At 40.5% G+C, this 114765-nt stretch overlaps 4 protein-coding genes across 4 annotated transcripts in view; 3 read left to right on the forward strand and 1 right to left on the reverse strand.

Annotated features, from left to right (window-relative positions):
• The window catches only part of lhx3 (LIM homeobox 3), an 8984-nt gene extending 6940 nt beyond the window's left edge, over positions 1-2044 (reverse strand). The window contains exon 1 of the mRNA XM_055231647.1: positions 1968-2044. Coding sequence (XP_055087622.1) covers positions 1968-2037 — 70 coding nt within the window. The 5' untranslated portion in view covers positions 2038-2044. The remainder of the gene's footprint in view (positions 1-1967) is intronic.
• Positions 2045-11346: 9302 nt separating this feature from the next.
• gpsm1b (G protein signaling modulator 1b) lies at positions 11347-25409 on the forward strand. Its single transcript, XM_033989210.2, has 14 exons — positions 11347-11657; positions 17337-17558; positions 18039-18174; positions 18243-18385; positions 18456-18579; positions 18918-19033; positions 19349-19504; positions 19582-19690; positions 20000-20114; positions 20673-20740; positions 20862-21032; positions 24670-24829; positions 24901-25106; positions 25182-25409. Exons 1-14 carry the CDS (start codon positions 11596-11598, stop codon positions 25380-25382), a joined length of 1989 nt encoding a protein of 662 aa, XP_033845101.1. The 5' UTR covers positions 11347-11595; the 3' UTR covers positions 25383-25409.
• A 1306-nt stretch (positions 25410-26715) lies between these two features.
• On the forward strand, positions 26716-31052 carry ak1 (adenylate kinase 1). The gene is made up of 7 exons (XM_033989225.2): positions 26716-26806; positions 28588-28617; positions 29425-29460; positions 29557-29720; positions 30037-30153; positions 30231-30422; positions 30964-31052. The coding sequence occupies exons 2-7, from the start codon at positions 28611-28613 to the stop codon at positions 31027-31029; spliced, it is 582 nt and encodes a 193-aa protein (XP_033845116.1). The 5' UTR covers positions 26716-26806; positions 28588-28610; the 3' UTR covers positions 31030-31052.
• A 5070-nt stretch (positions 31053-36122) lies between these two features.
• On the forward strand, positions 36123-63226 carry eng (endoglin). Its single transcript, XM_033989215.2, has 14 exons — positions 36123-36210; positions 36924-37074; positions 49872-50011; positions 52745-52852; positions 55494-55665; positions 55815-55986; positions 56059-56164; positions 56461-56656; positions 56745-56896; positions 57316-57546; positions 57623-57689; positions 59578-59688; positions 59761-59796; positions 59882-63226. The coding sequence occupies exons 2-14, from the start codon at positions 37017-37019 to the stop codon at positions 60001-60003; spliced, it is 1671 nt and encodes a 556-aa protein (XP_033845106.1). The 5' UTR covers positions 36123-36210; positions 36924-37016; the 3' UTR covers positions 60004-63226.
• The last annotated feature ends 51539 nt before the right edge of the window (positions 63227-114765 follow it).

Here is a 114765-nt window from a genome sequence, read left to right on the forward strand (position 1 = left end):
GCGCCAGCAGCGCCAGCAGCATGTCCGCGCGGGCCTGCGTGTCTGTGGGAGAGTCTTGAGGAGAGTCTGGAGGCGCGCGCTCTGCGGGTCCACTCATCTCTCATGTTTCACACATTTATGCACGAGGTTTGGTGTCTGTTTTTAAAATAATCGCGCACGTTTAAGGTGAAGACGCAGCGCGTGTCAGAGCAGAGTGGACTGTGCCACTTGACTGTGGACAGTCTGCGCTGCGTGGGATTACACCGCGCGGTTTCCTGGGCGACGGGCGGATAGATTAACATCACCCAGGCCGATACTTTACCCGGAAGAACAAGGAGAGGCTCAGAGGACAGGCCACAGAGAGGGTGGTGCACAGAGGATGGTGCACAGAGGGTGGTGCACAGAGGGTGGTGCACAGAGGGTGGTGCACAGAGGGTGGTGCACAGAGGATGGTGCACAGAGGGTGGTGCACAGAGTGTGTGTGGTGCCCTGTCTGAAGGTGCACTGCGCAAGAAAAAAAAAGTCTTTGATTTTACCAGCCCAGCACTTAATTTGTTAAATAAATATTAAATAAAGTGCGTAATTGTTTTGTGTGTTTCTCTGTGGTAACAGTTTAACTCAACGCTCCAAATAATCGCACAAATCTGCACAGATGAAGCGTTTTATTTGTCTAATATTATCATCTCATTTTACATCAAATACAGTTTTTGAAGATTCACTTTTTAAAAAACAAGGAAAAAAACACATTTAAATTAGGATTGAAGCTTTTGACCAAAATACTGAGAAAATAATAAAAACGTTTTGGTTTATTTATTTGTGACATTTTAGAATTTGAGCTCAAATACTTCAAAATGTGTGGCAGAATTTGTTGAAAATAAACACAGTGAATAATGTTTTACTTGGTCGTGTTTCCTCGGGTCAGACTCAGACTCAGGCCTGAGCCGCGCGCGTCTGTATCTTTGTATAAAACACACAGAGACACTCACTCCTCTCACTGTTTATTTAGGCAGATATTGGCTGTTCAATAACAAGCTGATCGGGCCAACACCCCAATGAATTCTCTTGACACAGATGTGTGGCACAAAAGAGCGTCTGGGGAAATCACGGATAGAGGCACGAGCGCACGGCGCGCGCTCCAGATGAATCTAAAATCAATGTGGAGCTGAGCAGTACATTACTATAAGAGACGTTTGGGGAAGCTGGGGTTCATGGGTTCCTCTTTATACTTTTCATCTCTATAATCATTTTTATGTTGAACATTGATCTTCACTTTAAAAAGAGACTTAAAGACACTAATGTTTCAACAACGACCGAACGGACACGTGGATCAGAGCACAGAGCTGAGATCTCCCTGCTCCAAAACACATTTTAAAACTATTATTTCATGAGTTGTTTTTTGTTTCGTTTGCCTAAATGTGATCCTGACATGTGACATGAGCTCAGCCCACGCTCCAGCGGCTCTGCAGGTGCTGCACCTGTCAGGACACGAAAGTGACACCTGTGGAGTCTCAGGCTCTAAGTGGAGGGCAGCTCTGGCTTCAGTCTGGTGTCCACAGTGCGCCCAGGCCCTGCTGTGTGTGCGTGCGGCCCTGAGCTCCCGTGACAACCACAAGCCCCGGTGTGAAATGACAGCACGCGGATAACATCTGCTGGTGTGATTCAGGCAACAATGAAAGCTCATTACACATTCATAACGTCTCCCGTGGACGCATCAACAAGCTACGCAAAAACTGTCGAGAGAAAACCTCATCCTAAAGAGCCAAAGAGCCAAAGAGCCAAAGAGCCACGGAAACTTCACTCCAGAAGCCCACGACATTTGAAAGTCACAAAAACATCACCATCTTCAGGGCTGACCCACTGGTCCTCCACACTGAGCACGATTTCACGCCTTATTCTGACTGAATAGGCCTCTGCCCCACAGGTTAAAGTGCAATTAGAAGCAAAAAAACAAAACAAAAAAGCTACAAAAACAGGCTGAAATGTCTTACCTTGTCCTGCAGAGTATCGGGAGAAATTGCCGTTGGTCTGACAACTTGACCCCGGATGTTCGAGCAGCATCTTTACTTTCAGAAGCAGCTGGTACAAGTAAAAAAAACAACAACAAAAACACTGAAGCTTCACCCCAAATGCAAAAAAATACAAAATACAAATGTGTCTTTCGTGGTTTTATCCTTTGAGCTGCTGTGCTGGGCTGTTAAACCGTCCCCGCCGCGCGCCTCTCAGCTCTTAGAATATTCATCAGGTTGATATTTGACTCCGCGCTGGACCCTGCAGGACGAAGCGGTGCAAACTGACCATTAGCCTCGTCAGCTGACTGTCCTCCTCCTCTCACCACTGACCGACTGACTGAGCTCCCATCCGCGGGACAGGTCTTTAGCGCGCGCGGTCCGGGCTGCCTCTGTCCAGGGTGCTGAAAGGGGAGTTTCTTTAAAAAGCTCGAAGGCGTGTGTTGCATCCAGACCCCCCTCTGCCTCCGTGCACATACAAACACCCCCCTCCCCTGCTCCATCCACGCTGCCTCTGTCCTGCACGTGTCTGTATCTTTCAAGGGCCTCAATGGGGGCAATTGTGCAGCACTTTGGGCATTGTTATTCCGCCTTTTTGTTTCTGCTTTAGCACAAGAGCTTCGCAGGAATGACACAAGTGGACACGACACAGAAATACAGTCTTAAACATTAATGCAATTTATTTTCTGTCATTATATTTGCACGTTCTGCTGTTTTCATGCAATGCCAAGTTAAAAATGAAGAGCACAATAATAAAAAAACAGGGTTAAATTGAGTATTAAGTGTTTAAAATCTATATATTTTTCTTATTCTCGTGCATAGTTAGAGGAATACTTTGGTGATAGTGTCCACTGTTGTCTGTCATGGTCTTGACCTTTCACCAATTATCACCACAAACCAACTCTGACGTAGAGCTACAGCTTTGATTCAATTTTACTCGCTCAGCACGCGAGCACGAGTGGTGTAAGCCAATTAGATCCATGCTCTTCATTAGTCGACTTGTGGGGCAATTGGCCATCGTCCAAACCTGCAATCATTTACACCATTGTACCACAAGTAGGGCCATAGTCTGGGGTTTAAACGGAACAACCAACAGAGCAGGGTGAACAACAGGGAAATAACTCCTCAAAGACAAATAACATGAAGAATATCACTGACAGTGGGTTTGGGAACAGGTTTAATTCTTTTAAAATCCATTCTGATCAAATAAAAAATATTCACAATCACATGGTCTAAAAATAAAAATATCTGTTGATCCTGTGCCTCTCTCGTCTTCTTCTTCTTCTTCTTCATGTTTTATCTTTTTCAGACCACCTGCTCCAGCCTGTGTGTTCTTTTGTAATGAGTGGATGCCTTAAGAAAGACGTTTTAGCTCTGCTTTGGTTCATGTCCTGAGGATCATCGTGGCAGATTGATAAAGCGTTAATCCACCTGGGGCCCACTTGAGGAAGTCTCTCATACGAGCTGTGAATGGCCCTCAGACATCTTTGCATATTTGTGCTTGGCTTGGATCTGATTTTTTGACATTGAATAAATGCATGTTTCATCAGCTTCACACAAGCTTCTTGAACTGAGGAAGCCTCCACTCACTGCTCATTCAAAACATCGTCCTGTGTGTGTTCACACACGTCCTGTGTGTGTTCACACACATCTTGTGTGTTTCCTTTTAAGTGAGAGCTGCTGGAGGCAAAGAGGGATTTTGAGCCTTAGAGGACACTCTATACTTGAGCCAAAATGTGCATTTATGAAACAAACAAACAAAATAAATTGGTCACCTGACTATATATATATATATATATATATACACACACACACACACACACACCCCACACACACACATACATATGTATATGTATATATATATATATATATATATATATATATATATATATATATATATATATATATATATATATATATATATATATATATATATATATATATATATATATATATATTGTGTCACGTGACTTGCATTATTCAAATATGTCCGTGCACACGAGTGTGTGATCATACATGTCGTACATATTGTGTGTATGTTGTACATATTGTGTGTATGTGTACATATTGTGTGTATATGTACATATTGTGTGTATGTGTACATATTGTGTGTGTGTTGTACATATTGTGTGTGTGTTGTACATATTGTGTGTATGTGTACATATTGTGTGTATGTGTACATATTGTGTGTATGTGGTACATATTGTGTGTATGTGTACATATTGTGTGTATGTGTACATATTGTGTGTATGTGTACATATTGTGTGTATGTGTACATATTGTGTGTGTTGTACATACTGTGTGTATGTGTACATATTGTGTGTATGTGTACATATTGTGTGTATGTGTACATATTGTGTGTATGTGTACATATTGTGTGTATGTGTACATATTGTGTGTGTTGTACATACTGTGTGTATGTGTACATATTGTGTGTACGTGTACATATTGTGTGTATGTGTACATATTGTGTGTGTGTGTTGTACATATTGTGTGTATGTGTACATATTGTGTGTATGTGTACATATTGTGTATGTGTACATATTGTGTGTGTGTTGTACATATTGTGTGTGTTGTACATATTGTGTGTATGTAACTGCCTCTCTCTGCACAGCTGAGTGCCAGAGCTCTGTGGGCTGCAGCGGGGGTCTGGGTGAACCCATCCCGCCCCTCGGACACTAGGGGGGTCATTGTACTGCTGTCATGATCAATCATGTCCTCTAAAGACGGGTTGTGTCCAGGAGGGAGGGGACCAATCACACGCCTCATCACCCAGGCTTGGTTAGTACTAAACGGGGAATCTACAGGAGACATCAGCCTGTTGCGTCTGGGTGGAAGTGATGATGTCAGTAAACAAATAAAAATAAAAATAATAATGTAAATATGTTTAAATTTATAATTATGAAACATTGCAAAGAAAAGTTTGGTAAAAATATCAAGTGAAAACACAGCATGAGTATGTAAACATATAAATACTGTGCCTGACCTGCCAAACCGAACACACTACAATAAGTCACACCAAATGTTGGTTTAATTGACATATTTCCATATTTTATCATTTTGTTCTATATAAAATATCATAAACAGTATCTAACTCGTATCAACTTGTTGTTTTGGTATTGACATTGTTTGGTAATAACTCCATCTGTCTAGATTTCACTGACCAGCCTGGCCGTGGCTTACTCCCCCCAGCAGCTGGTAAAACTGCCCAACTGCTTTTCCACATTGGTCTGGAGAGTAACCGACACTCCACTGCTGCCCCTTGTAACTCGCGCACACACAAAACACAAGGCTAACTGCCCCCCCCCCCCGAGTGGTCCGCCCGCACAGGGGTCAGCCGGCCTTAAGAACACGGGAGGGGGAGAGATGTATGACCATTTAGTCTGCTGTTATTCATCCACAAGTGCGAGGACTGAAGTGGGTCAAAAATAAACTTTAAGACACTTGAGAATCATTTGGACACATTACAGCACATTATCAGTTTCACTCTGAGTTAACCGTACTTTAACTGTACTTTAATCATACTTTAACTGTGAGTATTGTAGTTAGAGCTGATAAGTTCATGTAAATAAACGCAAATTAAACTTATCTTAGCGTTAACTAACTAGCTAACAGTTAACAAATCTGTAGCGTTTGTCTTTAACAAGTTTTTGATCAAGATGTAAAATAACCAAACTGTCAAAACACATAAAGTAAAAGTGCTTCTCCTTTTATTTCATTCAACATCTGTCCCTCTAAAGTCGAAGTCCTCTGTGCACGAGGGTGTACTCCAGGCTAAAAGGCAGTGGCCACCTTTGTCCAGCACCAGCTCCTTTTGAATATTGATATGCTAATTATGGACAACACACTGAACAAAGCCTCGTCTCCTCCGCAGTGAACTGGCACAATGGCCCTTCAGTCAGGTTGTGACACTTTTACCACCCAACATGTGTCCCCAGTTTCACGCTCGCACAATGAAGGCCAACAACTGCCCCGTGCGTTTACCCGGGGGTCGGTGTACTGTCTAATGTGTGGGCTTGTGATGGGGTGATATCATCTTTAGGAGCTTTTCAGCGCCAACCCCAAAAGAGTGTCCCAAAGAGTGTCCCAAAGAGTGTCCCAAAGAGTGTCCCAGAGGTCAGGATTCAAACACTGCAGCAGGAGTCACGTGGAGTTACAGATGTTTGCTCAGTGTGAGGTCTAAATGTGGGTTTTGACTCAAGGAACAGTCAAAGTACTTCGGTATAGTTCACTGTTTACACACACTGACGGTCTCTAAATGCTCGACCCCCTCCCCTCAAGGGTTAAACCACAGACTGTATACAGTTTATGGTTCATACGGCCCATTACCCGCTGACCTATTTGAGCCTGATGTTAGAGCTTACGATTCACAAGGTTACCCAGGTTACTTTATTTGTACCTGTGGTTTGATTTGTTTTGCAGTGAGATCAGACATGGCGTCACATATTTAATACTCACGGTTCAGTCCTCAGTTTAAGTTACACACGTTAGTTTGTTTAGCCTTTCGTCTTTCGTCATTCGTTTGTGTCTTTCTCACAGCTGAACGATGGGTCAAAGTCAGAGGACAGATTTACTGGTGTCAGATTTTACATACGTGTTAAAGGTTTGATATGATAAATGTGACTTATGAACATGTTTGTGATGCTGAAACCTGCAACTTTTAACAGCAACAGAGACATTCAGATGACAAAGGTTTTTGAAAGTTTAAGGGGAGACAATACTGGTCAAATTTAGGTTTTTTTGTTTTTTTTTTGGTCACTTTGCTCTCAGCATAAGGTTCACCTGGAAACATCAAACATGTTTTATTATTTCATCAACTTGCTTCCATAGATTTATATAGGACATTGTCACTTTCAACCACATGTGTCAAACTCAAGGCCCGTGGGCCAAATGTGGCCCTTTGCATGATTTTATGTGGCCCTTGAAAGGATAAGTTAAAAGGTATGATGATCTTAAAATGTCATTTTATCAGGAGATACACACTTACACAGCCATATTTTTACATTTAGGCAAATGCATATGCAGTATTTGTAACTTGAATAAGTAATAAATACAGAAACAGTCAATTAACAAGTTAAAATTAGTTAGATTTATTTTACATCTGGCCTTTTGAGGGCAGCCATTTTACTGATGTGGCCCTTGGTGAAAATGAGTTTGACACCTCTGCTTTCAAAGCTGTTTTCTAAAAATCCATTTTCCTCTGATGGGTCACAAAGATCAGGCCTTAAAGCAGCAGCTGTGAACCTTGAGTATTATGATGGAACTTACTGGAGAATTTGTTGATATCTTATTTTAATTAAAAACAGAGACGTGATTTTTTTAGGACAATTTCCTGTTTAGTCCATGTACTGAGACACCCACTGTCATTTCTGTTTGTATTTACTATATCAACAAAATGAAGCAACAAAAATAATCCTGTCTCTGTCCATTTTTTTTCATTTCTGTCTCAAATATGGTCAATTTTTACACATAACTTTTTTTTTTTAATTTTGAAACATTTCTGTGAGTAAACCACAGAAGTTTCAAATTGATATGTGGAGGTTTTTTTCCCTGTTCTCCTGCAGTGTTTCGCTTTAATGGACATGAACATTTATTATGTAAAAAAACTGAAATAATAATAATAATCTTGTAAACAAACACCACAGCCACCCAGCGGGACGCGTCACTCAGAGAAGCACAGTGTGACCTTGTAGCTGATTGTTCTTGTGTGTTATTATAAATTCAGGATTGGAGAAGATCAAGCGTGATGCGTGTGTGGCTTAGTTATGCACGTATGTTTCTTTTAATTTCTGGAGTGAAGGGAGAAGGCGGAGGACGGGTGGATGAGAAGCCTGGCACACGCCTGCCTGACGGTGGGTAATCCTCCGTCTCAGACTCGTGACCCACTTTCCTGGAGGAGCGTGACGGAGCAGTGAGTGGCCTCTCAGGACACAGCCCACCGGAGGTCTCCAGACACCCCAAGCCCCTCCACCCCACCCTCCACCCCGGACCCCCACCCTGGACCCCCGCCCCGGCTTCATCAAGACAAAAGAAAAGACAGACTCCTCCAAGATCCTAAAGCCAAATAAGAGGTTAAGACACACTAATACCTCGCCCTGATGTTCTTATCATTCACTGGCATAAATCACTGGCAGATGCTTTTCATACGCGGCAGAGGAACTGTTTAGGAAAAAGTCACTTTTCCAAAATTATTGTTAAATATTTCACAGTATTTGGACGTCCTCGCTCCACGGGCACCACAGAAATACTCAGATAAAACAAGAGAAAGCTGTGTTTGTCCCACAATGGAGGAATTACAGTGTTAGGAGGATAGAAGAATAAGAACATGCAACAAAATCAAAATAAATAACTATTAAAAGACTGAACAAGAGACGTAACAACACAACAGAGAGTCAAGAAATAAGAAATAAAACTACAGCTACAACACTTTTGTACAATAATGGGCTGGACTTTCTGTACAGAGCAACATATGGACCAGAATAAAACACAGCTCTGGATGAAAAACAGTGACACAAACATGGAAACATGAAGTTTAATACGATTATGTGCAAAATTGTTCCTTTTTAATAATTGAATTCACTGTATTTGTATATATGTGTTTATTGAACTTATGACTTATCTCATGATTTATGTATTTATTTATTTATTTTGCACTCAGAACATAAGATAACAATAAAAAGGACACAGTACATAAAGAGGAGACGCAGGAAGAGGCAAAAAAACAAAAAAAACAAAACACAAAACCAAAAGGGCTTATGTTAAATTAAAAAAATTGCATTTACACACCTTAAAAAAATAATAAATTAATAAAAAAATAAATAAACAAATAAAAAATGAATAAATATAAAAAAATAAAAAATGAAATAAAATAATAAAGAAAGAAATAAAGAAATAAAATACAAATACAAAAATAATAACAAATGTATAAAAATAATACAAATAAATAAATAAATAAATACAATTTAATGAAAAATCCAACAATTGAAAGCTTAACAAACATCACCATTAAACATCAAACACTTTCTCCACCTCTCCACTGTTCCACTATAATATGATACTCATCCATTTATCTGTTTTTGTCTCCTTGTATAATTTATAACAAAAGTCTTAACTGGACTCGCCTTTTCAGCGCCGGAACATTTAAACGCTGCTGCTTTTGTGCTTAATGTAGTGTGAAATGTTTAAATAAAAGCATCAAACTCTCTGGAGATCATCCTTTACACACGTTTATCTATTGTGCCTCATCCCTGGAAAACAGACTAATTATGTTTGGCACGCGCTGCTGGTAAATTTAGGTCAACAAATGCTGCATTGCTGTATTAGATCATATTACAGGCGTATATCTTTTATTTTATTAACCCCCCCTCCTCTTCTTCTTCACCAGAGTAACCCCCCTCCTCTCCCTCCTCTTCTTTACAAAGCACTCACCACAATACACACACTGCTCTTACTTCTGTCTTTATCTTAATCCCTGGCAGACTTTAAGTGTCTGGCATCAAGGCAAAATCCTAAACTGGAGAGAAACATGTTTGGAGACGTAATCCCCTTATACCCATAGACTCCGAGCTGCCCTCAATTCACCTACATCCCAACTAGGCCAAGAACGAGAAGCTACAACAGAGAAGTTTAGACAGACGGAGAGGGAGAGTGCACACACGGACAGTTTAGATCAAGATATGACGCTAAACAGGGTCATTTTACATGTTTTCGCACAAACAGAGGCTAAACCGGTTACGTAAGGCCTCGCTTTTTTGTTAGTATCACTAGTTCTCGTTAAAATATGAATAAAATAAAGCTAATAATGTGGTGTCAGTGGAAGAGTCTGACATTTTGGACAGCTTCTTAATGATCAGATGTCATTTTTTTAAGCAAACTGAGTCTTTTCCTGTCTAGTTTTGATGCTTTTTTACACTGATTAACAACGAATCAACATAAGAATGAGCACAAAAGCAGAGCAGGCAACACACGTGACGGCTTTGTGCAAAAAAAAAAAAACATCTGGCATCATCATAAGTTTTTATTTTTCTAGTCCAGAGGTGTCAAACACATTTTCACTTGCTAATTAACTGTTTCTGTATTTATTACTTGTTCAACTTACAAATACTACATATGTATTTGTCTAGATGTAAAAATATGGCTGTGTAACTGTGTATCTCCTGATAAAATGACATTTTAATACCATCATACGTGTTAATTTACTCTGTCGAGGGCCACATAAAATGATTTGGAGGGCCACATTTGGTCCACGGGCCTTGAGTATGACACATGTGATCTAGTCCAAGGTTTATTTAGATGAACTTCTTAAGAGTTTTGAGGTAAAACAGTGAAAAAAAGCACCTGGTATCCACATTTAACTTGAAATGATTTGTAAAAAGACCTTAAAGTGGAAGTGGAAGATGCTTTAAGGTCTTAATTGGTTCAAACAAGTGCGAAGAAACTGCAAAATGTTCTGGTTCAACTACAGGAGAAGGAAGTGACACAGCTGCTTTTACGGAGAAAAACATGATTCTTCAGACGTGTGGCGTGTTTTCCGTCAAACTTGAGTCATGTTCGCATTGTATTTATGGATCAGTTAGTCACATCTGCCATTATTTCAGTTTTTCTATTACTCAACCGAGCTTCAAATCCTGATGATGTAGAAATGATGTCAGGAAATAATCAGTTTACAGTAGAAAAAACACAAAAACTAAACAAAATCATTATAGTTTTTAAATGAATTAAGTCCATGGCATAATATAACACAATAATGATGCTGTAAATGGATTAAAAACAGCCTGAACATCATCACAGCTCAGGACAAATGCAGAGTCTGTGTGTTTCAGTCATGGCTCCTCCTCATTCAGTGTGTTTTGCTGCACTCGTGTGGTCAAAGTGTAGAACTGCACCTTATTAATCCTGCATGTTTTTGCTTTTATGTGACACAAACGCAGCCAAAACGCGCACAGACCGAGCTTTATCAGAGAAATTAAATGTGAAATTATGTTTATGCAGCTGAGGTCACAGATTTTGCACAGGATGAGGGACTTTGAGGCAGTAAAAGCAGCAGTGTGCACCAGTGTGTTCACTTAAGAGGGCGATAAACTGCATTATATTTACTCTTAGAAGCAAAAAAATGTGAAGTATGACTGTGTAAACCTGGAGGGACAGATGTGTAATCGTGTGTGTGGGGTTCATAGTGGCACAAAAAGGTTAAATAAGGCACACTTAGGTAAATATATGGGGCAAAGTTTGAGATTGAAACCGTGTAGTGTTTCCTCCAGCCTTGAAAAGCTCTGGACCGGCTCTGGTTGGACTCTGGACGGGCTCTGGACCGGCTGTGGTTGGACTCTGGTTGAAATCTGGGCAGACTCTTGCTCCCTCCAGACTCGAGGGCGGCGCTTGTGCATATGCTTCATTTGCACAACACCTCACTTCCTCGCCAGCTGCCATTGCTGTGGTGAAAGAGGCGAACGCACGAATGCGCAATGGAGAGAGGAAGGATGGGGGATTGTCAGTAGCCCCGAGACAACAGAAAAGGCTCTCTGCTTCATAAGGAAGTGGCCAAGAGGCGAGGAGGCCATCGGGAGCGCGCGGGGAGGCTGACAGCGGCGGCGGAGGCGGCGGCGCGTCCATGGCTCAGTCCGCGACTAACGGCGTGGATCAGGATGTGGTCAGCAAGAGGCTACACTCAAGGTACGGTCCAGGAGACATCCAGGGGCCGCGTGAGCTGGTGTTTGTCCTTGAATAGCTGCTGGATAGGGAGACTCAGGGCGCACACTGCTCTGAGGTGGAGCTCCGAGGCTTCAGCTCATCAGGGGCACAGCCTTCACTGATTTGCCACAGTGGCATTTTCACATTCTCACATTCTCACATTCTCACGCCCAGATCCAAGTCTTAAGATACAGGAGCCGTGTTTGAGGTTTACACTGATGTGAAGGGCACGTGTCCACCTCAGAGACACTGTCCTAAAGGTTTGTCTGGAGCCACAGGAGGAGCAGAGGTGATCCAGCTCCATCAGGGTTTTCTGCTTTAATTCTAGGCTCGTGTCATTCTTCTTAAACCATGTGTTTGTTTTCTGTGGGGCCTGCACTGTGGGAAAGACCTAACCTGTTTGCATGTGAAATAACTGCTTAACCAAACCGAAAACCACAATCAGATCTGTCCACTGAGCAAAACAATAGTTGTTCTGTGTCACCACCAGCATCACACGTTTTATTAAAAAGCTCTGAGCGAAATGAGCTGCATTGTCACAACCTGTTGCGTCTGTAGGATCATTTTAAACCTCCTGAAAATGAAATGATCTCAATGAGCCGCACACACCTGGGGCTTTGCTGTAGTGTGACTGTTTTTGTCTGATGTAACCGACCTTGAGGCTGATGTCTGATCCTGGACACACTTTTCATTCAGAGGTAAATTCATGGAGTGAGTCATGTCGGCGGAACAGTTTGAGCTTGTGCCGCAGAGGAAGGTTATGTTTCACAGACAAAGCAGACGGAGTACGGAGACTTCACGTGTCTTTATTCATATCAGTTTTATCTTAAATGAGTTAAGGCTCAAAGAAAGAGGCAGAGATCAGATGGAGCAAGTGTAAAATGTAAAGTGTTTGTTTCTAATGCAGTACACAGCTCATGATCACTGCTGAAGAAAAGCCTCGTCACACTGCATCGTTTTCTTATTATTCCTGTCAGTATAAATGTTTTGTGTAGAGACTTTAGACCTTCACTGGTTTATAACTGACAGAAGGTTCATTTTCCTCCACGTGTAGAATAATCCATGTGTGTAAATGACTCTTTAAGGTGAAGGATGGGGCTTTTTGAAAGATCCACAAACTGAATGTGGAAAAAATTCCTTGTTGGTTCTAGTTGTTTCCTTGACAACAGGCACTGGCCTCTGTACGTACCCACAGTACTTCTGTTCTGCACCGAATACTTCACACACATTTGGACTTGGATGTATGTGTATGTGTAGTATGTGTATGTAGTATGTAGTATGCTGTATGTGTATGTGTATGTGTATGTGTATGTGTATGTGTATGTGTATGTGTATGTGTATGTGTATGTGTATGTGTTGGAGGCTACAAAACAGATCAAACTTCACGACACAGTACTTTGAATATCAGTACTTCTTGTCACGGTGGTGTACTTCAGAGTTCCTGTACCTGTAGTAGTACTTCCTCACAGCGTGTATTTACATATATGAGGCTGAAAGTGAAGATACGTCGATGTAAAGGCCACAGTGAAGTACTCTGGAAATGTAAACAAAAGAAGTAAACCTTTGTGTTTGAAATATTCTCCAGGATAAATGAGGAATCAAGTACTACGACTTCATAACATGCACTGGAATCTGGTTTATAGTTATTGTAGTAGTGTGTAGTCATTTTTGTAGTAGCGTGTAGTTATTGTTGTAGTGTGTAGGTATTTTTGTAGTAGTGTATAAGTATTGTAGTAGTGTGTAGTTATTGTAGTAGTGTGTAGTTATTGTTGTAGTAGCGTGTAGCTATTTTTGCAGTAGTGTGTAGTTGTTGTAGTAGTGTGTAGCTATTGTTGTAGTAGTGTGTAGGTATTTTTGTAGTAGTGTGTAAGTATTGTAGTAGTGTGTAGTTGTTGTAGTAGTGTGTAATTATTTTTGTAGTTGTGTGTAGTTCTCGTAGTAGTGTGTAGCTATTGTAATGTGTAGGTATTGTAGTAGTGTGTAATTATTTTTGTAGTAGTGTGTAGCTCTTGTATTAGTATGTAGTTATTTTTGCAATGGTGTGTAAGTATTGTAGTAGTGTGTAATTATTTTTGTAGTTGTGTGTAGTTCTCGTAGTAGTGTGTAGCTATTGTAATGTGTAGGTATTGTAGTAGTGTGTAATTATTTTTGTAGTAGTGTGTAGCTCTTGTATTAGTATGTAGTTATTTTTGCAATGGTGTGTAAGTATTGTAGTAGTGTGTAATTATTTTTGTAGTAGTGTGTAGTTATTGTTGTAGTACTATGCAGTTCCTGTAGTAGTGTGTAGCTCTTGCAGTAGTGTGTAGCTCTTGCAGTAGTGTGTAGCCCTTGTGTGTAGTTCTTGAAGTACTATACATATTTAGTAGTTTACGCTACTTTGTTCCTCCGTGTGTCACCAAAACACAAACCACAGAAGACATATTTGCACCAACAACACGACGCGACGACAGGACAAGAGTCGACGCTCCACTTTGACACTGAACAGACGCACAAACGCACAAAACCTTATCTCCGTTTTACCTTTTTACCAAACGCACATCCACTCAAAACGACTCCGCACTTACATAATCACAGACTGTCCCTTAAAACGGCGGAGAAAAGTGTGTGTTGTGTCTTTTGTTTCACTAACCACAGCTATGACGAGATTGTGTGTTACTGACCAAACTCCCCACTGCTGGTATTTCTGCTGCATTCTTTTGATCGTATGTGGTAACGTGGCAAACTTTTACTTCAAAAACAAATAATCGATACGTATCTGTTGGTTCCCCGTGTCCTGCCATGTTTATCCACACAACCTACAACCTAAAAGTGCACGGCGGGCCCCTTATCTGCCTTATTGTAGTAACTGTGACGTGTGTGTAACATCTTATTCCCTTTGTATCTGCCTTTTCTGATAAATCGTTTTTGTTTTAAGTGAAGATACAGCTCTGTCCGACTCTGATCACATCATTTCTGAACCCGGGATTTACTCCATATTGAGATCGACTCGTCCTTAAATCATCTTTGACGCAAACTGAAGACTTTCTCGATGTTTGAAGTTAAACCGTTGCCTGTATTGACCCTGTGTTTTTACTTTAACGCACATCGGTTTACAGCCCAGAGGCGACGTTGACATTCTCCTTCAGATATGATTGGGCTGAAGTGTTTTTTTCCTCCATGACGTCGTTCGCTGGAGGAGTTTCCCGCTGCAGTGGGTGACGTCAAACATTTCCGAGGTGTTGTCCAAAGTCCGCTCACATTTGAGACCGTAATCGCTCATTTAATCACGCATTTTGCTTTTGTACATTCAAACCAAGGCATAAAACTCAGCAATTATGTTACCGGTGTTATTGTTCACGAAATATAACACTTTTTTATCCAATTATCCGATTTGAAAAGCGTAAAAAAACTCCTCCGCGGCGTTTATTTACTACAAACTGCACGAGAGCGTAATGCGTAATCATGTTTTCTGCACCGTCTTCTTCGTAGTAAAGCGTAAAGTAAATAGTAAATAAAGTGTTCAGCTGATTGACCCAAACAAAACATCGCCCTCTGCTGGAGATTTAACACCGTTACGCTAAAAAGTACAAATATCGGCCTGATTTATCAACGCCAACAGATATAAATCAGTCTAGTAACGCTGAAAAAACTGAATATTGTATTTTAAATCTTTATATTTTTATTTTGCCTTTGACAATAACCAGACAATGATCTAACAATCCACCAGAGCTGTGCTAAATGAGGCATGTCAGTGTCTTGGTTGAGTTCCCAGAGAAAGTGAATGGACCAAAACACTAACCAGAAACATATTATTTGGAGAAAAAAGAAACAAATCGAATGAAACGCTGTGAGATTTGCGTGTTCTTCAGGGATGTATGCAACAAAGACAATCCTGAAATAGGTTATTTACTCAACTTTTGATAAGAAATACATAATTAAAAGTAAATTTGATGCAGTTTTTTTGCGCATTTAGCCTGTCTGTTTAAACTTTTTACTCGTCTGGAAGCACAGCGTGAGAATAACTAACCTGTATTTGCGCTCTAAAAGCTCCCTCTGCTTCCCTCTCCTCGGTGTATGTCTTGGCCGGTGATCTAATGGGTTTGAGACGGCGTCAGCAGATCTGTGGATTTGTAAGGGCCACTCTCTATACTGCGGTTGGTGCAGAGGCCACACGGGTCACTGGATTATCCATTCTCTCCCTCTCATCTTCTCAGTCTGTCATTGTGGCTAAGGCTTAGAATGCATTTGCTTTGTCGTCACTGATTGTCTCCTGTACTCCCATACGGCCACCTTTTTTTGAAGTGTGCTCTATTATGTCCACGCTCACTAATGGACGTAACTCAAAAGGACCCAAATGGTGAAGAGCACTTTGTGGGGAAAAAAAACAACAAAAAAACATCACAAATATCCAACCAGAAGCTCATAATGAGACTTTTCATCTACGAGGATCTTTTGCGTTAAAGTGGATACCTTAAATTCTTCACGATTTCCCCTCTGGCCTTTTATGGGAATACTTTCAGGATTTTGATTTTGTTGAAGACTCAAAAGTGCAGATGTGGTTCTTGGATTTGCTTGACTGTGCTCTGAACTCTCCATTGGAAAATTTTGCCCCATATCATTATCGGCTATTATGGATCTAGCTAACTGCAGCTACACGTCGTCTGCTAACGTTATAACATCCAGTAAACACACGTATTTTTATTATTATTGCCTTTATGGAGTCAATATGCGAACATTTAAACCCGCTGATGGTGTAAACAGCTGTTATTGTTTGGTCCTTGTGGGTAGAACCGATGACCTCTGAGGCATGCCCTTTGTCCGGGGCAGAGAGAGCCGTGTGCAAACTGGTCCACCGTGGAGCCAGGCCCAGGGCTGTGCTAAAGCCTCTGCACGTAGAACTTCAGGGGTTTGTGGAGAAAGCACGTACCAGGCGAAAATACAGGTACAGGAAAGTAACGACCTGAGAGAAACAAACCCGACATAAGTCACTCCTAATCGTCTCATATCGTTTGGTTGGTAATAAATGTATCTAACTTTAAATATTGTGACTGATAATAATTAAACACGCCGAGGAAGTGTAAGAAAACCATCCTGAGCCAGTACTTTCAAAGTGGACAGCTTTGTTGTAGTATTGTAGTAGTCTACCTTATATTATCGTTCAACTGTTGCCATGACAACAGTGGCTCGATGCTGCTGATGGTTTTGCTTCTTGGTCCTAGTTATTTCTAGATTGGTTTAATGTTTGTTTTTTTTTTCAGCATCACCGGAGCATTTATTGTTCTGTGCTGAAGATCAATATCATTATGAATTATGTTTTTGTTGGAAATAAGAGAGAGCTTTGTTTGTTTTTTTGTTCCCAATATCTGCGTATTCTTTGATTAAAATATATGAGGAGCACTTTTACTTTACACAAACTAATTCAGGATTTGTGATAAGTCATTTATTCAACTCTATGTATTTTCATTATAACAGAGACTTCACAAGATGCAAAACCATTTCAAGGTGCACATCTCATTGATTTGGACAGTTGCTACAGCAACAGTCCACAGATATGGCTGCAGGGCTGGTTGTCATGGTGATACTGCAAATTTGTCTCAGATAGAGGATGTTGCTCTATTACTTCCATACATTCAGGCCTAAATGTACATTGTTTAATGCCTCGTTATTCTCTGTGCGTCTCAGGATGGAGGCGTCGTGTCTGGAGCTGGCCCTGGAGGGAGAGAGACTGTGTAAATCTGGAGACTTTAAAGGTGGGACAGCTTTTTTCGAAGCCGCTGTGCAGGTGGGGACAGAAGACCTGAAGACTCTAAGTGCCATTTACAGCCAACTGGGTAATGCCTACTTTTACCTTAAAGAGTATGGGAAAGCTCTGGAATACCACCGACATGACCTTACTTTAGCAAGGTAAGAATAAATCATGAAAACAGCCCCATTTTTCTACAGCTAAACTTCATTTTAAACTATTTTAATACATGGTAACTTGTATAGAGATTTCAATAGGAACAAAAAACATACAGACAATGTTCAGTTGATTTATTGAAGTTACCAGCAACGTCCAGAAAAAGTGTAGAGACGTGTAAATGATCAGAGCTGTGAGCCCAGCTGGATCTTGAGCTTGCATGAGTAATCCAGCCTCCTGTGGAGAATGCAGCTGGCATTTCAGCAGGGAAGTGATTAAAGACCTTTGGGATTTACCTTGTTACATTAGTCTCATCAGAACTTCTGGTCTCTCCTCTCAGGCTCTGACTAACCTGACCATTAAATACGACATTGATCTCCCAATTAGATGAGCCTCTTGAGTTTTAACCAGCCTAATAATAACGACATTAGAGGCTTGTTTCCATGTGCTGAATTATGACGTGCTTGTTTTTTTTACTCACGTAGGACAATAGGAGACAGAATCGGAGAAGCAAAAGCCAGTGGTAACCTTGGAAACACCTTAAAAGTATTAGGCCGCTTTGACGAGGCTGTGGTTTGTTGCCAGCGACATTTAGACATTTCTCAAGAGCAGAGTGACAAGGTGAGTGTCACGAACAGGTCAAATATTTCAATCGTACCTCCTAAATGTTCCACTGTTGCGTCCTGCAGGTGGGAGAGGCCCGAGCGCTGTATAACATAGGGAATGTTTTTCACGCCAAAGGGAAGCAGCAACTGTGGGGCTGCTCCCAGGAGCCAGGGGACCTACCTCCGGACGTCAGAGAGACGTTACAGAAAGCTACGGATTATTATGAGTATGTGCAGTTACTCACCTCAAACTCAACTACTTTTTACTCTAAAGTATCCAACTCTTTCTATGGGCAGGATGAATCTGTCTTTGGTTAAAGAACTGGGGGACAGAGCGGCGCAGGGGCGGGCCTACGGGAACCTCGGCAACACTCAATATCTGCTTGGAAACTTTGTGGAAGCGATAAAGTTCCATCGCCAGGTGAGGGCTTCAGTGTGCGGACAGTGATCTTGTATATGAGTAATAGTTCTAATGTTAGTGAATTTTTAATGTGCTCGTGTTTTTGCCCAATAAAATACACTGCCTGGCCAAAAAATAAGGTCACACACTCTTTAGCTTTGACTACGGCATGAAACTGCTGTGGCGTTGTTTCGATTTCACTTCTGCAATGTCACAAGATTTATTTCCATCCAGTGTTGCATTAATTTTTCACATCTTGCATTGATGATGGTCGAGTCTGACCGCTGCACAAAGCCTTAAATGTATAATATAATAATAATGATAATATAATTCATCAACGTCTTTAACTTTTTTTGCAGCGATTATCTATTGCCAAAGAATTCGGGGACAAAGCAGCAGAGCGACGGGCCTACAGTAATCTGGGAAACGCTTTGATATTCCTCGGACAGTTCAACTCTGCCACAGAATACTACAGGTGACAATAAGGAGCATGCTGACATCTAGTGGACAACACCGTTAAGTGCACGATAAGTCGAGTTTTCTGAGAGCAAAAGCAAAACTGAAGTTCAATTTGCTTAGACATGCTTCAGGGATCACATACAAATATGGTATAAGAAAATCTAATGTCTAAATAAAACAGTCTTTGCTGTATTACACTTTGCTCTTATCACATAATATTAAAGTTGTCACTAAATCTGAAATTCCCACAAGCTGTAACCGGATGTTTTAAATTTAAACTACCCACAGGTGTACAATGTGTATCTATAATTCTTTTTTGTATAAATTGTAGAAAAACTCTGCAGCTGTCCAGGCAGTTGAGGGACCAAGTGATGGAGGCTCAGGCGTGTTACAGTCTGGGGAATACTTATACTCTACTGCAGCAATACCAAAAGGCCATAGAGTATCATCTAAAACACCTGTACATCGCCCAAGAGCTCACAGACAGGTAAACAGTGATCCTTCTTCATTCAGAGTCGAGACACTGGGCGCTTGTCTTGACTGTGCTGGGTTCTGTGTTGACAGAGTTGGTGAAGGTCGAGCTTGTTGGAGTTTGGGAAATGCCTACGTGTCTTTGGGAAACCACAAACAAGCTCTGCACTTTGCCCGAAAGCACCTGGATATATCAAAAGAGGTGAGATGTTCAGCAAATTGAATTGATTTTATTTTTTTATTTTTTTTATTTGATTTGATTTTTGATTTGATTTGATTTTTTTATTTTTTATTTATTTTATTTTATTTTATTTATGTTATTTTTATTATTTTATTTTTTTTATATTATTTTTATTTTATGTTTATTTTATTTCTATTTTATTTTTGTTTTATGTTTATGTTATTTTTTATTTTATGTTTTTTTTATTTTAATTTTTTATTTTATTTTATTTATTTTTATTATTTTTTTTTTTTATTTATTCATTTTTTCTGAGTGTGTTTCCTGCCTCAGATTGGAGACAGAAATGGAGAACTGACAGCCAGAATGAACGTGGAGCAGCTGATGGAGGTGCTGGGCGTCAGCGAGAGTGACCTTTCACCTTCAAGTTCAGAGTTCGAGATGCAAGGTGAGAAGCGTTTTTATCCTGACAATACTCCACTTACTCTTGAACCTGTCCTAGAAAACTGACACAAACCAGGAGTAATGAGCCGCTTTAGCTCCCGTTACCATGTGACGACAGAAAAAAAACATATTAGTTTGACACAAGGTTATGGGAAGTTTCCAAACTAATCTCCTGCGTCGCTTGAGAAGACGTTAAAGGAGACAAGACTTACAGACCCCTTGACTCTGTGATATTAACAATTATTGCATAAGCATGTTTTCTGCTGTTTTATTAAAAAAATCTAATTCTGGGGAAGTCTCTGTGGCTGTTAATCTCCATATTAGGCGTCTGACTGTAAATAGTAAGTGCAGTAAACCAAGAATGACTTCAGCTGGTTGAGACACACACGTAACTCACATTTTTTTACACTGGCGCCTGCTGGCAAACACTGACATTACTCATACGTCTCTCAGCTTGACTAAACTTTTATCAGGTCTGTGCTAAACTGCCACAAATACGTTTTTACCTTTCCCTTTGCTTCTGAACTATTGATTATTCTTGTATTAAAATGTCTTTTCATAGGAGCGAGGCCCAAACTAAGCAAGAGAAACAGCATGGATAGTGTCGAACTGTGGAAATTATCAAATAAGGTAAGTTCAGGTCGTTTATTACGAGGTAGAGACATTCCAGCGTCTGAGACTGAATAGCTCCGCCACTGACTAAGCCCCGACCGCGTCTGAACAATACGATGTTTTTTTTCTTTTTCTGCAGGACGGAGAGAACCAGTACGTCGAGAGCATCCCGAGGAGATCCAAAAGTCAGCAGTCCCAGGCCAGTAAAAGGAAAGGCTACGCCGACAGTCAGTCCTCAGACGAACGACTGTGGCTCGACTCTCCGGTAGAGACGGATGACATCACTGTGCAAGTCCCGCCCCCACTGCCAGTAAGTAACACGACTCGGATTATTCTTTTACCAATAGAATTTCTTTATTTGTTTTGTTTATTGTCTTACTACTGCAGGAATAATTTAAGCTTGAATTATCCTCTCAAATCTCTTCTGCTATTTCACATTATATTGTTTTTGTTTGTACAGTTTTCATCTCTCTGAAAGCCGTGAATACACTGTTGCCATAGCAATTAACAATTCAAAATAAAGTATAATAATGTCTTTTGAATGGTCCTCAAAATGTCGCCTATGAACAGGAAACTTAAACCCATGAATATAGTAACACAGACTGAGACATTTCTTTTTCTTCTTTTTCTCCTTCTTTTTCTTCCTCTTCCTCTTTTTCTTTTTTCTTCTTTTTTCCTCTTCTTCTTTTCCTTCTTTTTCTTTTCCTTTTTCCTCTTTCTTTTTCATTTTCTTCTTTTTCTCTTTCTTCATTTTTTCTTCTTTTTCTTCCTCTTCATCTTTTTCTTCTTTTTTCCTCTTCTTTTTCTTTTTTCTTTTTCTTCTTTATTTCTTTTTCATTTTCTTCTTTTTCTCTTTCTTCATTTTTTCTTCTTTTTCTTCCTTTTCATCTTTTTCTTCTTTTTTCCTCTTTTTCTTTTCTTTTTTCTTTTTCTTCTTTATTTCTTTTTCATTTTCTTCTTTTTCGCTTTCTTCATTTTTTCTTCTTTTTCTTCCTCTTCATCTTTTTTTTCTTTTTTCCTCTTCTTTTCTTTTTTCTTCTTTTTCTTCTTTATTTCTTTTTCATTTTCTTCTTTTTCTTCATTTATTTCTTCTTTTTCCTCCTCTTCCTCTTCTTCCTCTTCTTTTCCTTCTTTTTCTTTGTTTTTTCCTTCTTTTTTCTTTTTTTTAATAAATGCATTAGTTGTTTTTTATTTTATTTCTTATATAACAGGAGTGAAGTCAGGTCCATTTAATTCTGTAAATGCCGCGTCACTGTGTTTGTTTTACACCTTTAAAATCTTTCCGTCTCTAACAGAAGAACAAACTGAACATGTTTTCAAAAACGCTGCTGTGGATTTTACCCAGAAACACTGAGTGAACAAAATCAATGAGCGTATTGATATTTCCAGATAAATAAATGGATTTCTTGTCACGTGCTCAGAGTCGGTGGTTCGGTGGTTCATTGTTTTTGTGTTTTCGTTTATTTAAAGTCATGAAAACGGACACGCTTGACTCTTCTTTACATTATCAACATGTAATATTCCTGGATAAACCAAATTAGCCTTGTATTAATTTAAAAAACGGCCTATTTCAGCAGATACATTATGTTTTTGTATTTACGCTGCATATGAAGTCTGCAAATCACATGAGGTTTAAATATAATAATAATAATAACATCACAGTCACATTCCCACAGCTCGGTGCTCTCTCGCTCTGTAGGTGAGTGTCGCCGAGAGGCCAAGGTCAAAGGGCACGACTACTGTAAGTCAAACGTGATATTTGTCAAAGCAGAACTGTTTTATAAAGAGTGTAACGAAGCGTCGCCATTTTAAACGACGAGTAACGGCCACGGTGTGCGATTCAGCTCGTTCAGATTATAAAACGTCACTTTATTTCTGTTAGTGTTAAGTTTCGCCGTCAAAAACGTCACTTTCCTTTGCTTGAACCTTGACCTTTCGCCCTCACGCCAAATAAATAACGACTAAAATAGACCGGTTTGTTGCTTAAGTCCATGTTTATGTTTTCAAACGCGAAAAAAACAGCACGATTTATTTATTTTTCCTACATCGCTCAGCTCTACCTGTCAGTTTTTTTTCACCAAACTTAAAATTAGTCCATAAATTAGTCTTTTATTTGAATTTTACGTATCGTCCAAACCGAATCGTGATATTTCTGAATTCACTCCTCTTTTTTTCCTACATTCAGTCGCGTAACTTATCTTTTTTTTTTTACTTTTTGCATTTGTTTTTTGTTAACCGTCCTCTACACTTGCAAACACAGCAGCGTTAAGGTTATATTTATATCCTTGCACATTTATAAATCTGTAACGTAATCTCAGAAGTCGCTTTGGAAGTGAAACAAGGTGAAAGCTAAAAAAACAAATCACCTGTCCTCGCGCTGCGCCCTACACGAGCTTCACTTTTCGCTCTTTCTCTTCTCCCGTGCTGCTAACGTGACCTTGATCCGAGCGCTCCCTCCGTCCGTCCTCCCCCCCTCCCCCACAGAGTCACCCCTCTGCCTCCTATAATGAGTTGTTTTCCCACAGTGGGTGAACGGGACAAAAATGGCTGGCTGGGGATCTGCAAACGAAGGGATGGGAAGAGAGTAGAGGAAGAGGAGGAGGAGGAGGAAGGGGAGGCAGCGCTGAACGATAGACATTAAAAGAAAAACAGGGACAGGAGAGAGGAGAGGATTGGACGGCGTGCTACAGGAGAACATGACATATAGTGTGGAGGAAAAGGTGATTTTTTTGAGTCATGCGTTTGCAGAAATGAGATAGTTCAGCCGGTAAGAATATATTTATTTTCACTTTGGAAACTGTAAAATGTTCTATTTTTATAAGGTGTTGTTTTCCAGCTTTACTAACTATGTGACGAATGTGTGACAAAAGCGTCGATGATGATCTTTTCGGCGTTAACGCGCTAAAACAAAGGCGTCATTGATTGTTTAGGTTATTGTTAAACGTCTGACTAAAATCAGGTGGTCACTGACACTGACCTACTTCACATACTGTTGTGAGGAACAGAGACACCTCTGTTCACCAGCGCGTGTTGAAAGTTGATGTCTCGATTTGAAATAACTTGTGGCTGAAAATGCGAGTCGTTTCAGGTCTTGGTTGGTGTTGGTTCTGTTTGCTGGAGAAACACAACATGAGTAAAAGTTTGTAATATAAGGACGAATGTTGACTGTTTAAAATGTTTAGTGTTTGTTTGACTTTAGTTTTTGTGTATTTGTGTCTGTGTGTGTATAAATGCTTGGAATTAGTTTTTGTTTTGTGTGTAAACGAGCGAATAACTGACATTTTCTCCAACGTATAAAAGTTCCATTTTAGATTTCGTTTTCACGTTTGTCTCTTGTATGTATTTATGTTTGTATTTATAACATTTATAGCATTTATAACAAAGATCTGGGGGTCGGGGGTTGATTTAATTGACATATTTGTGTTGTGCAGGTCAGCTGTAATAAATTCCACATGTGCATTGCAGCTTATGTGGTCATAAAGAATAATCATTTCTTCTTGGGAGTCTGGGTTAAGCAGAAAACAAAATAAGTTGTCTTAGTGTAATTGGAAAAAAAGTGTAATTATAAAGATTGTATTGTATTGTATTGCTGAGAAATTCAATGTGAACCAAAGAACATTGTGTTTATGTAATACTACACCTAATATATGAAATGCCCGCCGGTGCTTTTTCTTTTTCTTTCTTGTTACATCTGTTTTCCCTTGTGGGCCACTGCCCTCAGATGTTAATGGGCAGTTTATTTTTATACCACCTTTTATAATATCATTCCACCTTCTGTAACTAGGGCAATGTGGACTCATCATCATGTTCATCATGATTTAATCAGATTATGAATGTGCTCCTGTTAAGTCCACTCTAATGTATTCAGATGATAAAAGGGTTCACAGTTAAACACATGCCCGTCAAGTAAGTGCGATTTTTTTGTTTATATTTCCATTTTTCTGCAGAAACTGGGCCGCGACCCCTCTGATGAAGACTGCTTTTTTGACCTTCTCAGTAAGTTCCAGAGCAGTCGCATGGATGACCAGCGCTGCAATTTAGACAGTCCAGACAACGGAGACAACAGAGACAGTTCTGGTTCGATGCCTTCGCTCAGTGAGATGTTGGGTCAGTTTATATATTTCTACTCAACATTTTACATTTGACAACTTTCAAACTCATTTTGTTCTTTTTTCTAGATCCTTCAATTACCACATCGCCCCAGACGGAGGAGCTGTTTGATTTGATTGAAAGCTCCCAAAGTCGTCGTCTGGATGATCAGAGGGTTAATGTTGGGAATCTTCCAGGTTTGAGGATTACTCAGAACAATCTGGGTCACTTAGTGGGTGAGGGGGACCACCAAGAGCCCAGCGATGACTTTTTCAACATGCTTATTAAGTGCCAAGTAAGTTACAACGACGACACGGTGTTTCCCTGCCTTTGTCCGTTATTTTAACTTCATCCATCTGCCTAATCCCAGTCTTCAAGGATAGATGACCAGCGTTGTTCCCCACCAGAAGGGGGCCCCCACGCGCCCACAGTGCCTGATGAGGACTTCTTCAGTCTGATCCAGAGGGTGCAAGCCAAACGTATGGACGAGCAGCGAGTCCACCTGCCGTCAGAGGAGCAGGACGACTCGGACTCTGCAGAGCTCGAACCGCCAGGAGGTGTTTCCAGCTAAAACATGGTGCTGAATGTGGTACATAAACATTAAAAAAAACAAAAACAAAATAAAAAAAAGTCACAATCAAAGGGGCCAAGAGTTGATAGAAAAAAAAACAAATTTCATGTGTATTAAGTAACACTGTAAACGTTTCTATTTGTGATGAATTGATATAAAATGTGTAGAACAAAATGAAAAAGGCCCATTTGACCAAACCATTGAAGCTTGTGCGTCCCTTTTAAAAATAAATGTGAAGACTCTCAGGAGTTCTGATATTTATTTACTAATGTGCAGCACTAAAATGCGGTAGTGATAAAGATAAAAATGTTTAATTTGTTCTATTTTTGTGTTTTTTTTTAGGTACGTAGACACACTAACAGTATTACACATATTTGTTTAGCTTTGGCTTTCAGAAATACAGTGGCCATTATTTTAAAAATCCATTCCTTCATCTGGACTCGTCTGTTTCCCCTTAAGTGCAGTGGCCGATCATTCCACTTAAACTGACCAGCTCTTTTTCCTGTGCATCTTTTTATGGGATTGTTTTTCTGTGCACTGCTGCTGCCTCGTGTTAAAAAAAAAAAAAAAAATCTATTGCTTTACTGTCAATTTATTTTCATTTTTTTTTGCAATTTATAAACTAAATGAATTAAACATAGAATGAGTCCTGTTGAACATTGTATTTGACCCATAATTTAAGATCAGAACCATGACTTCCACATTTTCATTTCTATTTTTTAACATTCTCAGATGTCCAGACTTTCCACTGCCATAAATTGTACATATATGTAAATATTTTGTATTTATGTTTCAGTTTTGGACGCACATGTCCACTCATGCTTTTAATAAAATGTTTCTGATGGTTACCATTTTGCCTTTTATAAAAGCAGATCTTTCACTGAATATTTCTAATAATGTGAGAAAAGACTTTTCCTCACACACAGGAGCTCACAGGTTTGTGGTTTGGAGGCATCTAGTGGTGATTCTGGAGAACACTTCTACTTCTAAAGGCTTTGTTTGCTTCCTTCTTGTAAAAGCTCTTATATTTGGTTATATTTGTACTGCCAATAGTTTTTACATCATATGTTTTTCAGTTGGACCTTTTAGGAGGTAAAAGGTAAGACATTGTTAAATAAATATATTATTATTGTACAAATCCATGTATATTTTTGACAGTAATATTATTAATGCACAAACCAACACCCTGCATCTTGTTAGATCATTTACACTTCTCTTGTCTATCTTCAGCTCTCCTCAGCCCTCACCCTTCTCTGTTCTCTTTTTCCCAGCATGCATTGCTGTCTGAGCAGGCTCAGTGCAGCTATATAAAGGCTTACAAGGGGGAGGGAGGGCTGCCGTTCACCAGGAACTGTGCAGACACTCACGGGGAGTCAGGGACAGCAGCCCCTCGCACTGGGATCCAGAGCCACTGCAAAAGAGAGGTCAGTACAGAGGACAAAGGCTCCACAGAGTCTCCACAGCGCAGGCAGCAGAAGGTGGTGAGATGCTCGGGGGAAGAGCCGGATGAGAGAAGGGGGCAGGGCTAGATAATATGATGGATTCTGAGAATGACAATGTAATGATCCTGTCATGTGTACTCACTCAGTTGTAACTCTTGGCATTTGGGTTTTGTTAGGGCAGAGACTGTGCCTCACTCACCCTTGCATCACATTTAAACAGTCACTTGGTTAACATTTGTGACAACATGCTGTCAGAATAACAAGCACACATGATCCTTCTCCCATTTTAATCAAGGACCATTACTGTGCAGCCACAGAGCTGTTTTGTACTGTTGCTTTAGTGCAGGCAACACACATTTGCACAATATGCCAAAGATGGAGTAATGATGTACTTTGACAGTAGCTCAGCCTAGAAGTGACCACAGCAGCAAAGGCACTATCACTCACTGTCATACTCACTATCACACTCTCATACTCTCATACTCCATCCTTCCTCAACATGGAATATCTCCAGTGCACTGACGTCAAGGGGTTCCTTGTTCTCTCTTAAAGGGACAGGACACTGCATTACTGAACAACTAAAGGTATTCAACAGGATCATTTATTTTAGCTCTTTAAATCCACTGTATTTCTTTCTGAAGCAGAGCTGAGGTTTAGGCTCAAGTGCTCTTCAGAATGGCGGCTATGCTATCCCATAACAGCTGCAGAGTAATGGTGTCTTTTTTTAGCTCCCGACTTTTAAAAACTGAAACTAGACATGCGAGTGTGACATCTGACATTTACAGTTGAACGGGGATATGGATTTCAGTTCAAAAATACAAAATCACTTGACTATAATACATTGACATTTTCATTTAACATCTCAAAGAACAAGAAGAGGTTGTGAAAACATGAGCTTATTCATGCCTCTCCCCCTAAAAAAACTAACAAACACACACAAATATTATAAAAAAAGCACAGGTTTTTGACATCACCAGGTGTGCACATGTATCTGGTTGCATTCCACCTCTGCCAGACATACTGGTCGAGCACCATAGTAGGACTGGGCGTGATTCCTAAAGATCAGTGCTGACTCCAGTGACATCTACGACACAAAATAGCTGAACAGCACTACTTTTTGTTAACCCTATTCTGCAAGACTGAGTTGGAGAGCATCAGTCTTCCTGCAGTTTTATCATGTGCATACAGGAGCAGAATATTTCCATATCATATACACACAAGTGAGAGCACAATACCGTTATCACAAGGTCAGATTCAGGTCTTTGGCTCTTTAAAACACACTAATATGCACACTGTAACTCATCCATGCATTTGTTCTGGGCATACACATGTTTTTTATTGTCTGACAAATGTCAAATGATCCTTTTTCCCTTTTTAAGCAAAAATATTTTCAAGTTTATTTTCTTTCTTTGTGCCTAATCTGATTGTAACATGCTGACTCAACAGGTGAGGTTATTTAAAGTTGGTTCCCAAAGAGAACTTATGGTCTGAGTCACATGACCAAAGCACTCAGGTATCACTTTACTCATCATTCCCAGTGCTTTTTACCAGTCAGGGTTCAGGGGGACACACATTGGTATTTATTTTTGCTTCTTTCTTATAAAAATATCATTAAATTGACAATGCTTTAGCTCAAAGGTTTTTAAGATAAGTCACAAGTTCATTTTGTTCATAGTAAATACATCAATATACACATGTCACAGTATATGCAAGTTGACAAGCTAAACTGTTTTTTTTTATTTTTTTTTTATTTTGTGTTTTAGTGAAACTCTTCTAAACCAAGACAATGGCAGGTAATTGTTTTAATTTTCTATTTTATGTGTGAAATGTGAACATAAACTAGGCTGTGTATAGGATGCAGTTTATTGGTGTTTACTCCCCTCTGGTGGTGGGTTTTATATTACACCCGTTCATTGAAATGCATTGAATTGAACAAAATGAACCAGATGCATCTTCAGCCGCAGCGTTTCCAGGGAAACCAGGGGATTTTACTTCAACAAAACTCATATGAACTTAATAAATAAAACCTAAATCGTACCCGAATTACACTCTCATGAGGCTAATCTCAGCGAATCACAAAAAGACTGTTAGTATTTTAAGTTTGTGGCGCTGAGAGACGAGGCTAAAGCTAAAGCTAGCGCTAGCATAAACGTTGAACTAAACCCCGTTTACCGTCAGTTTAAAAACTTCACCTACATCACGGGCTCATATTTGACAGCTACACTTAATTTATATGACTCGCAGCTGGAAAATTAGTCTGCTATCTCTGCTGCTTTTCTATTTTCATCTTAGCACGTTTAAGTTTATTTTTGAGTATTAACCATAGCACAAATTATGACAACTGACATGTTTTTGTGTGACAACAGTTGCCATGACAACGCACATTCATTCAAAGCTAAACCTAAACATAACAGTCAGAGTAAAGTTGAGCCAGTGTCTATAACAAAGGGACATTTTCCTCTAACATGGGTAATAAATGTGTGAAGAAGACATCCGGAGAAGGTTTGACAGTTTTGTACAGTTTTATAATGTATAATTTGTTAGATTCTATTCAAAGTGTTAACCAACTGTTCACTAACCTAACTGTAATGTGTTTTTAGACAAAATTAAAGATGCTAAGATCATCTTTGTTGTGGGTGAGTACTTATTTATGAGTTTTTTGAGTGTATTTTTTTATTTCTCTGCTGTTACTTCTCATGTCACGTATCAAACACTGATTTGTTTGGTTGTAGGTGGCCCCGGCTCTGGAAAGGGCACCCAGTGTGAGAAGATGGTGGCAAAGTACGGCTACACCCACCTGTCGTCTGGAGACCTGCTCCGTGCAGAGGTGTCGTCTGGGTCTGAGAGGGGAAAGCAGCTCCAGGCCATCATGCAGAAGGGAGAGCTCGTGCCCCTGGTAAGAGATGAAGTCCTTTTCATTTTTTAGACTCACGACATTCATTTTTGGGGCAAGTATTTACCAAACTTGACTGCACACAGCAAATAAAACTGCTTTTTAAGAACACAAACTAAAATATTCTTATGTTTGTTGATGTAATTTAATGATAAACGCATGAACATGATGGTGTGTAGTGCTACAATCATCCTTTATTCACCCTCCGCAATCATAAGACAACCTTTAACCACCAACCTTACTGTTATATTAAAAAACAACAACACTCTAGCTAAGCCACAAACAATTAGTAAATCTAATCTGTTGTTTATTCTCCCAGGACACAGTCTTGGACATGATTAAAGACGCCATGATTGCTAAGGCTGATGTCTCTAAGGGCTTCCTTATTGATGGGTATCCCCGTGAGGTGAAACAGGGCGAGGAGTTTGAGAAGAAGGTATTAACCGACACATTGATCTGTTTGTAACTTACGTATAGAATCCATACAGTAACGTTACTATCGTTTGACCGCAGATCGGTAAACCCTGCCTGCTGCTGTATGTGGATGCTAAAGGTGAGACCATGGTCAAGAGGCTGTTGAAGCGCGGTGAGACCAGCGGCCGTTCTGATGACAACGAGGAGACCATCAAGAAGCGCCTGGACCTGTACTACAAAGCAACTGAGCCAGTTATTGCCTTCTATGAAAGCAGAGGCATTGTGAGGAAGGTACGTGAGGCTGCGGTTAAATACAGGGTTAAGATTCAGCTTTGTGCACGCCTCCCAACAGCTCTAAAAAAGATTAAAATGCAATTAAGTACTAGATTTTTCTTTAAAATGTACACTCAGTACTCAGTCTTGTACTATTTTCCCTTTTCATTACACCTACCATTTTAAAAATGTGTTTATCTTATATCGTTGATTTTCTTTACCCTTAAAATAGCCAATAACAATATGGCTTTGGTAGATGCTTTACCTACTCCATTCATCAATTCATTCATTAATTTACTCACTCACTATTTTATTTTATTTTATTTTATTTTATTTTATTTTATTTTATTTTATTTTATTTTATTTTATTTTATTTTATTTTATTTTATTTTATTTTATTTTATTTTATTTTATTTTATTTTATTTTATTTTATTTTATTTTATTTTATTTTATTCATTTACTTACTTATTTATTTATTCATTCAGTCATTTATTAATTCCTGTATATTTATTTCAAATACAAATTCCAATAGCAAATTTAATATTCCCTCTTTTCCAGGTTAACTCCGAGCTACCGGTCGATGAAGTCTTCGCTGAAGTCTCCAAGGCTATTGATGCACTGTAGTAAAACAACATAACTGGAGAAAACATGTCTGGTTATTGGTGTTTTTATACGGTTTCTTTAATATTATTATAATTTTGATGTAACATGCCTTAAAACTGCTCCATGGCAAATGTCACACAACAGACAACTTCAACAACAACGATCGATTTGCATCATTTTACAGACATCTTTGAATAGAACATATATCTACAGAATATTATATTTTTACTGCACAATTCTGAGCCTGAACACGTTAGTTCAAGTCAACCTTTAATGTTGTCTCTCCACAGCTAAAAATGTATTAAGCAAACGTCAGTAAATTAGAATGACTTTGTTTGTATTTTACATGTAAATATATGTTTAATTATAATATTATATAGTCTATTTATATTAGAATTACATAGTATGGTTCAGGAAATCATGATAATCTAATTTAATACTTGCACATTTAGTTATTTTGTATTTCTTGCACCAAGGCACAGATCATTTTTAATCAGGCATTATTTTTTCCTCAGTAATTGTGTATTGAGGCACGTGTAAAAGTCTGTATCCACATGTGCAAAGCATATAATAAAAACCAGGTTGTTGTTTTATATGCCAGAGATCATTCATGCACGCATACCTTCCAAACACATTCAAGGAAATAACTTGATTCAAGAAAAACAAGGCTGAAATGTTGTATCCAGTAGACACAACAGGATGCAGGACGTGCCGCCGTTCTACGCCTCGCTCCTGTTTTCATAACCTTTCTTTTGAATCAGAGATCACCAGCAGATCTTCCTTTGACACATGCACAGAGCAGCTGGCCAAGCAAACACGCCGCAGGTATCCGGACTATCCCCGGAGGAACGCGCGGATCCCGGCCGCGTGCTGTGGCCAGGAGGAAGAGGAAAGGGCTTCTGAAGAGACCCCGATTGTGCTCAGTGGAAAGTCAATCAAGTGGAGGCGTCTGCAGGCACGTCCAGAGTCGATGAGGATTCTACAACTGCAGCGAATGGGAGGAAGAAGAATGCAACTCCAATGTAAAGGTAGAAACACAAACAGAGCGTGCAGTGCAGATGCAGATGCAAGAGAATAACAGGAAAGTGCACAAAGATCTATAGACTTAAACATAATGAGCCATACAATAAACATGCTTTGGCCCACCTCATTCCAAACACAAGCCCTTATATAGGCCCTAGAGCCATGTCAGTGCACAGGAATCTGACAGTGTAACACACGCATAGGGCTAAAGATATTTCAAGCATTATGCAGCATTTAAACTACAACAAACTAATCTATAAACTGAAAACTTGAGTGAATTTTCAGTTTGAACCTTTTCACTAGTTGCGATTAGCTCCCTCTAGTGGACAAAGTGAAAACCACAACATAAACTTGCTTGTGCCACATTGTTGTCAGTGTTTGGCAGCCTAAATCATTAAATTAAATTATATTTTGAGGTGCTTATAGTAGAAATATTAAATACATTTGTTACTTTATAAAGCAGACTGACTTCTAGCATTGTTTATACTGCTACTACAAGCATTTAGTGTAGAGTAATCGCCTCAGACCAATTTTTCTTGGCCCACATTACCTTAAACAGTACGTTTTACTGTACATTTCTGAAAATCTACTTTAACAAGCCCATCTCAAATATTTAATGTGTCATACTGAGGACGTAAGCATGAATAAAGGTCTAGTGATTCAATCTAACTTGTAATAATAACACAGATTTGAAGTATTCTCTGTATTTGTGACTAGTCTATAGCCCTCAATCGACCCTCAGATTTGTCTGTGTTTTTATACGTGTCCCTTAATGAGAAAAGTTTGGACCCCCCTGACCTAATGCAATAAATAACACATAAATTCACTATGCTGCTAACAGTTATGCTATATAAACCTGACTAAAAAGCAGATGACAGTATTCATTGGCACAGCCCTCTCAGCTACTTGACCTCTGTTCACTTTGTATCAGTCCCAGATATTACAAGTTGTGGGGGAGTGCGTCAGATCCCCCCTCAGAGGACAATAAGGAAACTGGTCAGCTGGCACACGGATTTTTAGTGGCCCTCTCTCCTCTCTCCTCTCTTCTCGTGCAGACTGTGGCAGGCTGACCGGCTGGCACAGCAGAGACCGGGTGGCACCGCGCGGGAACCAACGTCAAGCGGCGATGACAGACGATGGCCGATTGTTTCCTGTTATTGAAGTACAGCTCAGGGGCGGAGGAGAGGCGGGGGAGAGACGGAGGAGGAGGGGGCCCTGTCTAATCCAGAGTAACGCTACTGTGTACAGTGTTGTGTCGCCCGCTTTATTTTAATGCCCAAGTTGAAAAGAACTGACGGACTTAAGCGTAATTGATGCCAAACGCTAATAACGGACGTAAACGGAATGCCCCTGCTTAGCATTGTAAAGAGGTGGAAGTAACATTATGTACTTTTCCACAAAGGCTATACTCAAACAATCCAACAGTGTCTGAATAATTTATTTTCACAAACAATAGAGGCTTTAAGCAGTGGCATGGGGGTACGTACCCACTGTAAAGGTAAAAGTAAGTTGTAAAAAACTGCAGTCCTGGTAATATTAACATTAATAGAGTGATAGATGGACAATAACTGATGATACAGCGGGAAAAACTGCAGTAGTAGTAGGAATAGTAGGAATATTTAGACTAGTATAAGTAGTAGACAGTCAAAGTAGGGCACCAGATTCGTTCTTTCTTTCTTTCTTTGTTCTTTATTTGTCAGGGACCGTGCACAAATTCATTAATCTTACAAAAGAAAAGATTATTTGTACCAGATTTAGCTACTGCTGCTTTCCCCGTGCAGGTGAACACGCATTAAAATACACTTTTCATTACAATTACATTATAAGACTAACAGTTTATCATTAACATTAGCAGGAAAATATGATAAAATGTTCCCATGGTCGATACGTGATGTTTTAAACAGTCCAAACTAATATAAAAAATCAATTATGTGCAGATAAAACAGAACAGAACAAATGAACCAGACTGATGCGGACACATTTGATTATCTAAAATGTATTTCTAGTAAAATTATTCCAATCTACAGACAGTTTCAGACTGACTGGAGCTGATTCCACTGTCTGATGGTTTGGAAAGAAAAGCAAGAGATGTACAAGAGATATTTCCGTTCGCAGTCATTTATCATCATCTGTCGTCACGTTTGGACTTTCACTCCAACACCAGTCGTTTGTAATCGCCTTGAATCGCACTGACGCTGTTAAAAAAGCAGAACACAATCGTGGTTTTAAGTAGATTTTATAGCCACTGTGCATTTCTTAGTATTGTTACAACACAATAGTTATACTCAAGTAGCAATTTTACTTTGTACCCGTCTTTTGTTTGTGCTGCACGGAGGTCAGGAGCAGGTTTCGCACTTAACATAACCAAATGTGACCTGAGTGTTGTTAAAGCATCATTGGTCTGAATTGGTCTGATTTAACAAGTAGCACAATTAGTCCCAAAACACTTGAGGGGCAATCATTCGTCTGCACGGCGCCGGTGGGATGTCCAAGTGTTTGATTGCGTGGAAAGTAAAAGTATGTGCCTTTCTGATTGGCTGGAGGTGATTTCTTGACGCTGGTAAAGTCCTCGCTGTCATATTAGCAAACAGTTTTTCTTTTGTCCTTTGCCTGCATGTGCTCGTGTTGTTATTGCGCGGACACGTTTGATTTGTCGCGGTGATGACTCCTCAAAGTCTGTTTAGCTCAGAAAGGATGTTGTGTCTAGTTACGTGCACCAGACGTTTTCCCCCTTTCACCGCGCAGCAAGTAAAAAAGTGAAGTTCCATGAATAGTGTCGTGCTGATGCTCCGGGGAATGTTTAATCAGACACCAGATTAATCCGATTCAGTGGGAAAAACATAACATGTGTTTTTTGTCTGTGCATTGTGACATTTCAATTGTAAGACACAGGTTTTCCCTATAATGATGCCTTAGACAAATCTTATTGACTTGTAGATTTGTTGGCTTATTTTTAAACGACAAAAGAAAAAAAAAAAGAAGTGGAATAATGCACAAATTTAATCATGTCTAAGTGCACACCAGAATACAGAAAGTTTATGGACCAGGGGTTGATTTTTGATTGAGAATAACACTTTTTTTTTTTTACGCAGATGACAGTTGAACAAAATAAACGATTAAAAATAAACTTGTAATATGATTATGATGACGCTAGCGATGGGACGATAAACAATAATGTCATTTTTCCTGGTAAAAAAAAGGACATTTTATATGAGTGTGATAATGTCTGTGTGATCCCTCAGTCGTCCAGGTCTGATTCGTGGTAAAAGACGAAGTTTAAATCTGTCAACTGGACAAATCGTTGTAGGTCAAGCGAGTAAGTGAAATATGAGAGTTTTAGCTTTTGTCAGATGAATCAAAAATGGTACAGGATCAGAAATATGACGGCTGGGCATGTTTAGAGGATTCCAGTTAAACAGTTTGCGTTTCAAAAATACATTGTGCTTTGATTTACCCGTCTTTGGAGATGAAGATTTCCTTTTCAAATGAACTAAAATCTACATAGCAAAAGCTCACCAAGTAAAACTAGCAGTGGTGATTCAGGACACAAACCAATGTCCATCCTCGTTCTTCTCTAAAAGCTCCACACATCAGGACAGATATCACCAGAATGTTCAGAAAAAAAGCCACTTAACCACAGGGGAAACCAAACCAAAGGCGTCTGTCTGTTGCCCTGGGAAACTGTTATACTTCTTGACCCGGGCCCCCAGATTTCTGTCAACGGCCCTGCGTGTCCGTAAAGTTCGCCTCTAGTTTGTATTTGTTTTCACTCATAACAAAGTACAATTACATAAAAAAAATATCCATATGTTTTTAAACTATCAGCATCTTTAATCATGTTATAATTCTTAATCGCAGTTATTTTTGCCACAGATTTTCCAGCAGTAAAAGTGTTAATCAGCATAAAGCAAAGTTCCATAAGCTGCACTGAACACATCTATAGAAACATTCCATCTAGAACACATCAACAAGTCAAGTACTTTAGGTTTGAGTGTTGGCTCCTGCACAGCTCAGGCTTCAGTGGAAACAGAAGTGGGCGGGACCTCCTCTGTTAAACGCCCAGTGAGCACAAAAAGTTTAGGAAAACTTCTGAAAGAGCTACAGCGTTGAAGCACCACATCCTGACTCTGGATTACAAGCCTCCCCTCGACTCAGCTCCACCACCTGATTCTACAAAAGGTGCGTTATGTTTTGCGTTTTTTATCTTTTCATTGATGATTTTGACAACACTTTCGATTTGTTTTTCTTTTCTTTCTCGACGGAAAATGATTCAAATGTACTTACACCTACGTTTATATCACATTTTAGACTCTGAATTATTGATATGTTTTGATATTACTTCATGAAAAAATGCTGTCTACCTTTAATGACCTACCCAAGCGCGCGTAAAAGTCCATTACGCACGAACTAACCGTTTTACGCACGACTGGGAAAAGTTAAACTCAAACTTCACCCGTGAACATTTGGCACGAGTTCTTACTTTGTCTTGTGTAAATCTCAAACATCGAGTCTACTTCCTTATCTGATGATTTTATTTAAAGAAATCCCTGGATGCAGTTCTGCTTCCTGGACAGTTGACCAGAAGCGTCCAGATAACCTCAGGGTTCAGATCTCTATTGTGCGCCCGGAAGACGCACAGCGGAGTCATGGCACGGCCCGTGTCATCCTCCTGCGGCCAAACTGGGAAACATACTGAGTTTAAATAAACCATCAGGGGCTTAAACACGAGGGGAGCTTCTGTTTTCTTCCGATAACCTGCTGTTTTTGATATTCTTGGACATGTATTTAATATTCAGGCGATACAAGTCACAAACATCTTTACATTTGGTTCATACCTTGTCCTTCTGTGACATTTTCAACCTCACCAAAAATATGCTCCATCTCCTCCACAGTTATTTCTGCTCGTTGTCTGACAAAGGACACTTCAATCACCCCCTGAGTATCTCACTCTCCTGCCTGAGCCTGACAGCTCTCTCTCTGCACAGATGGAGTCCCACGTAGCAGTGACGGTCCTGTTGTTATGCGTCATTGGAACCTCTACAGGTAAGAGTTTTGAAAGGAAAACAGCACTTTGGTCCATGCTCTGACTGTTAATAATTACTATATTATAATTAAAATGTAAACGTGAGGCTAGGAGCTGAATCGTGTTCATTAAACTGACTGATCATAATTTAATTTAGCCAAAATAAATACGATTATACGATTTAAGTTGCCCTCATCAGCAAAAAGGGTTGATGAAGAAGTCACGATAAAACAAGCAGTAAAAATATATGTTACAATCTCAAACTTTGGGTAAAATTTACTAAGAAGCGAAATGTTTTCCTGCACAAAACTACACCTTTCATATCAAACAGACCTATAGTAAAACTGCCTACAAGAGCTTTATTTGAAGAAAATCCGTCTCAACTTAATACAGACAAATACAAATCGCCCGTTTAGGGACTCGCACCTACAGCGTCGTCTCACTAAACCATGCACTGCTTCCTTTGTGTGGACTAGAAGCACAGAATTGGCGTGGCTCTTTAACACATCTCATCACACCACATCACACATCTCCTCTCTGTCAGAGCCCTCCACCCTGTTTCCACACCGCCCGTGGCTGTCCATATCAAATTCAGACTTGTAATCCCTACAAGGCAAAGGGGGAGTGGATTCCCTTCCCAGTGCCTCGCGGCCATAATCCAGCCGCACACTCTGACCGGCTCTCGGCTGCTTTGAGCTGCCAGGGCCTGACTTCCCTCCAGCCATGTGGCATTAGGGGTGGCCTGAACAACCACAGAGCTGTCAATTAGTAAAACAATCCTCCAGTATTTTCCTCAGTACAAGTCTCACACCGGGGCGAGCGATATTGACTAAATAAATTCCTCAATACTTTTTAATTTTTTGGTTATAACAATCAGACAGTGTTTTAGCAGCACCAAAATAAAATAAATATGGTTGGAAAAGTCGTGGGTGGAGTTCAAGTGGTGCATAAAAAAATGATGGAGCATAATATTTACCACAAAACTGCAAAAATATCACTGATGCACAGCAAGTTTGTAATTAACATCAGAACAAAAGTTTCACATAAATACAACAGTCGTCAATATCTCTGAAGACGTCAGTGTCACATGAAGATCAAATGTTTTCAGCAGAGAGATTTTCATCACGGTCTGGTCTGTGATGAAAACAACAATAACACAGTGTTGTGTCGTAGCAGAGATGCATTATTCATGGTTTCGGATTTCAAAGTGAAGAGAAATTGGGAATGTTCCTATAGCAATTAACAATTTGATCTTTTATCTTTATAAAGGCAACGGTCCAGAGTTCGGTCATTAAAATAAATGAATAATAAATGAAGCGTAAAGTTTGAGCTACAGATAAACAGTGATAAAGAGGCAAAGATACGAGGTGAGGTGACACAAATGGAACAGTGGAGGTGTTGCACATCAGATGGAGGTGTTGCACATCAGATGGAGGTGTTGCACATCAGACGGTGTTGCACATCAGATGGAGGTGTTGCACATTAGATGGAGGTGTTGCACATTAGATGGAGGTGTTGCACATCAGATGGAGGTGTTGCACATCAGATGGAGGTGTTGCACATCAGATGGAGGTGTTGCACATTAGACAGAGGTGTTGCACATTAGACGGAGGTGTTGCACATTAGACGGAGGTGTTGCACATTAGACGGAGGTGTTGCACATCAGACGGAGGTGTTGCACATTAGACGGGGGTGTTGCACATTAGACGGAGGTGTTGCACATTAGATGGAGGTGTTGCACATCAGATGGAGGTGTTGCACATTAGACGGAGGTGTTGCACGTTGGACGGAGGTGTTGCACATTAGATGGAGGTGTTGCACATTAGACGGAGGTGTTGCACGTTGGACGGAGGTGTTGCACATTAGATGGAGGTGTTGCACATCAGATGGAGGTGTTGCACATCAGATGGAGGTGTTGTACATTAGAAGGAGGTGTTGCACATCAGATGGAGGTGTTGCACATCAGATGGAGGTGTTGTACATTAGAAGGAGGTGTTGCACATCAGATGGAGGTGTTGCACATCAGATGGAGGTGTTGTACATTAGAAGGAGGTGTTGCACATCAGATGGAGGTGTTGCACATCAGATGGAGGTGTTGCACATTAGATGGAGGTGTTGCACATCAGATTCTAGAGCGTTTTACTTCTGTGGCCTCAGTGTTTTGCTGTATGAAAAATGACATTCTTGGCTCCATTTGTAAACGGGCTCTCTGCAGGGCGCTGGTGCAGATTCAGAGTAGTTTTTGGCCCAGTCCAGACCTACTGAAAGTTGACCTTGTGTAGCGGCTCCACAGGGGATCAGTCTCACTGTCTGCCTCAGTTTAAGGAGCTGTTTAGCTCAGTCTTAATTGCCTGTGTGACACACCGTCCCACATACACCATCATTTACTCCATAAAACAGCTCATTTTTCTGCAGTTTTCTAGCATTGCCCATTATTAGATTCTGTGCATATACTATAGTAAGATCTTATGTAAACACCATTGGAATGCTATTATGTTTTATGTTTTATGTTTTCTACTAAGCTCTTTGATTATCCTGCCCTTCATATTTGTTTGGAAGCTCCATTTGTATCTGTATGTGTGACTAGTGACTCCTTTACTCTTCTCTGGCACTTTGAATCACTTTGTGTACAAACTCTGCTCTACAAATAAACTTACTTTGCTTTGCCTAATACTTCTACAACTATTAAAGAGCTGGTCAATCAAAGTCATACCCTGCACAGTGTCATAATCAGGAATCACAAAGTACTTTTAAAAATCAGTCTGATTTTTGAGCAAAGAGACAAACGTGACTCTGTGATGCACACGTCACATTCACACATACACTTACATGCTTCAGAATATATCATGTTTGTGTCAGTGCCTTTTATTAACAGCTGTATTCAGTGTTGAGAATACTTCAAAATGTCTGTAGTTACAGCAGAGTACTGTTCTGATCCCACTTCACGCCCTTAACCCTTTACAGCCTGTCGTAGTTCTGCTGAAACTAGTTTTATCTGAACATTCTTTGTTTGCATTTATGAGGTCGGCGTCTGGACAAATGAGACAAAGCCGAGTACAACTATAGATATGACGACATAAAACATGATAGAGTTTTAACCGCTCGTCCCCACGTCTCACCCTGTTCTCATCAATATTCATTTAGTCCTTTTTATACTTACAGTTTATCTACTGATGTGCTCAGCTTTGCAGTGTGTTGTTTTTGTGCAGTTCCCTGGTTGCACTGGTTTGTGGAATCAGATCTAAAACATCTGTAATGTCTGTGCTGGAACAATCTTTACATTAATTCTGTCACAAGATTTAACACATTTTTGGAGCTTCAGTTCAGGTCAAGCAGCATAAATAAAATACTTTCTACTGTAAAATTTGATAAATATTTTGTTATATTGACTAGAATACCATGTTTTCCTTTAATAACAACACACTTTTTAAACTAAAAATTGTATATAGTTATCATGAAGTGAGGTTTTATAATAATATTTAATATTTAAATCCTGGACAAAGCCGTAGTCGTGGCACCCGTGTTGTGATGGTTAACATTCACTCCATGTCAGTGCTCACCAACGCTTGTCTTTTATTGTTTACCAGCTTGTAATCTCCAGACCCGAGAAAAGGATCAGAGCGGCCTTAGTTCCAGCACGCCGACTCCCCGTGAGGTTAATTGTGTTTAAAATGGTGGTGGTTGTTTCTGAGGCCCTACACGCTCCAGACTGTGGCTTTATCTCTGTCCTCCTGTGACTACACAACTCGTCTAAATCCCCTTTAGTTGTTTTACATGGAAATTGTTTGTGCCAACTTCAGTCACTTCATTAAAATGTTGAGTGTGGACCTCAGCTGCTTTAATCCTGCAGGTTCTTGAAATCCTGCTGTGTTGTTGTTCTATTTAAATTTCTATTGGATTCATTATGACGATGTATGGCTGTTTGAATCTTTAAACGTACGCCAGCTTACCTCAGTTTTTCCTGAGCTGAAGTAGATTATAAAAGGCGAGCGGTAATACCAGTATTTACTCATGATTTCCAGAGTTGATATCATTTTCGTGCTGCCCTTTTAAATCTCCGCAGTCACTTGGCGACACACACATTTTCTTAAACCTCTATGACTTCCATTAGGCAGATCTTTTATCAGATTCACTTCCTTGGTTGTGGCTCCAGTTTCTTAAACTATATGGGACATCTTATCTTAGTCGCCATTAGTCGTTTGGAGTCTTTCCTGATGTGAGTTTACCAGCTTATTTACAAAGTATATCTAGTCTAGACAAGTGGAAAAGTGACTAGAAAAACAATTAGATACAAAGTTTTGTTGTACTCTGAGATTTTTATCCAAATTCTGTCCAGTATTTCCTGGCAGTGGAGTCGTGTTGAATGTGCCCCCTGCCGCCACCAGAATCACAGTGGGAGCCAGAAATCCCCATGTACGACTGGTAGACCCCCCACAGCATTTGTGCCGACTCAAGAGCTCGCACGCTTTGCACGGGCCATAAGGAAAGTACAAAAGTGATTAGCGGGCGGCCCTGGGGGGAGAAGAGAGAGGGAAGGATGGTGGCGAGACAGACGGATGGAGAAACTGAGATAACAGAATTCATAAAGAGCGATTTATGGAGACAGTGGGGGAGAGGGGGGTCAAATTTATGTGACTGTCAAAAAGCAGATAAGTGCTTCAAAGCAAGATATGGGGAAAGCAAAGTAAATAGAGGATTTAAAAGACCAAATGATAAAGATAAAGGGAAATGCATAAAAATGTGTTGTAACACTTGGGGATTCACGCAGTTACATTCTGAACCCCAGCACAGGCAGAAGGACCAGAAAACCCTTATAGGAAAAGAGAGACTCATGTTAAAAGTGGCGTTGAAAGTCCAAACAGCCCACTTCCCCTGTTTTAGTGTAGTGAGCCGCTGCGGGCAGCAGGCAGACTGGGTGGCAGGGAGACGCCATTGCTTGTCGCTGCCTCAGACCGATTTTGATCTGCTCCAGTGTTATGCCCCTCCCAAATAACAATCCAGTTCAGACTGTTGGGCTTTTCCTCTGTTTGAATGTACTTGGAGTGTTAAGGAGCCTAATGGTACAGTCCCTGCTTCTGTTTGTCCAGGTCTATACAATTGAGATGACTTCACTTGGCAGCTCTGTAACTTTGGACGTTTCTACACTATGGCCTCTAATTGTCCATGTCCACTTTTTTAATCTGAGAGTTTCATGATGACTGGATGGCTCATTAGTCTTGTGTGAATACATGCTGTGTCAGCAGGGCCAGCCGTGGGCCAAGTTACTGCTGTCTGAGCAGATAAACTGTGTGCGTTTTGTCTCTTGGATAGTGAGTGCACAGACCCAAAAGAGCCACTTTTATAGAAACTATCAAGAACTCCTTTCTTTGTATTTCAAAAATTAATCTCAGCAAATAAATAACTGCATGCACTTGCTGTCTTTCTTTTCAGAGAGTCAGGCGGACTATGCAGATGAGGAACAAAATGTTCCCTCTTCTCTTCTGTCCATCCATACAGTTACACAACTATTCTCCAACTTACTTTGAAAAGTTTTTAGTTTAAATGATCTAGTCTGATGTAGAATTCTATGGTTTGATGTCACACTAATGCATCAATCACCACTTAATGCAAACTATAATAAAAGTTCAAATTCTGGACAAAATGTATGTTTGTTTGATCAGATATGGGCCAGTGCACATTAATCATGTGTTAGTCCAGAGTAAATGTGCCAGAGTTAGACATGCACGATCATTTTCACTCATAGTCCCATTGGCAGGTTAATGGAGATAAAGCAGGAGATAAAAAGCAGGACGTGTAACAGGCACAAACTCTCCATACACATGAAATAAAGACATTTAACATTTGTGAAATAAACAACACGCTTTGATAAAACTGTACAAAGATGTGAGGGTCTCCCTGTTTTCAGGTGTGATTGACAGACACATTAACCAGTCAGAGAGATGCACCATCTGTTCACGTCAGAACAAATGTGGTTTACACATAAAAAGTAGAGAAAATAACACAGAGGAATGAGAAAGAGAGAGATAAACTGTAATCTCAGGTAAAACAAATAGTATGTTTTGTTCATTGTCATTTTTTCATGAGTGATGCTGATACTGATGGTTTAGAATCCAGAGGAACCGATGGACAATGAGCTCTGCCGATATTTTGGGGTCGATATGTAGGACAGATTTAGATAATTTTCCCCAAATGATTGAATTAGAATTTAGTACAAACTCATCTTTAACCCTGTTTTACTACAGACTGTGTAGGGAGCAGTGTGGCCACATTTTTGCAGTGCCCTCTAAAATGTCCAGATAAAGCTTTTTTTATGCATATTTAGCTGGTTGGGCCAAACAAAATATCAGCCTCTGCTGCAGATTTAAGACTGATTTGCTAAAAGGTGCAAATATCGACCTGATAAATCAGCCAGCTAATATTGGTCTATCTCTAGTCTGAATGTGTGGATTTTTAAGAGAAAAATGTCTTCTGCAACTGAGAAACAGTATGATATCAGCTTTTAAACCCTTTTTGGGTGTAACACCTTTGAATCATGCCATTTTAAAGATTATTCTATAAATCCTTGTTCCAGTGCCATGTAAGGCTCATTAGTCCTTTGTCATTTCTTGCTGCAGTGGCTCTCATCAGTATCATGTCAGAGATTTACTGGGTGGACAGACTTTCTGTTGAAATAGGTGCCATGCTCTCTGGTCACGGTGTATTTAGAGAGCATGGATCCCTGTCTGTGGTGTAGGTGTAGCACTGTCTGTGTAAATGTTTGATATAAAACTCAATAGTAGAGCCCTCCCTGGGCTTGGACACAGGCTTTTCATTTTCTCCAGCTCCCCTTCCCCTAAGTAGACAATGACTCGAAGAAGAGGCTGCATACGCCTGACAGATCATTTGAACCTGTTCGTGCAGTTTTCACTGCATCCCAACATTTAATCACCTTTTTAGAGGCTTATGGAAACAGTTAAGTTCAAGAATTTGTCTTGGTCTTGATGCTTCCTGTATTTATTTGTTTTAAATTGTTGTTTTAAATTTGACTTGAGTATAGATGTTTGCAGACACAGACATATTCATGATGGGTGTGAGACGCTGCTCTAATGCTCGAACTTTACAATATTAGAGCTTCCCTGGGATCCATAATCACAAGTGTGAGAAATAAAATTAATATTCAACCCTTTATTATCAGGGTGCCCTCACAGGAAACCATCCATGTGTACTGGCAAAAAAGTTGTTAGGAAAAAATGGCTAATCTGTTGCCAAGCATACGCTGTGTAAAGCTACATCAATCTTAAATGATTGGGAGCAGTCACTGGGTAATGAATCTGCAGCACTTCTGTCTGCCTTAGTCACACGCACTTGGCATGAAGTTTAGCAAAAACAAGTCTGTCTTTCCCCCAATTAACACTTGAATGATTAATTATGTTTTCAGGCTCATCTTGTAGCTTTGCAGGGTCTTTGCTGCAGGGACTAATGATGTGAAGAAAAGGGCCAGGCTTTAGTGTGTCTGAAACAGTGACCATAATGTGACGTTACTCAACTGGCACAAAAAAGTTGGAATTGGTTGCACAATGACAAAGCTGTGAATAAGCATTTTTACTTGGCAGCTTTATGTTTCCAAGTGTGAACCCCGGGTTATAAAGCTCTTGTGTTTGCTTGTTTCTCCATCAAACCTAAAATATGCCGAATACATTGATTTCCCATTAGATTCTGGTTCAAATATATAGAGGACCAACTTTCTGGTGACAAAACCATATATTTAAAATCACCTGTCAAAAAGAAATGCCACATAACAGAGCAGGACAATGCATTAGTATTGTCAGCTCTTTCTAAACGCCTCTCTCTGAAGCTTGCCAAGTCTAAAATGCTGCAGAGCAAAGGGGAAGTGAACCACAGACCTTCCATGTGCCGCCGTTGTTCTGGCGGTCTTTGCCGACTTCCGACAAAGATGCGGCGACGGACGAATGGCTCCCTGAGGTGTAAACAGAACTCGTGTAAAGACAGCCTGTCTCCAGACGGCCTATCACAGCCTCTGTTCCTCTCACGGACCGCAGAGCCACATAGCCTGTTCCAAAGCCGCTGATAAGGTCAATCAGTATTCTCAGACATAAATTCAGGACTGTAGTTTGGGGAAGTTGTGATGGTCAAGCGTTTTTGTGTGTGTAATGTGTGGTATGGTCGTGGGGTGAGAGGCCAGGGGACAGTGCGGGCCCCTGCAGAGTACTGATAAGAGCTTGTTTACCTTCCTGTGGATGGTCAGGCCTCAATCTGCAGCTGCGGAAACGGCCGGACAATAGGTGTGTGTATAAATGTGTGTGTGTATGGAGAGTTTAGTGAGACTTGAGCTAGCCTTGAAGTTCTCCTTTCTCTCCCGTCGCACTCTCTCTCTCTCTCTGATAGGGCGGCTGACCCCTCCTCCCCATTGGCCGGCAAGACTCTGTAGTCCAGCTCTGAACACAAACTGTTTACCCCCAGACCTCAGGGAATAGAGCAGACAGTTGTTCTTGATGTGCTGTCAAGACTTTTCCTTTGTATTTTTACCGTTATGTGTTTGAAATGCAGTGTAACCCTCCAGACTGAAGTTGAACCAGTGCATTATGTTTTCAGGCCATCACGTCCATCGCTTCATACTTTTAAACTTGCCCTCAGAAGGTCACATGCTACAAATGCCTCCAGGAAGCTTTCTGAAAACAGAAAACCTGATGAATGAGTTTGGGTGTCTTTGGTCAAAGGTTGAGATGCTTGTGAACTGTTTGAAATTTGTTTAGTTTATCTTCACCGGAGCAGAAACATGGGTTACAGTTTGTGTGTGCTTGTTTTTAATGTAGGAGCTCATGGGTTTCATCTATAGGTTCGTGGACTGACACTCTGAGTGGATGTTTTCACCATGTACTCCAAAAGTACTTACTGGCCAAGGTCAAATTGAGTTTTGTTTAATAGTGAATACATGTGACAATACTCGAGGTGACTGAGGAACGACAGTAGAGTAATACACGTTTGGGAATCATGTTTGATATTAAATCTGGGTTTGATGTTCCACAGACATCGTGGCAAAAAGCAGAGCTGCTCAAACTCAAGTACTTTAATGTCAGTGTGAAGATCCTCAGAGTTTGCTACTGTTCCTATGTTGAGTGGCATTTTCTCATTATTTCCTGCTTTGGGGGTCTCTCTGTGAAGGAAAAGAACAGTTTAAATAGTATTTTTATAGTTCTCCCAAAACACTCTGGGAAAGTCTGATCACCAGAAAAATCAGTAAAGTCATTGACCTAAACACATTTAATGTCCAGGCTTTACCCTGATGCCTCAGGTTTGTGTTATCTGATGAGCTGCTATTCTAGTCTTTTATTCCTTCTGTGAATTGATAGATTCATTGCCTTTTCATTTTATTACATCTATATAAATGAAATGTGTGCACATTACATTTGAGATATTCACTGTAGATAATAGTATTTTGTAAATCATTTGTTCCAGTAGTATTATGTGTCACATTCTACACCTCTGTGAGTCTAAGTCCTACAAAACATGTTTAAAGTCAAGGCCAGAGGCTGAAAAGTACCTTGACATTTACATTGTGCTGTAGCCCACGAGCTTCACCATTGACCAGAACGATGCACAAGATCATTTTATGTTCTCAGTTATTTTGAAATTGCCTCTATGACACTCAGCTTTACCCTTTATTGTTAAATTTAAGCCAATACATTGAGTACATTTTTTCAGCTAAATGTTAAAGACATGCATTGAGTAAACTGAATTGGTTCTGTACTTTTTGTGACTGTTGGAATCTCCTTTGACAGAAAACCAGTTGTCCTCTAACAATATCTGGAGACACTGTCCTGCTATCAGACAGACAGAAACAACCAGCGAGCATAAACATGTCTTCTCATGGAATGGGAAATGGAGGCGACTGATATAAGTAGATAAAGAGGACAGGAATGGAATGATTCTTTTATACCTCATTTACTAGCAAACCGCTTAGTGAGGCTGCTGGCATTTCCGGGGTCAAGAGGCCAAAACGAATGCTCTTCTTACCCTATAGTGACTCATAAAAAGAGACTGGGAAGTCCCACACACAAGCACATAGCCCAGTGATTTATACCAGGACTTCTGAGGGGACAGTCAAGGGCCGTTGACTCTGTCACAGCCCAACACAAGCCAAATAACATAATGGATGTGGATGCTGAGCAACAGACATTAACTGAGGTCAGAATAACAGGAAACCAGCCTTGACCTGCAGGTTGAAGCAAAATAAGACAGATGGAAAACAAGCACAGATGACATTCCATCTTCATTTCCAACAAACTAACTCCCCGCAAATATATAAGTGTTTACATAAGTCTCCAAAGTGTGACCATATATAAGTGTTTATATAAGTCTCCAAAGTGTGATCATATATGAGTGTTTATATAAGTCTCCAAAGTGTGATCATATATGAGTGTTTATATAAGTCTCCAAAGTGTGACTATATACTGTATAAGCGTTTATACAAGTCTTCTTAACATAAATGTTGTAAGTACCGAGAGGTGGCAGCTAAACTCCACTGTCTATATCATTGGGCTGGTGTTTTAAAGGTTTTAAAATCATCCACCGCAGGCTTTTATGTAAGATTATAACTCATCCAAGCACCACTCTTTCTCTCATGATCTAGTCATGCCAAAAGTTTCATTTTACAAGAAATTTCCCAGTCAGTTCCTAAATCTTTAAAATCAACTGTATTTCTGCTCAAATTGTGCCTTTGGTTTGACTAAAACTATTCTCCTAATACAACAACTTCATTTTTTGTAAAATTGTGACTTTGTCTTATTCTCATAACATTATGAATTATATTTGATGCACAGTATTTCATTTTTTCATGTGAGCCTGTGACATAAAGTGTCCTCCATCTCTGGATATCAAAGCACATCAGGCACATGTTGGATCAGAACACTGTTGTATGTTACGATGTTGTAATCGTGGCTTATGTAACACGTCTTTGGGAAGGCTTTTTTCAGCTTTATCTCAGCTTCAGTCCACTCTCCTCCAGTAGTGATCACATCACTGTGGCCGGTGTCTTTGATTAGTGCTGATTCTAAATAAGGCACATCCTGTTGACCTTTCAAACATCTTGTTAACGGGTGGATTGGCTGGTGTCCTGGTGCAGTGGCAGCCGCCTGGAGCTCAGTGCTCACAGGGCAGTGGAGATGATGGAGGACTTGAGCAACGTCACGACCCCCCGACCCCCCTGGCCCTGACCTGACGCCCCCGTCACCACAGTGGACTCAGTGAAGGATGGACTTGTGGCAGCTGAGAAAAGCCAAGCTCAGATGATGTTGCAGTTCTATTCGTCCATCACTGGGTCCTTCCTCACCTCCTGCATCACCGTGTGGGACACAGACTGCAGCACATTGTGTTCTGCTCAGAAGGTGCTCGGCTGCAGCCTCTGATCTCTCCAGGACGTGTACGTCTCCAGGAGTGAGGGGCGAGCTGGCTGGATCTGAGGATTCTCACCCTGGATGTGGTGTTTGAGCCGCTCCCCTCGGGCTGAAGGCTACGGCCGATTCAGACCAGAACCTTTTGCCATAAAAACAGTTTCTTCTCTGCTGTTGAACTCACCTGTCACTTTAATTAACTCATGTCAACAATACTTCTGTTTGTACTAAAGTTCTGCTGTGTAGTTCTGTCCATGCTGTATATACTGTAAAAATCTATATTTATACAAACTTTATTTCATTTTTACAGCATTATTTTATGCACGGCTCATTTTATATTTGACATTTTTTACTGTTAGTACTTTTATGTTGCATATATCACTGAAGCTCTTTCCTAATTTATGAATTTTGTTCACCAGTGGCAATAAAGTCTTCTTTGATTATGTAACTATTTCTCTATACGTTTTACTTTTTATATCCTCGTCTTCTTCTTACAACTTGTACAGAATTGTAGTGTGATCCCATAAAGTTATTGTTAGTGCAGAAACTTGTTTTTAAAAATACGTTTTTGAGATGTGATCCCAGATCAGAGGATTCTTCTGTCACTCTTGGTGCTAACGACACAAAACTGCCCCAGGACTTGTGCTTGTAATCATGTGTCACAAGCACGAGCCCTGTGTCTGTAACACTTATTTCATTTCTACGCTGACACAAACTCTCAAATAAAACATCATTATGGTTGACTGAACAGTGTATTAAGGTCATGGTTGTGTGATTGTGCGATTGTGTCTTCTATCAGCCTAACACAAAATCAAACGTCAAAGACCAAACACAACAATCGGCGCAGACTTATTTCAAAAACACGTTTCATTTTGCAGTTTGCATTACATTTGCTTACATAATGTTGCACCATTATCCCTGAGCTATAAGATACATGCTGAGTGTAATATTCACGCTGCACAGTGAGTCACTCGTCTGACACTAGTCTCACACCACAGCACACAAAGGCAGGTAGCCCAGGTCAACCCCCCTCTGTTACCCCACACATGAGCTGCCCGGGCTTGATTAATTCAGTCCCGTGAGAAAGGCATCTCCAGGTTAAACAGCAGGCTCATACACAGAGCGCGCGAGTGATGGACGACTTCAGCCGCACGTTCTGACGCAGCTGATAAACGTGAACCGGCCGAACCTTTTTTAAACAATGTGCTTCTGCCCTCCCATCTAAGATCACCGCTCTGAGCCCCAACGAGAGCTTCTAAATGACTAATATCCAACATACACAGTGTCAGAGTCTGTAATGTAGAAGTCACATATCTAATGACTATTTAGCTCTGTGTTTGGAGAGTCCCGTCACACTCAGTTTGACAGAGTTGTAAACAGTGTGGTCACTTTTAAAGCGCTGACATAAACCATTTGTTTTGTCGCAGGCTCCGGTCAGACGTGTGTCCCGACGGAAAATGAGAATCCGTGGATCTTTGTGAAGGAGATGCAGACTGGATGCTGGACAAGCTTCATCGGCAAAGACAACAAAGAAGTTCATATTATCAACCTGATCTTCACTCCACAGGTAGGTTTGGATTAGTTCAAGTATTATTTAAGTATTTCATATGTTTATTTGAGGTGTGCTGTCATTATCGTATTGTGTGTATCACGTTGAATCAGGTTTGCTCATCTTATTAATCTGTGAGGGACACTGTGATTCTGTCTGAGTTCACTCTGAACTGGTGGAAACACACATTAGATCTGGAGATCAAACCTCATCGTGAACAGTGACAGAAGTCATCATTAAAATGTTGCGTCGTCAGCTCTGTCCATCTGTCAAACTGACACCAAACGCAGCGCCGTGTCAGGGATGTGCCGTCATCTGCTTATTAGTGATTCTTTCTATTGACCTTGTGGAAAATGCCAATCTCGTCTGGGATTTTGAACAGAAAGATTTCTCAACACAACTGGAAGTCCATGAACAGATACTTTTGTGAAGTTGCATGTTTTCTGTAATGATGCAGCAGGACGTAGATAAGTCAGAGAAATAGCAGATGTGCTGCATCTAATTTGTCAAAGATAAAGCTATGACATCAACACCAAACAACTGTTCATAAATGACTAGGAATGCACATTTAAACAACACAACATTATTCACCAGACTAACAGATGCTTCTAAAGGTCAAGGGTCAACTAATCAACTAAAAAACGGAGACATTCAGACAGATGACTTGTCAATTCTTATTTATCTCATTATAATAAAACTATGAAACAGGCGCAGGGGCTTTAGAGCCGTACACGTGACATTATTTTAGATGACTGATCGGGCAAACTGTACTCGCCATAAAACGACCGCATTTTTTTGTTGCTGCGTCATTAAACATTTTTCACCGTCAGTGTAGCTCTTACAGCAAACAGAGGTCATGTATTTTCCCTACATTAATTTAACCTCCGCTTTTCCTTTCTGCAGTCGTTCTTAAATTGTTTCGTTGAACATTTGTCCTCATTGTGGAACACTCCGCTGTCAGCACGTAACATCACACCGCGGTTAACGGCGTGTGGAAGCTTACATCACTAACGTCAACATCGCACGGGTACAGTATGTGCGAAGTGACGCTGAGGTGGGAGTAAAAATGTGCAAGACGTTTACATTAGAACGATGGAACGCTGTATCTGATGGTTTTAAATATATGGTAGTTTGTGTGTATCTACGGCCTGGACAATGTCAAGTGTTCGCTTATCCTCTTTATCACAATCGACTTCTCTTTATACACATTCCTTCTCCGCTCTTGACGGCCTCTTTAGGAACAGACTCTTCTCGTTAGCACAGAAGAGGAAGGGCCTCATCTTCATCCGCTGTCAAACTGTACGTCGTATCAAATCAGCGTGTCTCCTCTTCTCTCCTCCTTTTGTCTAGGTTTTTTTTTCTTATCACCTTCCTCCACATCCTTTTGTTTTTTTTAACGCTGATTTACGGTTTGCCCAGAACAGTTAAAAGTCCGTGCTCGGTCTCGATGGGACGGGCCAGAGAAATTCAAAGGGAGGGGCCGCTCGGTGCTCGGTGCAGGGTCCATTGATGTCACAAACTGGCTGGAATATTCAAGGTTTTGGCCTAGTGCCGAGACGGTACCAGCAGAGCCAATTCAAGCTAAGGGAGAGAAGCAGAAGAATAACTGGAAACTACACCAGCAAAGGCCCTTCAGAAATGCACTGGAGAAACGAGTTTGAGGAGGGGAACAATTGTATCTTGAAAGCGCAGGGACAAAAGTAGAAAAGGTGAGTGATCAGGGTCAATGGCGATCCAGGGTTAAACGGAGAGAATTGAAGGTACAAAGGGATGACGGGAGGAGCGCACGACACCGGGACAATAAGGCTCATTAGAAGCAGTTAAGGAAAACACGCTGGACCTAAAACAGGCACAATGAGCTCAAAGGGGAAATGCCATTCATTATTCAGGAGGACATTCCAGGTAGAGCTGAGCAGGACTTCTGGGAAGACGTAGTTGCAACGGCAGACTGCACTTCCTGCTTCAATAACAATTACGAGATAGATGTTATAATTGTGACGCATTTCTGATAGTAACGCAAACTCAATGTGCGGCGCTCATTTGTGAATAAAAGAAACAACAAATAATACACTTTCAGGAGCTATGATGACATTCCTTGGATCAGTAGGAAGTGATTTTGGAGGAATTGACTGAAGACAAACTGTGTGAGCTTTGGGAAATGATGCAGGTTTAGACAGAGATGATGCCGACTTCAGATGTTTTTACTTCCAAATTCCCCATTTCCCCGTAGGACTTAAGAGACCACACTTTGGGGCCACACTTTTTGGGAATATTTTGAGGTACTTTCCACTCAGACCAGATACATTTTGGTGATGCTAGCACACGTACAACACTGCTTTGTTGGGAAACATTTTGTATTTATTCTCACTTCGATAAACTGTATTGACCCACAAAAAGAAATGACGCTGTAGCTCCAAAGATAAAATTCTGAATTAGAAAGCAAATATAATTCTGTTGAGTTTTATACTATACTTCACAAACCTCCCACTCTGAATATTTAAATGTTCCAGCTCATTTTACAGCCACTTTCTGCCACTGTTTCTGTGTGAACACGAGCAGAAGGGACTGGGGGATTATGTGGACTTAATTCTTGCGACTCTTATATAGAAACATGCCTTTTGCTCTGCGTCACCATGGGAATTGAATGCATGTATATATATGTATTGTACATTACCACAACAAAGATCAACAGAAGCTCTATAGGTTCCCAGCTTGTATTGAATTGTAACAAGCCTCATTGTTCTTTTACAGGATGACAAGATGTTCTCTATAAATGTAACCAGACCTATGAATCTTATCCTGACATCAGCAGACACAACGTTTAGTGCATACTACCTCAACAAAGATGCCAGCATTTATGTAAGTACTGACTGAGTGTTTGCATCTTCACTTTAAATATAGGAAAAAACATCATCAGCATCCAAAGAAACACAGGATTTGTATAGGTTATTCCCAGAACTCCCTGTAACTAGAAGTGTGATTCTGTGATTGTATGTATGATTTCCAGTGTGGGCAGATGGGCCGTGCTCTCGTGCGGTGCCAGCTGTTTGACTACAGTCAGCCTGAGACAGATGTGGATCTGTCTGTGCTGCTCAAACAGACACTCTCCACACTGCTGTTCTTTACCTACTCGTCTGCACCGCTTTGTGATTCATGCAAACACAAACTCAAGTGGCCAGCAGCATGCAGGATCGAAGATATCTGAAATGAATTCCACATATAAAAGCAGATATGAAGGTTAAAGTGCAGTTTACTGTCCCCTTGTCCCCTCTGCATTTGACCCACTGGGTGCAAAGCCACTTGTCAGGACTAGAGGGCACCACAGATTTGGGCCCAGGGACCTTGGTCAGGACTATTTTTGTTGTGTATTTTGTGGTTAATGGGGGAGTGTCCAGAGGAAACATACTCAGACATGGAGAAGAACTTCCTGAAATATTCCTACTTAAAGGCGAGAGTGTTAACCACTCTGCCACTGTGCCACTGTTGTAATAGTTCAGATAAATCGTGCATAAAGTGCTTTTAACCATTTTCCAAATGTTTTCACACATACATTTTTCTTCTTATAAACTTTTAGTGTTTAAAATGGGCCTCTGTTGTACCACTCCCACAGACTTCACTGTCAGATAACGATGAAAAGCTTTGCTTTGAAAGAAACCATGTTCTTGAAATGTTGCCATAAGTTAACAAACTCTCCTCAATTCTTTGGACACATTGTGTCTGTTTTATTGCTTTTGGCTCTTTGTGTACTTGATGTCTGCAGATTTTAGTCACGCTGCAGTAATAATGCTGACGACAAGTGTCAGTGGTTAGTGGTCTGCTGACAGCTCACTGATGCTGTATCCTGTTCCTATGTGACTGGGGGGTCTGGCCGGCTCTGGCTGTAACTGCAGGATGTTTTTGTGGGATGAGCACCATCGCCGGGGGATAATAGTACTTTAGTGCAGATTGCACAGTAAGAGAAACAGCATCTGTTTTGTGTCGGAGAAAACACGTCAGTGGCCTGACAGCTTGGCTCAGTCACAATCCCAGTTTTTGTCAGGCTTCTCTGGCAACAACATCTTTTCTTTTTTCTTTATTTTTTTTCCTGTAAAAATAAGATGAAATTTTGTAGTTCACATTTATATTTGTTCACCTCAATGTTCCTGTGTTTGTGTCCATTGGTTAATGAGTGCATTACAAATCTAAAAATACAATCCTCCGACATCCATCAACTACAGAAAAAATGAAAAAGCCTGTGAACCTGTGGTGTCTTAAACCTGAACACAAAAGAGTGCTGCACATATTTGTGCTTTCTCTTTGCAATCCACCTTTTGTGGTCAAGTCTTATTTTTCCCAGTCTGTTCGACTTCTTACTTTGCTTTCCTGTTGTGAACATCTATTATAGATTCATGCAGAAACTTCTCAAACATCATCTGTATTTCACTCTTCCTCTGCCGCTCTGCGTGAAACAAAACTATTCATTCAAATGTGTGACAAGAATCTTTTTTATGTGAAATGTGGCTCTCACTTCACATTAATTCACAGGGTTAATTTAAGGTTGAGCTGCTCTTACGACATAAACATGGGAGCGTTCAGTCCAGACCCAAACATTCAGCTGCTGCAGTGTTTGGTGCTTTGCTTCTGAACAGGGAAGTCGTGACGTCAGCTTCCGTAAACTGGAGACTTTTTTAAAGATACAGTGGAGACTTGTAAACTATTGACCCGACAAGAGTCTGTAAATAAAGATGATCTAAATCCCCTCTTTCATTATCTACATCTTTTATTCTTGCTACAGTTTGCCTTTTACACTTAAGTCCTGTGTGAAATGTATGTTTGTTTGTTTCTTATTGCGTTGTATTGTTTTATTTATTTATTTTAACCCCTGGAGTTTTGTCTGGACACTGTTTTTTGCTGCTCAAACACATTACCCCTGGTGGAATTTTGATAATTGTTCATTATTTCTTGTACTTAATGCGTTCAAAGTTTCATAGTTTCACTTCTGCCTCAGTGTCGTAATATACACAGTTTCTACTTATCCATTTGAACTTCATCTTGACGTCTTAATAACCAGATATTGTGCTCTCTTGTCTTGGTATACTTCATGCAATGTAAACTCCATTATTTCTCAGTGGGCCAGACAAGGAAACAGCAGTGTCTAGTCGTTGCAGTGATGTATATATTTATACCTTGTATGGAGCCAGATTCCAGCCGATTGTGGTGACGCACAAAAGCTAAAAAAAGGGCCCATTTCCTGGCCCCACTCAGGAAGTAAAGGAAGGACCTTGGCTCCAACTGGCTTGTGCAACTGAGCTAGTGGACAGTTAACCATAATAAACATTTCTATTAAACAATGAAAAAGTCAGCGATGAGTAATTTTAAAGTAAAATTAAGTTGCCGCCTGCACATGCCCAAACGTTACTTTACTGACTCATAAAAAACAACCGCATTTCATTCCATTCAACATTTCAAACTGTGACTTCGGGCTTTTTTTAACAGTCTGTCTTTCCGTGTGTCTGTGTAGGTGAGCAAAAACTCATCGTTCAATTTTCACGGACAGCAAAGCCACAATATTCACAAGGAAGAAATGCCGTCTGATGATGAGGAGCTGGTCAAATGGGCCACGCAGAGATTTGGAGGAGTGACGTCTTTCACGACGATTCAAAACCTGAAACAACTTCACGTAACAGAAACGGGTGAGTGGAAGAGCATTTTGTTATTTTGATAGTCACCGTCAGTCCTGTGGGAGAATGTTTTTGACATTTTTGTTCCACCCGAGCAGCTCTGGGTGTTACGTCGTTGCCTGTAAATATAATATTGTTGATCTACAGCATATGATTTGTAGGAACCAAGGCCGGCTCTCATGAATGCGTCCTTGGAAATGAAGACACATCTGAGAAACGCTTTCTGACAGTTGAAACAGTTGCAAGTGTTCCATTTAAATCCTGCTTCCCAACGCTCCCGAACAGCAGCGAAGACCTACATGTCATAAATATCCCCGAAAGTTCCAATATTCGGTAAATAAACTGTACTGTACACCTTTATTTTTTTATTTAAACAATTAACTTTCTGGTTTTTCTTTGCGGTAGAAATGTGTCTCTTCACATGGAGGTTGTAGAGAAAACCAGTTTATTGTTGAGAGGTCCCCAGGGAACTCTTTGGACGATTATGAACCTGAAACACAGCAAACTATTTGTAAGTCAAACCAAAGTAGCATTTACACCACAGCACACACGACAACTGCATGAAAAACACAGGACTGAGAGCTTCAGGGGTTTTTTCTTAGTTAAAAGATCAGAACAGGTGCTCCTCAAGGACAAGGGTCAATGGTTAACAAACAGAGACCGTGCTTATGACAGTAGTAGTACTAGTAGTAGTAGTAGTAGTTTATTTTTATACTACAAGCACGGCCATCTTCACTATTTATGAACATGTACATCAGTTTATCTTTGATTATATTGCAAATGACATAAATTGTTCCTGTTTTACAGTCGAATAATGAGATTCTTCTCGATCACATGCGCCACCGAATCCCTCCGATGTTTTCTCTGAACAGTGACGTTGCAGAAATAGTTCAAAAAAAGGCTCTGGAGTATTTTAAAAGTGCAAGTTTGACCAGCTACACTGAAATCACAGCAGAGGGCTCCACGATTGCACTGACGTTACAAAAGAGAGCGATCAATACAGGTGCAAGATGATTTCATAATGTTAATATGTAATGTTACTCTGTGCATTTTTATATAAATAAATACTGTTTTCTATCGTTTGCTTCTAGTTTCAGACGCAGTGCTGAAAACATCTCCCACTGTTACGACAAACGGGCCTCATCTGATGCCTCTGAACATGCAGCTGTACAACTCTCCTGATTTCCGCTCTCCTCTGGATCCAAACGCCAAAGTGCAGAGCAACAGGAGAATCTACGCAGAGGTTTGTGATTAACGCAGCCGTAATGTTTCACAGACTTCAGTTTATTTATGACATCATGATCTGTCCAACATAAGAGTGCGTTTAAAACTTACACACACACATTTATTACCTGCGGCGCTAAAATCACATCTAAACCTCGTCTTGTGCCTCTGACAGAGTGTGGAGTGTGAGTTTTTTAATATCTACAAGAGAATAAGTCTAATGTTTTGATCGTTCCATCATAATTATGTAAATAGACCTTTGTTTCCACTTATGTATCTCATCTTATATATCTACTCACATATATTTATCAGACAGCGTTAATAATAACCTCATTTAACACAGTGAAGTTTCTTGAGTTAAATGTTATACCTCATATGTCTCCTGTCATGTCTCCTGCCGTAGATTTGACCCGTCCATCTTGTCTGTGTGTCTTGTAGATTACAGGACGCACCTTGGGGGACATTGTCCTAACCATAAAGGTGATGCAGTGCTTTCTGCGCTCCAAAGGCTCGTGTCCTGTTGTGAAGGAGCTGCCTTTCATGACTGAAACCTGCTCCAGTAGCTCTTGTGTGAACAGCACCAGGCTCAGCTTCTCTTTGGATCAGCTTCAAGAGCTCACATCGACCGCCTGGGACCTGGAGTGCTCTGTCAAAATTTGTTATAGCGAGGTAGACATACTTATTCATCTGAAATGGTGATTATAAAGAACTGGGACGACTCATTAAAACGTTCTGCTTTGTCTAGAAATGTGGCGATGGGGGGCGAGTAAAGCGTTACCTGGAGGTGACTCAGCCGTGTCTACAGCCGCCACGTGAGTTTAACCTGGGATTACATTTCTTCAAATGTACACGTCTATTTCATAAAAGATGGATATTTATTTCAATCAATCAAACTTTATTTCTTTCTTCCAACAACCAAAGCTGCCCAAAGTGCTGTACAACATTAAAAACATGATTAAAAACAATAAACATCATACAAATCAACAGAGAACGTTACACCATTAAAATAAAGAAAAGTGTCGTAGGGCCACTAAGTGTTAAAAGCCATTCTAAATAAATAAGTTTTATTTATATATATTTATATTTTTCCCTTTATTTTTGTCCATTGCAGCAGTTCAATTACTCTTATACATCGTTATTGCAGTTTATTACTTAAGGAAAAGCAAAAGAGTAACGATGCAGTTGAACTACTTAAAATTTTAAATAGAAAGTGTTTGGAGCATTCTAACTTGGTAGACAGCGAAGTGCATGCTTAATAAACTTGCTGAACTCACTGAAAAGTAAAACTTTCAAATTAGCCCTTTTGCCTTCAGGACCTAATTGTTAGTCTGCAGCTCGGTCAGTATATTGTTGCTATAATTCTTCTTGGTGTTGTTGCCTGCAGTGCTTGGTGGTTGTCATAGCAGTGCGTTCAGGATGTGCACCGGAGCTGGCGAGGGGTCTGAGCAGGGCCGTGTCCGTTAGGAAGGTCTGCAGCCTGACCTTGTGGCCACAATCAGACGTAATGGCTCTCAGGGGAGCAGAGCCAGCTCCTTTGTGTTTCTTAGAGCTTCTGACTGTGCTGCTGTCCAAATACAGGCATCAGGACTCACGCCATTGTCTAAGACTTCAGCACCGCCATCACAAATATTAAATACGTCTTGTTTTAAAGTGAAGCTCCTTAGATGTTGTCAGACTTCAAAGCTCTTTATACATTTTTTTTTATTTGTTGCTTAATATCTTTTGTTCGGGAGGAGATCCTTTAAAAGTTTAATCTATAAAAAGAAGTCATTCATTCTTAATTATTTTTATTCTGGGGGGAACTGAACAAACACCAGCAAAAGTATGAGCAAACAGCATTTAATATGGTTATACTTAAACTTAAAGGTTAGTATTGCAAATTTAAAGCCTATACATCCGTGTTAACTTAAAACACATTACATAATACAGTTAGTAACCACATTCAAGTGTCTTTACATGACTGAAACATAAATACTACTATATTTTTTATTTAAGACCTTCTGTCGTGTCCTTCCTCACCCTGCCCCATGTGCGTGTGCTCTCTGTGCTCGTCAGAACGGTTGATTTGAGCTTTGAAAAGTCTGTAAATGTCTGTCAGACTGAGGACCTTGGAGATGTATTTAGTTTTTCGTGGATAATGTGTTTGCTTATCGATCGTGCAGTATGTTGTTCAGCCCAACCTTATATCAGTGTCCAAATTGAATGCATAATTATACAGGAGAATTAATTGACTATCTAGTGAAATACCAGTTCCATCTTTCACACTTGACTGCACAGTTCTGAGTGGTGAATTCTCCACTTGTTTGGTTGTTTTTATCCACACCTGCTGAAGCGTCTCATCTCCTCATCCTGTTTATTCAAGTGTTCTGTCCCAGACCGTGTTAAAGTATCACGAGATGGCCTCTTCACTCTGTTATATTTCTGCCAAAAGGGCAGTGCTTTCTTCACTGATAGTATCACTTGTGTTTACAGCTCCCTCACCACTCAGTCACATGTAGTTTGGGCGACTGACCACTAGATGTCCCTGTTTCAGTGCTGTACCTGAGGCAGATTCTCATGTTTGTTTTAATGTTTTTTGTGTTTAATTTTAACTCTCATGATTGATCATTGATTTGTCTCTCAGTTTTGAACACAACAGTGCCCTGGAGCAGATTATAGATAATATACTGTATTTATAAATATCATTATGTTTTATTTCAGCCACTGAGTGCTTTGACTTTGGCCTACCCGGGGTTCTTGGCATTGCATTTGGAGGGTTTCTGATTGGAGTGCTACTTATTGGAGCCCTCTGGTTTATCAAAATCAAAACAGGTATATTCCCATCGTACATTTTGTTTAAATTGGGTTTTATTTACATTCACCAAAGAATGTGTTGGTTTTCAGGATACCCAACTGGACTAGACATGAGTTCAACAGTGGGTAAGGTTTAAGTGCAGCACATTTTTCATCTTCCCTTTGATGTTCAAAATACTTATCTCCATCACAATGTGTGTTTGTCTTCCAGGATGTCCTTGTTCCGGTACAAAACGACAACCTGTTTCCACTAACCCTTCCCCATCAGAGAACAGCAGTGCTAATGCGAGCATTGGAAGCACCCAGAGCACCCCCACCAGCAGCATGGCATGAGACAGCAGGGCCACAGCCGCTGGCGCATCTCTCTTTCAGCCAGCAACCCTGGGCTTTGGGTTGTCTACAATCAGGCTTTCAAAAGCTGTCTCCATTTGGCCCTCATTTAAATAGTAGACGGAAAGCGGGACCTGTGTCTTCGATACAAATACAAAGATTTGAAGTTTGTGGAGGTCGGGGGTCTGAGTGATGGATAACACGAGTCTAATCAATGGCTTCTGGCACTCACCTCCACAGGCCCTCTGTAAACCCGCCATCGAGGCAGGAAGTTAAAGAGGGCAAGAGAAAAAAAATAAATAAATTGGCTCCCAGCAACAGGAAAAACAAACCATATCCCCCAAGAGCTAACAGGAAATTCACCACATTCTTTCAATGAATTGTGCTTGTGCTTGTGTGATGGAAGCACAACGATTGTTAGATAGCAGACAAACCTGTCATGTGTGTTTCACATTCATACTACTCCAACATCAAGTGACCAAACAGCTTATTAGTTAGGACCTCAAAAGCACAGTATAATTACAGTTATTGTGAGTAATTTATAACTTGAGGTCACTGACGATCAGCTACCTCTTCAAATCTCCGTCTGGAGCTGAGGTTTCATTTACCCTCAGTGTTTGACTGGTGGACATCTTGTTTATTCTATTTCATTTCATCATTTGCAGTGTGAGTTTTGTAGAAAGAGTCACCGTCGTGTTACAGCTACATTGTCAATTGGGCCATGTCAAAACATTTATTTTTATTTTTTTAATATATATAATTTATTGTGACTCCTTAAAATGCGTGCAGAGATCACTCACACACCTCAGCTAAATCTCACATGAGGCGTGACCCCTTAGAGGCTGTTATTAGTCACAAAAAGACCCTTTATGTGGCACAGTTATATGGCCATATGGTGAGAGAGGAGTAATGTCCCTATAATGATCAGCAACTATCCAAACACTGAGCCGCAGCTGTTAGAGCCACGAGGAGAACTTTCCCCACAACAGTGTTTCTGGAAGAGGATTTTCTGTATCTTTTACTCAACATCAGTTACCACCTTTTCCTAATCTGTAGAACTTCTCTGCCGTTACAAATGCATCTGTCTTAGCACACATTCATTTTTTTATGTTAATTTGATCAGAATTAAACAGCCAGTTCAATAAATGAGCTCTGGACGTGATTTTTCAGTTTTATCACTTTAAATGAATTTATAAATAACATTTTTCTTTCTACAAAATTCAACTCAACAGCGCACAAATATGTTTTATATAAATGACATTTATGAAGTCGTGTTTATTTTTTTGGTATTTTAACAAAATGCTGTAAAATATCCTGCAGTGCGACCGTAACTTTTCTTTCAAAAATTCTATAAAGATACAGGAGCAGTTTAGGTGTGGAATGAAAAATCACACATTTAAAAAACAGAATGAGCTCGTCTGACATTTAACCACGAGGTTGAGCTCAGGGGTCGAAGGTTTAAGATAAGTCCAAATAAATAATGGTCATATTCTTATTTTTGTCAAATTAAACTTTTCTGAAAACATTGAACATGGGCCAGTTACATGTCCTGCAGCGGGACAGTTGTGTTTGTGATGAAAATACAGCTCAGTTGTTAAAATGATATTCTTTAAGATGAGACAGTTACATCATTATTCACCTGCACCACGGATAAAATGTAAAATGAAGTGAAAAGAGTTGCACTAAAGTGACAGTGTGCGCCACAGAGCAGCTGCAGGACGTGAATCAGCCCCTGAGAAAACACGTTTTTTAAGGCATCTGTAATAAATTAAATGCAAGACAGACAAGTTTAATGTCATACTGTGGAACATTCCAATAAATATTGAATAGGGCCGTATTAAATAATGGATTTGTTAAGATTAAGTCAACAGCAACACAAAAACCCCCACAAAATATCTATAATTTTACATTTCAAAATCATAAACACGGCCGTTTTGTCAGTTCTGTAACGACTTTTACCCAAACGTCTGTAGCTCTGAGTCCTGATTTTACCTTGTGTTTTGTGAGACAAAACACATTTCTACCTTGTACATGTGATCGGCTGCATCAGCCCATCAGACGGTTGATCCGTAACTCTCTGTTTGCATGTATAAAATGTAAATGTCTTAGAGGTGAATTATAATGTTAAAGTCTGTATTTAATCACACAGTGAACATTTGACAGGTCACTACTCTGTATCTACACTGAGTTTGTTGAAGGAGGTGTTTCTGTTTGTTCCGCTGCATTAGAGCTTTTTCTTTTTCTATATATAGCAATAAAACGAGAAATAACTGTTGCCCCATAATGAAATTAATTGGTCTAGAACTGTGTATTTCTATGGTCTGTGTCGAATGTCTTTGAGTAAATGTGCAATATGAGGTAAACCCTTTGTAGAATATTCTTATAATTGATAAACACGTGGGACAGTCTTTACTGGGACATTTATATAAGCCACACTTTGAGTCATTTCTGTGGTGATTAGATTTCCTTTGTTGGTTTTACCTCTGTCTGGCCTCACCTCTGACTCCCCTCGTGTCCCAGAGCAGACCTGTCCCAGAGCAGGGCCTGTCCTAGATCAGACCTGTCCCAGAGCCTGTCCCAGAGCCTGTCCATGCTCACATTGACATCCTGACATTGTACTGTGTTCATTGTCTTGTCTTTATGGGCGGGAGGCGCGTGGACATTCCAAAAGCTAAAACATTTAACAAAGGGAATCATCCCAGTTGGAAACACCCCCAGAATAACCTTGGTTTATTTGCGACTCTCAAACAGTGTGAGTGCAGTGTTGTCAATACAAGTGTCTCACACGCTGCAGCTCTGGTGACTGGAGCTGCTCCTGACAGAAGCATCACACAAACTGTCAGTTAATTCACTTGTTAACCCTGAGAATCTGTTCATTACCTCTGACATCCCCACTGTCTTAGTTAGCACTGTAGCTGCGTGTCATTCTCCACACAGCCTGTGTGTGTTCTGTGTGTGGTGTGTGTGTGTTGTGTGTGTGCACATGAGCATTTGGCTCATTTTGTCTCTTAACAATGTCCAAAAATGTGGAATCACGGAGGAGAACTTTGCCAAATGTGTACCTGCTTTGATTGCCTTGACAGTTTTATTTCTGCACTAACGTGGGCACAGTGCACAGTATTTAAAGATGATACTTTTATGAGAGTTTTCAAATGTTTTTCATGTACATAGTATTATTTTATATCTACCATTGATTCAAATTAATAAACCAAACTTGATTAACCTGAGTTTACTTCATTTTGTTCTACTAATTACAGAATATAATATATGACCTACTGACTATAGGCAGGACATCCTGTCAGTGTAGGTCGGGCGTAGGTCGGGTGTAGGTCGGGCGTAGGTCGGGTGTAGGTCGGGCGTAGGTGGGGTTTACTCACAGTCAGTGTTTGTGTTGTTCATAGCTAGTTTAAATATACTATACACTATTACATACTATCACAGAGCCCAGTCCCGTCACAGACTGTGAGGGGCGGGGCCACACAGACTGTGAGGGGGCGGGGCCACACAGACTGTGAGGGGGCGGGGCCACACAGACTGTGGGGGGCGGGGCCACACAGACTGTGAGGGGGCGGGGCCACACAGATGACATCACAGTGTAAAATTATAGAACCACTGAGCATCTGGTTTAATGTGGAAAACCTTGACAAAAAGAGGGAAAAATGAGGAGCCAAATGATGTGTCACAGAGACAGGCTGCACCACCACAGACTGGTTCATTATGAGTTATTTTTAAAGATGCACTATGTCACTTTTCTGGTGGAGATCCACCACCTGCTTTGTCTCAAATGAAATTTTATTTGTTTCTCTGGAATCCATCTGTTCTTCTATTTCCCTGGAGACGAGGAGGTGACTCTGAGGCCAAGTTCTTCAGAAGCAGCAGAGCAGATCACGTGTGTCACTTCAGTTTAAATATGTTTTTTCACCATCATGAGAGTCATTGAGCTGCATTAAACTGTGAGAGTCTAATGAAGCTTTCAGTGTGTTTCAGTGTCTTAAAGTGAAACTGTGTGAACTGAACCAAACTCTCAAAGCAACATCTGGAAAAACATCTATAATAATAATAATGTGATTTACAGCCACAGTCACAGTGTGGAGTAGATTTACTCTGTCAGTCTGGATGTACTTCATGTTCTGTTTCCTGTTTGGTTTGTTCTGGACATGGATCTGTTGGTTCTGGTCTGTGGAGACTGACCTCTGACCTCACACCAGAGCAGCAGCGACACATGGAGCAGGTGCATGATGGAGTCAGCTCATGAAGACGCTCGTGTTTTAAGGTGTTTTCTAAACACCTGTAACTGAATAAATGCAACAGAGACAAGTTTAGTGTCATACTGTGGAACATTTCACACAAAGTAATAAATATAAATGAAGACAAGCAGGTGATGGACCTTCAACAGTCCTCCACCAGAAACGTTAGTGCACCTTTAAGTCTGAGGTCAATAATATGATCAGTGATTGATCAGAACTGATCAGAACTGAACTCACGAGCTCCTCGTTCAGACACAAACTGTGCCACAGTCGCCTTCAGTCCTTTGAGTTTTGTTATAGTTACATTTAGTTATGTGTAATAGTCCATTATAAGACGGATAGATGCTTTAATCTTTAAGTTTATTTACCTGACTTCAGTGTTTCAGGACCTTTCTGTCTGGTTCTGTGTCTGTCAGAGTCAAACAGTAACGAGTTTATTCTGTGGTGATTATTGTTTTGGAAATGTAACTATACAGACAAGTGTTTTTCCATGTGACTTCCTCATCTTTACCTGATGATATTCAATCTCACTGTATAATTTCAGTTTGTAGTGTCTGGATCTACAAACATGACCTCTGACCTCACTTGAACAAAATAAATGTTTTCTTCTGAAACCTGCTCTGCTGCGGAGCGTCGGTGGACGGGTCACACTGCTGCGCCGCTCGTCCCGTGTCACATGTCGGTTTGGATGAAGGTGTGAGCTGCAGAAAGTGTCTTTTTGTTGGCCGTGTGTCGTGTAGTGCAGTGTTTATGTGTGAATAAAGAAAACAGCTGTCACCAGAGTCTCACTGTGAACACCGGCCACTGCTCCTGTCCTCGCTCTGTGACAAAAGCACAAAATGGAGAAACAAAACAGGTGCCACACAGATGTTTTTTATGCAGTGCTGCCAAAGCTCTAGTTTACACATAGTAGTTGGATTTCTGGACAGAGAACACGGAGGATCCATTCAAGCTTTATGTGCCGATGATGTGAGGGTCATTCAAATTATAAATGTCTCAGAAAAATGTCAAATGTCTCAGAAACTTAAACAAAATGTCTTAATTTAAAACTATTTCAAAAACTAATCTGTGTTTTTATCTCAGTGGAGAATATTAGAATCACAATTACTTATACAGATCTGCAGCCTACCAGGAAAAAAAAAATTAAAAAAAAAAAAAAAAGTCTGCGTTATCAAAAATGAGGTTAAGAAAACTCAAAGGTCTGACATTTTAGTAGAGTTTGTTCATTCCAGGGCTGAAATCAGCCAAATGAGTCTAGTGAAAGTTTATGGAGTTTAAAAACACAGTGTCATGGTCGTGTCGTGGTCGTGTTGTGATCGTTTCGTGGATGTGGTCATGTTGTGGTCGTGGTTGTGTCCTGGTCGTGCTCTTAAGTCGGCTGCTGCTCACTGTGGCTGTCATAGTCGTGTCGTGGTTGTGTTGTGATCGTGGTCGTGGTCGTGGTTGTGTCGTGGTCATGGTCGTATCGTGGTCATGGTCATATCGTGGTCGTATCGTGGTCATGGTCGTGTCGTGGTCGTATCGTGGTCGTATCGTGGTCATGGTCGTGTCGTGGTCGTGTCGTGGTCATGTCGTGGTCGTGTTGTGATCGTTTCGTGGTCATGCCGTGGTCGTGTCATGGTCGTGTCGTGGTCGTGTCGTGGTCGGGTCGTGTCGTGGTCGTGTCGTGGTCGTGTCGTGGTCGTGTCGTGGTCGTGTCGTGGTCGTGGTCATGTCATGGTCGTGTCGTGGTCGTGTCATGGTCATGTCGTGGTCGTGGTCATGTTGTGTTGTGATCGTTTCGTGGTCGTGTCATGGTCGTGGTCGTGTCGTGGTCGTGTCGTGGTCGTGCTCTGGAGTCAGCTGCTCATCGTTTATTCAGTAAATCTGCTGCTCTTCTGCTGTGATACAAAACTTCCAACCCTTAGTTTGACTTATTCTGTCGTTTTAAACCTCTGTTTTTTTAGTTTGAAGTGCTGCTCTGCTAAGCTGTTCTAATTCAGAGCTCCATAAAACTAATGGCCAACTCCGTGAATTTGACTTTTTTTTTTTTTTCCCCTCTTCCATTTTTTTGATGCCAACTTCAACAGTGAGTCTGTGATGGCGAGTTAAGAATACGCCCCCTTCTGGTACGAGATCAAACTCCTTCTGTCTCACTGAATTAAGTAACTTCACTACAAACTTTGAAACTCTATAACCAACGTTTATGTTGTGTCTGCCTTTCATTCACCTTACGGCTCCTTAACAAATCTATTTCTGATCTATTACTCACATTTTGCAATCAGTCTGTCTACAACACGTCACATATCACCACATGACATCACGAGGTGGAACAGAGTGTTAGAACTTAGCCTAAATATGCAGGATTTGTAAAAAAACAAAACAAAAAAACAAAAAAATGAGGAAACAACGTTATAGCAGATCAGAAAATAGCGTAAAATGGGCCTTTTTTCAGCAACTAAACCGGTGAAAATAAAATAAACTTCCATTATAACTTAAAGAAAAAGAGCATTAAACATGTGGATACAGAGAAACACTTTATTTCCTGATTTGGGCGTATAGGATGTGACCGTATGAGCTGAGGGCAGGTACACGACTGAGCTCAGAGCCGCCGCCGCAGCAGCTCGTCTCTGCCCGCAGTTGTTGACAGTCTGGAGACAGTGTACCTGAGCCTCTCTGAACTCCACATCGATCCTCCTTCTCTCCTTCTCCTTCTCTCAGCGCTACGTTCACACTAGTCCATACCTCACTGAGTCTCCACTGTACGGGCCCTGCTAATCCGCAAACTTATAGTCAGCAGTGTGCGCTCGCGGCAAATCCCTGCGGCTCCACACACCTCTGAACCTGACACGCAGCCTCGCACAGCTTACATGTACTCTCTTTGTTTGTTTCGTGCTACGTTCTTTAACACTTTTCATTGCTTTTACGCATAAAGGGGGATGAAAACCTGCCTCGTGTTGAATTGCGTCTCTGGGTTTTGTTTTGGACCAATGCGAGGCCGAGTTTTAGACTTGGGACATAATCAAAATGTTAGTATTTGTAAAAAAAAAAAGAACTGTCTGCATAACTTTAAGACAGTCATACATTAAAATTTACCTTGTTGCGGGCCACAAAAAATGACATGGCGAGCCGCAATTGGCCCCCGGGCCTTGAGTTTGACACATGTGCTATAGAACTATGCAATATTTTTTCTATAAGTTGATTTTTCTACAATTTAAGATCAAATAATGTGTAATACGTCATTTTCAGACAATAGTAATAGCGTAATGCTTTCTGAACTTTGCATCCTGACTCTGGATAAACAAAACAATAGTGTGCGTGATGTGCGTACTTTATTTTCCCGACGTGCGAGCGTGCGTGCGATTCCCTGACCTGTCACGCTGCACGGCTGTGATAACAAAAGGATGACACTGCTTTTTCTTTAAACTTATTTCTTTTAAACAATCTTCTTTCAGGTTTGCTCTGCAGGGAGGGGACATTTTCCTTGCGTTTTCCTCTTGCTCTGTGAACTAACACATCTATAATTGGCCGGGGCTAAGCGTCGTACAGCCAGTTATTGGGTTTGTTTGGTGCGTGAGCTGGCTGCTACTCACACTGCACATTAAACTTTTCTTGTCCCACAGATTCTATCCTTTAACTTGTTTCTTACTCATCTTAAATCTACAATGAAATATTTGCATTTCTGGAAAATACGACAGCGAAAGTTGCGATCCAAATGAGATTCCAGTGAGACAAAACAAAGGCGCCTACGAAGGTTTGAACTTTGAGAGAGTTTAAACGAGAGAGAAATGTGAGAAAATGTTAACGCCTGTGTGAGAAAAGTGTATAAAGTGTGTGGTGAGGGGAAAGAAAGACAAGAAAGAAAGAAAGAGAAAAAAGAAAGAAAATGAAAGAAAGAGAAATAGAAAGAAAAAAGAAAGAAAGAAAGAAAGAAAGAAAGAAAAAGGAAGATGAAGAAACAGTGTGTGAGAAAAGTGTATAAAGTGTGTGGTGAGGGGTTTTACAGCAAAAAACATATGGAATATTTGTAAAAGATAAGTAACAGTAGTAGAAGTAGCCTAGTAGCAGTAGTTATAGTAGTAGATGATTATGGCAGTTATTAATTTTGATACTTTTTCTACGTGATTTCCAAAACAAAAAGTGCGGTGAACCTTCGTTTTCTCCCCGACGAAACCCACAATGTCGATAAAATGTTCTGTACCAACAAAGACACCTTTAAAACTGAACTTATTTTTTAAAATCTACGCAGGTTTGAACTTTGAGAGAGTTTAAACGAGAGAGAAATGTGAGAAAATGTTAATCCCTGTGTGAGAAAAGTGTATAAAGTGTGTGGTGAGGGGTTTTACAGCAAAAACATATAGAATACTTGTAAAAATAAAGCTGATACTTCATGGATTTCGTCTATCGTGGGTTACTTTTAGATACGAGAGACCACTGTTATACATTTCAGCTGTAACTGAATGAAAAGTAAAGCTCTCCATTTAAATAAAACGACTCTCAGACGAAAAGCTGGACAGGGCAAAGGTCTTATCAAGAATAATGGAAAGTCAGCAACGAGGCAGTTCGAGTTAATCCTCTGGTCTTCACTGTCAAACACCACGCCAGCGACTTACACTTTCCACATTCTGCTCCAGTCTCTTTTCCTGTTTGTTCCTTCACAACAACAACCTAAAAAGTCAAACGCGTCGCAATAGTCGGTGTACGTAAACTTGGATCTGCTGCAGTTTGCGTCTCGATATTGTGTCTGACTGGTCACTGTTCAAGGTGCAGCACGGTTAAGTCAGAGAGAAGTAGAAATATGGGATTATTCTTCTATTTTTCTGGATGTAAGTGCGTCTGAAAAGATGAAGAACGCACTCGTCTTTCATTTATACTCCCGCTGTTTTAAAGTCGCCTTCAAACAATTACCATACACTTACCGCAGCACCACGAGCTCGAATGCACGTGATTTGAGCTAATTCGCAAAAATCCATCCTTGGACCAGTGGTTTGGCAGTACTGCAGAGAGGGCGCATTTTAGATTACAATATTTAGATTTACAATTACAAAAAAAAACACAACAAGAGGAGCCAGAATTATTATTGACTTCCCTTTAGTGATGTTAGTGAATCACTGTGGGTCTCTGTGCCAGCGCATATGTCCAAACTCACAGGGAGCCAGTGTTACTTATAGCTTTAATGTGATTGATACATTCCCCTAGCGTGAACCTGGAGTCAGCCCCCACACTGCTGGTTATGTAAATAAGTGGGAAGGCAAACCCAAATGTAAATAAATGAAAGCAGTAAGTGTGGCTGGAGATAACCCCCCTGACTAGCTGCAAAGACAAGTGGCTCCGTGCGGTGAATGCTGAGCGCAGCGCCTCCCTTGTAAACAAAGCTTCTGCTATTTAGTTTCAGTTGGCTTAATTAGAATGAATGAGGGAGCCCTGTGCAAAGAGGACAGTTTTTGTGGGTGGTGGGGAGGAGAGACGGAGGGATGGAGGGAGGGAGGGAGGGAGGGAACTGGCCGTGCTGCGTGGAAAGCTGGACAGAGAGATAAAGTTACTAGCGGGTGGCATGGTCCATTTGAACAATGACAAACAAAAGCTGGAGCCAAGAGCAAAGCCGTAATGGGTTTAGCGCAGTCGCATACATGTTAACGTGCATACAAATCATATTATTACGAGTCTATGGCTTGTTTTATCTGCTCTGAAGAGATTTAACCGTGTGCGTGTCTGAGAGAGAGAGAGAGACGGAGCTCGTGTATGTACAAGTGTTTGTTTTCACACACTAATATTTTGTGTTTAGCTCCTGCTGAGGCCCCTCTCCTCTCCATATGCGTTTCCCACAACAGCGAGCTCAACAGATTGCCAGCGCGCTCACTGCTGACGCCAGATTGCATAATAATATGACATGTTGTGGCCTAAGGGTTCAGGCGATGAGCAAAAGGTGAAAGTGATGGGATCGTTGGTTTGTGTTTTCGCAGATGACGGGGCCGTTTGTTGATTTGTCTGCGGATGCTTTATGAGCGACGGCAGAGAAGGAAAAAAACAAAAAAACAAACAAACAACTAACAGACTCACTGCACTGCTCCAAAATGTAAGCCAAATGTATGTACAGCCAGCACCAGCAGTCATCTAGACAGTAGGTGGCAGTAGTGAGAAACTATAAATAGTAGTTTAGTTTCCCAGCAGCTGCCTATTTCCAGACTCATTTCACCCATACACTGTGAGAAAAATGAGTGTTAATATAGAGTTAGGAGCAGACAGCATCTGTCTAATCTGTGCAGAGCTGCATATTTACGCTCAGAATGCAGTGAATGACAGAATAGTGTACCTTAACATTCATCTTTCACAGCTTTTTAACTTTTAAAGACTAATGTGCTTTTCAAAATTAAACTCCTTCAATCTAAAGCAGCTTAGAGAGACTGGCTTTTTATTTAAAATGCAACAACTATCAGACATTTCACCACAATAAATCAATGTGAATGCAGCAACATGTGAATATTTGTACACACACTCAAATGTTCATCAGTGTAATCCTCCGAGTACTGACAGGTCACATGTGGTGAACTGTGTTTCACTTGTGTAAATCTCACTGACACAGCGTTTACACATTTGAAGTAATGCTTTACACAGTATTGTCTTATTTCTATGACTTTCTCACAAACACTAATTGAAAATGAACTAATCACTCCAAAGTCAAAGCGAAAGGGACGATATCTGACCTCTGCAGAACCTAAGAGCCTCTGGACCCCTGAAGACAAAAAGCACAAAAGTCAGTCCATTAGTTACCTTTTTTTTATCTAGTCAAATATAGTTCCTTTCAAATCTTTACCTTATGCATAAACTCCAGGCTCCTCCTCCTCATGAGTCACCTGTGGCACCTCCATATTGTGTGTGAGCAGTGACATTAAACACACTCATGACTCAAGGACATTACAAAAGTCTGTGGAGTCTTTTGTTTGACGCAGAATATAAAGACCAACATCCCATAAATGCTTTAGAAATGTAATGCAGTCATGTTTTAAGGTGCTAATTATAAAAGGTCTCAGGATGTAGAGGATGGTCGAGTTGTTCATCAGACCAGTACATTTCTATCCACAGAAGCAGATACAACTTTTCAACAAATAGGACAAAACGTCGCAACAAACCAGACCCACCACAACGTGCACGTGGTTTATGTGAGAAACACGACGCTGCTGCCAACAAAGTGTTAACAAAGGCACATCATTAACTATAGTTTCACCAGCCTCAGACTAACACTGTTATAAACCCAACACACGGGGCACACGGACTGAAAACAAAACAAAGAAAATGTAAAGGACGTCACCAGAGCCTTGAGAACATTTGATGAGTGACAGACTGTCCGTTTTTTGTTTTTCTCAACCTAAATCCAGTGAAGATGTGTCACTGGTAAAACCAGAGCTGAACTCAAACTAAAAGAGAAGTGTATCTATGTTTGTGTCGCCGCTTAAACTGAGATGAAGGGTTTTTGGTTATAGATCTTTTGTTAATTAGTATTCCACACCAACAATGATTATATCAGTATTCATTAATAATTCATGTGACTACTGCATGCAAATACTGTCCAGCTGCAGTGGCGGATACTGAACTGTACTGAACATTTCAACTCAAAAACAGTGAAATGGGCACAAATGTACTCAATTACAGGTGTAGAAAAGAACCTTTTTCGCTTTTATTTGTTCAGGGAGAGGCCCATTGAGAGTACTACAGTAAAAATACAAAACAAAACAAAAAATAAAAACAAATAACTGCATAGATGAGTGACACAGTTGTGGATCAGGACGAGTGAGACTTTCGCTGTCCTCAATAACAAAGCAAATTACAGTTACACGGCGAGAATCACACTCGGGTACAAGTACATGTTTAAAATTCTACTCAGAAATACAATTACCCCCAAAAAATCCATTCAATTATATTAATGCGAGTATTCGAAATTAGTCTCTTTCCACCTCTGTCCGATGAATCCGTCTGCAGAGTCAATCACTGCTCTACACATAGTCAATCGTGCACTATTATCCTGCAGCATCTCCAAATCCATAACTGCACCGCAATGTCTTTCTCGAGTGTAAGATAAGACTAAAGTATCCACTCTGGACTCCCCGCTCTGCAGTGAGACAAATATTGCGGGTGAAGGGTCACGTCCACGAGGCTGATGCGATAATGACCGATGTGTGGCCCCCCGAGATGAAGCGTGCAGCCCAATCTGCCGCGTGTCAAACCCGACTTATTTGACGATCCCGGGTATGATAAGGCGCTGACGTTAAAGGACGCGCCGTTTACTTTCTAACGAGCCCGTAGCTGATTAGGAGCCGTTTTAATCGCTAACCATTCAAATGCGGAGGTTACAGTGCGATGTGTTCAAGTGGGCTGTATTGACTTTGTGTCACCCTGCCTCTTGGCCTTTTGTTTTGGCGGGGATAGGCTGTCACCGTGATGGAAGTGGACGGACGGGGCGAGATTTCTCAGAGGGAAGACAGCAACGGAAAGGTCACGGTGAATAAAAGGCGTTTAATCTGGCCACCCCTATGTCGGGCGCTCGGGGAATATCAAAGTCATCTTGTTTAGTTAGGGCAGACCCGTCCTGCCTCTGTAGTTAGAATGTTTTTCAATTCCCGGGGACGACGAGCGCGAGAATAAGCGGCGAATCGTTCTGCTTTCGTGTCGGTATGTGCGCAGTTAAGCGTCCTACAATTCGTACGCAGAAGTCTGAATAACATACGGAGAGTCATTTAGCGGAGGGTCGTACAGATACATCTCGCTGTAACAGATGTTTAGTCTTTCATGGATGGAAATGATGTGAAAATCGTTTGTTCGTGCATCTGCCGCCGAAGAAAAACCACGCAGAGCCCTTAAGAACGCTACGGAATTCGCCAACGTAACACTCTAGAAACAATTCAAACGGAAAAGAAGAAAGATATTCGCACTACAAACTAAAAAATACATTACTACTGCGATTTCCAGTGGTTACTTATTTATTGAATCAGTAAATGAAACACCCTGTTGCCGTGGTAACTTGCCAAAAAAACCAGACACCGCAGGATCAGGAGCTCGCCGCTGGGCTCCATCTCAGAGTCGAAACACTGAATCCTACAGGAAACGATCACCGCGCGTCGCTCGTGTCATATCGATATCCGCCGCGTTCACATGCTCCACCGCCATCTGTTTAAGGCTAAAGGTCACGCAGGTATTTAAACCCGCAAATCAATTAGTGCTGAGCGGGGTGTGCGGGACGCGTCCATCTCCGTTCGTTCTCATTAAGCGCAGGTCCCTTCGAGCTGGGATTCTCGCAGCTTAGCGTTCTCCTGAGACGGACTAAATGAGGAAAGTCACAGATGACACGTAGGTCAGGACTCGTCGACGCGGAATGACGACGCTCTCCTCCCCTCGTGCGCTCGTTTTACTTTAAGTCTGCGTGTCAAAGTGGCTCCACGCCGACTAAAACAGCACCGGACTTGATAAGAATAAGACGTAGCTGACATTTTAAGGACCTTTTCTTGATTTAATTCGGGCATCGCGCGCAACACGGACTTTGCGGAGTGTGTCACATGCTCAAAACACGATTAACAAAATGCTATAAATTGCTAGACTTTCATTTACGGGAACACGGCGTCCTTACCGCAGAGCGACGGTGAGATGATTCATTCTCACAAATTAAAAATGTTCATCAGACCTGACATTTGTTGTTGAGTTTATTGACAATGTTGCGTTTTAATTAAGCGTCCAAAATGTGACCTTTAGCTTTCAAAACCGCGCAGCATCCGGATCAAAGACTGTTTCACATCACACGTCCACCGCATTTGTGTTCTAATTAAAATAACCATTTGTATTTGATTCCTTGCAGAGGTATTTCAAAGCAGCGAGGAGCAGATATAGGCGCCTGTGAGGGATCCTGGGCTTTAAAGAAACCTGTGCTCCATGTGGGTATGATTAATGGCACCACAGGCCTTCTCATCAAGAGGCAATAAAATATGAGGGCAGAAGTCGCACCTCATCCGCCGGCTGGCATGCGTTCAGGTGTTTCTTATCTACGCTGAGCTTGGAACAGTGTAGGCCAAACCCATGAGATCCCACAGCCCACAGGCAAAAGGGAGCTCCTGTCTGTATCTGTCTGCTTTCAAATGTTAAGTGCAGAATGCCCCAGTTTTAAAGGTTCGGTCTGTTAATATTTTACTGTGCAAAGACATTGATTGTGCAACCACCAACTGGCCCATTTTACAGAAAGGCAGAAATATAGAGCTGATTTTATATTTGAAAACCAGCAGACCCCAGCATAAAACTGGTCATATACAAATATAATGTTCAAAAATATACATTAATTGCTAAATTCTTTCCCCCAAAACTGAGATGATTTCTGTTTCAAGAAAAGCTAATTTTGTATTTCATCTTTTTTTTTTTTCTTCTGCATTTTACTGAATATAAAATTGTGTCAGCAGTGTGTTAAAAGAAACCCTGTGCAGTACAGGCCTTTAAAGTCTGTTCTTTTGTTTACTGCTAGATGGCAGTGTAGTAGTCGGCTCCTCCAAGAGTGGAATGTCCAACTTTTCAAACTCTTCCCTTTGTCTACAATTCCTCAGAAATACAACGTGTCTCCTGACATCTTCACCAGCGGACCGTCCAGGAAGTGAGCTGTCACACAGCATCATGTTTTCAAAAGTCTCCAAAGAGACGGCGCTGTGCATCCAAAAGCAGCGGCTTTCATGAGTCTGACAGTACAACATGTCTGTGTACGGCTCAAGACGACCAAATAGAATAACAAATGAACGCACAACCCACAAATGAACGCACAACCCACTGAGTCAACAACGTACAGGCTGTGAATGTAGGGCCCTGTACTGTGTACAAATACTACAATACTACTGCAGTACTGTGTGCATAACTACAATACTACTGCAGTACTGTGTATAATAATAATAATAATAATAATAATACATTTTATTTGTTAGGCGCCTTTCAAGGCTCTCAAGGTCGCCGTACACATATACACACATACACAATACAAATAGAACAATGTAAAATGATTAAAAATACATTTAAAAACAAATATAGATTAAAAGACAGAGCAGTTATGGTCAGAGAGGTCAGGATGAGACTATGCAACTACAATACTACTGCAATACTGTGTGCACAACTACAATACTACTGCAGTACTGTGTGCACAACTACAATACTACTGCAATACTGTGTATGCAACTACAATACTACTGCAATACTGTGTATGCAACTACAATACTACTGCAGTACTGTGTATGCAACTACAATACTACTGCAATACTGTGTATGCAACTACAATACTACTGCAGTACTGTGTGCACAACTACAATACTACTGCAATACTGTGTATGCAACTACAATACTACTGAAGTACTGTGTACAAAACTACAATACTACCGCGATACTGTGTGTACAACTGTAATACTGTGTGAACAACTACAGTACTCTGTACACTACTGCAATACTGTGTACAAAACTACAATACTACCGCGATACTGTGTGTACAACTGCAATACTGTGTGAACAACTACAGTACTCTGTACACTACTGCAATACTGTGTGCGCAACTATGATACTGTGCGCACTACTGTGTATTCAACTGCGATACAACTGTGATACTGTGTTACAGATACATCTGTAACACCACATTAAGTTTAACATGATATTTTATGTGTGACATTTTACAAAAGTGTTTTCACCTGTTTGAGAGTATGAGTGCACAGGACTGAATATTCCTGCAGTATTTATCTCAGTTCCTGCAGTATTTATCTCAGTATGGTTGATACGCGGTGACATTTGTGGCCTGTTGAAAATCCAAATCCACCTGGATAATTGTCACTGTTCCAGAGAATTGTCAGTTTTCCTTAATTACACCGATGGTCAAAGGAATGTTCTCCAAACCTGCTCCTCTGCTGTAGATTTACACCAAACAACTGAAAAAATATACACAATATTATTATTGACCTCTGTGAATATTTTATCTATCCTTTTTCAATTTGTGCATTTCATTTATTTGCTTTTATTTTCAGCAGTAAATACAAAACTACATGTTACATGTGTATTATGACAAATTTTATGAGACATTTAACATTTAAATAAACCAAATCAACATCAACAAAGTAAAATAAATCATTCCATTAGTTTCTTTAAAGTGAACTGACCTGAGAAATGTGACCACAGATTCCACAAACATTTACACGACGCTTTAATTCCATCATAACAGCACATTTTCTCTTCTTTGTCGTGCTCAAATGCAGTAAAGAAGCTGTTCGTAAACCTTGGGCTGCATATTTGCTTCTACAATCTCGGCTGTGCTCTGTTTCATTGCGTTCACATTAATACAGTTTGTGCATTCTGCCTATATTCTATCCTCAAAGGTCCTCGGTTGGAATATTTTTTTTGCCAAATAAATCCATTTGTCTGTATCTACTGTTGGATTTGAGCAAACATGAGACATATGGGATTTGCCTCTGAAACTGAATGCATAAAAACAATCACCCAGACATGATCCATCACAGCAGCTGCTCCCCAAAGACCATTGAGAAGATGAAGCTTTTTGTTTAAATCACATTTGCATCTAATTGGATAGATGGCTAAGATAAGTTCCCACTGGAGAACCGGGGCCCATACATGAGAATATAAGACAGCCAGACACAAATATGTGCAATAATGTAAGATTTTATTATTTTTCTAAACATACTCGTGAGCTCTGGCCAAAGTATTCACTCATGTTCATTCCTCAAACTAAATGAGCTAAATACAAATCTACCTTAGTAATACAAAGATCATATTATTGTATTGTATTACCAGGGCCGGTTCAGCCTATCAGCAGAATAGGCAGCGACTTAGGGGTCCGAGGCCACCAGGGGGCCCCATGAGCTCATACATTTACCTTGAAAATAAAAGAATATATCAAGTTTTATTGGATACAGGGCTTGTGTGTTTACAGCAGCCTAAATATCCCTCTCAAACTATTTGGAAATTTGTTTTATATCAATAGTAGTAAAATATCTGCTGCTGCTACGTTTGTTTTTGAGTCGGGCAGAGGTGAGGGCAGCTCTGTGTTTACACCGGAGCAAGGACCTGACGTAATGTAAATATAAGCCCACTATCACCAACTGAACATGTTAAAATCCACCGGAAATGAAGAAAAAATGTCTAGAATTTCAAAAATCTTGACCCCGCTCCTCTTATATGTCTGTGTTCTGTTCATGTGACTGTTGTAGTTGTGACATTCTGGATGTTTTCAGTCTGATGTTGGTCATAAAAACACAAATACAACTGGTCAAAGTGATGAGAGCAGTCATAATGTTGTGAATCACGAACAGCTGAGCGAGGAGGAGCTGGGCCCTAGAGACAAATTCAGCTTAGGGCCTCTTGAAAGCTAGAACCAGCCCTGTTGTCTGACGTCTATGGACCGTCTATTAACAACAGAGAGCGTGAAACTGTTTAAATGAGGCTAAAAAACACAACTGCCAGCATCTCAACACCTTAAACTATAGACGTAAAGCTTTAATGTCATTGTTACGTGCAGCTTTCTGGTTCAAAACTGTCAAAAAATGAATGTGTACTACTGTTAATGCAATTATAATGCCCAATAATAGACATTTTCTTTATAATTATCTCAAAAGGTGTTGCTTTATGCTCACGTTGCATGGGCTTGTGCATCTAATGGGAACACAGGGCTCTCACTCCGAGCACTAACCACTGGAGCCCTGTGAAGGCGTTGGATCTGAGCTGATGTCCTGCTGCTTTCACACAAGCACAGCTCCAGATATAATGCCCTTCAGGAGCTTCAAACCGGCGCAAAGACAGAAAACCACAGACAGCAGAGACCAAGTGGCATCATGCGAGCACGCCTCCCGTCAAGCGCCGACACAAAACTCTCCAAAGTGCATCTCCAAAGAGCCAATATGCAGAGGAACTGTGAAATCAGATCTTGTCACTAATTTATTTTGAACAGGTGACAGTAAAGGTAATGTGGGGACAATGTGCCCATCTGACTGCGCTACATTTATCAGTTTAAACAGCAGTTTAAGGATCCTCTGAAGTATTTGATAATGACACTGTTTACACAGCTCTATCAATTCTGAGATGTCATCCCAGGGACGTGTTGACTCATATTTGTGCATAAATATGAGGTTAAAAGCTCAAGTTGCAGCAGTCTGAAAGGATAAACATCAGAAGAAGATTTAAAACGAAACACACTGGGTCAAAATAGTGGATGCGAGAAAAGAGATATAAAAGATGCGCTTTAAAGGAATGATATGATGTGTGCGGCTCCTGTGGCTTTAATCTCCTTTTAAACATGCTTTGGGTCACGTCGGGACACATATTTGACATTAGAATACCAACATTTTGAAAACACACCTCCGTTTCCAGTGAGGCACATTGGCATTAGAGGTCCCTCTGCTGTCAGCAACAAGAATGAATAATGGGAAAATAAACAAATGTAGCTCTTAGGGAACGTGACTCTTGTGGTAATACAGCCATGCATTTGTTGTGAACACAATGCAGAGCAAAGTTTCCTGTTTCCTTCGGTCAATACTCTAGACAATTGATTCTTCGGGGCTTTTCATAGCCAAAAATATTGCGCATGACAAACTGAGGGGGTAGCGTTCACGTAGCGAGGCAGGCTCTGAGCTGTTTTGTGAGGTCAAAAGGACCCACACGATTGTTCTGAACACAATTGGACTGCTGTGAGAGTGGGGATGGTTTATGGGCTTGAAAGTAAACGTGTAAAAGTGAGGATTTGCACCTGTGACGTAACAATCCAGGCGAAATCCAAACAGAGCGCTCAAACTAGATGACTTTGGATTAATGAAACCAGCAGAAAACAACTCCAGGTACAGTATGTTTTTGATGATAATGATGATATAACACGATGGAAAGCTCAAAAAAAGTCAGTGTTGCATAATGTGTGTCTACGTGTCTTTAACTATTAAAGCCAAAATGATTCACACACACTATTATCCACTGCTCACTTAACTGGAAACGTGTGTCATTGTCCCCACTGCAGAGCTGAGGGAACTACTTAGCATAGCCACCAAACCTTGCCCATAATAATCAAACCAAATGCTATTGTTTGAGTTAAAATATGCTACTATCTCTACACTAAAAATACTCAAACGCAACAGTACAATACCTGCAAAAGACCTGCACAGTGATAACAACATTAAGACTGGTCTATTATAAATGCATTGATTTATACTGTGGATATTTAAATGGTCAAAATCAAAACAGCACTCCTCAAACGACAAAAAGCAACGTCAGTAATTGCATAGCTGTTTTTTGAATGTGTGATAGGGGTGAGAGAAATACTGTATGTGTATAATTTTGAGAAAACTAGCATCAAAAACATGAGAGTTCAGAGATTTTTAATGCTGAGTGAAAAAAAAGAGAGAAAAATTATTTAAAGTCTGGCCCTCGCGCTTTAATAAACTCGTCTTACGGTTTTGATTTGACAGACTCCGAACTGAGGCAGCATCATCACGACGTGTCTGGGGTCAAAAGTTAAAAGAAAAGCTAAAAGAATTTACGTAAGTCTCAGGGTGTGGTCATGACGAGCTCTTAACGAAGCAGCCGAAGCATAAAAATCCTATTATCTTTTGCAAACGTGATCAAATCTGGCTGGTCCCACTGTACCGTTTGTGTATTTTAATGACCTGGACATAGTAAAATGTGACTTATATATATATTTTAATGGCTCCCTGCAAACTTAACATGCTACAAAAACATTTATCCACAACGTCACACCTGACCAAGAGTTGCGACGGCCCTTTATCACCGCTTGCAGGTTTAATTTCAGCATGTATTCGCTCTGTTTTACCATAGGCGTTATTTTGTTTTGGTAAAAGGTGATCGCACTGTTGCACTTTATCGACTGTCTGTTGGGAAAGAAAGGTCAGAGGACACAAAGGGATGGGACACCTGCAGGAGGGAATCATTACAAAACCCGATGTCCCGTCAGCGACCCGCGGTGCGATCCCCAGATTCGCCTTCGAGCCAATGAGCAAGGCATTCGTGACATAAACTCTTCCGTACGTGGGAATAACGCTAATTGAAACTGGTGTTATTGTTGAACGCGGATGTTTAGCTGTACATATTTTACATCTAGACACATATTATGATCCGTGCCACGTTTCCACGACAACCATCGCACTTGGTTTATACTGCGATACCGGAGACCTTGTGGGCAGCAGAAACAGCAGGGGGTCACACAGCTAAACCAGTAATTAGCGCTTGCTTGCGAAGAAGAAAGCATTTACCCGACATAAAATGATTAAATTAGAAGTGCATAATTAATAAAGCCACGCGTCATGTCTAGTTTGTGCGTTTCCTTACCCACCTCTGGTCCGTTCACATCTACTTCTGCAAACTAGCCACACTTCAATATAATGCCCTCATGCAAATAAGTCTCTTTATCCCGCAGAGGAGAAAAGGTGGGAAACCAAATTGGATCGAATGTAATTCAGTTCACCAAGCAGGGAATGAATCGATAATGCTGAGAAATGGCTTTTCAAAGGACTGAGTTCCCACCTCGGGTAAGAGGTTTTGTCTGCTCTCACAACTCCTAACCTGAATAGTTACAGGTATTTCAACAGCAGTATCACCTGTTTACATTGGATCTGATGTTGCCTGATGACTTTATCCCGTTGTTTTAGACAAATATGTCGCATGTGACAAACAGAGGGGTCCACGTGACGAAAGGAGCTCATAACGACACAGAAAAATGACCCACACGTTCAGTCAGCACCAAAGTATCATGTCAAAAGTATCATTATAAACTGTATAAAGACGTCGAATGAAAGTCGACGAAGACGGTGGTTATGGGGCGAATTTGGAGCAGGGGCCGGTCCCTTAGCAACGCTGTCAATCAAACCTGTTGCTAACGCTATTGGGAGCGACCTCAGGGAAAGAAGACATCATTTTCTCTTATTAATGTTCATTATTTATAGACACAATTGCGAAATAAAAACACCAGGATCCTGTAAAAGCGGGTCAACAACAACATTTTCATCCATTCGTCCATTCGTATATACAGTCCATGGTGTTATTCGCCCGTCTTCACTGGCAGCATTTGTCCTCCGCGCTGCACAGGGCCGTGGGGACTACTTAGCATGGTTAATGTTTGTATTCCAAACACTAGATGGAGTGCACACTACACTGCTCATAATCATCAACACCAAACTGCTCTTGCTTATTCAAATATTCCATTGTGCACATACCCGGAATACTAAAAACGCAACAGTAAATCACAGGATAATTATTTTTCTGTCGTAATTGAGCTTTATGTAACCTTCGCAGACAAGTGGATGAGTGAGGATCCGGTGCATTTCTTGGTGTTCTTCTACTCCCTGCTGAATGAAAAAGACGTCCCAGGGTGGGCTGAAGAGATGACATAAGAGCACTCGGGCTGGAGAAAGGAACTGCAACCAATGATTTCAGAGCCATTGTTACTCCTCTGCTCCTCTCACCGCAATGTTTACTAAGATACTGGGTTTGAAGAGGGACAGATGGGTGAGGTAGGGCCCTAGAACAAAAAAAACAAAACAAAACTGCTATTTTATAACACGTAAATATGGACTTAGGGCGTATCAGCTCGTCGGTGACTGATTTTTTGTCTGATTTTGGAAGCGAAACGAGGTCAGGTCTGGTTGGTATTTGGATGCGAGACCAGTGAGAATACAATGAACCGCAGTGGAGCAGTAGTGGGAGTTGCTGTTGCGTCCTTAGGCGAGACAGTTCGTCCACATTTTCTCGCATGAATGAGGTTTTCGTGTGAAAGTCGGTGGTGGTCATAGAGGCTGATGTCGCATATGTCGCCGCCTGTGCTTGCGCTTCAATCGGATTTGTCATAGCCCTTGCACTCTTGTACTTTAGATTCTTATTCCAGTTGTTGAAAGGATGTCTTCAAATGTGGGGAAAAAAACCCGTACATAGCAAATACGAGATAAAAAGTTGTGTGTCCGAAAGGGTAGAAGCTATTTGTCACATGTTGCCCTGTCAGCTGCGGGGTTAGAGCGATCCATTATTGCAACAAGGATTTAGTTTGAATGCATGCGAGCGGTGTGCGGTGTGCGGTGTGAGGTGAGAGACGGGGAGGGAGGGGGGATAAGCCGCAGCGGTGGAATGCCCTCGGTGATGCACAGAGGCAGGTGGAGAGAGGGACAGAGCCAGACATGGGAATACGCTTTTCATCTCATGACAGCCACAACTCAAAGAGAGAGCAAAGCTGAAGGGAAAGGCCTGGATAAGAGATGTAAAGGGCTTACAAAGATGTAGAGTATTGCCTCGGGCCTAGGTAGACGGAGGTGGGTTGTGCAGAAGTGAAGAAAACAGTGCAGAGTGACAGGACAGGAAGGCATCAAGGGAGGGAGAGATGAATGCAGAAAGCTTTCAAGGCTCATAAACATTAAGGATGACTGGTGGAAGGCTGTAATTAAAGCCCCATTAGGTGGTAATAGCATTCAATGGGTGTCTGTTTTATTAAAGTCTGCACGATGTGGTGATGCCAATGTGCTAAACAGCTGCGGAGTGCTGGAGATCAGAGTATTTCATGTTTTTGGCCAGAATTCTCTGTACAAAATAATGCAAATTGTTCATTTAAATTAGGGGCAATGTGGTAATTAAACTGAAGCATGACGTTTGGACCGTATTTATTGTTTTGTTTTTTTTCGGTAATGCAGCTCTATGGTCAAACACGTTCAAGATTCACCATAGAGAACAACAAAACAATCTAAAATCAGTGAAATCTTTAATCTCAGAAACTTCACCTTTACCGTGTTATGTTTGGAGTGAGTGACAGGCGGATTTAACCAATCACAGTGAAGTATAAAATGGACAAAACAGCAAAAGATGAGCTTCAGTTTCCACTTCTCCAATCAAACTTAAGCCACAAAGTCTAGATCCAGTCCAGATGACGGATCCGTGACATGTTTCCTGCTCAAATTCAGTCTTAAATGTATCTTTTAATTGAATATATATTATTATAAAGTCACTGACACTTTTAAATCTTCAGTAGCTCCTATAATTCTTAAGTTATGCTCACCAAATTTTAGCAGTAGATAAACTGAACCTTACGAGATTTTTGGCGATATTTACGGTTATAATTGTTCACTTACACTTGAACTTATCACTACTTAAACTAGAGGAAGATTTGAAAGGGTTTCCGGCTTATGGCTCATATTTGATCCTCAATATTACGTTTTAAGTCGTTTATTAAGTCGTCTGAGTTTTTTTCACAAACACCTTTTCTTTAAGATCGACCCACAGGAAGAAATCAGGACTAGTCAGGTCTGTGGAGATCACATACTGCCCCCTGTCTTTGAAAAACATGTATTATTCCTTTAATGGCATTTACGCTCAGGGCGTCTCTGGTGTTAAAATGTCGAATTTGACCCGTGTGACTCAAAGTTCCACTGTACAATGAGGGTTCGTTCCTCGGTGCTGGATTTGCTCAGATTAATGTGGGAAGGGTCGTTCGAAATGCTCTGAAAAAAATAAAGAAAAACATTAAGAAACAAAAGAGTTATGAGTTTTTTTCAACTGTCAGTGACTTTTGGGCCACCCTGTATAAACTCTCAGGATTAATTAGTAAATCACTTTAGTTATTCTTAGTTATAGATCTTGGATTTAGAAACGTGTGATCATTTCTACAGTTGAAGTTGAAGCGCACACATGTTGATAAAACTCAGCTGTGTTTTGTTGTTGTTGGTGTTTTACCGTTAGTTCGTGTCGCGTCCTCAAAACAACATGACACGACGCGAGGTTGAGTCACAGAATGAGTCCAGTATGATTCAAGAAACACGACACTGTACATCACAAACAGAAGACGAACATTTGGATGCATGACACATATCAGCTGCAATAATAGTCATAATAATACAACATTAGTGAGCGAATTTCACATTTAAACAGCCCCTCTGCTAAAATCTTTTACTGCCGTTTATTATTTAAAGAGCCTGTGGTGATTAATCCCAATGTTCTTTTTGCATCCTTGAATACGTACTTGAGATGGGCTTAAAAACAGATGTATTCAAGCCGTCTCTTTCACCAGACTCACAAGGAGAATGGTGTTGCCCCGAGCAACAATGTTCGCTGCTCTTGTGTTTGACCACAAACTAGTCCTGTAGTGTCGAATTCACTGATAACATGTGGGTAAAGGGGCACAAAATGGTAAAATCTGAGTGTTGAATATCTGAGGAGAAGGTAACGTAAAGTGGAAAAGAGAAGGGACCTGCACAAAGAGTTCACTGGGGGTATGGCCTTCACAAAACAATGGTTTGGAGTGTAATGGGTTGGTCATATACAGTTAATGTGATTGGGGTACTGGCAGTGGCCGCTGGAGAGCCTGCAAACAATTAGAGCTGGTTTTGGGGCAGTGATTTTCTGATAGATGGGTACTTAGAGGGCTTATACCTTCTGAATAAGAAACCCACGGCAGCGTCTAGGGATACTACATCAATGCTACGCACGTAATATGTACAAAATGCAGGAGGCGGCTGGATGTGGAGAGGCAGTAAAGCAATTTGGACCAAATTCATTGATGTACCATGCACTGAGCTGCAAACAAATAAGCAAATAAAAGAAAGCGGGCTCATAAGAAAACATGAATGTCTAAGGGCACACGCACGAAGTGAAGTGTGAAGTGTCCCCCTGACAAATGCGCTGATGTGAAAGTCGTTGTTGATTTCAGGTATTGCATTTATGTTATGTCATCAAGAAGTGTTCAGGATACACAGGATGCACACGCAGCTTGTGAGTCAAATCCATCTTAACATTTCCCACAAGGTGTTCTTCTGCGTGTTCTTGTTCTTCTGCGTGTTCTTCGGTATGTTCTTTTGCGTGTTCTTCTGCGTGTTCTTCTGCGTATTCTGCGTGTTCTTCCGTGTGTTCTTCTGCGTGTTCTTCTGTGTGTTCTTCTGCGTGTTCTTCTACGTGCTCTCCGGTGTGTTCTTCTGCTTGTTCTTCTGTGTGTTCTTCTGCGTGTTCTTCTACGTGCTCTCCGGTGTGTTCTTCTGCGTGTTCTTCTGTGTGTTCTTCTACGTGCTCTCCGGTGTGTTCTTCTGCTTGTTCTTCTGTGTGTTCTTCTGCGTGTTCTTCTACGTGCTCTCCGGTGTGTTCTTCTGCGTGTTCTTCAGCGTGTTCTTCTGCATGTTTTTCTGCTTGTTCTTCTGCGTGCTCTTCTGCGTGTTCTTCTGCGTGCTCTTCTGCGTGTTCTTCTGCGTGTTCTTCTGCGTGTTCTCCGGAGGCTCGGCTCATGTGAGAGACAGTTCAAAGATGGCTTTTATCATTGACTTGTCCTATTCTAGCATCTCTGAGAACACAACACACATTTGATTAACGGGATCCTAGCAACAGCCCAAATAAACTCTTTTTGAGAAGTACACTAACATTACACCGTGAATGAAGTGATGATGTAAGTAAATACTGTATTTCCTTTCCGCGCGCACAGATCTGGGAGCAGAGAACACGGCGGAGGATTTAAACTTTGCACTGGATTAGACTAAATGAAGCTCAATTAACCATGTCTTTTGAAGGACTTTGATACAACAGAGGAGCAGATGACCAAGAGGCATTTCAAAAGTGCCTGCTACGTCTGATAAAGTGTATGTCTTTAAGGCTGGGAATTTCATTATGTAGAAAAAAAAAAAGGAAAAAACTCATGAGGACAATGCTGGAGCGCTAACTGTTTTGAGAAGTATTGCTTTATTCTTTTGGACATCACATTAATCCTAAACATCAAGACCCTTTTTACACTCCAGCTGCACGTTCCAATCAGTGATGAGTATTTCAACATCGTTTTAGTTTTTTTTAAGCCCTTTGGAGCTATACTTTGGACAGTGAAAGTCTAGATGTCACGTGCCAAGATTCCAGTCTGTCTGTGTGTTTTGTGCAGTCTTCCCCCTCGCCTTCTGTACCTGGCGTTGGGCGGAGACTCTGGCACCACCCACTACACACCTGGAGTACAAAGGAACCAAGGACCCTCCACACGCCACTAGATTGTCCGTGTAACCTCAGTGGTACGGTCTCTGCTCGGCTCAGTCTGTTTTTTGTGGTTATGTTCATAGTTCTCGGTTGGTGTTTCTCGTTTTTCGCCAGATCCTGTTTCTTGGTCCCACCTTGCACCTCAGCCTCCGACCCAGCTTCCTACGACTGGTTCAAACACCTCAGCCTCCGACCCAGCTTCCTCTTACCCGCTCCTCCAACCAGCATCACATCCTCGTGTTTGTAATAAACGCTGTTAAACCTTACTCCGAGTCTGTAGCTTTCATCCGCCAGACGTAACGACATCACATGACCAGTATTGTTGCTTTTGTTACATATTTATTATTTTAAATTGAGCTTTCTAGTTATGCTTTGCGTGCTCATTGTAAGTTTGTAGACATGTTGGAGAGCTCTAAAGTGATAACTAGAGGACATGTGTCATTGGTGTGTGGTACATTCTGTTTCCATGATGTTAATTGTTCTTTTCTGTACGTTAACGCCAGCTCTGCAGAACGAGGCCGACGCATCAACGCTCAAATTTCACCCGCTGACAACATTTTTTGGTCATGGCTGTTGTTTACAGTGACACATGATCTTAAATGAAATCCATATGTCGTGAATGTATCTGATGTGGATCTGAGACTAAATAAGAACCTGTCACATATTTGGACTTGGGTTTTTAAACACCTCATGTCGCTGATTCTCGTCACTTTGAGTCTAGCACCATCTGGGAGCGTCATGCTGCAGGGGGACTGACAGTTTGACGCTGTCACTGGTGACAGTTACAGTACAGTACATCCTGTGATCCAATGCATCAATACTTTGACATAACAATCTCACCTCTTTTAATATTTAATGCCTAAAGTTTATGTATTTTAAAAGTCACATCCTGTAAAGTGAAGGCAGTGCTCCGCTCATATTTTCCAATTCATATCATCCAATAAAAGTATGAAGTGCACATCCTGGAGTTTTGATCATTTCTGTAAGGATCCTGATTTACTTTAAGTGATTCATTAAAGTACAAGTTGCTCTAAATGGCTATACATGTAACGAAGCGATTGAATGTACCAGAAATACTCTTTTTACAACAAAATATTTACACTTTCATACAAATAAATCCATAGACATCCAATCCAGCGGGCAAATCGAGTTGGTCAAACAGTGCTCTTTTGAGGCCTGCTGTGTTAGCGAGCCTTTGAGTAAACAAGCCTCTTTTGTCTCCCCACTTCTCCTTCAGTCACATCAGTGATTTTGCAGTTTCCCTCCCTGTGGCATCTGGTGTTCTCTGCAGTCCAAGGCGCGCTGGCACACCAAATAGGCCCGCAATTGCACCGGATTGGCTCCTCTCGAACGCCGCTACAGACAGGTAGAGCTGCAACGCGGCTATAACCTCGCTAAGGTGTTGTCGTGTTCTCTGCCCGATTACCGCGAGGTGAAATAGACCGGAGGATATTTTATTCATTAGCCGCTCATAATTAGAACTCATGTGTGCATTAATCCTCTTGGTGCCAAATGGTCACGTGACTCCGCAGTGCATTAAAACTGCATTTCCTGTGGACCTTTAAGTTGCACAGAAAGACTTCCACAGCAAATTAGCGATTCAAACAACCATGTCCGAATCTGTCAGTATCTCCAGGAACAGCCAGATGGTGTAGATCTGAGCTGACGGATGAGAAATGTGTTCCTCTGTACACCAGAATGACTCACGCAAGGACACAGTGGAAAGAACAAGCAATACAATAACCTTGTTGGAAAGTTTGAATAGATTGTAGCTTTCTGTACCAAGGGAATAATTTTACACAGCCTTTCTAAACTTTCTGTAATGCCACACTTTTCCCCAGCACCCATAATACATAACCCTGGTTGTATTTGATGTTCCGGGCGTATTTGAGCAATTTTATGGAGCAAAACATTGAAGATTTTTCCAACTCTATCTAGATGATAATAAAGATATTGGCGTCAGTGGTTGCAGTATGAAATATGGAAAGGGATTTGAAACTGAAGTTGTTAAAGATGCAGTTGGAGTTGATTCTTTATCTAGAAAGTCTACGGTGTGAATCTAACCTTCAGATTTGGAAATATGTTGCTTTTTTATTGTTTGTTTGGCTCGCTCAGAGGTACAAATCCACAATGTTCTTCATGAGTCGGTTTTCTTCTTTTGAGTCACTCCAGCTGACGTTCAAAGGGAAAATATGTTCCAAATCTTTCAAGGCGATCTGAACCTCCGAGCGTAACATCATTAAAACAAATATTCTGACAATTATTGAGTTAATTACGCAATCAGTCAAAAATCAGAATGATATAATTATAAACAAAACAAGGTGCAGCTCTGTCGAAGAGGCCTTGCTTGTGACCGCTGAGGTTCACCACAAATAGAGCTCAGCAATCAAAAAAAGGTTATTCCATTGTGTCCCGGCAAGGCAGGGGCTCTTTGAGGGAAGCAATTACAGTGTTCACCGCTGCCAAGGCTCTGACTTATTTCTCTTCAGAGAGTGTGTGCACTAGTCCAGTTTGCTTTTGTCCTATTTACCATCTTTCTGTCTCACACGCTTTTTCATGGCTGTAGCTGCGACTGCTGTGGCCCCCGATACAAAGACCTAATTACAGTAATGGCAAGGGATAAACAGATAAACAAGACACTGGATGAACTGTGGGGCCACGGAGATGCTTGATCATGTGTAAAACTCGGGCTATATCCGAACCACAGACCGGCTAAGGACTTGGTATTTATGCAGCCGCCTCGCAGAATTCATAACATGGCCAGTAGCTTCATCAAACATACCATTAGGATTAAAATCGAATTCACATGTATTTGATAACGTGAACATGTTTGAATAAATGTATGCAAGGTGGGATATATCCAAGGCGTGAAGAAACTAGCTGGAGGCAAGGTGCTGGACGAGGCAATGGGAGGCTAATGAGAACTTCACTGTAAAAAAAAATACATGTTTATATACGGTGAGGTACGAGGCAGAAAAATGTGCCTGTGCAAAGCTGTGTATTTACGTTATCGCTCGCACCGCACGAAAGAACGGCTTCTACTGTACCTTACCGTTACTATTTTTACCGTTACAATGTACCTGCTTCTAAAGATCAGCGAAAGGTCTGCAGCGAAACGTCTTCACTCAAAAACCTTTGGTCCAGCTGACAGAATTGAATTTTCCTTTTAAAGCCTGTTGTGCTTTTCAATATAAAACTCCTCCTTAGAAACAATGACTTTTATTAAAAAAATGCACTAATTAAACTATAAATATCACCACAATTAAACTATTTGGCTTTAAATATTTGAACATACACTAAAACACACACACAGGCTCATGTTAGAAACTCAGTTTAACTTTGATAACTGGCTCGCAAATGGCTCAAACACAGTATTTACAACAAACTAGTATCACATTTATATAACGTACTAACTTTCTATAACTTCAAACTTCAACTTCAGCTTCAGCGCGTGACGAAGCAGCCTGAGAACAGAGGCGTTTACGTCACTTACCTCTGATGTTTGTCCTTGTACGTCCACCTTATGTCCGCTCGTATCAGATATAATCATGAGCTAAAAACACTTTAGAAAATAAACAAAATATAAAAGAAAAACATCCCTTTAAATGCTGATCAATGTGTTGATGACAGAGCAACGATCAGCTGACCATTAGCAGCAGCAGCAGATCTGGAAATCAAGAGCACAGGTTATAATTAGCACCTTTCAAGAAATATGAAGAGAGCCAGAGCAAGGCGCCATCCAGGTCCTCTTTATACACAAAAATAAAATATATTGTTGGCAAAAGTTGGTTATTAGCATTGACATCTTCCTTAGAAAGCACTGCATAAATAATGTAAAGGATTGCAGTTGTCTCTTGCTATACCGTGGTTCACCTTTCACGGTCTCAGTGTGACTCTGAAGTGCTGTACGTTTGCAATTTGTTTTCTCCCCGACAAAACCCACAACGTCGATGAAACGTTCTGCACCGACAAAGACGCCTACGAAGGTTTGAACTTTGAGAGAGTTTAAACGAGAGAAATGTGAGAAAATGTTAACGCCTGTGTGAGAAAAGCGTGTGAACATGTGCGTGTAGTACAATCTTTAGGCCAAAGTGGACTCCTGAACTCAAACGTTTGAGACGAAGACATGTCCAAACACATGCGCCTCAAGAGAACTTTCAAACTTTAGAGTCCTGCCCAGACTTTTAGGTGTTTTTAAGGTATTTTCACAGTGTTGTTTTACTGTTACAGCCTCTAATCTGCCCTCTGAATGCATTTGTAGTTGGGTTTTTTGAGAGTGCTATGTGTTTTCATGTGTGTTGATAATATATTGACAGTATTTGATCACAATAGATTGCTGATATCTGGTAAAAAAAAAAACCATACAGTCTTGAGGAATCCGTTCATTTGGTCGCTGGGGAAAGGCGTGTGGAATAATTGGCTGTACTAATCTACACAGAAAACGCTCCATATTTAATGCAGTCACGAAAAAGCCGGTGAAATATTTATGTATGTTATAAATTAAAGGTCAAACAACATTAACGTATAGGAAGGGGGTTTTACGATTTCATATTAATATCAAGTATCAAGTATTCTCTCTGTTTCATATATGCATCGGTACGAAGGTGAAGCTCAGTGCGAGTTTGTGCGTGAAGATTTCAGATGCTTTACTTTCCTGAGCCAGTGGGGAAAGCACAGGTTTAGCATTCAGGACATAAAGGCCTAAATGCTTTTTAATAAGATTCACATATTGATTTGAAGCCCTTGCAACAGTGGATTGATTCGCGTTTGGGACAGGCAGCCGTTTTTTTTTGTTTTTTCACTCGCACGTTTGAGTAACCCTTTATTATAAGTCTGTCTAATAATAAAAGCTCAAAATACTCTCACGTCAACTGCTACTTTTTACGTTTTGTTCAGTAGAGCAATTCCAGAGCTGAAATGATCCCGTTTGAGAGAAGAACTCCTAAAAAAAACACCCTAAATATGCAGGGTTTGTGTGCTAAACATGTGTAAAAGAAACTGTCGTAACATCTGGGGGATTAAAGATACAGACTCGGAGTAAGGTTTAAGAGAGTTTATTACAAACAAGAGGATCTGAATGTTGGCTGGAGGAGCGGGAAGTAGGAGGCTGGGTCGGAGGCTGAGGTGCAAGGTGGGTCCAAGAAACAGGATCCGGTGAAAAAACGAGAAACACCAACTGAGAACTTTGACCAAAACAGCAAAAAACAGACTGAGCCGAGCAGAAACGCGTCACGGAGGATACACGGACGATCGGCTGCAGGGGTGGGTGGTGCCAGAGTCTCCGCCCAAACAAAACACAACTCCAGGTCTGTTTGTGACGAGGAAACGACATTATAACATAAAACAGAAAATAGCGAAATATGAGCTCCTTTAGCAAACGAAGGCGCTGTCTCTGTTTTTTACTGCCTTTAAACATGAAAAACCAAACTAGTGCATTTTAACATTTCAACAGTTTGCAGAGGTTATGACTTAAGTTAATAATCGCAAAGAACATCGTCTGTATGATGCTAACAACAAGAGCGCACTTCCTTTTTTAATTAGATGAATGCAGCACACAGCGGTCTCATGTTGACCCCAGGCTGCTTGTATGCGCTGCGACAAATTGCTTAACTACATGGAAATAAATCAGTTACAGCCGCTGAAAACATGTGGATTTTAACGTAGTGAATGTAAAAATGGCTGTACTCATTTAGCAGAATATTGACAAGTACAAGTATGTCACACGGTTACATATTCTACACGGTTACAGCGCATCAGTCTCTCCTCTTATTACGCTGAAACATGGATGCAGTCAAAGCCAAGTCCCTCACCACAATCAATCATGTGCGCTGGTAGCACATGTGAGAGAAACGCCCACACACATCCACATTTTTCATGGGGCCAACGTGTCACTTCGAACTCAAAGCAAATTAGTACGAGAACGCATCAAGAGATCTGGAAATGCTCTGTCTCGGATCTTTTTCCTGATCAATACTTGCCTGGAACTTGCTATAAATCTTACTTTGCTATTGTGATGACGTGTATATAAGTTTGCTGATGTATTTAATGTATTTTCAGGAGTATAAGTCGCTCTGGAGTATAAGTCGCACCAGCCAAAAAATGCGTAATAATGAAAAAAAAAGACACATATAAATCGCACTGGACTATAAGTCGCTATTTTTGAGGAAATTTATTTTACAGAATCCGAGGCCAAGAACAGACATTTTATCTTTAAAGGCAACTTATAATAATAATAATAATAGTACAGCACGATAACGTAACACATTTATATTTATTCAGCTCCATGAAGCACAGACAGAACTGAACACGTGTCTGGTTTGTTAATGTAAGATATTAACAGTTAATCAGATAAATAAAGCAGAAAAAACAAGCAACAAGTTTACTCTGGATCTCACTCCTGATAGAAATGTTCGTTTCTGATGCAAGCGTCAAAGAGGAGAAAGAGACTGAAATATAAGTCAGAAGGGTTTAATGAGTTCATCACAGGTAAAGTTAACAATGGAGCACCGGACTCTCAGGAAAGGATAGGAAGAGAGTCCTGAGATGTTTGTGTTTCCAGCTTTTATAGGCCTCCCAGTGTGTGAGGCGGGTCTTCCTCTCGACAGCATGTGATTACACATTAAAAACCTTTTTGGCAAAATCCCTGAATGTGCGTTTTTAAGTCAATCAATCTTATTGTTTTATGACCCTCACAGGATGGGGGCACTCAGTCCTTGGTGAACAGGGCCACATATAAGAAGTGGCCCTGGTCCTAGGTGTCATCTTCTTGGCCCCAGTGCTGTAGATTGCTTTACGACCCTCTCAGGGTGGGGGTCTTTGGTGAGTAGGGCTACGGGCATCTGAGGGTAGCATTACATTGTTAAAAAAAAATACCTTACACTCCAAATCAATAAATCAGTTGAATTCTTCATCCTCAGTGTCGCGTCTGAACGAATCCAACAACTCTGGAAGTACAATTTTCTTTTACGGAGCATTTTTGTTCTGTCGTTCTCAGATGTCTTTTAAATTACAGTAATGTTGAAATATAAAGGAGTAGGAGTAGATCCTGGTACAAGTCTAGAGTGTCCTCACGTGATGATAATAACGATGATGTGACATTATCTGTTTGAATAATTTCACATATAAGTCGCGTCTGAGTATAAGTCGCACCCCCGGACAAACTATGAAAAAAGTCACACTTACCGTCCAGAAACTACAGTATATATTTTACTGGCAAAAACTGTGATGCAGATTTATTCTTAGTTACAGAAACACTGGCCATGACGTCCTGTGTGTTGATGTTATAATTTGGTCCAATCAGAAACCAGAACGAGCCTCACGTTTTGGTCGCCAGTTTCAAAGGTGGCGCCACTAGGCCACGTTGCAGGTCAGATCTGTGGAGAGGTGACCCTGCTAAATGCTTTTTTAAGATAATTTTTCTTAATAATTTCAAGTATAAGTCACGTCTGAGTATAAGTCGCAGCCCTGGACAAACTATGATAAAAGTGCGACTTACCCGGAAAATACGGTAACTGTTTTTGGGTTTTTTTTTCTTTATTATGATGTTATAGTATTGCGTTTATGTTTGTTAAGGTTAAGACATACTTTTTATTGTCCCCGCAGGTGTCAGTACTGCTGGGGCGACCCGTCAGAAGCAGGTGTCTTGCTTCTTTGTTTTAACTGACCACATTGTGATGCTCTTTTCCACTCGTATGCGCTGGATCAATCCCCGTATCCATGTTATGTCCATATTTCCCTCAGTAGTTAAGGTTCTAATAGTGTCTGAGTGCCATTGTGGCTCTCATCAGCGGTGTATAAGCCCTTGTCCGACCCCAAGGACGAGTGCACTCAATACATGTCCCTGTCCAGACGCGCTAAGCCCGAGCTTCAATCCCTTAAACCCTGAACTCTGACACTCTTCAATACGTACATGAAGTGTCCTCCGCCGGGACATTCCTCTGAAAAACCCTCTGGCGCTAAACTCCTGATTAATTGGATTCTTTTGTGATCTCAATTTGCAGAGGCTGTGTGTTGTGTTTGGACTGGAAATGATAAAAGATGTGTATTTATAAAACTTGACAATATAGATTCGAGTGAGGGATGATGGAGTTTTGCACCGTCGTGGGGTAAATCACGGTATTATTTGCACTACATTTGACACAGTTTATCAAGTGTATGAGACGGGAAAGAGGATTTTAGCTGTTTTACTTCACAACAATGGAAAACTAGATGCATTCGTGACACAATCGCTATTTAATAATGTGATAACGCACTTTCATTCACACAACTGCTCCTGTTTTTAATGTTTTATATAGACTCCTACATTTGTTTGCTTTGTTTTTCTGCATATTTTAAAGAGGACGCTCATGAAAAAGAGACTCCGCGTACTCTCATTGTGTTCCCCTGTGTAAATAAAGATAAATAATTAAAAATAAATAAGTGTAGTGCAAGGCCTTAAGTGCAATGTAATGCATAATCTGGCAACTCGCAATAACCTGTAACACGGATGTAGCCATTATGTTTTTTGTTTGTTGTTAAGAGAGAGCCTATTGTTAGCATTAGCCATTAGCGTTTATCTTTTAGCAGCGGTTTCAGCTTCTCGTTGGCAGAATAACTTGATGAACTCCCTTGTCATTTCACCAGCCACTTTGCATCTAACGCTATCTATCGTTGTTGTTGTTGATGTTCTGTTTAGACCCCGCCCCCCTTTTCTATAGTGGGAAAACACACGTGCAGAGTGAAGTATGAGTGTACGTGCGTTGGCGACGGAAAATCCAAACTGGTGGGGGTAAGCGAGACTGATAGTAGCAAGACTGCTCATCTCAGACCACAGATTCCACATTTATTGTACAAGAACAGGGTCAGTGAATGTGTCGCACTGGCATCAAGCCACGACTGAGTCACTGCTGCAACCGCAAATCCTACACTTCTCCTTAAAACGACGGAATATTTACATGTTTACACTTAAATAAGGGAGTATTATGCGAAATATATAACTTTCCCTGATCAAAAACGTGCCTGAAGAGGTTTTACATGCTACCCTTACGTGTTTGAGTAATTTAGCAATCACTCTTGGCCTTGCGGTAAGATTCTGTACGAGTCTCCGCCCACAAGCCTGCGTCAACATCCTCCCACTTAACAACACTCTATAAATATACAAAAACACAATACAAAACTGTACACAACAACTTGACAAACCTGATGCGACGTGCAGTAGTTTCATTAGCGGGATGATTCACGCTGATTGTGGTGTGATAGCGCTCTGAAGGGGAGTAACTAAGCCTGGAGAGCAAAGGAAGGGAAGACTCAAAGTGTCAGAAACTTGTTAATGAGTTATTTTTGGTGTATATTGCATTTTTAACAAACAATAAAAGGTACAATGGTGATCATAATATATTGTGTTAGCCGTTAATACCCCATAAAAGTAATATATACCCTCTTTAATACCTCATAGAAGTAAAATACCCCTTTTTAATAACCCATAAACGTAATATACACTCTATTTAACACCTCATAGAAGTAATATACGCCCTCTTTAATTTCTTAACCAAAGTATAAAGCACAAGTGTAAGACCAAACTGATTGATTGCCGGCTGCACGTCAAACTTTTCAGCGAAGTACATTTCTGCATTACTCTTTTTGGAATATTTGTTCTTTTTCAGCCTTTTTTAATCTCGAGTGAGCATCATCGTTCTTCTGTCTGCGACGTTCTTCGTGTCAGCGTGACAGCGAGAGCTTCCATACGGCACACGATGAAGTGACGGCTTCTTGCGGCATATATATACGATCTGTTGTCTGCGCTCGCACTCGCTCTGCATTCGTAAAAAGCAGCTGACTTCGCCTTACGTTGCTTTTTATCGTAACGTTTAATATCAGTGGATTTTAACCTAACTCTACTTCACTTCTTTCTGATGACGTTTGAGAGCGTTGCCGTACAAGGACGTGCATGCATCTGCGCGATTTGACTTATTTTACACGTGAAATATCAGCGTTTTTGCTCCATTTTGTCGTTTCTTTTTGCTCGTCTCATAGCGTGTACCTTGTATGTGTGTGTACGGATTTTGACTTATGGTTTTTCAAGTGTAGAGAGAAGAAGAAGTGTAGTCCTATGTGGTATTTATGACCGCATCCCCAAAGCTCACTTCATGCTCCACCAAACTAGTATTGATCTCCAGGAGCAAGTTCACTTTTAGCCACAGAAATAAGGCTTGAGTTCACTGAGTCGTTTTCTCACCGTGAGACTTTGAGCATCACTATCCGACCCTTTATCATTTAATACCTTTTGTGTTTCCCTCCAAATAAAAGTCTATCTTCCATCTCTCCGTTGCATAAAAACGTCATTAATTTCTCAATCCCGTTATCGCAGCTTTCGCACGTGAGGCCTGATGCATTCGTGCGATTACGAGTGTAATTCTTGTGCACAAATTGTTCCGCGGCATCGATTTAAATATATCTATCTGCAAATAGGTGACGCCACAAGGCAAAAGTTACAGGTTAGATCTCCGAAGAGGCAATCCCAGTCACTTTGGAGCGCTAAAACTTCGCGGAAATATAGATAATTTCGTGCCAAACAATAACATCTCCAAATCTTTGAGTAGAAATATAAATAAATACAATCAGACAAATCCGGTTGCTGTTCATTTACACCAGCACGTATAAATCAAACGCACACAATCTAATCGTCTGATGTGGACTGACGAGGACGGGAGACGATGAATGGGCTTTTGTAAAATAAATAGAACAAGGAAGGACTCAAGAATCCATAAGTAATTCAGCAGATTGGTTGATTGCACACAGCCAATCCCGAAGGAAATGAAAACATAAAGTCTGGACATTTCATTCAAGCATGTGAGGAGAAATCAATGCGACGTGCCCATTTATAACTGAGACGTGCGCGCTTCCAAACACCACTCCACACACACAGACAAGACACGGGGGGCCTCACACTGCTGGACGGGTGCACGGCGGAGCGCATGTTAGCGAGCGCTAGCCAGTAATCACCAACAACACGACCACACAGGGCCCCGGCTTCTGAAAGGGTCGATAGCTGTCAGCGGCGAGCGTCGGGCTGGGCGGGAGTTCGGGCTCGGACCCCTGCAGCAGACCTGTCAGTTCGCCTCGGGCATTGCATCATTAGCACAGCCCCGTGTCAGCATTCAGCCGGCGTTCACCAGGAGCTTTTCTTTTGGTTTTATTTCACGTAGACTGCTAAATGAACCATATGTACAAACTCCGGATTTTACAGCTGTCAATACTGGGAAAAGTTGGACTGAAATGTGTGTTATGTGGCACGTCAGGCGGGAAATTATGACCACATATGTTATTTTTTTTATTTTACAAGATGATGTGAACATGTTTTTATATTATAGGCTGTTACTACACAATGAGGTGATAGTAAATAATGTAGAGATGTGGGCTTGTACTTGGCTCAAAACTACTAAATATGTAGTACTTTTAAGTTTAAAGCCTCATTGACTAACTTTTTTGACCAAGAAAAAAAAAAAAAAAAGAAGAAGAATAATAAATAAATAATAAATACATAAATAAATACAATACAATAAAAAGCAAAATAAATAAGTAAATAAATAAATAAGTAAAAATAAATAAATGAATGAATGGATAAATATGCAAATAAATAAGTAAAATAAATAAATAAAAAATAAATAAGTGAAAAAAATAAATAAATAGGTTAATAAATAAATAAGTAAAAAATAAATAAACAAAATAAATAAATACATACAATAAAATAAGTTAATAAATAAGTTAAAGAAATAAATAAGTCAAAAAATAAATAAGTGAATGAATAAATAAATAGCATGTTGTTTTGGTTTGTGCCCTCACAGCGAGTGGCCTTGCATCTCCACAAACCTGACTCTTATTTAACCTGAAGGACCGTCTCCAGCTGCTTGTCTCCATGGCAATGTTCCTTTGTCTATAATATTCCATAAACGCATCTATCTCCATGGTAAATGTCCCAAAGTTTTAATTTAACTTTCTATTTCCGTTTAAATCATAAACTTACACAGTGTTGCTTTAAAAGTGATATGTCGTTGTTTTATGTCGCCACATAACATCTTGGCAGCTGCATTTTCTAACTTTCCTTGGCCCAGATCCAGCCCAATCACTGGAGGCTGCATTAATTAGAGGCAACTTATTAATGAGGGCACTGATTAGACGTCAAGATTGATATTAACAAACGGGCAAGAGCTACGGAGAGGGGACGCCACAGACACTGAAGGTGAGACATGGAACAGAAGAAGAACACGTATGATGGGAGCTCGTTGGATATTTCTCCGCACGTGTTCCTTTTTGACCCTGATGTATGTTCTGGTTGAAACCCTGACAGCCATTGTGTCCTGAGGGGAGCCCGCTGGCCCCCGCTCTGTCTTTATGAGGGACACGATGTATGGCTGCTGTCACCGGTGTCAGATTCAAAGCTTGTTAGAGCGTGTTTATGGAAGACATGACTTACCTGTTCAATGGATTTCCAGTGTAAGCCTAAAGCAAATGAGACGGAGATACTGTGTTTTCCTCGTTGAGTCGGGACAAAGCTGCAGATTAGAGCAAAAATATAAAATTATCAAGGACGGATTTAGCATAAACTCATTAAAATCAGTTCTTTATTGTGTTTGTGTCATCAGAAAACGACATAATGACAGCGCAGTGGCTTCTTCAGTACATTATAGACCATTATATCTCGCCTAGACTTTTTCTCTTTTTAGCCATAAAAATCATGTTAAAGGAGGTATCAACATGTACTTTTGTCCTTTTTCACACAACTACCTCTATTTTACAAATCCATCCTTATTTTTCCATGATTGCATCAAATTAGTGTGTGTTTACAGTTTAAGTAGAAGAGAAACATAAAAACGAATGTACTTTTGAGTAACTTTTATGCAAGCAAACTATGAAAAAACTACGTGACCAGCTCAGAAACACTTTAAATTACAGATATGAACAATAATCAACATTTATACAAAAGATTATGCAGATTGTACTTAGGGTTAGGTTTTTACAGCCCTTCTTATAAAAAAAAGTCAGGCATTTATGCAGCTAAGACGTTGATTTTGCCAGGTCATATTTTTTGGAATGTCAACTAAAGAAGTTCTGCAGCTTGTAGTTTATAATATTTGGTCAAATAAGTAACATATTTAAAGAGCCTCATGCCTCTGCTTTGAGACGCCGTTTGAATTTACACGAGAGCACAATTGGTTGCGGAGTTACGGTAACGGAAAGTCCGCAACCGCGAGTCTATCAGCGGCGATAGCATCCGACGCTATGGGGTTAAAGGTGCACTATGTAACTTTTCTTGTGAAGGGTCCGGCACCTGCTCGTCTCCGTGGAGATGTCGTTGCTTTAGTAGTACGTCATAATCTAACGTAATCTTTCATTTACGCAGGTTTTTATTGCTGCAAAAATCATGTAAACAGAGAACATTCAAGCCAAAGTGATAACATCTCCATGGAAACAAGCAGGCGTCATACCCTTCAAAAGAAAAGTTACACAGCGCGCCTTTAACCCTTTTTCGTTGAGGGTTGTTGTATTTTAGATTTGATTGAAGCTTTCAAGTTTAACAGGCTCTAGATGTTGCTATGGTTGAGTTTTGCATCACCGAACGCTCTCAGCATGCACAAGAGCAGTCTGACTATTCAAAGGGAAGTTTAAATATAGAAAACCTCTTTTTTTTTTTTGTTCTTTTCATTTACAAACAAATGACCATGTGAGTCACTATATTAATCAGAGCTGGCAGAAGGATCTGATTTGACTAAAGTTATGATTAATATTCTAGCAGTGAGTCAGCAGATGTGTGCAGTTGATGTGTACAGCAAATACACACCGTACATGACCGTGAGTATTATGTATACTATGGGTACTGTGGGTACTGCGAGGATGAGCACAAGGTAACGCAGGTGGTCACAAACAGATGAGGTATAACAAATATATAAATACTTGTAAACATGGTCTGAGTACGTAGCTGGAAATTTGAACAAAATCATCCCGACGTGTGAGTTTAGATCAGTGTTTTTAGTGATTTCAGGACTCAGGGGTCATAAAATTCATCTATAAAACATTAATTGGTAAAAAAAACTCTAAAACTTAGTACTATGATACCAATAGCTTCATTCATCAACTCAATAAAATCTATAGTACGTGACCAATGTACTTGTTTTTAACTCTGTTTTTAAACTCTGCTCACCTATGTGTTTATATGTAAATAGTGGAAAATAGTAACTGTCTTAGTATTGTTGTTTTGTTGTTGTTTTGTTGTTTTGTCTTGTCTTTGCCTGTGTGGATGTTATTCTGTTGTATGTTGAAATTTCTGCTTCTTGACCAGGTCGTCGTTGAAAATGAGAATTGGTTCTCAACCGACCTACCTGGTAAAATAAAGGTAAAATAAATAAATTTAAAAAAAAAAATAGTACAGAGTGATACAAGCTGAAAAACAAACATGTGACCGGAGACAGGAAGAGACGAGGAGGCTGTAGACGGACCTGAACCACCGCGAGCCGGGACTAAACCGGGACTAAATCTAGATCAGATCGGGACTAAAGAGCAGGACCAGAGCCGGTGGAACTAGAGTCAGAATGCGGTGCTCGTGCCTCCAGGTCTAGTGCCAGTATGAAACCACCAAACTGGTCCAGATCCAGAGCGTGCGTCACGGGTCTCAAACAAACTATGACGAGTCTTGAAAAATATCTAAACAACTTTTCACTGATTGTACTTTCGTCATGTTGAAGAAAGAGCTGAGTCGAATGCCAAAGCTCTCGATTTACCGGTCAATCTACGTTTCTACACGGGAGGAGCTCGGAGTGGAGTCGCTGCTCCTACACGTCGAGAGGAGAAGTTGACGTGGCTCGGGCATCTGTCGGAGGTGTCCCGGGCATGTCCCACCAGGAAGAGGCCCCACGTGGCGACCTAAGACACGCTGGAGGAACTATGTCTCTTGGGCTGAACTGGGAACGACTTGGGGTCCCAATGGAGGAGCTGGAGGACGTGTCTGGGGTGAGGGAAGTCTGGGAGTCCCTGCTTAGCCTGCTGCCCCCATGACCCAGCCCCGGATAAGTGGAAGAAAATGGATGGATGGAAGGATGATTGTACTTTCACAGGACTTGGATCAGCCGATACCAAACAATGAAAGAACATTCCAGTTTTATGAGCCAAAAATGTTAATATTATGTGGGCCAATCGGGACGGCTCCACGTAGATTGCGCTCTCTTAACTTCCAAAAGAATTCAAAAGTGAAGGACCATAAATCTTCCCTGTACCTTTCTCGATGCACTGGCTCCAGTTAACAAGCACCTGGCACCAAACAAATTCATAATGTTCCTCTACGACGGTGCCCCGGATGATAAACAGATCAGCGCCTCGAGTGTGCTGGAGTGTTAGCCTTCAGCTGAGTTGTCCTGGCGCTACCCCATGTCCGTAAGTGTGCTTTTTCATCCGCTACTCGTCATTATAAAGATTTCATACTTGACATTGGTGTGAGTTGTTTTTAAGCCACATTATCTCACATAAACCAAATGAATATCTGAGTAAACTGCATTATACGTACACACAAACGCACATATAACTAACCATGTTTTATTTTTAATTATGAGCAGAACAAACGTTTGATTTCGCATTAGTTATTAGTTTCTTCATTATTCATATTTCTGTGGTGGAGCAGATGACTGAAGTTGTCCTTTTGTGTGTCAGACAGTTTGGACTTGAAGGCATACACACTCATTATCTGTGTAATTACGTAACTTAATTGCAAATGCTACTGGCTTGTCCCACATTCTCACTGTCCATCTGCCAGCAACAACTTCATTCATTCAAGCACAGAAAGTAATATAGAGGTGCAGATTTTATCACTGTTATTTCACACGCTCAGGTATTTCTCTATTTAGTAAATAATGGGAAATGTGGCGCTCCACCAGTGGAAAGGAGCAGGCAGAATGAAATCTGAACTGCTGACACACGCTGATGTCCAAATGCACTCTTTGGCGCCAATCTGGAATTTATAATTATAATTTGGATGTTTATTTTGATGATTGACTCAAAATTGTGTTGTTTAATCCTAACCATTACCAGATTGTACCTAAAATGGACCAATGTCAGAACGTCAGCATTTCAAAAGGCGATACCAGATGGAGCATCGGCTGTAAAATTGTGTTTTTAATGGGATAGTTTATTTATTTATTTATTTATTTATTTAATTTATTTGTATTTTATTCATTATTATTATAGATTTTTTTATGTATTTACTATTTATTTATATATTTGTTTATATTCTATGTATTATTATTATTATTGATTTTTTATTTTTTGTTTATTTATTATTTTTAATTTATATTCTATTAATTTATTATTATTATTATTATTGATTTTTTATTTTTGTTTATTTATTTATTTTTTAATGTATGTATTTAGTGTATTTTTTAAAATATATATATATTTTTTTTTATGTATCTTTTTTATACAGGGCAACCCAATGATAACACTTGGTTCCTCTTTTTCATGTGCGCCCTGTTTAAAATACAATACAAACACAAAAAAAACACACAAAACAAACAAGTAAACAAGCCCATACAAAGTTAGCGTTAGCCTCCAAGTATCGCAAACTATAACAAACCTGTTTTGGCGACTGACGAGCGCTTGACCGCATGAGTAACACACGGAAAACAAAGCAATTAGCGCACAAATTAGCATAAACGCTAACAGCCATGTATTAAAAATGTATTAAATCTGACGTCAGACTGAAAAAATTGGGCCACGATATTTTGATAATGAAGTCTCATCACTGAATATGTTCCATTTCAAACATACTTTATTTTAACTGTGTGTGCCTTTGTGTGTGTGTGTGCGTGCTTGTTAAGACACTGCCGCATTTGCATCCATAATAATTTGAGGACTACTGGGATGTGTGCGCTAAAATAACCACATAGCGTGTACATACCACGGGGCGGGGGATTGATTCACTTTAATGGGCGCGATCTTATTTACAGTGAACAGCGCGGGCCCTTTTAGTCAATGCAGTGCCCCCCTATAGCGCTACGGGACCCCAGATAGATGCGCGCACAGAAACATTATTCATGAGGCTGAGAAATGAAACCATGATAAATGACTAGAGAGCTCATTTATGCAAACACACGCTCATACATAAAAGACAAGCCAGTACATGAGCTCAAACCCCGACCGCCCGCTCTAGGACAGGTCTGCTGAGTCCGAGTCCGTCTCCGTAATCAGCGGGTCCCACCAGGAGACCGCGAGAAGCATCACTCATTCTATTTACTTTAAAGCGTGGGATTTATGTGGACTCTGCGGCGCCCGTGTTGTGTTGCTTAATCCAGCGCAACAGGCAACATATCAGTGTCACGAGGCGAGAGGAGGTAATCACGAGATAGGGAGCGCGACTGTTGTTTATTTTCTCATGTAATAGTTCATGACCCACGCTGCCGACAGGTGTTTAGGAGATATGGGAGAATTAAGGGGGAAAAGTCGCTGCGGGGTAAATGTACAGGGTCAGAACGTGGGCAAAGATTAAAAGAAATAAGTACGGGGACATGTTGCTGTTAACGCCGCAGTGTCTTTCTCCAAAATATCGATGTATCATGACAGAAATTGAGTGTAAAAGTAGTGATTCTCATGCAAAAATATACGTGTACAGTGGTCCCTCGTTTATTGCACGGTTACGTTCTCAAAATAACCCGCAATAGGTGAATCCGTGAAGTCGTCAGCTTTATTTTTTACAATTATTCTCTATGTTTTTGTCTGTAAAACCCCTCACCACACACTTTATACACTTTTCTCACACAGGCGTTAACATTTTCTCACATTTCTCTCTCGTTTAAACTCTCTCAAACTTCAAACCTTCATAGTTTTAAAAAATAAGTACAGTATTATAGAATGAAACCACGTTATTTTCCTCCTTTATGTAACAAACCGACGATTCTTTTATTCTGTAATGGCACCTCCTACAGCCGCGGAACTTCTACCTTCCCTCAGCGTGTCCAGAAGTCCAACTTTTTAGCATCGTTAGCATCTTCCTCGACCTTTTGGGAGCGACAGCAGGCGTCTTTGTCGGCGCAGAACGTTATTCTCTATCTTTTTGTCTGTAAAACCCCTCACCACACACTTTATACACTTTTCTCACACAGGCGTTAACATTTTCTCACATTTCTCTCTCGTTTAAACTCTCTCAAAGTTCAAACCTTCGTAGGCGTCTTTGTCGGTGCAGAACGTTTCATCGACATTGTGGGTTTTGTTGGGGAGAAAACAAATCGCAAACGTACAGCACTTCAGAGTCACACTGAGATCCAACGTTTATGTAAATTTGTCTGAACACATTCTGTACTGGACAGGAGACACGGCACGGAGGAGACTGATGGACAATGGTCTACAGTCCAACAGCCAATCAGGACGCACGACACAATGGTCTACAGTCCAACAGCCAATCAGGATGCAGAACACAATGCACGCCCAGACGTTGTAAAAAGCATGTAGAATTGCGCTAAAAAGATCCCCGAAACAGCAAGACCACGAAAGGTGAACCACGAAATAGTGACAGACGTTTCCTTAAATACATGCAAGTTTATTTGTGGATAGATTAATATTTTGGAGAAGTTCACTTCTAGTATCGGATCCATATTGCAATACTTGCCATAGTATTGCATGGTTTTTATTCTGCACTTTTCTCCTTCAGTGTTAATTTTATGATGATTTTTTTTGTGATTATTTATGTTTCAGCTTGTTTTATTGTGATTTTAATATTGTTTTTAATCTCTAAAACACTTTGAATTCCGCTTATTCGGCCCTGGATAAGTGGAAGAAAATGGATGGATGGACCTTGAATTACTTTGTGTACGACTCGTGCTATACAAACAAACTTACCTCGCGTTTCCTTTTGTCTCGTAATAGAAAAATCACTGGTACAGCACTAATAAACACCGCAAGTCCAATGAGGTTCACCTGATTTGTTTTCATACCTGACACTTTCGACTCGCGCTCTTCATCAGTGACCAATCAGAGGAAAACCACCAGTAACCAGTCGAAACTGTCAGGTAAGAAAACAAACTAACATTCGATCTGGAAAAAGAATCGACCTTAAACGGCAACAGTTACTAACACAATTAGTTAAACAGTAATCACTGCGACTCTTTGGAGGACGTAGAACAGCTAAAGTTGCGCTAAAACAACAGAACTTTACATTTATATACAGTTGAGACTCTGCAAAAATCCGAAGGTGGACCGCGAACGACACTTTCCAGCTCACGCCGACGGAGAGACTAAAGGTTTGTACCCCACAAACGCGGCTGTGTATTGGTGCAGCAGTCTGTGTAAGTGCCATGTGTTTACCCGGTGTTAGAAGTGAGAACCTTGGCCAAGCTTTCATACTCCAGACATGCTCTTCCTCCCACACAGTTCTGCTGCTGAGGAGATCTGCGAGAAACCATCCAACCACCCACCCAACAGCCTTCTCACAACTCCTGTGTGTTCATGTGTGCAGCTCGGAGATGCTGCAATCAAAAAGACGACGCTGTTACTCGCGAAAGTTTGTGCCCTCTCCGCTCTAACAGACAAACTTCCAACTTGGATTCTACGCTTCGGCTACAGCGTATTTTTATCATTACCGTACGTTTATTAAGTTACCGCACGCCACAAGCACATGTTTTTGGAATTAGCGAGTGAACGTTGAACAAATGCGAACAAAACGTTGCACAAATACAAACCTAATTTCCCTTTTTCGCAGCATTGTTCTTTTTCCTAATCAACACGCGTCTTTATAGTTGGAATACGCATAATATTTACCCAGTTCATTCCCGGGGGGGCAACGGTCTGCACATGTAGAACCAGACCGCTAATAAACAAACCCTCCCTCCAAGGACTGTACTGACGGAGCAGCGCCGTCATAGATGGATGTTGTCCCTTAGCAAACAAATCAATAAAACTCATTTCCTTTTGGTCAATTGTTAATTAAATGTCACTTTTTCCTCAATTAAAAAGTGAGTGAAGTGCAGAAAATGGCACATGGCTGTATTTTCTTACCTCGCTCTACCTTTTTTTTTCCAATACGCAGGCGTGATTACCAATGCAAAACAATTTTCTGATTTATATCTGAAAAATTGCTGGTGACCTTGCGCTATCATCAGAGCTAGCTGTGCATTATCAGCCCGCTTTCTGCAAACGAGTGTTAATGACAAAGATTACCCATGCTATATATTATTGAGGCGTTTTCTAAAGGTCATTGAGTTTCGCTAATTACGCCGACATGGAATATGATTTTCAACTCAACGTGAGATGAAGTGAAACAGCAAATTACAACTAAAATAAATTAATACAAAAATGCGCTGGTGTTATTTATCCACTATGCTGTTTTCATTACCGAGTTTTTTTCTCTTTTTTTTTGCCCAAAAGAGAAAATTAATGTCAAACTGGGACCACAAATTCTAACAATTTCATCTACCACTGCGCAAAATTGCTTTTCCTTCTTTATCCTCTTCACGGTTTTGAAATAGTAGAAATCGTCACTTATTAAATTTGGCCTTGGTGAGAAATCATCTTAAGGTGGGTTTTTTCGGCGAAGGGGGGGTAAAGATGAACGGAGCACGGCCGCGGCGCTGTTCAAGGGCCTCTCAGACGTAAAGCCGCTACGACAGACGCTGCACTCCAAATGCATTATGGGATGGAGGTTGGGGCCAGGGACGAAGAGGTGAAGAGCACGAGTGTGTAATCACCGCTTCCATTTTCTACATATATGAAAGGACAGGGGTCAACATCCATAACTGCAAGGGCCAGTTATATAAGCGTTACAGATTTGTTTTGTGCGAACGGTTTGCCTTCACGGAACAATCGTGCAAAGATAATAGCACGTTTCTAGAGTCGTAATTGCGAGTACATACAAAAACACTATTACACCTTTGCACGAGCATGTTGGTACAAAAAAAAAAAAAATCATAACTCTTTTGTTTATAAACATTTTCCTTTTATTTTTTCAGAGCATTTAGAACGACCCTTCCGACATCTGTCCAATCAGAAACATTTAGTTCACATCCCCCGTAAGACGATAACATCCAGTCCTACTGAAACTAATCTGAAACTTGCTGTGCTCAATGTCAGATCTTTATGTAACAAGTCCTTTTTAATTAATGATTTTATTTCTTCTTTTAGTCTTGACTTTATGTTTTTAACCGAAACATGGCTCGACAAAAACACAGGTAATGCAATTCTAGTGGAATCAACTCCACCCAACTTCAAATTTGAATCTGAAACACGAGTAAACAAAAATGGTGGAGGTGTGTGTGCATTTTTTAGAGATAATTTAGTTACTCACAGATTGTCATTTGGGGTGTTTTCATCTTTTGAGTATGTTTCCTTTAAAATGGAGCTAAATCAATCCCCCTCCATACTTTACTTAGTCATATACAAACCTCCCCAGCACTGAGTTTTATTGATGATTTTACTGAGATGCTTTCAGTCGTATGCACAGACTTTGATGGTTTAGTCATTACAGGTGATTTTAATGTACATGTGGATAATGTGTTCGACAGAAACACTAAAGAGCTCAGTTCTGTCCTTGAAACCTTTGGTCAGCGAGTCCACCCACAACAGAGGACACACTCTGGACCTGCTCATTACAAAAGGAGTAAATATTTCAAATGTCAATGTGGTGGATGTTGCTCTGTCTGATCATTTCTGTCTTCTTTGACCTGTCTGTTATTCCCAAACCAGCGGCTGGTCCTGCAGTTGTTCGAAGGAGACACATAAATGATAAAGCAGGTGCACTGTTCATGGAAAGGATACACTTTGAAAATGCCTCATGTTCTAATGTTGATGATTTGTTGAACTCTGTAACTTTGAGTGTTTTGAATGTTCTGGACACTATTGCCCTGATGAAGGTTAAAATGGTTAAAGATAAGCAGAAAGAGCCATGGAGGAATGATGACTCAGTCAGGGCACAGCTTTCTTCTGCTAAATTCAGACAAGACTGAAGTCATCATCTTTGGCCACAGAAACAGAGAAAGTGTCATCTGTCACCTCCAGTCTCTCTCCCTAAAACCTTCAAATCAGGCTAGAAATCTAGGGGTAATAATGGACTCAGACTTGAACTTTAACAGCCACATCAAATCAGTAACATCTGCAGCTTTTTACAACCTAAAAATCATTGCAAAAATTAAAGGTAAACTGTCAAAACTAGACTTAGAGAGACTTATCCTGCATTTGTCTCCAGTAGGTTAGACGACTGTAACAGCCTGTTCACTGGCCTCTCCAAATGAGCCTTAACACAGCTGCAGTACATCCAGAACGCTGCTGCTCGGGTCAGGACTAGAACCAGGAAGTACGAGCACATAAGTCCTGTGCTCAGGTCTCTGCACTGGCTCCTGTAGCTCAAAGAATAGACTTTAAAGCAGCTCTGCTTGTGTATAAGTCTCTCCATGGCCTAGGTCCAAAGTATATCTCCGACATGTCAGTGTCATATGAACCATCTCACACTCTGAGGACTTCAGGGACCGGCCTCCTGCTGGTGCCCAGAGTCAGGACTAAACATGGAGAATCAGTGTTTAAGTTTTATGCAGCTAAAACCTGGAACATTCTTCCTGAAGATGTGAGACAGGCCTCCACTTTGACAATGTTTAAATCCAGACTCAATACGGTTCTGTTTAGCTGTGCATACGACTGAAAGGTTTTTATTCTGCACTCTTCTCTTTTAATGGTAAATTTATGATGATTATTTGTGATTATTTATGTTTTGATTTGTGTGATTTTAATGTCTTTCTTATTCTGTAAAGCACTTTGAATTAGCCTGTGTACGAATTGTGCTATACAAATAAACTTGCCTTGCCTAATCCAGCACCGAGGAACGAACCCTCATTGTACAGTGGTACTTTGAGTCACATGGGTCAAATTCGACATTTTAACACTAGAGATGCCCTGAGCTTAAACGCCATTAAAGGAATAATCAGTGGTTTTCAAAGACAGGGGGCAGTGTGTGATCTCCACAGACCTGACTAGTCCTGATTTCTTCCTGTGGGTCGATCTTAAAGCAAAGGTGTTTGTGAAAAAAACTCAGACGACTTAATAAACGACTTAAAACGTAATATTGAGGATCAAATATGAGCCATAATCCCGGAAATCCTTTCAAATCTTCCTCTAGTTTAAGTAGTGATAAGTTCAAGTGTAAGTGACAATTATAACCGTATATATTGCCAAAAATCTCAGAAGGTTCAGTTTATCTACTGCTAAAATTTGGTGAGTATAACTTAAGAATTATAGGAGCTACTGAAGATTTAAAAGTGTCAGTGACTTTTATATAACATATAATCAATTAAAAGATAAATTTAAGACTGAATTTGCGCAGGAAACAAAGATGATCGATGGCACAGCTGCGGCAGGGATCCTTCGTCTGGACTTAGAAACTGTGAGGTTTTCTCAAGCCCCCGAAGAAGAAAGACGTTGTGGTTGGAAAAGTGGAAACTGAAGCTTATTTTTTGTTGTTTTGTCAATTTTATGATGAATTTAGAAATTGTTTATTTGATTAAATTGTCCCCCAGTGCCCTGATATGTTCTGGTGTAACGACAACGAGATGAAATGGTGGTGTAATTCTTATGTTTACAAGTTGGTTTCATTTCTTTGGATAAAACCTGGAAGAAGCGTCACACGAGTTTGTTTAAATGAGTCTTTGGTGGTTGCAACTCACGTTTAATGGTGTTTAGTAGACTGCTATCCTCAGCTCAGCGCTCTCTAAAGCCTTAAGTGTGTTTCTGTAGAGCTTGGTCATGGCCACAAGACATCAACAATAACAGTATAGGAGAGGTGCAGGTTTACTCCAGAACATCGTGAAGCGTGACAGCCTCAGACCTTGAAAAAACACAAACAGCTGCTGAGTTTCTGGCCACAGCTTAATAAAACAAATAAAACAAATTAGTTGCTATGTTCGGTTTCTTCAACAGTCGCTCATATTATACGTCTTCTGCTTGTCCCTAATGAACACGGCTCAGACTGGTCACTACCTCGGGGGAAGTTTGGGAGTCCTTGGAGGATGGCTGGATTCACGCTGCTCCGCCATAATGCCGAACAGCCTGCGCTCTGTGGTAGAGATGGCATCAGCGCCGTGCACATGGAACGCTATTTTAATGCCAGATGCAACTGTGAAAGTGCTCAGCGATCATGGGCGCCATTGATAATGTTTCATCTGATAAATATTCTCCTGCAGGTAGAATCGTTTTTCATTGATGAAGATGTGTACGCATGACTAAAAATGTGTATGAATGACTGAAGCGTTGATTTGGACTGTGAGTAACAACAAGGTGAGGCGAGTTTATGCTTTACAGAATAAGAAAGACATTAAAATCACAGTACAAACAAAACAAAATGCAAATAATCATCATAAAATTAACATTAAAAGAGAAGAGGCAGAATTAAACTAAACTAGACCCGGTTTAGTCCTGGTTTAGTCCTGGTTTAGTCCTCTGGTTTAGTCCTGGTTTAGTCCTCTGGTTTAGTCCTGGTTTAGTCCAGGTCTAGTTCTGGTTTAGTCCCGGTTTAGAGCTGGTTTACTCCTGGTTTAGTCCCGGTTTAGTCCTCTGGTTTAGTCCTGGTTTAGTCCTCTGGTTTAGTCCTGGTTTAGTCCAGGTCTAGTTCTGGTTTAGTCCCAGTTTAGTCCTGGTTTAGTCTTGGTTTAGTCCTCTGGTTTAGTCCTGGTTTAGCCCTGGTTTTGTCCTGGTTTGGTCCCGGTTTCTTCCCAGTTTCGTCCTCTGTTTTAGTCTTGGTTTAGTCCTGGTTTAGACCTGGTTTAGTCCTGGTTTAGACCTGATTTAATCCTGGTTTAGTCCTGGTTTAGACCTGATTAAATCCTGGTTTAGTCTTGGTTTTAATTTCATAAAATAATTACATCAAATATTATTAAACTTCACTGAACGTCTAAAAACTGATGATAAACAGTTTTATACTAAATGATTCTGTCTGACTGATTATTCAAAATCCGAGCTATAATTCAGGCCATATACTAATCCATGCATCTCTTTAAAACGATCCACATTTCCAAACTGTGACATAAAGCCACATGAGCATGGTAATATGCAAATCTGACCTCACTTGTGAGATGAAGCAGAATGCTCCTTGATCCATCAGGGTAAAATTAAAACGATTATGTCTCGCTTAAATACTTGTCCTTAAAAATCGAAACAGGAATGATGCAACGTTAAAGCAATGTCTGCTCAGTTTGTTTGACTTTTTTTATATCTGTCACACACACAAGCGTTGCACCTTCACCTCCAGATGATGAAGACCCCGAAGCAGACACCAAGCGAGCAGAATGGATCATAGGAATTGATTGTAACTGCCAGCTTGTCAGGAGGTGGAAATGGTCCGGTATGAGCGCTGAGAGCTGAGGAGCATTTGGAGGGAATAAGGTGGAATCCAATATGGCACACAGCAACCCTATGGCACCATGAGAACCATTTAAATTTAGATTAGCAGAGAGAAACGTAGACTGAAGCCGCCAAGACATGCACTGTGTTTTCATGAGCTATAAGTGGAGACTATTGTGCCGTCTCACTGTGCAAAAACAACCTCGTGTGGTTTCAAAGTTTTGTCTCGTTTAGTATTTAAATTCTTACACGTTGCAGCCGTCTTAGACCAATACGCTTGACCTTTGAACTGGAATCAGCGCAAAAACGGTCACAAAACAAACAAGATTCCGGTTTATTTTCAAGCACGGCGCCCTCAAAACCTGGACATGTCACTTTACGAGACGTCAAATGTCACTTTACAGCTAAAATCTCCCATAAGTCAACTGAGCGCAGAAGGATCTTGGGAAATATTTCCAACCGGTGACAATGTCCAAAACAGTATACAGTTTTCTCACTTTTGCGCTATTTTTTTGTCACTATTTTTGCAGTTATTTTGCTTGTGAAAACAGTGATTTACCCTGGTGGAATAGTACTTTCCATTAGTAGAAGTGTTAGTTATTTTAGAAGCAAGATCTTGTTTGTAAAATCTGATATTGTGAGGGTTTTTTAATAATTATTTTCACTACTAGTTGTGTTCACATGGCATAAAAACATGATATAAACGTTATAGCTTCAAACTGAGCTGGAGGACAGGTCGGTTTTCTAGGGTAGGTCTTATATGAAGCCTTTTTGGTGTCGAATATGATAGAAATTAACCAACTATTACAGAAACAACTGGGCATCATGTCATATTTATCAAAAAATGTATTCTACTTAACTGGAAAACAGACATTTGGAATATTTAAACAACTTGTACAAGATATTTCTCATTTAGAGTATCAAACGTGGGCATTAAAACACAGGACAGACCTATACAACGATTTATGGGGGCGCCTTAGTGACCTCTGACCTTTCAAATGTGGTAGGTCAAACTCCAGACTAGAAATCAAACTAATAATGAAGTAATGAATGTGAAGATCATAACAGTTATTTATAGTACGATATAAACTAGACAATATAAACTGATAATGATTAATTATAATGAAAACTATTATAACAGAAGTTTATAATGAAGTAGATGCAGAAATAACAACGGATCTGGAGCGTGACTGAATAAATAGTATCAGTGATGACTCTATGGTGAGACAAAGAGCCATAGAAAAAAATGCAAATTTATTATTTATTTATTCTTTTGTTTTATTTTACTGCCGTTTTATTTTATTTTATTTTATTTTATTTTATTTATTTATTTATTGCATATTCTGTGGTTTGTAATTTTTTTCCTGGTCAACTTCTGTGCCCATATTTTTGGTTTCCATTAATATTACCACTTATTATCCTTACTATACTTAGCTATGGCTATTATTATTATTTTATTTATTTTTTTATGTTATGTAATGTTTTGTTTGTTTTTTTTCTTTTGTATGTATTTTTTTTTGTTTACATGTGCATAGGTAAATATACTTTTTTTATGTTCCTATGCTTACCTGGTGCCCATCAGGGTGAGAGGGGTGGGAGGGCTGTAAAATGTTAAAAAGCTATTAAATAATAATAATAATAATAATAATAATAATAATAAAATAATAATAATAGTAATAATTCCAGGGTAGAATTTGTTGTTTTATGCTCACATTGCATATTTCTTGACTTTATGGTTAATTTATCTGTAATTATCGAGTTTATTCACATGAATCTGTCAACATAAATGAACAGAATGGAATTTTTTTGACAACATCTTCAGAAAATCATGCCATTATTCAACCCCAAAGCCGTGATTGTTTCAGCCACGAGACTAATACGACAAATGTGTGAGTCTAACACATAAGTTTCAGCGGATCTTAATTTATGAAAGTTTAGAAACGTCTTTTAAAAACTGCAAATCTCCCCGCAGAATGATATAGACCCCATCCCTCCACTTGAAACGATAAAATCATCAAATTCGAGAACGTGAACACAACCTAATCCACCTGACAAGTTTGGTGACAGCGAGAACGGCGAAATTTGTGAAAGTGAAAGATGTTGTTTGCCTTCTTTGCAGGTATCACAAAACCTCTGTGGGATTTCGCTGCACAGCACAGGAAATGTCATGGGGGAAATAAAGACGAAACCTATTTTTATTTCAATAACAGCTGTCAGACCTGTTGAACTCGAAATAGCGCTGGCATTATGAAAACAACTACACACGTTTTAATTATGCGTCGCACTATAGGACTGTATACTATAGCTGACATCATCCACGTCGTCTTTCGGTTTTAAAATGCCAAAACTGACTCAGTAGCTTGTGTTTGTGCCTTGCAATGGGAGAGGGAATTATCTCTCGCTTCTTGTTATGCAGATTATTAGTGTAAAATTAAAGCTGTGTGTCTCATATGTGACTATTCAACATTTTCATTCCTCGGGCTTTTGATGCCAGTGGTGTTGGCACGCTCCCGTCTTACCTTTCAGAATGTAAAATGGAGGAGGGAAATGTGCGTAATTCCATCTTTCACACACGCCAAAAAGCGAGACGCGAGTGTGAGCGGAATTCTAGCCAGCGCTTTGTGTGACGTATGCCTCTTTATGAGACAAATTGTGTATTTTATCAAGGCACTTATGTTCCAAGAGGGCTGCAGAGGAAGACAAAAGACATATAATGGCGATGATGGGCAGGTTTGTCTTGAGAGGAAGTACTACGGGAGAAATAGTGCGCAGGGGACGTGTCTGTTTTAAGATATAGCTGTTTATCCATTCTGAATTATAACAGGTGCGATTGGAACTGGTCAAACATCCATCTGTGTCCAGCAGTGGAAGATTTTAAGACAAACGGGGTATTTTGTTTTTATTTCATCATTTTTTGGGCTGTGCATTCTTGATATTAGTAAGAATTTGACATACCGATTGTTTAGGATCCAGAGAAACCAACGGCTCATAAGTTCTACCGATATTTTTGAGCTGATAAATAGGGACGATTCTTGTCATTTTACCCAAATTATCCCATTTAAATTGAGTCCAAACCGATCCACGATCTTGTTTTACTCCAAACTGGACAAGAGAGCAGTGTAGTCACATTTTACAGCGCCCTCTATTGACTAAAGTGTATAAATAAAGCTTTATACGTATTCTCTTTATGCAAATATCGGCCTCTGCTGGAGATTTAAGGCCGATG

This window comes from Periophthalmus magnuspinnatus, chromosome 23 (genome assembly GCF_009829125.3).
Source record: "Periophthalmus magnuspinnatus isolate fPerMag1 chromosome 23, fPerMag1.2.pri, whole genome shotgun sequence".
Classification (NCBI taxonomy): domain Eukaryota; kingdom Metazoa; phylum Chordata; class Actinopteri; order Gobiiformes; family Gobiidae; genus Periophthalmus; species Periophthalmus magnuspinnatus.

Bases quoted from the DNA above. Each gene is read 5' to 3' on its own strand.
- gpsm1b (XM_033989210.2), top strand. From the start codon at position 11,596: ATGGCTCAGTCCGCGACTAACGGCGTGGATCAGGATGTGGTCAGCAAG. The intron at 20,115-20,672 runs GTGAGAAGCGTT...GTCTTTTCATAG, and splicing joins TTCAGAGTTCGAGATGCAAG to GAGCGAGGCCCAAACTAAGC. The intron at 20,741-20,861 runs GTAAGTTCAGGT...CTTTTTCTGCAG, and splicing joins TGTGGAAATTATCAAATAAG to GACGGAGAGAACCAGTACGT.
- ak1 (XM_033989225.2), top strand. The intron at 29,461-29,556 runs GTGAGTACTTAT...GTTTGGTTGTAG, and splicing joins TAAGATCATCTTTGTTGTGG to GTGGCCCCGGCTCTGGAAAG. The intron at 30,154-30,230 runs GTATTAACCGAC...GTTTGACCGCAG, and splicing joins GCGAGGAGTTTGAGAAGAAG to ATCGGTAAACCCTGCCTGCT.
- eng (XM_033989215.2), top strand. From the start codon at position 37,017: ATGGAGTCCCACGTAGCAGTGACGGTCCTGTTGTTATGCGTCATTGGA. The intron at 59,689-59,760 runs GTATATTCCCAT...GTTGGTTTTCAG, and splicing joins GTTTATCAAAATCAAAACAG to GATACCCAACTGGACTAGAC. The intron at 59,797-59,881 runs GTAAGGTTTAAG...TTTGTCTTCCAG, and splicing joins AGACATGAGTTCAACAGTGG to GATGTCCTTGTTCCGGTACA.